Source organism: Phodopus roborovskii, unplaced genomic scaffold (assembly GCF_943737965.1).
Source record: "Phodopus roborovskii unplaced genomic scaffold, PHOROB, whole genome shotgun sequence".
NCBI lineage: Eukaryota > Metazoa > Chordata > Mammalia > Rodentia > Cricetidae > Phodopus > Phodopus roborovskii.
In genome coordinates this window covers 15750638-15894816 of record NW_026126408.1, presented here as the reverse complement: position 1 = coordinate 15894816, position 144179 = coordinate 15750638, and the positions used below count along the sequence as shown (strand labels likewise).

The window sequence follows — 144179 nt, the reverse complement described above, 5'->3', positions numbered from 1 at the left end:
TGAGCAGATTAGATGCACTTACTCTAAGTAGGTCTTAAACACCTGTTCCTCCAGCCTGGAAAGGCCCCAGCACGTGTATTGTAACTGCCCCTCTTAACTCACCTTCCACCCCCTCTTGCTATGAGCTCACCTGGGAACACATGCCCTATTTGGCTCTTTGTAGTTTTTTTTCACATTTTTCCATCCTCCTCTCCCTTTGCATATATTAGGAGCTCGGTGGTCGCAGACAATGCTGGCCTGCAAAGGCCAGGCAGAAGTAAGGGAAGACCATAGGTTAGACCTCTTTATTGCGCATAAAGACCTCAAGACTAACCTCTAAGAAAAGACACGATGAACAGTGTATTGGCCCTATCTTTTTCTTTCAGGTTCCACACCCCAATATGTGAGCAGCATCAGCTAGATGCAAGAGCATGCAACATGATGGCAGGTGGGGTGCTTTTGTTCTGTGCACAACCTTGTAGGAAGAGAGAGTTCCAGATGGAGGGATGAGTGGTGGCAACAGAACAGGACACTGATAGACCTGTCACCAATTCTTACAGGAAAAAAATCAACTTAGCTCTCTCACAGAGCATAAATCCCTGTAGAAGGTATTCGGTAGAATGACTCCATGGAGGCAACTCCAGAGTAGATTTAGCCAAGTCCTTCATCCTTTCTCTGGTGTAAGACCTTTCTTAGAGAAACAACAACAGCAGCAACAACAACAACAACACAGACACACACACACACACACACACCTACTCAGCCCAGAGAGGGAACCTATGACAGACCAAAGTAATGATTACACTAGAGTCAAACTTGGTGACCTTTGCATTTTATTGGGGTTACATACAGGAGTGTGGATGAGGAGTTACCACATGAGCAGGGATGACTCAAAAGCATCTGCACTGCTGAAAAGCTCACCCTAGTACAGGTGACAGCTCAGGAAGCTGCACCCCTGGAAGTGTTTGCATGGCTTACTGGCAGCTGAAGGGTCCCCCTCCACCTCCTCCCTGCCCACTTGATCACTGCTTCTATAACCTTGGGGGTGTGAAGCTTGTAAGTTTCATCTTTCTCAGAAATGTGAAGTTTGTTTACTTCCTGGGTCTCATGAGCCTTCCTGCCTCTTTTCTGAAGGGAAATTGTTTCATGTCCATGGTCAGTTGTAGAGCTCCCAACAGTGTCTAATGCCAAAATGACAAAATCATTTCCTTTCTGTTCTTAGGAGTATATCAAAAGTGTAATCATAGACAGACTTTCATGTAGATATGTAGTGTGTCAATATATAAGCAAACCCATACATTTCTCTTATGTTTGCACTCGAGTGCTGGTATGTGTGTGCATATGCTTGTGTGTGCATATGCATGTGTGTGCATATGTTTGTGCATGTGTGAGTGCATGTGTATGCACTTGTGCATGTGCTTGTATATATGTCTATGCATTTCCTTTCTGGTTTAATAAAAGCCATGGAATTTTCTCCAAATCTGGTAGTTTGCTGAAGTTTCCTTGTTTTTATGCATACATACAAGTAATGTATGTAAATATACAATGGTGTATTTAGGTTGGTGTCACTATAAACACCAATAACAAATTCAGCAACAATATGCATGTGTGTTTCTTGCTCTATCTTTAGAAGCTGCTATCTAACTTCCCTGAGATGGTTTCACAGAAATAGGATTGCTAGATTACAGTTTCTATGGACTTTGGATATTAATAGGCACTGCTTGTTTACTACCAGAATACTGTTGCTCCATCCTTATTCCAAGCAGCAATGTGAGGCCCATTTCTTCCTCACAGTTTCTGCTCACAGCAGATATGATAGTTCTTTTTGATGTTTGCCAGTCTGGTGAGTGCAAAAAGATCCTTCATTGTTATTTTAATTTGGATTTTTTGACTGTCAGTGAAGTGAGCATATTTTGAGCCATTTGCATATGCCCTTCTATGAATCGTATTTTGGTGTAATTTGCTCTATTGATTGTGATTTGTTCTGTTTGTCAATTTCTAATTTCTCTGCACAGTAGAGAAATTAACACTTTATGAGTATATTGTTATCTCTTATATCTTTTCCAAGATTCATAACCTATTTTTTTTGTTTCAGGTATAAGTTACCTTATGCTGTATACACTGTAGAAGTTACCTTTTTGAGTGCACAAGTCAGTCATTGATTTTAGTAGTCACAAGGCTTTGCAGCCTTCACCACTATCTAATTCTGGAATATATTAATCACCTGAACAAACATCTGTCTTCCCTGGAAACCACAAATATGCTTTCTGTCTCTGTGGATTTACTTAGTCTTGCTATCTCATAGAAACAAATCCTATAATATACCGCCCCTTCTGCTTCATTCATTTAGCATGTTTTCAAAGTTCACTGTGTTGGAACATGAACTGAAACCTCTGTCCTTATTTCTGGACTAATGATATTCCATTGATTTTGAGTCTTCATGTCTTCCTTGATGGATGTTTGGCTGTGTCCACCTTTGGCCTGGGTGGAAGAGGGCTGTATGAGCATTTGGATGAGTCTCTGCAAGCAGGCTTTTAATTCCCTTGGTCACACACCAAGAGATTGCATGACGATTTAGAGAAGCTGTTTTCCAGGATAGCTACACTGTTGCACATTCCTGCAACAGGGTCTAAAGTTCCAGTTTCCACTTGATTGTTATTATAGTTTCCTTTTTTATGAAAATGAGAGCTGCCTTCCTTATTGGATGTGAAATTGTGTCTCATTGTGGTTATTTGCATTTTATTTACTTGCCTAATGGTACTAAGTATAATTATTGGTGATTTGTGTATCTTCAATAGAGAAATAGCTATTAAAGTTTTCTCCAGTTTGACATTTTATTTTAGTGATTGGACTGAAGTAAGTATGTGCTCTACCACCAAGCCACAGCCCTAGCCATAACCCATTATCAAATTGGATTGCCTTTGTTAGTGAACTATAAAATAATTTATATATTATAGATGATATTAAGTACTGTATATTACTGCAAATATTTTCTCTCATTCTCTATGTTAACTATACTGGCTTGAAAATGCCCTTTGAGGGACCAAGGTTTATAATTTTGGTAAAGTCTAATATATCTATCTTTCTTTGGTTGGCTATACTTTTGATGTCATAGATTTTTTTTTAAAGCCAGGATCTGAATACCTGTATTTTATCATCTTCATTTTAACTTTAAATATAGGCCTCTGTGGTTTAATTCTCATGTTTATGGAGTGGAATGTGGCTATCACTTCCTTCATCTGCATGAGTATCTAGCTCTTCCAGTTCCATCCTGGTGCCCTTTTCAGAAAACACATGACCAAGTGTTTGTTTCTAGACTTGCCATTTTGTGTTTGGACAGGGTCTTCATCTTGCTGCTGATCCCCCAGGAAAGATGTAGGTGAGTTCCTGGTAGATGCTGTTCCTCAAGAAAGATCCTTCCAGTATCAATTTGCTCTTCACTTTTAATCACAAGACAGTGTTGCATCTTCAGAAAAGGGCTTTTCCCTCTTAATCTGTTAATATGAAATATTACCATGCTGATTTTTTTGTGGTAAAGTAACCCTGTACTTTTAGGACAAACACAACTTGGACAGGCCATATCATCATTTTTCTGAGGTGCCTGACCCAGTTTGCTAGTATTTTGCTGGGAGTTCTTATAACTATAGTCATCAGGGATATTGGGCTGCAGTTTTTCTGTGATACCTTATCTCATTTTAAACTTGGCACTGGTGGATTCAAATCCCTTCCTTATCACTAAAGGTCATGTTTGAGGCAATCAAGTGGCCCTCGTTAGTCAGTCTCTCCACTATGGTTTAATTAGGATCAAGGATGAGTTTCAGTTTGTCCCAGGTTCACTCTCAGAGGATGAAAAGTGGAAGCTGGTTGATAGTATGAGCCACATATAGTCAGAGCTCAGATGGACTGACAGGGAGAATCTCCATACAGAGGCCATTCTCAGCATGTGGAGGATTTATCCCATTTCTTATACTGTATGCAGTTTGTCCCAGTTACCAATTGTTTCTTTCATAACAGCCATTTAAGCTATTCTTAAGAAAGCTTGGCTCCTAAGTTCATGAGCATTGTATTTATGCTGAAAGCTCTTGTTCCCTGAACTCTTTGAGTTGGAAATCCCTAAATGACATGTGATGTTGGTTCTGTGAGACCTTGAGTGGACCATATGACTATCATTTAGATAAAGATGGTATATCTCCGATAACAGGCTTCAGGATCATTTGGTAAGTGTTCTGCCCTCTGTTTGGAGGAAGCCATTGTGAAGGAAAGGTGCTAATCCTTGCTTAAACGTTTTATAGAATTCACTATCAAAGTGATTTAAACTTGGGATTTTCTGTGAGCAAGGCTTTTTGGTTACTAATTTGGTTACTAATTTAATCTTCTAACTTTCTATTCATATTTTGTTTCTTCCCATATTGATTTTTTTCATTTCTGTGGCCAAACACCTCAAAAGAAGCAAAATAGTTAAGTCAACGTTGAATTTTGGCTCACAGTTCAAGAGGTAAGTTCCACTCTGGCAGAGAAGATGTAACAGTAGGAAGAGATTTCTTGCTCATGTCGGTGTATCATGGAGCAGAGGAAGGGAAGTGTGGGCTTTCTACAATGTTCTTTTTATATGCAGTCCGGCATTCTGAGTCATGAGATGGTGCAACCCACATTCAAAAAGGGTCTCTTCTCTTTGGTTCTCTCCCAGACACACTCAAAACTCTGTTCTAGGGGTTTCTTTATCCAATCAAGTTGATAGTCAAAATTAACTTTTACACCCCTGCATCAGTCCATTCTCAGTATGCAGCATTCTAGAAATATGTCTTTTATTTAGTTATTTTGTTTGTTGATCCACAATTTTTCTTGATATATATTGATATTATAAACCCTCTTTAGCTCCATATTTTTAAAAACTACATTTTATTGTGTATGTTTGTGTGTGTGTGTGTGTTTGCGTGTGTCCGTGTGTTTGCATGCTTACATGTGTATGTCTATCTGTGTGTGTCTATATCACATCTTTCTCATAGAGATCAAAGAACAACTTATGGGAGGTTCTCTCCTTCAACGATGTGGGTTCCAGGGATCAAACTCAGGTCACCAAGCTTAGCAGCAGCAAGTGCCTTTTCCCAAGAAGCCAGTTCACCAGTCCAGATAGCCATGTTTAACTTGTAATCTTGATTACTTAAGAGTAATTTTTCCACTGGTCAGTTTAACTGAAGGTTAAGAAATTTTGATTCCTTAAAAAAAAACACACACACACACTTTTAATTTTATTATTCTCCATTGTTTTCCTATTGTCTATACCCAATAAGCCCATTCCATTGTTTATTTACCTTCTTTGGTCCTAATTTTTATTTTGTTTACATTTTTTTCTTCTCAAACTAATGGTTTACACTATTGTCTTACCATCTTCTTACAATATATATTTATTTTCTCTATTATGTTTGCTATATTCTGTAAGTCTGAAAAATTTACATTTTCCCTTTCCTTTTGTGATTTCTTCTTTGACCTAAATGGCTATTTAAGAATATGAATGATTTTTAAATTTCCACAATTTGTGAATTTTCCACATTTTTATGATGATTTTAAATTCCCTTCCATTGTGGATAGAGAACATAATTTGCATGGTGTCAACCTATTAAGTGAAGGTTAATTGAGGCTTGTCTTATAGTCTTACCTATTGTCGACCCTGAGGAATGCTCCAGATATATTTAAGAAGAAAGCATATTCTGGGTTTATTGGATAAAAATATTCTGTGGGTATCTTTTAGGTATTTCTAGCTGGTTTTATTTCCTTGTTTTGCTATCCATGGCTGAAAGCAGGGCATTAAAGGCACAAAGTTCTATTATTAGTGGTCAGTTTCCCCTTTATTTCACTTGTATTTTGCTTCATATACTTGGGGATTTGGTTGTAAGTACATGTGTATTTACCTCTATTTCCTTCTAAGTTCCAGTAATAATTTTTGTCCTTAAGTCCACTTTTTTTCTGATACTTATAACCCACTCAAACTCTGCATAACACAGCTTCTCTATACTTTAATTTTCAACCTATTTGTCATCTGCATTTAAAATGTATTTCTTAGAGGCAGCATATGAGAAGATGATTTCTAAAAAAAAAATTATTCTGTCAATCTCCTTTTGTTCAGAGTTTAATAATTTACTTTTAATGTTTAATGTGTTTGCATTAATATAACTAATGAGGTGTGATTTATAGCTACCACAATGCTCTCTGCTCTGTGTGTATTGTGTATCTTTTCTGTTACTCTACCCTTCTCTTCTGTCACTGTCCCATTTTGTGCTACATAACTATTTTCTAGTATACTGTCTTAATTCCACTGGTGCTTCTTTGTTTCTGTTTTTAGTGATTTTGAAAGAGTTGTCCTGCTGGCTGCTAGACTGCTGGTTTTCAGTATGAGTGAGGGATGTTTATTTTTGTGTGCACTGCAGAGCTTGGAGAGTAAAAATGCTATAATGTCATTGTTCTTATATAACTTTACCCACTTTTTTGCATAAGTGCACTCTAGATTTTAGTAAAGATTTGGTTAAGTTTGAGAGTTCTATAAAACTTTATTCTGAGGCTGAAGAGATGGCTCAGTGGTTAAAAGCACTGGCTGCTGCTCTTCCAGAGGACCCAGGTTCAATTCCCAGCACCCACCCCAGCACCCACATGGTAGCTCACAGCTGTCTGTAACCCCAGTTCCAGGGAACTGCAGTTAGTCACACAGATAGTAATTCGGGCAAAACATGAATGCATATAAAATAAAAATAAATAAGTCATTAACAATTTATTCTGATCACTTTTACAAGAGTTACCATTGTGCTTGTGGAGAAGGAACTTTTCGGAGGCTTTTAATGTGCCATTTTCTCGACATTTTTTTCTTGTATCTTTTTCTTTAAGGGAAAACATTGAATTTGTATTTTTGTATTATAGCTTATTTTAATTCATATATATGTGTGTATATATACATATATTGTCAAATATACATGTATTTTGTTTTTATGCTAGATATTTTTCATTAGTAAATTTTTCCAAACCTTAGACCATAGTCCCCTTGATTTATATAGATATATTATTCACATTAATATATGTAGGTGATCATATATCAATATTAAATCTTTAATATAATATGCCTAAAACACATGTATGCATATGTACATATTAATGTTCCATTTATTGATCCAGTTGGTGCACATTGATATAATGGTTTTTATGGCATAGTGACTATTTGGATAGATTTTCTTGTACTGAGGAGCACTAGCATAAAATCTGCTTAAGCAGGTAGGTGAGATGGCTCAGTGCATAAAGGCACTTGCCGAACAAGCCTGAAGACTTAGGTTCAAACCTTGGAGCCCACATATATGTAGAAGACAACCAGTTCCACTAAGTTGTCCTCTAGCTTTTATGAGCATACACAGGTGCAAGAATACATACATCTAATTAAAACTGATTACTTCTAACAAGCTATCCTTTAGATCATTGTCACGTTTTATTTGCCTAGTTACTTTCTCATTGCTTTAGTAAAAACACCATAGTAAAAGCAATGTAAGAGAGAAAGGGTTTATTTTGTTCTATCATGTCCATCAAGTCCATCATGATATCAAATCTATCAAGTCCATCATGGTAGGGAGGCCTTGCAACAGGCAAGGAAAGCCTGGTGGCAGGACCAGGAGGCTGGCTTGGTCACAAGGCATCCACACTTGGGAAGAAGAGGGTGACCAGGAGGTGGGGCTTGAGTGTTAGTATTTAGGCATCTGTACTGGCCTGCCCTTGAGGTTCTCACAGGATACGCCCTCAGCTGCAGCCACTAAGGGCACCACCTGTGCACATTCTCTGTGTTCCCTTTTAAAATGGCCCTGCCCACCTCCCATTTTTCTCTCTTTCTCCCTCTACCCCACTCTCCCAGCTCCCCTCTCTCCCCCTCTTCTTTTCCCTCCCCACCCCTTCTGCTCTCTCCTTCTCTTCCCCGTCCTCTTCCCTCTCCCTCTCCCTCTCTCCTTCTCCCCCTATTCCCCTCCCCCTCTCCCACCCTCCACCTTCCCCTCCCTCCTTTTCCATCTTCACCTCTCTCTTTCTCTATCTCTCTTACTCTCCCACCAGTCTTGTCCCCAGGGAACAGTCTCTGCTCCCTCCTCCCCCTTCTGTCCCTCCTCTCTCCACTTCCAGTAAACCTCCTACGTGAGTCCTGTTGTATGGTGTGACTTCTCTTTGTGGCATTTTAAAAATTACAGCACTGGCTATAAAGCCACAGAGACCCTGCCTAGTGACCCACTTCCTCTAGTGAAGCTGCTAAAAGTCCTACAAACTTCCCAGGCAGAGACAGCTGCTAGGGATCCAGTGTTCAAAGACATGAGTCTGTGGAGGTGTTTCCATTTATAATAGCATTTGCATTCATAAGTGATGTTGGCATGTATAATTCTCTTTTGTGGTTCTTATTGAGCTTTGTTATTAAAATTACTCAGTTTCTATTTCCTCTTATTGTCTAGGATGATTAGATTGCATTGGATTGCTACTGTTGAGTTATCAAAACTCAGCTTGGAAGACTAGTAATTTTCCCAACAGTAGCCCACTAAATGAGTATCAACTTCTCTAATAATTGATCAAGTTGGGCTATTCGTTTCTTCATTTCTTCTTAAATGGATTTTAGTGGATGTTTCCTTAAGCCAAATTCATTCATTTCCTCTCAGGTTTCATATTCTATTATCTAACTGAAACATATAGATAAGATATGGCTCCTTTTCCATTTTTAATCTTGTATATGTTGTACTCTATTACCTTAATTATGCTTGAAAGGGGTGTGTATATTTTATTATTATTTCTCAAAGAATAAAATTTTAGATTTGTTCATGCTCTCTACTTTTTAAATTTCCATTTCACTGATTTCAGAGGAAATTAAAAAGATAATTTACTACCTAAATGCGAATGAAAAATATAATAACTCATCCAAATACAATAGCACTAGGAAGGCCACCTTTAATTATTAAAGAAAGATAATGCAAAATAAACAAACTCAGTGTTCATCTAGAAAAATAACAGTGATATAAACCAATTGGGTGAAGGAAACTAAAACCAGGATGGTTGAAATCAAAGATATATTTAAACCCTCATGACGTCCTTGTTGTGTCTCTTCTGTCTCCTATTTCTGTCTCCTATGAGGTCAAGGCCAAGTTCTAGGCCTAAGCATGACATCTGAAGCCATTCAGGTTCTCTCTCTGTCTATTTGCCCTACTAGATGACACTCCCTAAGTGCTTCATGACACAGATCCCAATTTGCTCATCATTCCCTAAATACATTCTTTCTGTGGCCTTCATTTTATTACATCCTGTTTTATTCTATGTGAAATGATTCCTACCCGCTTCTTCCCAGCAAGCATCTTCTAATCTTTTTTTATTTATTCATTTATTAATATTTTTTATTTTACATATAGATCCCAGTTCCCCTTCCCTCCTTCTCTCTCCTTCCCTCTTTCCCTCTCTCTCACTCTCTCATGCCCCCCAACCACCCTCCTCTCCCATCCCCCCATTCCAAATGTAGGGTGATGCCCTCCAGGATGGGTCATCTAAATCTGTTAAGTCATTTGAAGTAGGGACTAGGACTTCTCTCCTGTCTCTAGGTTAAGGGAACATCCCTCGATAGGGGATGTGCCTGCAAAACCTTTTGCGCGCTAGGAATATATCCTGGTTCCACTGTCCAAGGTCCCTTAGATTGTTCAGGCCTTCTAGCTGATCCATGTTCAGGGGGTCTGAGTCAGTCCCATGCTGGATTCCCAGCTATCAGTCTGGGGGTCCATTAGCTCCTCCTTGTTCAGATCAGCTGTCTCTATGTGTTTCTGTAGCTTGGTCTTGTCCTCCCTCTCTGTATCTGGATTCCAGTTTGGCTCAGTGTTTTGTTGTGGGTGTTTGCTTCTGTTTCCATCAGCTACTAGATGAGGGCTCCATGATGGTAGATAAGTTAGCTGTCGATCTCATTATCAGGTAAAGGCATTTATGGTAGCCTTTCCACTGTTGCTCATCTTGTTAGTTGGGTCAGTCTTGTAGGTCTCTGGACATTTCTCTAGGTTCAGTTTTCTCTTCAAACCTATAATGGCTTCCTCTTTTATGGTCTCTCTCTCTCTCTTCTCTTGTCTATTCCTCCCCTGACTCAATTTTCTTAGTCCCACGTGCTTTCCTCTCCTCCCCTTCTCTTTCTCCTAGTTCTCTCTTCACTCACTGACCCCCCCCCACTCCCCATGTGCTCTGGAGATCTTGTCCCTTTCCCCTTCTGTGAGGGACCTTATATGAATCTCTTAGATTCCTCCTTGTACCCTAGTTTCTCTGATGGTGTGAATTATAGGTTGGTGATCCTTTGCTCTATATCTAAAATCCATATGTAAATGAGTACATACCTTTTAATGAATGGGTTACTTCATTCAGGATGATTTCTTCAAGTTCCATCCACTTACCTGCAAATTTTAAGTTTCCATTTTTTTTCCCCCACAGAGTAGTATTCCATTGTATAGATGTTCCACATCTTCTTCATCCATTCTTCAGTTGAGGGGCATCTAGGTTGCTTCCAGGTTCTTGCTATTATAAATAATGCTGCTATGAACATAGTTGAGCACATGTCTTTGTTGCATGGATGTGGATCTTTTGGGTATATGCCTAAAAGTGAGATTGCCAGGTCCTGTGGTAGACTGATAAGCATTTTCTTGAGTGTCTTTCAGCCTTTTTGATTTCCTCTATTGAGAATTCTCTCTTCAGTTCTGTACCCCACTTTTTAATAGGGTTATTTGGTGTTTTGTTGACTGGTTTCTTGAGTTCTTTGTATATTTTGGAGATCAGCCCTTTGTCGGATATAGGGTTGGTGAAAATCTTTTCCCAGTCTGTGGGCTGCTGTTTGGTCTTGTCGACTGTGTCCTTTGCTTTCCAGAAGCTTCTAAGTTTGAGGAGGTCCCATTTATTAATTATCAATCTCAGTGTCTATGCTACTGGAGTTATGTTCAGGAAGTGGTCTCCTGTACCAATTTGTTCCATGGTACCTCCCACTTTCTCTTCTAAGAGGTTCAGTGTGGCTGGATTTTTGTTGAGGTCTTTGATCCATTTGGACTTCAGTTTTGTGCATGGCGATAGACATGGGTCTATCTGCAGTCTTCCACACACCATCATCCAGTTGTGCCAGCACCATTTGTTGAAGATGTTTTCCTCCTCCCATTGTATACTTTCAGCTGTTTTGTCAAAAAATTAGGTGTTTGTAGGTGTGTGGGTTAATATCAGGATTTTCTATTCAATTCCATTGGTCTACTTGTCTATACCAGGCCTTTTTCAGGACTATAGCTCTGTAGTACAGCTTAAAGTTGGGGATGGTGATGCCTCCTGATGTTCCTTTATTGTTCAGGGTTGTTTTTGCTATCCAGGGTCTTTTGTGTTTCCATATAATCCTTTCAAGGTCAGTGAAGAATTGTGGTGGGATTTTAATGGGGATTATATTGAATCTGTAGATTGCTTTTGACAAGATTGCCATTTTTACTATGTTTATCCTACCTATCCAAGAGCATGGGATATCTTTTCATTTTCTGGTATCTTCTTTAATTTCTTTCTTTAATGACACAAAGCTCTTATTATATAGGTCTTTCACTTGTTTAGTAAACATTACCTCAAGATAATTTATGTTGTTTGTGGCTATGGTAAAGGGTGATGTTTCTCTGAATTTTTTTCTCAGCCCCTTTGCCATCTGAATAAAGTAGGGCTACTGATTTTTTTGAGTTTATCTTGTATCCTGCTAGTTTGCTGAAGGTGTTTATCATCTGTAGGAATTTCCTGGTAGAGTTCTTGGGTTGCTTATGTAAACTATCATATCATCTGCAAATGAGAGAGTTTTACTTCTTCCTTTCCAATTTGTATCTCCTTGATCTCCTTTTGTTGTCTTATTGCTTTAGCTAGAACTTCAAGTACAATATTGAAGAGATATGGAGAGAGAGGGCAGCCTTGTCTTGTTCCTGATTTTAGAGGAATTGCTTTAAGCTTCTCTCCATTCAGTTTGATGTTGGCTCTTGGTTTACTGTATATTGCTTTTATTATGTTTAAGTATGTTCCTGTTTATCCCCAATCTCTCCAAGACCTTTATCATGAAAGGGTGTTAAATTTTGTTGAAGGGTTTTTCAGCATCTAGGGAGATGTTCATGTGGTTTTTCTTTTTCAGTTTGTTTATATGGTGGATCACATTGATAGATTTTCATATGTTAAACCATCCCTGCAACCCAGGGATGAACCCTACTTGGTCATGGTGGATGATTTCTCTGATGTGTTCTTGGATTGGATTTGCCAGTATTTTCTTGAGTATTTTTGCATCAATGTTCATGAGGGATATTGGTCTGTCATTTTCTTTCTTAGTTATGTCTTTGTGTGGCTTGGGTACCAACGTGATTGTAACCTCATAAAAAGAGTTTGGTAATGAACCTTCTGTTTCTATTGTATGGAACAATTTGAGGATTATTGGTATTAGCTCTTCCTTGAATTTCTGGTAGAATTCTGCACTGAAGCCACCTGACCCTGAGCTTTTTTTGTTAGGAGGCTTTCGATGACTGCTTCTATTTCATTAGGGGTTATAGATCTATTTAAATTGTTTGTCTCTTGATTTAATTTTGGGAAGTGATAGTTATCCAGGAATGTCTATTTCCTTTGAATTTTCAAATTCTGGAGTACAGGTTTTCAAAGTATGACCTGAAAATTGTCTTTATTTCCTCTATGTCCATTATTATGTCCCCCTTTTCCTTTCTGATTTTGTTATTTGTTTGTTCTCTCTCTGCTTTTTCGTTAGTTTGGATAAAGGTTTGTCTATCTTGTTGATTTTCTTGAAAAACCAACTGTTTGTTGCATTGATTTTTTTGTTTTGTTTTCCTGGTTTCTACTTTATTGATTTCAGTCCTCAAATTGATTATTTCCTGGCGTCTACTCCTCTGGGATGAGTTTGCTTCTCTTTGTTCTAAGGCTTTCATTTGTGCTGTTAATTCTCTAATGTGACTACCCTCCGTTTTCTTTATATGGGCACTTAGTGCAATGAACTTCCTTCATAGCACTGCTTTCAAAGTGTTCCATACCTTCGGGTATGTTGTGTCCTCATTCTTGTTGAATTTTAGGAAGTCCTTAATTTCTTTCTTTATTTCTTCTTTGACCCAGGTATGGTACAATTGCGCATTTTGGTTTCAATGAGTTTATAGGGTTTCTGAGATTTGTGTTATTGTTGAATTCCAGCTTTAAGGCATGGTGGTCTGATAAGATACAGGGTCTATTCCAATTTTTTTGTCTCTGTTGAGGTTTGTTATGTTGCCTAGTATGTGGTTGATTTTAGAGAAGGTTCCATGTGGAGCTGAGAAGAATGTATATTCTTTTGTGTTTGGATGGAATGTTCTATAGATGTCTGTTAAACCCAATTGAGACATAACTTCTGTTAGTTCTTTTGTTTCTTTGTTAAGTTTCTGATTGGTGGTCCTGTCTAGTGCTGAAAGTAGGGTGTTGAAGTCTCCCACTATGAGTGTGTGAGGTTTTATGTGAGGTTTGAGTTTTAGTAGCATTTCTTTTATGAATGTGGGTGCCTTTGTATTGGGGGCATAGATGTTCAGAACTGAGACTTTGTGCAGATGGATTTCTCCTGTGATGAATACGAAATAACCTTCTTCATCTCTTTTGATTGATTTTGAAGTCTAACTTGTTAGATATTAGGATAGCCACACCTGCTTGCTTGTTGGGTCCATTTGATTGGAAGATCTTTTCCCAACCCTTTACCCTGAGGTAATATCTGTCTTTGAAACATAGATGTGTTTCTTGTATGCAGCAGAAAGATGGATTTTGTCTTCATATCCATTCTGTTAGTCTGTGTCTTTTTATAGGTGAGTTAAGACCATTAATGTTGAGGGAAAGTAAGGACCATTGATTGCTAATGCTTGTTTGTTTTAGATTTGTTGGTGGTGGTGGTATTGTGAATATATTTGTCTTGCTTTACCCTTGGGTTCTGGTGAAGTGGGATTATCTATTGCCTATGTCTTTGTTAGCATAGTTAACTTCCTTGGGTAGAACTTTCTGTAGGACTGGATTTGTAGACACATATTGTGAAAATCTGGCTTTGTCATTAAATAGCTCCTTTTCTCTGTCTATAGTGATTGAGAGTTTTGCTGGATATAGTAGCTTGGGTTGGCATCTGTGGACTCTTAGTACTTGTAGAACATCTAACCAGGACCTTCTGGCTTTGAGAGTTTCCATGGAGAAGTCAGGTGTAATTTTGATAGGCCTGCCTTTATTTGTTACCTGGCCTTTTGCCTTCGCTGCTCTTAATATTCTTTCTTTGTATGTTGTTTTGATTATTATGTGTCGAAGGGTCTTTTTCTTTGGTCCAGTCTATTTGGTGTTCAGTATTCTTGTACTTTTATGGTTGTGTCCTTCTTCACATTGGGAAAGTTTTCTTCAATGATTTTGTTAAATATGTTTTCTGATCCTTTGAGCTGGGCTTCTTTGCCTTCCTCTATGTCTATTATTCTTAGGCTTGGCCTTTTCACAGTGTCCCACATTTCTTGGATGTTCTGTGTTAAGGATTTATTTGCCCAGTTTTTCTATTTCCAGCATTCCTTCAGTTTGTGTTTTCTTTATTGTCTCTGTTTTAGTTTTCAATTCTTAAACTGTTTCCTTCATCCGCTTAATTATTTTTTCTTGGCTTTCCGTACTTTCTGTAAAGATTTGTTCATTTCTTCCATTTTTTTTCTTCCATTTCTTTAAGGTATTTTCTCATATCATCTTTGAGGGCATTTATCATTTTTATGAACATATTTTTTAAGATATTGTCTTCTGCTTCATCTGCTTTGGGGTGTTCCAGTCTAGTTGCTATAGTGTCCCTAGATTCTGGTGGTGTCATGCTTGTCTTTTTATTGTTAGGTGTTTTCTTGTATTGCTGTCTTCCCATTGCTTCTTCCAATAGATGCTGGTGGGGTCTCTCTCTCTCTCTCTCTCTGGTACTCCCCAGGTTGGCTTATGTGGGTCAGAAAGTTCGATTTCTGTAGCTCTGAGTTGTCCAACCTCTGTAGGAGGTCTCTCCTTAGGTGATGGGAGTCAAAGATCCTCAGAAATAGACTCACAAAGGTCCTTTGGGAATAGGCAGATCTCTGACAGGGGCCCAGAACTCCAGCAGTGGACAAGCGGTGTGAGTCATAGATCAGGCAGGCATGGATTTGGGGTGGTCCCAGGTGGATAGACAGGTCTAGTGTGCTCAGAGCAGCTCCAGGAAGTTCCCCAAAGGTGGCAGGATTGTTGACTCCTCCCTCTGTTCCAGTGCTCAACCAGAGAGGTGGAACAGTGGGCAGGGTATGCCACAGGGTGGGGGGGGGGAGGGCAGGCTCTCCTTAGAGGGGTATATTAGAGCACCAGGAGCACTCTCGGGGAAATGGCACAGGGGGGAACGAGGGAGTTCCCAGGGAAGGGTGTTGGGGGGATTCAACCTGAACTGGTCCCAGACTGACCTCTAGCAGAGACCCAGCGATGGGGGTCAAAGATCTGGCAGGCAGGGACTCAGGATGGTCCCGCGGTGGATAGGCGGATCTCTGAGAGGGGCTCAGAACTCCAGCAAAGGTCCTGTGGTGGGGGTATGAGATCAGGGTGGTCTTTTGTGGATAAGCAGGTCTAGAGTGCTCAGAGCAGCTCCAGGAAGTTCCTCTAAAGTGGCAGGATTGTTGGATCTGCCCTCTCTAGCAGAGGCCCAGCGGATCCTCTTCTAATCTTTTTAAATCCCAGATGAATGGTCCTTTGTCAGAAGTTTCTGTCACTTCTCTAGCAGATAGAACACAACTTTCTTCCTCTCTGCCACACATGAATCATTATATACCCCTCTATTGCCTGCATCTCAGTGATGACTACATAGAAAGACATCTCCATTCCCAATCTCTACAAGGATGCTCTAGTTAAGTGTCTAGAATATACAAGGAAGTAAGAAAGAACATTTATTAAAATGATAAATAATAAATGGTTATAATGACATCATTGCACCTTTCTCTTCCCCCTCTAACTCTAACTGTTGTCTCCCTCTACTCCCTCTCAAGTTCGTGAGCTCTTCCTCTTCAATTATCATTGTATGATATGTATGAGACAATGATAATATGTGTGAGTATACACACACACGCACACACACACACGTATATATAAATTCAATCTGCTGGATCTACTTAGTATCATTAGTATGTGTACATGTGTGTAGGACTGATCACTTGAGATCAGATAACCCTGAAGAAAACTGAATCCCCCTCTCTTAGCAGCCATTATTGGCTGTAATTCTTCATCTAGAGATGGGCCTTGTGAGACTCCCCCATCTGTGGTGGCATGTCAGCTGGTATAGCCACTGTGCTTCTCTTGTTAATCAACCATATTGTTGAGATTTCCTGAGTATGGCTTCCCTGTTATACATAAAAGACACTGTTTCCCAGCAGATGTCCTGGTCCTCTGGCTCTTAGAATCTTTCCACTCTCTCTTTCATGATGTTCCCTGTGCCCTAGGCACAGAGACTACATTACAGATATATGAGTAGGGTAGAACATCCCACAGTCAGTTGACCTTCAAATTTTGACCAGCTGTGGATTTGTATAATGGTCTCCCCAAACAATATAAGCTATTGATGTTGTCCTTGGTTGTCTCCCCAAACTGGGAGTTAAGGCCCTATTGGTGAAGATCACACACAAACACACACACACACACACACACACACACACACACACACACACACACACCAGACACAGAATTTGGAGAGATAGAGGTGGATTGACCTAGAAGCCTCTTCCCTGAGGACAGCTCTCATAGTATTGGAAGGTGTTACACAAGCTGCCAAGAGAGAGAAGCAACCAGTAGTTCTGCCCAGCTGGTAAGCCTGTGAGCCACAATGATAACCAGCCACAGCAAGATAGTAATAGTGTAATAGTAGAACTTAAATCTTAGGGACCATCTAATTAGACTTAATGCCCCACTCAATAGGAGGGAATTTCTGCCAAGTGCTATAAACCTCACCAACTGCTCATAGCAAGTGAGGTCATGGACCCTAGAGAAAAACCTGCTATTGCCGCTTCCCTAAACCATTGTAATTTTGACGTCATTCTCAAAACATGTCCTTATACTCACAGGTAAGTGTTGCTCCCAGCCTTCCTTGAGGAAGCTTCTTTTAGGGCTTGCATCTTTTCAAGTTGATTTCCAATTTCTCTCTAGACTGTACCTTGTGCTTCAACCTGTCTGCATTTCCTAATCCCAGGTCAATAGTATCAGGGGCTCTGTCTGCTGTAGCCCTAATGCTCCTTCACCTCTAGCATACAGTGAGTGAGGACACTTTTTGTATTAGCTCTGGGATGCCCTGATCCCTAAGGTGTGATTGTCAAATCACCATTGTTTAAGGTCAAATTCACATATGAAATCTCCATGACCAACTCCAAACACCAACTCCAAAAACAGGTGACTTTATTTTCCTGTGTACCTAAAGCACTTGCTTCAAATTGTCAATTTAGCATTTCCCTTGAGGTTATTTGAATATGTATCTTTTTGATAGATTTGAATTCTTAAGGGTAGTCCCTGTGTCTTGTTTATGTAAAGTTTTGAACACTGAACTTCATAGAGTCAGTAAATTCCCAATATACATTTGAGCTGAAAGAAGGTGGAGTTTTTGTTCTACCTTTTGGTGATGTGAAGACATCCCTCCATGGAATAGTGATATGGAGATGGTCCTCCAGTGTAGACAAGGGACTGGTGATATAGAGATAGTCCTCCAGTGTAGACAAGGGATTGATAATAGGGAGACAGTCCTCCAATTCAGACAGGGACCCTCCTCTGCTGATCTCCTTTCCCCTTGTGTCCATTTACCTTCTGTTTCTCTTCACTGAACTGTAGGTGCAAGGTTAGAATACAAATGGGAAATAGCAGCACAACAGTTGAAATGGTGTATCAGAGGCCACATGGTAAGAATTAGCCAAGGCTGGGACTTCAGCAGCTGTCGTCATCACAGTGCCTTTCCACTTTACTCTCCCTCTCAGAAGCTATTCACTTTGGCACCATTTTCAACCAATTGTCTCTCCGAAGGAATCCAAAGTCAGGGAGTGGAAGAAATCCATGAGTGATGCTATTGAGAGAGGGAGAATGGGGTAGAGGGAGTGAGGGGAGGGAAAGAAAGAGAAAGAAGGGAGGAGAGAAAAGGATTTTTCTACTTCTGATTCTATCACCATTTGCAATGGCCGATTCTACCTCTATCTGTAGCTGCATTAAACTCCTGACACCGAGCAAAGAAATCTATAACCTTGAAAGAAGCTGTGAAAACTCAACTGCTTCCTGGCTCTTCCCACTTCATTCAATTTAATTTTTAGAACAAGCCCAGTGCCCGTGCAAGCTGAGCTTGGCATCAACCTCATTGTATCCATGGTGAGCCTTTAGATACCACTATCTCCAGACTCCTAAGTCCCTAGACAGAATGGAAATGATAAGCTGTGTTCCCTCTGCCTTCTGGATAGACTACAACCTAAAGACAGCCTCTGGCCCCCTGTGACCTAGACAAGAAGCAAATAATAGCTTCAAGGGATGTCAAATTTCCACTATTCTCTTATATCAGATGGGGGGCACATTACCCTCAATAGACATGGTTTTATTATAATTGCTTGGAATTTGAATAGCATGCAAAAACAATTCCCATAAATTGGACTTCTTTAGCTTTATTAAGCTATTTATTGAATGGTGGGTAATAAACATCCAGGATTAAAAACTCTGCATCAGTTTCACAGAGTTGCTAAACTCCCATAAAATAATTATGAATCAGTTACCATGCTGATGAACCATAATTGTCAAAAGTTCAATGCAGACTCAGGACCTTATTTCAATATTTGTTCTTGTCTGCAGCTTTGGTTCTCATTGTTGCTGGCTGCAGGCTCTGCCTGTCTTCCATTTCTCCTCATTTTCTCCTCAGTCCCTGTGATGTCTTCTTCTCTTTTGCCTGTCATTCATGATATATAAGGTTGATATACTGTGAAAGGAAGGGCAGGAAGCTAGGGATCTGGGTCATCTCTGCCATCCCAGGGATGCTGAACAAGTCACTTCTCTTAGTTATTATCTCCCTAGCCATTGTCTCATTCTCTTCCCTGATGTGGCGCTAAGATACATTAAAAAGAGCAACTCAGTGAAGGAAGGGGTCATTTTGACTCACATTTCAAAAGTTTAGTCCATAACAATGGTGAAATTAAGTAGACAAGGACTGAAGCTACTATTGCATTGTTACAAGGGATCAGGAAACAGAGAGTGATTGAACACATGCTGTTTTAGTTCCCCTTCTCCATGCGGTCAGTGATCCCAACTAGGGAATGATAATACTACCCACAGTGGGTGGATCATCCCAACTCAAGATTAAGTTATCAGGATACTCCTCCCTTGGCTCGTTCAGATGTCAATCCTCTATGTGAGTCTAGAACCTGTAAAGCTGGCTACACTGACCATCATAGCCATTAAAGTGGAAGCCTAGAACACTGTGGGCACCTTTGACTTTCTTCCCCTCTGTGGCTCCTGCATCCCTAACTTCACTGTCCCATTGGCCCTGCAGCTCAGCTGTCCCCAGGGGGCCCTCTTCAACATCCCATCCAGTCATCAAACCTCTCAGTGATTGGTATGCCACCTTGCAACATTGTTACTGACTGTATCAACTCATATAGCCCCCCCCCAGTGTTATATAGACTTTAACTCCTGTTAAGTGAAGATTGTTTTAATTGTGATAAAATATTCACAACCTTAAACTTGCTGTGTTAACCATGATTAAGTGCACAGCTTAGTGGCATTTTGAGAACACTCTCACTGTGCAAACATCATCATCATTCATCTTCAGAATTCATTTCATTTAGCAAAACTGTCCAGGAAATATTAACTCTCTATTCCTTTCTCCCTACTCTTTGTCAACCTCTATTCCATTTTCTGCCTTTGACTTTGACTATGGTAAATGAAATTATACAGGATTTTCCTTTGAATGACTTGCTTTAGTTCAGCTAATAGAATGCCTTCAGGGTTCCCCCCAGATAGCAGAACTTTCTTCCTTCTTCGGGTAGACATTTGTATCACATGTCTCACAGGCTGTTGTGAATAATGCCACTACAAACACATGGACAGTTGTCTGTTGGAGTCACTGCTTCCAGGGCCTCTGGGTCTACACACAGAAGTAGAGTCACTACATTGTATAATAATAATCAGTATTTAATTCTGTGGAATCACCTCCTATTTTCCCTACAGTGAAAAAGATAAAAATTTTCAATTTGGTTAGAATTTTCAGCATAGATTAATTTTGTTTCATTTAAATTTTTAAGGATACCTAGAATTTTCAATTTTATGGATAATTTGAAAAACATAGAAAAATCTGTATAATGAATACATTTCTCAGAGCAACACCATCCAGAGTTAAACAGATTTGACTTTCTGAAAGAATCCCTAACCTTTTTCTATATAAAATGGCATTCATTGGTTTCCCTTGGCTTTATTTGTACTTTTCAACAGATTATTTATTCTGTGCTATCTATACAATCTTTTTTCTTTTTCTCTGTATTATACTATAAACAGTTCCCATTGTTGTTAACTATTGTATAGGTATGTAGGGGAGTATGTGGGCACATGTGTGTGTGTATGCGTGTGTGTGTGTGTCTATAAAATGTTTCAATATTTAAACATATAATTGTTTATAAGGCACAGCTAACATAAATGAATAAAAATTGCCATTGAAAGTCATTCCTGGGGCTGGAGAGCAATTGCTGCTCTTCAAGAAGTCTGAGATTTGGTTCCCAGCACCCACTTCATTTGCTCAAAACTGGATTCTAAGGCTCAGACTCTCTTTTCTGGCCTTTCTGAGCACACACTCATGGCAGGCTCACAAACATAAACATTAAGATAATAAACATGAATCCTTCAAAAACTCTTCTCATACAAAATTATCTTTCACTTATAGAAAAGTTGGGCAACAGTGACAAAATTATAAAACTAATCATCTCTCTCTTTGAATGTTTTCAAGTATTGTGAAACTCAAAATATCTAGTTGCTCAATACCTATATCTCTGGTCCCAGTGACTTGAAAACAAAATAGTGACTGTCACCTTGAAGCAGTATAGGACGAAAATTTACAAACAAAGAGAAAATAGTCTAGCATCCTGGCATCTGACTGAAGCTGCAGGCTCTGTTTTGTGAGCCCTGAGTGACAGTTGCCTTTCTTTTCTCCTTTCATATGATTGTCATAAAGATGACACATGCATCATTTGATGGTGATAAAGCTTTCCATGCATTTGCCATAACTTAGTCTTAATAACATCAAATGTAATGGTTTTATACTATCCCCCTGAGGGCACATACCATAATTTACCTACCTCCTGGCACTGATTTGGGAGAACTGAAGTCTTCTCCTCCCTGGGGAACTATGGCTTGTGTTAGGGTATCATTGCTTCCCTCCTCCTGGAAGCTCACTCATCTGGTGAGTTGAGTTGTTTCAACACTTTTTAATCCCTGTTAGCATGTGAATACATATTCGGTGAGAGAAAGGATGGATAATAAACAGAAGCCAATTTCAGGATAAAGCCCATAAATAGACTGAGACCCATTCCTGGAATGCACCTCTTTAAACCAATTCACTCCAATCCCAGGTCCTCATGGGCCATTCTCTCCACTTAATGGGCTTTACATGTGGATGCTCCAACCCCTGAACACCCAGCATCCTTGCAAAAGAAGTTAATAGACCATTTCAAAAGGAATATCCCTGCATGCTAACTGAAGTTAGATCATATTATCTGCATATTATTCTCCTTAAACCCCCAACTAGATAAAAAAAAAAAAACATACATTTTTAAAAGAAATTTCAGAAATGGAACATCGTCCACTGGGAAATCAGAACATTATATCTTCATTGTTACATAATGGATCTGTTTGCAAACTGTATCCAAATTCAGTCTGCCAAAATCTTACTGAATCTTTGCAAATAAAATTAAATTGTCTCCCTAAAATAAATCACAGGTAAATTGGTAAATTTGGGTCATTTTTTCAGACTAATTTCTTCACAAAACTTTGGAGATATCAAACTTTCTAGAATCCTAATTTTCTCATAAAATTTTGACATTAAGTGATAATACCCTCTGTCCAATAGTCCAGAGCCATTTATATCTCAGGAATCAAAAGGGGAAAAGCTTTTCAACCATGCCAGTCCTGAGAGGGAAAGATCAATCTGTTTGTAGGCCCTGCTGCAATCGACCTGGTGATCCAAGCTGGGCACGTTTACCTCAGTGCTGAGACACTCAAGAAACCATCTCTATTAAATCCGTGAGCAGTTTTCAGTTGTATGATGCATTTGCATTGAGATTTGGGATATTTAAATCCTAAGGTGAGTCTTCTGATACAGTTTAGAGCAGTGGTCCTCAACCTGTGGGTCTCAACCCCTTTGAGGGTCAAATGACCCTTCACAAGGTCATCTAAGATCATTGGGAAACACAGATATTTACATTTCAATTCATAACAGTATCAAAATTCTAGTTATGAAGTTGCAACGGAAATAAATTTTCTGGTTGGGGTCACCACAACATAAGGAACTGTATTACAGGGCTGCAGTGTTAGGAAGGTTGAGAGACACTACTTTAGAGTCACAGTCAGTGAATTCGCTTTTTGTTTAAGGATTATTTTTATTTTCTGTGTATGAGCATTTTACCACATGCATGTCTGTGCACTAACACATGTAGTACCCACCTCAGGTACCCTGGAACTCGAGTTATACTCACTGAAGGAACAGCAAGTATAATTAATCACTGAGTGATCTCCCCAGCTTTGGGATAGTGAATTCCTAAGAGCGGAGTTTTGTTTCCTTATGGTGGTTTATACTGCTTTATAACTTGTAAAAGCAAAATATTGCATTTAGTGACTGACAAAGGAGAGGGGACAGGGTAGGGACCAGGAACTCCTGACTTGTTTTAATGGCACGTCTCAGGCAGGCACTTGCCCCAGGCAGGAAAGCTCTGCTTGGGATCTTGGCTGTCCAAGGCCAGTGTGTGATGAACCCCAAGATCCTGACGTCAAACATAGCAGTCCAGATTTCTTTCAGAGTCCTCTGAGGTACTCAGGATACTGTGTTTAGGAGAGGGATGTTTAGGGAAAACCCCATTTGGAAGCCCCACTACAGAAAAACAGATCTATGTAAAAATCCAGAGGAGGGTCCAGAGAAGTGGTTCAGTGGGCACTTGCTGCATTTGATCTTTGGGACTCACATAGTGGGAGGAGGGGACAGCTCCTACAAGTTGTCCTCTGGCCTCTACACACAAGCAATGGAACACACTCACTCCCCGCATGCATACACTCCATACACATGCATCCTAAATAAGTAAACAAAAACCCAGAGCAGCTCTTTATCAGTATTACTATTGTTGTGTATGTATAGTACACGTGCATATTATCATGGTTACACATATCAGGAGTCCGACCTTTGTAGGCACCCATCTTTGGAGAGTCCTACAGCATTTGTCCTTTTTGTGGCTGGCTAAACCACTTAGCATAATGTCTTCAAGAATCATTGACGTGGCAACATACATCAGGATTTCCCACCTTTTAACAGTGTAAACAATCCCATTTTAGGCTTCAATGGATACCAGGATTATTTTCATATTTGAGCGTTGTAAATACTGTTGTTGTCATCAGTGGCGACTCAAATGTGTATTGAGCTCCTGCTCTAAATTCTTTTGTGTGTCCCCCTGAAGTGGAATTGTAAGGTTATATGGTGTTTCTGGCTTGTTGTACTGAGCCATTCCCCACATCCTTCATGCCTCCCAGCAGAGCACAAGGTTCTCATTTCTCCAAGTCATTGACTACACTCTCTTTTCTGTTTACCGTTGTTGTCATAGATGTGGTATTTCATCGTAGTTTGGGTTCCCATTTCTGATGCCTTTTGATGGTCTTGACCTTTTCATGTGTTGATTGGCCACTTCTATATCTTCTATCAGGGGAATGTTTGAGTCATTTGCCCATTTTTAAGCTGGAGCAACTCATTTTATAAATTTAATTTATTATTTTACATGTCGATCCCAGTTCCCTCTCCCTCCCTTTCTTCCTCCCTGCTTCACTCCCTCCCTCCCTTTTACCCTCTCTGCCCTCTCACATGCACTCTAACCACCCTCCCCTCCCACCCCTCCCCAATTCCCCCAATTCCATATGTAGGGCAATGCCATCCAGTTGGGGTCATGTAGATCTGACAGGTCATTTGAAGTAGGGACTAGGGCTTCTCTCCTGTCTCTAGGTTAAGGCAGTTATCCCTCCATGGGGGATGTGTTCACAAGGTCCTTTTGTGCACCAGGGATACATCTTGGTTCCACTATCTGAGGTCCCTTAGACTGCTCAGTCCTTCTGGCTGAGACCCATATTCAGGGGGGCCTGAGTCAGTCCCATGCTGGCTTCCTAGCTATTAGTCTGGGAGCCCGTTATCTCCTCCTTGTTCAGGTAAGCTGGCTCTATGTGTTTCTGCAGCCTGGTCTTGTCCTCTCCATCTGCATCTGGGTTCTAGTTCAAGGCAGTGTTTATGTATGGGTGTTTGCTCCTGTTTCCAACAGGTATTGGATGAGGGCTCCATGGATAAGTTAGTTATTGATCTCACTATCCGGGAAGGGCATTTATGGTAGCCTTTCCACGGAAGCTCAAATTGTTAGTTGGCTGCAGTCTTGTACGTCTCTAGACCTTTCTTTGGTTTTAATTTTATCTTCAAACCAATATTGGCTCCCTCTTTTATGTTCTCTCTCCTCTCTCTCTCTCTCTCCCTCTCTCTCTCCCTCTCTCTCTCTCTCTCTCTCTCTCTCTCTCTCTCTCTCTCTCTTTCCTGTCTTCTATTCCTAACCAAGCTCAATCTTCCTGGTCGCACATGTTTTCCTTTCCTCCCCCTCATTTTCTCCTACTTCTCTCTCCATTCGCTGCCCCCCCACTTCCTCTGAGCTCTGGGGGACTTGTCCCTTCCCATTTCTGTGAGGGACTTTATATGAATCTCTTAGAATACACCTTGTATCCTAGTTCCCCTGGTGGTGTGAATTTGCTCTAGGTCTAAAATACATATATGTGATGGGAGAGGTCATTCTGTATGTTTCTCATACTGGTTAATAATAAAGCACTGTTGGCCAATAGGAAAGGAAGATAGGAGGGACTAGGAGACAAGGAGGAAATAGGAAGTAGTAAGGAGGAGTCAAGATGGAGAGTCTGGAGAGAGCAGTATGTGGCAGCCGGCTCCCAGTAAGAAGAACACGTGGACATACATAGATTAACACAAATGGGTTAATAACTAAGGCAGAGCTAGCCGATAAGAAAATAGTACCTGGCCAATAACATAATATCAAATACAGAGTCTCTGTGTGTTATTTGGGGCTGGCGCTGCAGCAGGACAAGACCAGGCGGCGGCAGGAGGAAAAACCCATACTCCTTACATATATGAGTGAGTACATACCATGTACCTCTTTTTGTGTCTGGGTTACCTCATTCAGGATGGTTCTTCAAGTGTCATCCACTTGCCTGCGAATTTCAAGATACCATTATTTTTTCTGCAGAATAGTATTCCATTGTGTAGATGTACCACATCTTCATTAACCATTCTTCAATTGAGGGGCATCTAGGTTGCTTCCAGGTTCTTGCTATTACAAATAGTGCTGCAATGATCATAGTAGCTCATTTTTAAAAACATACTTTAAATTTGTGTTTCCGATTACGATTTGAAGAAACAACTCCAGTGATTGAGAAAATATGAAAAAAATATTTTAAAATGATTAATCTATGCCATCTGACATTTTACATACTGAGCTTAGGAGTGGGCTGTGAGAGTTCTGCCCTGCCTTTTCCACAAGTACCTCTTCATGGGGATAAACCCCCAAGTTCTCCATTGCTTTTCAATACTCAAAGGTAGGTTTCCCCACATTCATGATATGGCATTTTGCTAGCTAAGTCACTGTGCTTGCCAATGTATCAGTGGATCAGAATTCGATATTTTCCTGGGGGAAAAGGCAATTTCTATTGTAGGGTTCCCTCACTATTTTATGGGTTGCGGTTTGTGCAGATGTGCGATGCACACTGAAGGCGAGGATGCAAAACAAGGCCTGAAGACTCATGTGTAAGATTTGTCCTGGCCAGGACGTAACTTTCCGTAAGGTGCCTCTATCTTTCCTTTCCTGCTAATGAGAAGAAGATACAGGCTAAAGAGAGAGGATTTATAGGAAGGTCAGTTGAAATGGAGACATGGAATGTTTGCTCCCGTTTGACATCCCACCCTCCTCCCGTGTGCCCCCCTGCTCTTTCACGCTCTGTACCTGTCACTGAGCCCAGCAGGTCTGCTTTGACTCCTTGCTGATGATACTTGTGGGCCATAGTGATCCTTGATATTTGGCCTCAGAATAACATCTTTGAAATTCAAGAAGCAATAGAACAAAATGTTCAATCCTGTTTTGGTGTCATGCCCTGGGCTGAGTCCTCTGTGTCTAGAGGCAGCCATTTGGTCTTGTCTCCTGGTCCGTGATAGTCTGTCTTTGTCTAATTGTACCAAATCACAATCTTGCCTTCTTGGTTTAGCTTTTTATATTGTTTTATGACTTTGGAAAATAAAACACTGCATTTAGTTACTATCAAGTGAGAGAGAGGACAGGGTAAAGGGAGGAGACCCCAATGTGTTTTAATGACACTTGCCAATGGCAGGGAAGTGCAGATCTTGACTAACAAAGCTGATGTGTGGTGAACCCTGAGATCTTGAAGACATCTCAGTTTCTGAATTACCTAGTTTATCTGTGTCTTTCCCAGACCCAGTTATTAATGATCATGTAACATGTAGCTGGAATGGATTACTGGAATGGAGAGGTTTTCTCCCCAGTAGGACCAATGGTAGAAATCCCTCCTTTGAGAAACCTATGTCAAGGGGCTGGGGAAACCTGTGTTAATCTCCCAGCTACCATAAGCTCCACACTGAGGAGCTTAAGCAATAAAAAGTTACTGTCCCTAACTTTTGGAGGCAGCCTAGGTCTAGGTCCAGTTTTGGCAGCCCTGTCCCCTCTGAAGTCTCTAGAACAGGTGTGCCAGGCTCCATTCCTGGCTTCCTAATAGGAATTTGCAATAGCACTGCCTCATTCTTTACAGGGCATTTTCTCAATCATGTCAACTTGTCCCATCTCCTGACATGCCAATCATATTGGACTGTCCTGTGGTCTCATTTTAACTTGGTTACCTCTGCAAAGACTCCTTCTCCCAATGGCATCACCTGCTAAGTCACTACGATTAAGATTACAGTCAATAATCTTGGTTGTTTAGGTGGGGACTGTGAGTTCAACCCGTAACTTGTCTCAATAACCTGTAGCTTAGAATTTTGGTCTAGATTCAGACAGGCAGATCCAGGCTTTTCATGGGTCTCCCTGGATTTCAGATGTCTATAAAATAAAGTGCAGGACAGGTGAAACCCAGAATGTCCCCCACTTCTCAAGTTACCCAAGCTTAAAATTGTTCTTTTTATTCATCAGACTGCCCCAGATTTCTACTAAGGAGTCTGCCAATAATGGGTTAAACACAGGAAAGACACTTAAGAGCTGGGGCAATAGAGCAGTCAGAAAAGTGTTTATTGTCAAGGAGTAAAGACCAGAGTTTGATACCTAGGACCCACTATAACAAAGAAGCTGGGTGTGTGGTGTGTGACTATAATGATAGCACTAGGGAGGAAGAGATGGGCAGATTCTTGGGGAATCACTCGTCAACCAGCCTAGCTGACTTAAGGAATCCCAAAGCCAACAAGAACCCTCTCCCCTCCCAAAAGGTGAAAAATTCTTAAAGAGCAACAACTGAATTACCCTCTGGTTTCTATGAACATGCACGCACACACACACCACATGAATGTGCACAAGAAAGACGCATGAAATCAGAAACATGGTACTTGTCCCCAAGAGTGGGATGGCTACCACAGATTATGTTATAAAGACAGATAGCACCCACTGAACCTCCTTCTGTGACAGCCTGCCTCTGAGTGCCACCCTGTGCTAAATACAGCTTCAACTCCCCCATGACATCTTGTGCCAGACTTCTCAGCCTTTTCCATCTCAGCCCTGGTTACTGAGCAGTTGCCTCCTCTCTTTATCACACCAGGAGAGTCACTCATGCAGAACTGCAAATGTTGTTCTTGGTGATAAAATTATCCTGTGCGGCTGGGAAATCCACCCCACGCAGCAGGCAGCCCTCTACTGACAATGCAGCCCCCAGAAAATACCCAGCATCCTGGCTCAGAACGGTGATTAGCACAAGTGTGTATTTTGCTTCTGTCTCTACACACAGACACTTTAACTCTGGTGAGTGGTAAGGATGCCCAGCTTTGCCTTCCTCACTGTGTGGCAATGTTATCTAGGGAGAAGCTTGTGGGAGGGCTGATATGAGGCTCTCCTGCTGAGAACATATTTCCTGCTTTCCTTTTTTTTTTTTTTTTTTTTTTTTTTTTTGTGCCCAACTCCCTGCTTATTGTGGGGAAGTGTATAATTGTAGAGACTGGTAAGGAAGGCAGGGAGAAAAAAAATCAGCCACCATCTACTATAAAGAGGCAATTATGGTGACATCTCGACACTTGTGCTTCTAGAATTTTTCTGAGCCATTATGTAGCAGAGTTGAAATCATATTGAATATATTACTTTGAGCCCCACTTTTACTTTGCACTTGATGCGCTCACAGCATTCTCCAAGGCTAGTTACTAATCAGCCCCTTAACAGATAATATTTGGGAGACTTCTGACCTGTGAGTGAAGCATGACCCTCCCTCTCGGATTTAGTTCTTCACATTCATTTAGGTTTCCTCAGACCCAGAAGGATGGTGGTAGGTTGTTGGCATTATAACACTGCTCTTATATTGCCAGGTCTTCCTGTTCTTTAAAGGAAAATAGGCCAAGGCACTTCTTTATGTTGCAGTAAGAAATTTGGAAATCCAAGATTCAAGTCCAGGACCAAATGTGAACAACATTCCCAGTAGAGGTATTATTATGAACGCTCTCAGGTTATCAACTACCAGGACATTGTGAGAATTAAAGAGAAATGGCTCAGTAGTGTTCAAGGGTCCTGTAGTCATATGGAAAAATAGAGAACAGTCCCGCTCAGGGTGGAGACCAAGGGTATACACCGTATGTACTAGATATTGTCATACCTCAGTGACTTTGCATTGAACTTATTTATGGCCCTATATTATGTTAAAGATAAGTCGACTGAGACTAAGGCTTTATGTGACTTGACTAAAATCCTAACTTTAGGAAGTGGCTATGCTAGCCTAGCATTTTCATCCAAGCCCAAGATGTCTTACAACATTCCCAGGTTGCCTCTCAAGGGCACCCACTTCCCTACGACAGTTAGTTAAAGTCATTTAAAAAAAAAAAGTAAAACCTTGAGGCATGGCTAGTGTCATGGATAATGGGGTGGGTAACAGGTAAATTGTGGTTAAAGATTGAAGTACCTAGATTACCACCTGCTCAGCATGTTTGTGTGAGTCTCCAGTGATGCTTTCTCTGGCCATTGCCTCAGTTTCCATTAGCTGAAGAGAACTATCTCATCACAGGTCAAGGCCCCTCCCAAGGCCAGTCCTTGTAGGGGACTCAACAAACCTATTTTGGGCCTCCAAATAGGCATGTTCCTAGGAGTGGCATGAATTGCCCATGCCAAAGGATTTGTTTTAAGCACCTCCATGATGACTTCTCCCACCTGTCCATGGCATCCTATATCCCTGCCTTCACTCTCTCACAGGCACTGATTCTGCCCAACAGTGAGTGCCTCCCCATACACCTGTGCATGAACTCTCTCAGCATTTGCCTCACTGGCATTAACTAAGACCATTGGATATCTAGTCACTTAGACTAATGGAAGGTTGTAGACATGCATAGCTTTGCTTAGGGACTCCTCCAAACAGCATCTTCCCTTAGGGGCTCAGTGCTAGAGAAAGAGCGAAGTTCAGTGGGATAGATTAAATGATGCCTGTGGGCAGCCAGCTCATGTGGTTTCAATGTGGAATTCTCAGAGGAGTGTCTACCATTCAGAGCCAGAAAGAAAGAAAGACAAAAAAGGGAAGAACCTGTTGTTCTTAACTTTCTCTATGTAGCTCTTGTTGACAGGAGTGCCCTCATTCCACTGCCATGACCCTGATGACTGTTCCAGAGCACAACTCAGGCACAAACATCTTTAAAACTTCCCTCAGTGATCTAAGGCCTCTCAAGGACTGAGACATTTGTCTCTAGAGACTAAGACATTGATCCAGAAAGCCAGCAGTCCACTGAAATCTACTCCACAAGTTTGCTGTGCCCCCTGGGTGATCAGCTCTGAACTTACTACCCAAGAGCAGTTGCTGGGCAGTGCTCATGGGGTAACCCTGTCTCTCAGTTTACTGAAGGTCAAATGCTCCTCTAGCACAGTGGCTCTCAGCCTCCCTAATGCTGCAAACCTTTTAATACAGTCCCTTATCTTGTGGTGACCCCCAACCATAAAATTATTCTCGTTGCAACTTCATAACTATAATTTTGCTACTGTTATGAATTGTAATGTAAATATCTGTGTTTTCTGATGGTCTTAAGCCACACCTGTGGAAAAATCATTTGATATCCCCAAGGAAGTTGCGGCCCACAGGTTGAGAACCACTGCTCTAGAGATACCTGGGTCCTCCCAAAGGGCCTACATTTGTAAGTGGTAATCTAAGTAGCTATCTAATCAGAAGCAAGATGAGTACAGGGACTCTTAAAGTAGGATCTTCTGAGAGTCTAATTAAACATGTGGATTCTCCAACCCCAACCCATTCATAATCAGAATTTGTAGGGTGAGGTTGAGGATCCACATTGCTTATCAGACTCTCCAAGTGAATCTTCCCCACAAGAGTTTGAGACTCAGTGACTCAGAGCTCACTGCCAGACGCTGTTTACCAACATGCTTCCAGTGTCTAGAAGGAAAGAAAGAAAGAAAGAAAGAAAGAAAGAAAGAAAGAAAGAAAGGAGGAAGGAAGGGAGGAAGGAAGGAAGGAAGAAAAAAAGGAAGGAGGAAGGAAGGAAAGAAAGAAAACCCTCCTGCTTCTGTGTTGACTAGAGCACACTGCATTTTTCAAAGCATACTCAAGGACTCATTCCTGAACAGATGTATCAACTTGTCGATGAATATCTAAGGCTGAGAATATTCTTCAGCACATTCCTTTTAGCTCATCCCCCCCCCCCCCGCTAGCTGGTGTGGTAAACATATCTCGTGAATTGTTCCAAATATTTTTTTTGTCATTGTGCATTGGAATTGACAGTTTTGTATAATAAAAGGTTAACATAATGAGCTGAAAAGGAAATGAATAAAGCTTGATTGCTTTGTTCAGAGGCAGTATTTGCAACTGAGCACACTGTACTTATCTTCATGCTTGGCCCATTGTCTAATGATTGTCTTCTTGGGATGTAAGATGGCTCTCACAAGGACAAAAATAGATATTATGAGACTTGTGTACACTTACCCAATAGTGTTTCCTTATCAAGGTGATACAAATATTCCCCTGACCACAGTGTAAAAACAACAGCATATGTGAGCATGCTGAAGGCTCTCTCATGGGGCATGTCTGTATCTTCTTCATACCCAGCTGCATATGTCTCCTCTAACTTCTTTAATTACTTGGTGATGACGTGAGCGTTCATATAAATGAAATGATTTTCATTATCTTTCACAGCAGGAAGCAGACCCAGAAAAAGCTCCAAGTGGACCCTGAACTAGTTCGGTTCCGGTGTTCCCCTCTTCTTTCTTTAAAATCTATTTGTCTTCTGGGGATTCAGTTATCTATTGGTAGTCCTTCTGTCATCCCCAACCCAGGTAGAGATTGAGACAGTTCCATCCCAACATCCCTTTCTTTCTGTCCCCCAAAATGAGCACAGGCATCCTTTTTGCTAGTTTTCTTCTTTAACACCCTAGGGAACGCAGAGACAGGCCCAAGAGTCCATGAGAAGTTATATCAGGGCCACTATGGCTGTCCAAGATAACTGTCTTAAACAGTTCTGTGATGGTCAGTGTTAACTATCATTTCAACACTAGCTAGGATCACCTGGGAAGGGAATCTCAATGAGGGATTGTCTAGATTAGGTTGTTTGGGGACATTCTGTGGAGGTTATCATGATTATATTCATACCTACCCACTATGAGTGGCACCATTACCTAAGCTAAGGATCCTGAACTGTATAGAAGAGAAAATGTGAGCTGAGCACAGGTGCATTAGTTGCTCTTGGTCCCTGATTATGGATGATGCAATGTGACCAGCTCGCTTAAGGTCCTGCTACCTTCTCTAATATGATGTATTGAGCCCAGGAGCTATAAGCTAACTTAACTCCCTCAAGCTATTTTTCTCAGAATGTTTTATCAGAGCAACAGGACAAGAAACTAAGACAAGTACTGAAGAGCTCTCCTGTGGGGACTGGGAGTCTCTCTTCAGAGGTCAAACTAAAAACAATGCACCTGTTACATCATAGCCTAATACATTCCATAAATTTCAAGTGGTAGGAATGAGTTCTCTGTGTGATAGTGTGGAGGTAGGGGCTAATAAGTAGGTTAGTGTTATTATCATGGAATCAGGGTATCTGTTGTAAGAGTATATTTGATATAAAAGTGACTTTATCTCTCTCACTATTGCTGGGCTGTCTTACCCCCTTGCTTCCTACCATGGGATGATACAGTATGGCAACTCAAGGTATTCTGTTGCCTTGATATTGCCCTTCATATGAGGGTACCAGAACCATGAGACAAATTTCTATTGTTTATAAATCTCTATAAATATTGCTGTATCATAAAGAAAAAAGACAAAACATCTACCAACTACCCCAGTCAGGGCTTCTGCTACTAGGACAAGATATGAAACTGACCTTTTTAGTCCATTCTTTAATGGATTGGGGTGGCAACTATAAGAACACAATGTGATGGGTGCTAAAACATGACAAGCTCACAGTCACCCTGCCCTGGTGAAGATACATTCCCCTCCAGGTATACTCCATACTCCTTCAGTATAAGCAGGACTTAGTTCCTCTGGGGCCCCTATACTGTGGCCACTATACCAAAATGAGAGAGGTGGCTACTTTCCTTCAGTTGATTCATTTCCATAGCTTCCCCATCAGCAACTGGGCTGATTTCTCTTTGTCTAGATTCTCCTGTCTCCCTGTGTATAGCAATACATGATAACATGAGAGACAGATATATTGCCAGCCTCTCAGTCTTTTCAGGAAATTCTTAGCACATACTGCTTTATTTATTTTCAAAGCAGGTGAAAATATGACCAATTTCTACTCAGATCTTTCCTACTCTGGTTGTTGTCAGGGCCTACTTATCTGTCTCAAGAGTGATCTTGGCTTCCATACAAGTAGCCACCTTCCATCCTCCTGGTACTAATTTTTTTTTACTGAAGAACAGCCATTGTACCTAGGAGAAGCTGGACTCTACTTTTACCCTCTTTTGGCTTTAGTAGTTCCATCATCACTGAGGGTAAGCATTAAACTTGTCCCAGCTCCCAGAGATATGTGTCAAGGCCAGGAGAGACTGGCTTGGGAACTTGGGTACTTGTAACTTCTTACTAAGCATATCAGATTTACTATTTATGGTAAATCTCATCTATGGGATGTTCTCAGTCTAAGAGCATGGTGCCACCTATACATAGAGAATATGGGGATCCATGGGCTCCATCATTCTGGAGGTCATTCACCCCCTCTCTCTGCTCTTGAATGGTGCTCTCTAGGGTTCCATGTCACTTCCAGACTCTACTGTGAGAAATGCAACTTACACTTCATTTGCCTAGGTGAAATAATTGCTACAGTCCCAGATAAATGAATGTTCTACCTTACCAACACTTAAATAAGTCCCTTGATTTAGGAACTGTACTTCATGCCACACAGATTTATCATGTACCTACTGTGGGCCATGGATCTGCTAGGAGGTTGAGTTATTGAAGATTTATTATCTATGCCTTGTAAGTAGCTCAAAGACTAGTTGGGAAATGATCAAGTGCCTAATAGCCCATGCAAGAGAGAAAATGATTGCATGGTATAGGGAGGTGAGAGGAGGTTGGATAAAATTCCATAGAGGTCAGGATCCTGTAGTCTTTGCAGTAAGAGTAGACCTAGTTCAACTCTCTCTCTCTCTCTCTCTCTCTCTCTCTCTCTCTCTCTCTCTGTGTGTGTGTGTGTGTGTGTGTGTGTGTGTGTGTGTGTGTGTAAAATGAGGGCAATAGTGTCCTCTCATAGAGTGAGGAGAATTAAATGAACTATTTAACCAAGACTCCTACATAGAATACCATGAAGAAGTAATAACAGTAGTAGTGATTGCTAAGATTTACTCAATATTTGCTCCTGATAGATGGTAAGAAGACACATAATGGTTTAACAATGCTTTTAAAGTGTCAGGATAGCCTGGGCAGGGGAGGTGTGGTCACAAATTTTCTACAGGGGAGCAACATAGCAAAAGCCATGTGAACATGGAAATATCAGATTTTTCCAGGGATCGTCAAGGATCCCATGGCTGGGGACTGTTCTTGGAGCATGCAGGAGATGGCATGGCTGGGGACTGTCCTTGGAGCATGGAGGAGATGGCATGGCTGGGGACTGTCCTTGCAGCATGGAGGAGATGACATGGCTGGGGACAGTCCTTAGAGCATGGAGGAGATGGCCTGGCTGGGGACAGTCCTTGGAGCATGGAGGAGATGGCATGGCTGGGGACGGTCCTTGGAGCATGGAGGAGATGGCATGGCTGGGGACGGTCCTTGGAGCATGGAGGAGATGGCATGGCTGGGGACTAGCTATAGAGCATGGAGTATGGAAGAGATGAGACTGATGAAGTGGTATTGGCTGTATGAGCACTGGAAGCTTCCTTCCTATGTTGTAGTTCACTCTTCCACTGTCCAGGGTCACATCTTCCCTCTCTAGGGGAAGTACAAGTACAATTTAAAATGTCAAAATACTCCAGGTGGGGGTAGGGAGCAATACCTCAATGGGTAAAGCAGGTGGCCTTCAAGCATGAGGACAGGAGTTACAATTCCCCAGATAAATGTAAATATCAGTTGAGTGTTTACAGGGATGCCTGGAGTAAGCTGATGGATACAGTAGCCGTTTTGACAAACTCTGGGTTAAACTTAGAGATGTTGCCTCATGAATAATGTGGAGAGTTATTGATGAGGAGCCCCAATATCAACTTCAGGACTCTACACATGTGCATACACCATACATACAGAGCTACATCAGAAACAATCCAAGGATAAAAGAATAGCCTTTGTGTAGTGCTAGAAGGGTTTGGTCTTTTGGACAAATATTTTAGCAATAGAAACCAGAATATTGGACCAGTGGAATAGCTCAGTGGGTAACAACAATTGCTACCTTGAACTGTCATGGTGGAAAGAGAGAGAAAAAAACTCCTAAATGGTTTCTCTGGCCTCTACACCTGCATTATACTACACACACACACACACACACACACACACACACACACACACAGAGAGAGAGAGAGAGAGAGAGAGAGAGAGAGAGAGAGAGAGAGAGAAATGTAATTTTAAAAAGAAATCAAAATCATTCATAATGTTCATAACTCTTAACCCAGTGCTTTCACTTTTAGGAATTTAAGCATAAGAAATCCATCAACACCATTTAGGGAGATTTATGCAAGCAGATTTGTAGTGGATAAAATTCAAAAATGATTTAAATGTTCAGAAATGCAAGATGAGTTAGTGTCACCAAACATGAGTCAGGAAGCTTGAAGCATGGAAAAAAACCAATGCCCAACGATGAGTCTAGGGGAGAGAAGAGATAGGCTTTATGGAGGATGCTAACAGGGAGGCAGATATTTTAATATCTCAAGTGCCATCTTGCCTATCGTTGGAGAGGTAGAGGTATTTACATGAGGACCCACTGAAGGGTAGTGTGCAGAAATCAGTATTTCCCAGGAATGGAGTCAGTGTGGCACTAACCAGAAATGAGGGCAGGACATTTCATTCTTTTCAATTAATGTTTTAAAATAAAATGTAATCAAGGTATTAATATAATATAATCATATAACATAATCATAATATATAATATAATTATTTTTCCTTTTTTATTTAAATTTGAAACAAGGTTGTTTTACATGTCAATCCCAATTCTCTCACCCTCCTATCCTCCCCTATCACCCCCACCAAACCCCAGCCCATTCCCTTTCTACTCCCCAGGGAGGATGAGGACTTCCATAAAAAGTCTTCAAAGTATCATTTGGTGGAGGGCCTAGGCCCTCCCCCATGTGTCTAGGCTGAGAAAGTTTCCCTCTATATGGGATGGGCTCCCAAAGTCTATTTGTATACTAGGGATAAATACTGATCTATTACTAGAGGCCCCATATACTGCCCAGTCCTCTAACAACTACATTCAGGGGGTCTGGGTCAGTCCTGTGCTGGTATCCCAGCTATCAGTCTGGGGTATATGACCTCCCCCTTTTTCAGGTCAGCTGATTCTGTGGGTTTCTCCAGCTCATCACTCCTCCCTCTCTATAACTGAATTCCAGGAGTTTGGCTAGTGTCTAGCTGTGGGTGTCTGCTTCTGCTTCCATCAGTTGCTAGATGAAGGCTCTGGGATGGTATACAAGGTATCGTCAATTTCATTATCATGGAAGGGTATTAAAGGTAGCCTCTCCACTATTGCTTAGATTGCAAGTTGGGTTCATCCCTGTAGATCTCTGGGCATTTCCCTAGTGCTCCTTCTTTTATGGTATTGCTTTTCTTGATCTCCTCTATTCTTTCCCTGTCTCAATCTTCCTGTTCCCTCATGCCCAACTCACCCCTCCACTTCTCAACTTCTCTTTCTCCTAACTCCCTCTCCCCTCTATCCATGCTCTCAATTTGCTTTCCCCTTTTCCAGAGGACTATGTACATCTCTTTTAGGATCCTCCTTGTTTCCTAACTTTTATGGCAGTGTGAATTGTAGGCTGGTAATCCTTTGCTTTATATCTAAAATCCATATGTGAGTGAGTGCATACAGTGTTTATCTTTTTTGGACTGGGTTACCTCATAGGATGGTTTCTTCTAGTTCCAACCATTTCCCTGTGAATTTCAGGATTCCATTGTGTTTTGCCACTGAGTAGTACTCCATTGTATACATGGAGTACATTTTCTCAATCCATTCTTCAGTTGAGGGGCATTTAGGTTGCTCCCAGGTTCTGGCTATTACAAACAAAGCTGCTATGAATATAGCTGAACAGATGTCCTTGTATGAATGTGCATCTTTTGGGTATATGCCTAAAGAGTGGAATTACTGGGTCTTGAGGTAGACTAATTTCCATTTTCCTGAGGAACCACCATACTGATTTCCAAAAGACTGTATGAGTTTGCACTCCCACCAGCAGTGGAGTGTGCCCTTTTCTCCACATCCTCTCCAGCATAAACTGTCTTTGGTGTTTTTACTTTAGCCATTCTGACAGGAGTGAGATAATATCTTAGAGTTGTTCTGATTTGCATTCCCCTGATGGTTAAGGATGTTGAGCACTTTCTTAAGTGTCTATCAACCATTTTAGATTCCTCCACTGAGGATTCTCTAATCCTGTACCCCACTTTTTAATTGGATTATTTGGTATTTTGGTAACTAGCTTCTTGAGTTCTTTGTATATTTTGGAAATTAGCCCTCTGTCAGATTGGGACTGGTAAATATCTTTTCTCATTCAGTGGACTGCTGTTTTGTCTTATTGACTGTATCCTTTGCCTTACAGAAGCTTCCCAGTTTCAGGAGGTCCCATTTATTAATTGTAGATCTCAGTGTCTATGCTACTGGTGTAATGTTCAGGAAGTGGTTTCCTGTACCAATTTGTTCAAGGGTACCTCCCACTTTTTCTTGTAAGAGGTTCAGTGTGGCTGGGTTTATGTTGAGGTCTTTGATCCATTTGGACTTAAGTTTTATTCATGGCAATAGGTATGGGTGTAGATAGTCTTCTACACACCAGTATCCAATCGTGTCAGCACCATTTGTTGAAGATGCTTTCTTTCTTTCATTGTATAAATTCAACTTCCTTGTCAAAAATCAGGTGTTTGTAGGTGTGTGGGTTAATATCAGGGTTTTCAATTTGATTCCATTGGAATACCTGTCTATTTTTGTGACAATCCCAAGTGTTTTCAGGACTATAGCTCTATAATAGTGAAGTCAGGGATGATGATGCCTCCAGAGGTTCCCTTATTGACCCTGAAAACATCCCAGGACTCAACAGAAACATAGAGGAAGTCTTTACAGAGAGAAAGCTAGCTAAATTGACCTGTTTCAAGTGTGGCTACAGACTGGAATACTGAAAATTTTTGAATTCTATATTGATTGGTATAGAAAGATAGACACAAAGGAAGTAAGAGCTGTCACATCATTTGAAAATCACCTCTGGATCCTTCTGGCCCTGATGCTTTTACCCTCCATTTATTTGTGCACACTCTTATTTCTGCTCCATTGGACATGCAAATGGGACTCTTGGTTGCTGATGGGGTCCTACCCTGCAAGGCACAGCAAGAAACCAGAGTGCAGCAGACTTGGGCCTGGCTTGGGTCTGTAGTAAGTCCAGCAGGCTGAGCTCTGTCTCTTTGTAAGAATTTGCACTAACAAAAATCAGCTCACTGTTTTTTTACTTCATTGTTTCCACCCAACTTGAAATTTGTTATATGATCCTATTAGCTGTGTGGCAAGTGCACTGTAGACCTGTTTACCCTGTCAAATTCTACCCTTTGTCATGTTTTCACATAGATATTTTTAATCCCCTAAATCAACACCATTGTTTTCTTATAAAGGAAAACAGAATGGGGTTTATCAGAACCAACCAGACCAAGAGCATTTTACCTTGGGTTGCCTTGAAGGATCAGTTTGCCCAGCAGACTTCTGGATACCCATCATTCTCTCTTCCCTCCTCTCTTCTTCTTCTTCTTCTTCTTCTTCTTCTTCTTCTTCTTCTTCTTCTTCTTCTTCTTCTTCTTCTTCTTCTTCTTCGTCTTTATTATATAGTTCTGGCTGTCCTGGGACTAGCTATGTAGACAAGCTGGTCTTGAACTCACAGAGATCCACCCACCTCTGCCCTTCCATATACTGGTATTAAAGATGTACATCACCATGCCCAGTCCCCATAGTACTGCTTCTTAACCTGAATACTGGTATCCTGGGTTTCATGTGGAGAAAAGTCAACAAGTGGGCACAGAAGTTTTGCTTTCTTACCTCCCTGCTCCATCTGCACACATTTCACTGTGGCCATCTCCCCACCAGCTCTTTCCCATCCTCACTCAAGAGAGAGAGAGATGTCCCATGCCCCCTCTTCAAGGAGTCTTCCCTGTTTGGGATCCTCATTGGAGATGCTAACGTATATCACAATACTCATATCAAGTCATACCATGTGGCTTCCCTATGGTTGTCAGATATTTGTGTGTCTCTCTCATTTAAATAGTCAAAAGTAGCAGGGTCCACAGCTATGTGTCCTAAGTCTGACAAAGAGCCTGGAAAAGAGGGTAGCATAGGAGCCAGTAGTTTGTGATGGGCTGATGAAGAGACAGAGAGGGAGAGTCCAGCATAGGGCTGGAGAAGAAGATAATGAGAAACCAGGAGAAGGAGCTAGGAAAGGCTTTGCCTCTTATACTTATGTGTATGTATGTTGAGACCTGGTGGAGACTGGGTTTTATATTTACATGGGTAAGCAAAGAAGCTTCCGGGAAAGCAGTCTTTTCTTGGGAAGGTAGGCTGACCCAAAGACTATACCCTGGACTAAGCATAGAGTGTAGCTCCTAATCCCACTCTCTGTGGCTTTTTTTTCCTGACTCCAAATACAACAAAGAAAGAAACAAACAAACAAACAAAGAAGAAAGACTTCCCTCTTTGCTTCTACAGGACATGGAATAAGAAATGTGACAAGTGTGGGACTGGGAGCAGCCATGGCAGAGACAGCCAAGCCACTGTCTAGAGAAGGTGGGTGTTGTCACAGGCAGTGGAAAACACAGCGTCTCCATCCAGGATCGGCACTAGGGAAATAACCCCAGAAGTCCTGGCTTAGGCCACCACAGGATCTGTGTGGCTGTTACACAAACTGTGACAGTAGTGGGAGGTGCTTCGGGAAGCCTCCATGACACAGTTGCCACTGCGCCACTGTGCCAGGACAGGAAATGGGTGGCTATAGTGCCTCCCATTTGGAGACCAATGGGCTGCATTTCACAGCAGGTATGAAGTAAGGAATCTGCCACATTCTTCTGTAGCAGGAAGTCCAGTTAAGATTTTATGGTGAAGTGTCACCTATTTTATAGTTTCAGGATAGAATTCACTAGAAACACAGATCACTGGGAGCTAGCTGCTAGGGAGCATACAAAACAAGCAAAGGAGAATACTAACAAATCAGCAAACAGCCCCTTCATGGCTGCTGTTCTCTGTTCTTACAGCCCAACTGCCAGCAAAAGGGACTTACCTTCTGCATCAAACACTCTATCAGGAGACATTTTCCTGTGAACTCAGTCCTCCAATGACTATTATAAAAACAAGGACTCTTGCTTTTAGGAGATGAGATGAGAGAAGATAAATCCATCATCAGTAAGTCAGAAAAAAAGCCCAGCTATTTTCCTGGAGCCACGATCTTAATATAGGATCATGGGCTTTCTGAGATATTTTCTCACAATTCTGTTTTCTGATATGATGGCTTTCAAATGTTTTTGCCTACATATCAGTAAAAGCATTTGGGGGCACGTCCACAAACACACACACCTATATGCATATTTATTCATAGTTATTATAGAAAGTGTGTTGCTTGTTGTGTTTATAGTCAAAGTCCTAATAATCTGTCCCAGTAAACAAACAAGACTCATCTCACAGATTGGTAAACAAAAATTTAAAGGAAGGGTCTTCCCCAGATCTGAAAGAACTTGTAAGGATGGAATAAAGCCCACTCACTCTAAGTCAAACCAGTGACCAGTGACCTCCCCTACCAGCTTACCCACTCCCTACCCTGTCTCCACGGGTGTGATCTAAGCAGCATTCCCCGAGTGGTCAGATTCTTCCTTCCCTGTCCCACATCTCCTTTCTCCCTAACCCTCTCAGTTTGGAACAGACTGTTCATGTTAGCTCCCAGTGGTTTCCACATTTGTCCTGCTTTGCTTTTCCATCAACTCCTGTAACCCAGTACCAGGGTTTTGCAACCAGGAAGCATGGGCTTCATGGGCCCCATCTATTTCCCCATGCTCCATTAGGCAGAGATGATGTGGAGTCCATCTGCGGGTCTCACCATGCCCAGGGGTTGATGTATTCTGAAATTTATTTGTAAAAAGAAAATGTGTTCTTCAGCAGAAGGAACATGAGATGTGACTTGGTGTGAGTGACCACGCCTGGCAGGAAAGACATGGTACTTGAGCTTCCGGGATAAGATGAGGCATGAAGGAGAACTACTTCCCTAGCCTTGTAAAATCACCAAGTCCCCAAAACAAAGTAAAGATGAAGCCATGGAAATACCTGAAAACAAAGAAAATCTAAGTAAGGCAAGTGAGAAATCTGCAGGTACTGTGTCAGAAGTCAGGTGTGGTTGGATAGGGATAGAACTGGGACCAGGGGTTGAGGGGTAGGGGGCTGAGGGGGGCTGGGAGATCTCACAGTTGAAAGCATATTTTTAGCTCTGTGTGTGTCCGGGCACCAAGGCTGGGATTACTATTTAACTAAGGTGGGGCTGCAGTACCTGCTCAACCCATATAAGGAAGCACCAGAGAGGAAGAAGTAAGCAGAACCTGCCTGGCATTGCCAGTTTTCTTGTATTTCCTCCAAAGTGACAGCACTCACCTGCATTGTCTCCTCTGCCACTCTCCAGTCCTCAAGACGGCTGCCACCCAGTCTGTGCAACTGATTCATCCCAGTGGGCTTTGTGCAGGAATACAGCCCACAGTGCTGCTCTGTCGGATGCCCCTGCACAAGACACAGGTGAGATGCAAACTGCCACCTCTCTGGGGCTCTGGACCTAGATAATCCTCCTGCCATCAGTGAGTCTATGTGTTCCTCCAGAAACCTGCCTCACCTTGTGATGCTGTTTCTGAGTCCTGTCCCAGGGCTAGGATGCAGCATGCAGGGCTCTGAAGACTGTGCCTTTCCTATGTACCTGGTCCAAGGAGATAGATGCTTTCAGAGGCAAGGATCAGAGAGAGAGGAAACTGTGGTCAGAATAGATTGTATTTAAAAATATCTATTTACGATTTTTAAAAAGTACTAGGGGCAAACACAAGTTGAGTCTTGTAGAGAGACTTATCACAATTTTGCCCCAGTTCACAATGAGCGAGGGTCTGAGTCATTTAGTCACTTTTGCTTTCTATTCATTCAGGGCCGTGACCTTGAGGTCATTGCTGGTCATAGGAACACTCTGATGACAGGAATCATGACTTCTTTTTTTTTTTTTTAATCTCTTTCTTGTGTGTGTGTGTGTGTGTGTGTGTGTGTGTGTGTGTGTCTATGCAGGTATGTATGCATATATGTACTTAAGTGTGTGAAGTTCAAAGGTTAACCTTGGTGTTATTTCTCAAACATTGTCCATCTTATTTATTTTCTTATTTATTATGTGCATAAGTGTGTGTGTGTGCACATACAGAGGCCAGAGACCTACCTTGGGTGCATCTCCAGGAGTCACCTACTTTGTTTTGTGAATCAGGGTCACTGGGACCCAAGGTTTGATACTCCTGCTAGCCCAATTGGCCAGTGAGCCCCAGGGACCTGCCTGTCTCTAATCTCTGCTGGGATAAGTGTGTGCTACCATGCCCGACTTCCTACATAGGTGCTGAGAATCTAAGTTGGGCCCTCATGCTTGTGTGGCAAGCATTTCATCAACTGAGCAATATGCATAGCCCAGTAATCGTGACTTCTATGTCCACTGATTCATAGGTCTGGCAGAGTAGGCATTAATAATTTATATATATATATATGTGTGTGTGTGTGTGTGTGTGTGTGTATTGAATATGTATATTCACTAAAGGGAAGCATGGAGCATAGACACTGTTTTCTAATAATCTGGTATAACAGCTACAAAAATGAAGTTGAAAAAAATCTGAGCTCAACACAAAAGGAAGGTCACTGCCACTGCTGAGGTTCAGGTGACTTCTGTAACCTTCTGCTATGTCATAGTCATGAGTGTCTCTGTGCTTGCTGAAGCTATCCAGTCTTTGAGATGTGATGCTGTTGTAAGGGTGACACTTCCAGTTGGGTAGGTCAACCCCCATGCTTCCCAGATTAGAACAAAGCTGTATTTCTCTTTGTGCTTAGAATGTGGTCACAAATGACAGGTGGACCTCTGTTTACCCCCCCAAGAGGTATTAACTGGATCTTCAGTCAAAATACTTTCTTGAATTTCTCTACTGTGTACTCAGCTTGACCCCACTGCTTTCTATGTGGAGGACCAGTAAGTATACAAGGGCTTGTCTATTACTATGTGAAGTGGTGAGATACAATAGCATGCTACTTGTGTAATGGGACAAGTACTGTGAGTTCATGATCCCTAATTTGTAGATGGAGAAGGTGGCTGTTAAGCTCTTACTAAATGCAAATGACAGAGCCAGAGTTCTGTCAGGCCTTGGTTTGCTCCCTGGTTCATTGATTGTGTTTAGTGACCCTCTTAGGCAAACAAGTTAGAAGAGAAGGTGCTAGGAGGTGATGCACAGAGGAATGGCCTCCTCCTTGGCACTGAGGGCAAACAAACTTTGTATCCTTACTACCTTATCTGTTACTACCCAATTTCCTCTTTACTAAGATGTGGTAGCCAGAGTACGTTCCTCTAAAGATTGAAAAGTTAAATGAGATGGTAAGTAAATACAAAGGACTTTGCAGTATATGGGATATGGTTATTGCTCAAGAGAGTTGAGTCCTAATAAGTGATGATACTTTATCCTGGGCTCCTTGTTAACTGGCTACTGGCAAAAATTAAGTGTTCTGGTACTAACATTAGGAGCTAGCATTCAGGAAAGCACGAGTGAGGGAAGTGGGAAGTAACCAGAGAATGGTGGGAAACAATAGAGAGTCACCCATCTGGCCTCTCTTCACACAGAGACATGACTTAGCTCGGGACTGGTTGTACAGATGAACTTACTCTCCTGCTCTCCTGGCTGTGTTATCAGGTTCACTGAACCACGCTGGGAAAGCTACATCATCTAGCCTTTTAGTGTGGGCACCTCATCAGGGTCTGGGAGCAGTTGGCAACTGTGTTTCTTTGTCTGGGATAGAAAAGGAAAGTGAGAGGCTATGGAACTTAGTTTCTCTTTTGTTGCTGTGAGAAACACTTACAGTAGGAAGGATTTCAGATGACAACAGTTCAAGGTTACAGTCCGTCACTGTGGAAGAAGTCAAAACAGCAAGTACTCCAGGCAATGATTCACATTATGTTTACACCAAAGAATGAAAGCAATGAATATATGTGTATTAGTATTTAGCTTAGTTTCTCAACTCCTAAACAGCTCTGCCTGGGGAATAGTTTCACCCACAGTGGGTGGATCTTCTTACTTCAGTTAAGGTAGTCAAGATAATCCCCCATAGGCATACCCAGAGGCCCATCTCCCAGGTGGCTATACCCTCTGCCAACATTACAGTGAGCACTAACTGTTCACACTAGGCATGGAGTCATATGCAATAAAATGTGCCTCCTCATTGAGATAGTGGCGTTGAGGCCAGCCTGAGCTACATGAGATGTGTCCAAACAAAACAAAAGTCAGACAAATAAACAAAAGAGTAAATATGGAAGAAAGAGGGAGGGAGAGAAAGAAAGAGCGGAGAGAGGGAGGGAAGAAGAGAGGGGCCAAAAGATAGGTGAGACTACAAGAGCCTGTCACAAAATGTAGGTTTAAAAAGACCAAATAATTATTTTAGTATTTTATTAATTACTAATTTTCTTGGCATAATGTAATATACTAGCATTTTTTAGGGATTGCCTCCTGAGAGAACCATGAGGGTTTCAGATGGGCTGGGCCACCTCATGTCTTGTGTGTTTGTAAGAAGCCAGCTGGTGTGCATACCAAAGTTCTGAAACTCACATGGCAGAGCATGCAGCAAGCCCCTGACAGGCAGAAGAAAGACTGGAGCCATAAGAAGCCCAGAGTGGAGTATGGCTTCCCTGCTATGCTCAGAACTCTGCCATCTGCCCCTTTGAGACAGACTCTTGTGTAGCTCAGAGTCTTGTTATGGACTTTAAGATGATTTCGGATCCTCCTACAGGTCTTGAGTACTGGATTACAGAAAGTACCACCATGCTAAGTTTACCTAGGACATTGTGTGTGGGAGGCAACACTCTACCAACCAAGCAAATGAGCAGCTCCATCTCCACCTCTTCAACTAAACATGTTGTGAGCGGGCCTTGATCTCCTTCTGCTTTGATCCCTGAATTCTCAAGGGACTTTACTATGTTCTATTTTTTTTTCTATTACATAGATTTTTTGCAAAAAAAAATATGCAATATAATGAGAAACCAAGCAATATGTAGAAAGTTCATCAACCTGCACAGCTGAATATCCCAGTAAACATCTGGGGGCTGGTTCCTCATCTTATTGATGAAGACAGTTGCATGTGAGATGTGTGAGGGGCCTTCTAGCCTTCTGTAACTGCGATATGTTCAAAAGCAGCTGTGAACCAATTTGTCCAGCTCCTACATTGCCTCAGAGACAGTCTAATTGTCTTCTTTTGTTTAAATCTATATTTATTGCTTATATCCAGCAATAGAGTCAACTTTTTAAAGAGCTGGTGTAGGGTACAAAGTAAGTTTGTCACATTAGCTGCCTATCTGGTGGAGTCATACACAAGAAGAGTACTGCATAATATCACAGATGTCCTGGTGTTCTGTTGGGTTGTTGGGTACATGGATAATACCAGAGATGGCCCTGTTCTAGTACCAGTGTCTTCCTTGGATCTGTGCATGAATCTATTCAGTGGGGTTGTTTTTCCCAAATGGGCACAAGGCTCAAAATAACTCCCTGTCAACCTCAGGTATTTTGAAAGGTGATTCAAGCACCTTTTTTGACAACATCCCCATCTCTTCTCAAGGAGAGGCTTCAAGCCTGCTCGTATTCATGAGGGCTGGCCTGTCCACCTTCTTACCTCCAAGCTCCTAAACCATACTTTTCTTTCCATTACTGTCTTTCTTTCTTAGACATGATCCTCTCAGAAGTTATCTGGCCCCAGTTGGAAATCTAATGTCTGGGGAATGTGAATGGATGAAGAAAGACATAGGATGCCTTACAAGCTTAGTTACTCTTCCAAGCTTGCCTGTCTCTGCCTCCCTCACTAGTCAATACATTCACAATCATATGTACATACACAGACTCGTGTTCTAAGTCCATTCTCTTTCATACTGTTCTTTGATGCATTCAATATAGAAGTTTTATTTTCTGAAGACTTTAGTCTTCCCACTGGTCCACACCCTGACCACCCCAGAATGTGACCTTATCTACTTGGAAACTTGGCTTTAGAACTTGTGTTCATCATCAAATGTCCCAGATTGCTTCTCAGGTCAAAGTGCTACTTGGCTGTTGGCACCGCTTATTCCTCCTTTTCATCCCCACCATTCCCGTACTATTTTGGGGAGGGGCTTAGCTTCCAGTCCAGGGCTCTGCCGTACACTTTTGAGGCTAATGCTGACCAGGTTAGCCAGGCCAAAAGTTAGTATGTCAAGCCAACTGGGAACCCAGAAACAGAGATAGAGGGGTGGGACTATCTTCAAGAGTATCATCTAGAGGTGGGTCACAGCACGTGCATGTTTTCTGGCTGTATGTGAATGGATGAAGAAAGGCATATAGGATGCCCCACAGGCTTGAATTCACATACTTGAATGCTCACTGAGGAGAGATGGGGAATCCTGACATTGCACAGCTTCAGCACCATGAGCTACTGGAATTATAAAAGAATGCCTTCCCCGAGCAGATCCTGTCCCTCCCTCTAGCTTGTCATTGCATGCCTTAGGTCTCTTCTCCATAGTCCCTTTCCCTCTGAGTGGCTGTCTCCGGCCCTTTCTGTCTAAGTCTCTGTACCATTCTCTTTCTTTGTTTTCTCCCTGCCTTTGTCTGCCTCTCACGTCTATTTGCTCTTTGTTTCATGTCAATGAAAGACTAAGAAGAAAGGCCAAAAGGTGATCTTTTAAAAATAAATGGATTATCTAAATGTGACCTTAACTTCTGTGATTTCTTTTTCTATAGAAAAGGAAATGATAGAAAAACTATGAACCTGGTGCTGTCTGATTCAGCTTTTGAGGCATGATCAGGAGTAGCAGGGCTCTGTCCTTCTGAGGGGTCTTGGTTCTAACACAGAAGCTCACTTTTTTGTGACCCAGTATTTGAGCTTGGCACATGCCCAGCACCAACTCCCTAAGTCTTCCTGATATAAAAGAAAATTGGAATTAACTAAGTTTGAATGTAAAGAACAAACTTTCTTCAGAGGGAAAAAAGTCTATGCTAAGAAATCTAGGAACATAGAAAATACTGTGCAGTGTCTCTGAGCTGCACCCTGTTGCATAATCCAGAAAGAATGTCCTATCTTGTTGATAGAATACAGCTAACAGTTTACCCAAGAGCTTTCTAGGTATGTTTCTTAATAGAGTGATATTTATCAGAGACCTTTGGAGAGAGAAGAGACACCAAGACAAATGTCCTTTCTTTGTGGGTGTTGGGACACAAAGTTAAGCACAATAAAAAGAATCACAAACTTACTGCCTGGTAATACTTAGGGTACATAAAAGCCCATACGTATTCTTAGCACCAGAAATACAGGGCATACATTTAAAGGGTTGGGGGAGAAACTTAGAAGAGAAAGTCCAACTAGCTTCCAAAGGGGAAAAACTGAGGCTTGGGATGGCAATGCTATATATTAGATCAGAATAGTGACATAGATCCTCTCTGTTCTTTCTGTCACCTAGGATTTCCTGCGATATTCCCACTGGTTAAGATTTATGTGCTTCCTGAGGCTGTGAGGGTGGGAAGGAGGGAGGTTGGGAGGCTATGTTCATGAGCCAGGCTAGTGGGAAAGAGTGGTGTGGCTGCCATGTCTGCTGATCCACAGAAGGTATCTTCCACACTCTGTGCTCTCATGCCAAGCTGTCAATCTTCCTGGCAGCCAGTACCAAGGCTAAACCCAGTCACTGGCAGGCAATGGATGGTTCTATTCTGAGCACTCACTTCTCTGGCACCTGCTACAGAGCTGAGACGCTTCACTGCTTCTAAATCTGAGCGTGGAGAGAGGGTTCTTAAACGTCTCCCACTCCTGTATGCATGGATTAGAGATTATCTCGGAGGAAGGCCAGCACTTGCTTACTTCCATCCCTTTCAACCCTGATTAAGCAAGGGGGAATGGACAGGTGCCATATGTTACTACAGGCTGGGTTTCCAGTCCTGAAGCCAGGGATAATGCAGAGGTCCCAAGTGTTGCCCAACTTCTCCTGCTTAACTTCCTTTGCAAATGGAACACAGTACAATCTTTGTGATGATAAATCTTGCTGGTCAGCTTGACTGGATCTGTAATAAACTATGAGATAAGATCTTGAGCAGACCTGTGAGGGATCATCTTGATCACATTAATTGATATGGGGAGGTCCATTTTTATTGTGGGGGTACCATCCCCCAGCAGGGGAATCCTACACTGTATAAAGTGAAGAAAGCGAACAGTACATGCATGTACCCCTCTTGCTCCTGCTACCTTGACTTCTCCACTGTGATAAACTATACCTTGAACTATGAGATAAAACAGCCCCCTTCTTTCTTAGGTTGCTTTTGTCAAAGTATACAGCAGCAAAAAAAGAAACTACAAGAGTCTTCCTCTGAGAGCTGCCTTTCTGGGAGCCATAACCCCCAGCCATGGATTTAGACCATAAGGGCTTGGAACTCCCTAAGCATTCTGAAGCATGAACATAACTCAGGGTCAGCAGTCACATAGGAGTTCTGTTCCGTCTTCAAGACCTGCCTGCCACCATGCTCATTCTTGCACTGGCGTGTCTCCCTCAAGCCCTCTTTGAGAACAGTTCTGTGTGTCCCGCTAGTGGCAGATAAGCCTATGCACAAGGGCCTCTTTCCTCCTTCCCATCCGCTCTCCCTCGCCTCACTCTCCACTTGCCTTTATCTCCACTTCCTCTTTCCCTCCTTTCCCCCCTCCTTATTCTCCTCCATCTTTCTCTGTCCCCAGTTCTCCCTTTTCCTTGCTCTGTCGGACTGCCCCCCCTTCTCCCTTCAATCCCTCTTTTCTCTCTCCCTAAAGCTTTGAGGTGTGTCAAGGTGGCATATAGCTAAAAGTGGTTTGCACGGGGTGTTTCTCTGCCAGAGAGCAGTTAAGTGCCTTATTTTCTCCACTCCGGTAACTAAATTATTCTCCATGTGTTAAACAGTGTAATTAAACACATACACATGAGAGTGAGCAGGCCCCTTCCCCCACCCTTCCTTGTTCCTTGTCAGCAGAGAGTGTGTCAGCCCCAGCCTTCAAGCTCTGTTAGTTTTAATTTGAGTTGTGGAATTAGTAATGGGTTTTGCTGTAACGCTGTTGTGGGAAATAGATCGCTCCTCATGCAGGGTTTGGGCACCATTTCAAATGAGTATTTGTTAAAGGGAAAGCCGTCCCTTGTCGTGTTCTGCTACATTACATCAGATTTATTTCCATTGTTCTGAAAAACACCAGCCAGGAGAGGGCTGTGTGCATCACTCCTGGGCAAGCAGCAATTGAACACTACTTCCTGTTTCTTAGCTGACTCGAAAAAGAAAAAGAAAAAAAAAAAAAAAAAAAAAAAAAAAAGCTCACCCTTTGTGGCAAGACTATTCAAAGTACTTCCTGTAGGCAGGAACACCAGGACACTTCAGGCACCTGTCAGTGCAAGGCCTCTGGGAGCTGCTCTCCTGGGCCTGTCATTGGAAGAAAGTGACTATGTGAGTCAGTGGTGGGAAAATTGCATGCTGGAGAAAAGTAATTGAGTGGAGAGAGCCCAGCAAGCCAAAGTTGAAAGAGATCTGCAGGCTGCAAAGATTCTTCTGTATCTTTTTGCAATCCTCTTCCTCTACTTGATGAGTCCAACTGAAATTCTGTCATGTTCTTCCTTGTTCCGTGGCATTTTGTGTCATTAGCAGCTCTTTTCCTGGGTGCTGCCCAATAAGGCAGCCACTAGTTGCACGTAGATGGCTAGAGTTAAATGCAATTTAAATGTAAATGAAATAAAATGGAATCAAATTAAAAGTCGGTCACTTGCCTTATACTAAGAGCTCAAGGGCCACGTGTGCCTAGTGATTCCTGTGTTGTATGTGACAGTATGTTAATCAGAGTTCTCTAGGGCAACAGAGCCAAGAGAAAGAATATATATTAAAATCACACTTACTAGACTGGCTTGCATGATATGGCCAGATTATTCCAACAATGGCTGTCTCACACCAGGGAGTCCAAGAACCCAGTAGCTGTTCAGGGTCCAGAGACAGTCAAACTTCTGCCACCCCAGAACAGCCATGTTCTGAAAATCTTAGGAACTGGGATGCAGGGTCTGGGGACAATGACATTTTTTTTTTGCCTTCCCTCCCAGGAAGCTTATTTAAATACTGATCTTGGTCACTAGGCCCTTTGTCTGCTTGACTAGACTTCCTCCAGCCTGTGTATCTTATTCAATAAAGTCACCCACTGCTCCAGGTGGATATGAATAACATGTCAAAAAGCCTGCCTGAAAGTAGCCAAATTCCACTCCTGTTTGGACACGAGAAAGAGAGAGAGAGAGAAGCAATGGATCACTTGCAATGTAGCCTCTACTACTGAAGCCACACATTCAACCCTCCAATAGGCCAAGAGCAGCTTAATATGCAAGACTAGAGCCATTCCATCTACAGTAACACATTGCCTTTGAAGTTCGGACCCCAAACATAATCCTGTTCTATTTTAAGCAGGGAATTAGATGATACAGAGTATTTTCTTTCTTGTCCATTATTTGAGAATTTCATACAATGCACCTTAATCACACTTGCTTCCCAGTCCTCTCAGGTCCATCCCCACCCTTTTGATCCCTACCCCCAAGAAAAAAACATATAGTCCTTATAGTTCATATAGTTATTGAAGCATGGTCTAATGCCCAGAGTATTTTCAAAATGAACTTGTGCTAACTTTGACCCTATTCTCTTTGAATGTGCACAGTTAGCCTTCATATGCAAAGACATCTTCATGGCAGTCTGGGTCACTCTTCATCCCCATAGCTCTATAGTTGGGTAGAGCTTGGATTCTGTCAACTCATAGGCTGTGGCTCTCCTTTATTTCCATTATTAAACATGATGGAAAAGTTGCAAAGGTTCTTCATTTAAATATCAACACTTGTCTTTGTGACTGAGATAGAAATGCTGAGCAGGGCAGGGCAAGGATCATAATTCAATGACCACAACAGTACAGTGATTCCAAGGTAATCCTGACTCACTTATCTGCATCTCTGGGTCAAAATGTGAAGGGTGAATTCTGTTTACTGTTATATATTCTCCCTCGCTGTGCTACATCGCGTAGTGTTCCTATCTGGCAGAATGCATAGGCTGCCCAAGCTAGCCCTCTGTTACCACCGTACATGTGCAGGGTGAAATGAGATTTTTATTAAAAAATTGTTTTTAAAGACAGGAACACCACACACACACACACACACACACACACACACACAGAGAGAGAGAGAGAGAGAGAGAGAGACTCTCTTCCTCTAGCATTATTTGCTACTCAAAATGTTCTTCATAAGTCTATTTCAGTTTTTTTTAAATCAGATTTGTTAAAGTTGCCATAGAGCTATAAACTTAAATCAGAAAAATTGTAGTGTTAATTAAAAATCAACTTTAAACAAACAAAAATTGGAGAAAAACTCGTAGAATTTTTTATATTAAATACCACAACTGTTAGCATTTGGCTCAGTTTATAAAATCTAACTGATACTTTAATATGTTTATGTAAATTAAAAGATAGTCATGTTCTTCAAAATGACGCTGTGAAAGAAGATGAAACCACAAGCTGGATGAAGACACTTGCTGCATGTATACCCAATCAAAGACGAATATCCCAAAAAGATAAAGAAGTCCTACAAATCAATGAGAGAAGGACAAGCGAGTAGATAAATGTACATAAGATATGAATATTCATTTCTCAAGGGAGGGAGCATGAATGGAGAAGAAACATATTGAAAAATGCTCAATCTTACCACTAATCAGGGAAACAAATTAACACCACAAGGAGTTGCTATTTGCTCATACTAGATGGATACTAATGAGAAACTTGCCAATACCCAGAATCACTCATGATATACAACAGTGGAAACTCTTCCTTCCTTGGAATATCAGGTACCAGCTTCGACTGCCACATATTCTACACTCAAAACTGTAACTTCAGGAGATCCAATCTGGAGACATTAGGGTAAGGTATACTCAGGCATATTTATGGCACAACTTTTCATTAAAGCAGAGAGAACTTCTCATACCAATGGATAGCTGGGTTAGTTGTAGAATAATGTGTGGGATGGGAAGGAAAATGAATGATGAATATTATATAAAAGCTACACACACACACACACACCTATAGTACAGCACCTACTTTTAAGCAACTTTAGATACAACTAATGCATAACTGTACATATTTAAAGTATAAACATTGATGGACTTGGAAAGTATCCACACATGTGCTGTCATTACCACACTCAAGATGAGTATCAGTTTCACCCTCAAAAGTTGTGATGCATGCATTCTTCTTCCTCAGTTTATGAGTGGCCACGGAACATTTTCTGTCACAATTTTATTAGTTAAATGTACTTGTACAGTGCAGTGTATGCTCCTTTCAGCTCATTTCCTTCATCCAGCATGATGGTTTTTGAGATTTGTCAATGTTTTTGCCTATGTTAACAAGTATCAGTGCTATTCCATTAAGGAGGCCTGCCATCTATCAATTCTTTCAAATATTTGTATACTCAGTACCATTAGGTACTGCCTGACCAATCTTCCTCATATCACTGACATCCATTCCCATATATCCCAAGGTCCTAATTAATAAACCTCAATTCCCTTTGATCTGAAAACTTCTTAGAATATGTAATCAGTACCAGGAAAGTTGTGGAGTCAAACTGGAGTGAATTAGTCACTGCTGTGGGTTCAGCTGAGTCCTCTCCATCCCTACCAAGCCCAGTATGAAGGAAGCCTAGCCCCTCATATGTCTGCATCAAGAGATGAAATCGTAAGGAACTAGCTTATATTAAGAGTAAGGCTTATACAAAAGACCGTGGCCGTGCTTAAAAAGGAAGCGAGAACGCAAAACTGGGCCTGGCTTCTAGCTTCCAGATGGAATCAATAAAATCTGTTGCCAGTGGGTCCAGTCAGTGGCACTTTGTTACACAGCAAAACTGACTAAGACAGTTTTCCCCTCTGCAGAGGAGTGTAGAGAAGGCTGGATTAAGCCTGTTTCACAGATGCAAAGTTCAGCAGAACAAGAGGTTTCATAGCCCCACCACCTCTGCTCTTGAAGTCTGACTGCTTAGCTTACACAATTTCTCAGTTTCTACCCATTCTGCCATTGTCATACCTACCTATGCTGTTTTTCTTGGAATACCCCAAAGGAGACCCAGCAGCCAGATAGACTTTAACCTGACCCTCAGGTAAGGCTTTCCTCTCTTTTGTTTTCTTCTGCACATCAGTGCAATCAAGGCTTCACTTGTTTTTGTTTCTCTTACACTGTGAGGCAAGTAGGGGAGAGAAGAAAGGAAGCCCCTCCATAGTGACAAGTGGGAAGACTGATGGGTCCCTTCTGGGATACATAATAGTGACATAGTGTCAAGTTCTGCAGATGAATAATTCAGAAAGGAGAAGAATGTCTGTGTGTGCACAAATATGCCTCTGTTAACTGAATGAATCTCCCTGTCTGTCCTTTCTGTTGCCCATCAAGATTCCTCCCCGCCAGAGGTGGACATGAAGTCCCACCCCTGACTAAGGCACCATAGCTTCTGGGAAAGAGATAGGCAGTTATCATTAAGAGTAGGACCTCTGGTTGGTCAACCATGCTTCAGGGGATGGCCCTATGCCCAAGTGGATGTGAGCAACACACATCAGACTCAGTGGGTTTAAAAAGAAAATAAAATGAGGACAGGAAATTGAGTGAGTAGGGAGATAGAGGTGGGTCTGGGAGAAGATGAATGGTGAATACGTATGCAACTCTCAAAGAATTAATAAAAATGTTGTTTTAAATAAACAGGATTGAAAACAAAAAGATTCTTCCCCAGAGTATCCTACCTCCTCCAGCAGTAGACATCATCTGCCACTGCCCTCGGAGCATTTCCCTTCCCCCTGGGCCTACATAGCCCAGTGAATGAGCAAACAGTGGAGAACAAATAGCAGGAGAGGCATGATCACACGCTTAGTCTCATCCTTCAGGTAATCCTAGCCTACTCAGGAATACAAAGTTCTTGTAGATGAAGTCAGCCACTACATAGCCCACTTATCCTGAAATGATAATGGTCACTGTGCTAATAATTACCCATTGAGTACTTTCTATTTACCAGCTATGGTATTCTGCATTCTAAAGGCATAGTTTCTTCTGAGCCCCAGAATGACCCTATTATGTATGCAAAATTATCTCCATCTTACAAATCAGGACAGTGACTCTTGAATGAACATGCCTAAAGTCTGGCCAATCCACTACCCAAGAGTGGGTGATAGGAGTGCTCTAGAATGGGTCAGGGACTCATTCCCCACTTGTAAGACCCTTGAATGATTCTGAAAAATAAATGAAACAAAAATCCTTTAAACTTTAATTTTTACATGCAATTATGGGCTCTTTACTAGCAATCTGGTAATTGTGTTATTAAGAGTAACTATAGTGTGGTTTTCATAAGCTAAAATTAGGTCATTGCTAGTTTTTCACATACTCCAATTCAATATTTGATGGAACAGCAGGAGGCTGGGTAATGTTGTGTTGGTTCCCTGGTCCCTGAGCATGCACAGAGTTGGCAAACCCTCAATTTCCTAACTCTTCATTACCAAGTGTCATTTCCATTGTCTTGAATTGACAAGTAATTTCTATCACTGTTTTCCTGCTCTTGAATGATAGCTTGCTGTTATTTCAGTTCTGTCACTACTATTTAATTTGTTATGGACTCTCTGGATAACCCCATTGCAGGTGGTGAGGTGTACATAATGTTTGTTTATTCCCCGAGAATTAAACTGAAAAAAAAATTACATATACCATGTTAGGTGAAGACAAATTAGTTGGCCTGTAGTTAACCATTATTTTACCTTAGGTTAAACTACATGTATCTGACTATATTTCACTATTTTTGATCCAGAACAATGCCAGTTTTATAGCTCTCAGTCTAATAATGCCAAAGTAAATTATTCATACCTTATTTGGGAGAAATTATAAGTATAATTTCCCTCTGAATGCGCTCATACACTGACACTTAACTGGTGATATTCTGCCTGTGAATTCACGCTCTCAGTAATTTGCCACATACCACTAGCAAGTAACTGCAAGATAATTGCAAAGTTATTTTAAGTTTGCATATGTTTTTCTGGAATTCACAAGTCTTGGCTGTCAGTTCATGTTATTCCCTTGTAAGTCACTTCCCTGCATTCTCTTATTCTTTCTCACCCAGTAGTGGGTGGTAAATAATGGTCACTGGGACTTTATGTGCAACCTAAGTATACCTGTGCCAAAGAAGATTCAACAGCAGGACTTTAAGACCTGCAGGGGGTTTTCATGTCCCACTAATAAGGTGAATTTTGGACTGTGATTCAGGCTAGCTCCACAGATGGAGGATGGGATCTATATGTAATGTATTCTGTCCATTACACATGTATGGCTTCCTGGACAAGACTCCTAAAGCTTTATTGACAAGGTATTAAGGAAGTTAGACACTAGCATTTAATGAGCTCCTACTATATATCATTTTCTTGGTTGGGTCAAATCTTATTTAATATCATCACAAACCCTTGGTACAGTCAATTCATATAGGTAAAGAGATTGGGTCATAGGCATGGGCACTATTTCAGTATTGTAAACCCAAAAGGTAGATGGTAAAAATGCAAAGTTTAAAACCCATGTGATCATTCACTACACTACCTCCCCTCTCCTCTTTGTTCAATTAATCATCTAATCTTATAGGCTCCAAGAGATTCATATAAAGTCCCTCACAGAAGGTGGAAGGGACAAGTCCCCCAGAGCACATGGGAAGTGGGGGGGGGGCAGTGAATGGAGAAAGAGAAGGGGAGGAGAGGAAAGCACGTGTAACTAGGGAGATTGAGCCAGGGTAGGAATAGAAGATAGGAGAGAGAGAGAGAGAGAGAGAGAGAGAGAGAGAGAGAGAGAGAGAACATAAAAGAGGGAGCCATTATTGGTTTGAAGAGAAAACTGAACCTAAAGAAAAGTCTAGAGACCTACAAGACTGCCGCCAACTAACAATTTGAGCAACTGTGGAAAGGCTACCATAAATGCCCTTCCTGGATAGTGAGATCAATAACTAACTTATCCACCATCATGGAGCCCTCATCTAGTACCTGTTGGAAACAGAAGCAAACACACATACCTAAACACTGAGTCGAACTAGAATCCAGATGCAGAGGGAGAGGACAAGACCAGGTTGCAGAAACATGTAGAGACAGCTGACCTGAACAAGGTGGAGCTAATGGGCCCCCAGACTGATAGCTGGGAATGCAGCATGGGACTGACTCAGACCCCCTGAATATGGGTCTCAGCTAGAAGGCCTGAGCAGTCTAAGGGACCTCAGATAGTGGAACCAGGATGTATTCCTGGTGCACAAAAGGACACATCCTTGGGGGATGTGGACACATCCCCCAAGGAGGGATACTCCCTTAACCTAGAGACAGGAGAGAAGCCCCAGTCCCTACTTCAAATGAATTGACAGATTTACATGACCCCACCTGGATGGCATTGCCCTACATGTGGAATTGGGGTGGGGGGGACGGGAGGGGAGGGTGGTCAGGGCGCATGTGATGGGGGAGAGAGGGTAAGGAGGAGGGAGGGAGGGAGGGAGGAAAGGATGGAGGGAGAGGGAACTAGGATCGACATGTAAAATAAAAAATAATAATAATAAAATGGTTCTACTTATAAAACAGCCACTATCTCTCCTGAGGGCAGATGTGGCGGCCTCCAGCCTCCACCAGTCTACATGCATTCTCACCTTCATCAGGACAACTACTTATTCCAGAAGCACTATCCTATCTACAGTTATGATCAGGGCACATCCTACACACACACACACACACACACACACACACACACACACACACACACAAACACACACATTGCAGTGGTTGTCAAAACCACAAACAAACAAAACAAAACCAATGAAAAGAAAACAGCTTAATTTGACTTTCCAATCTGCCTTTCTAGCCATTTTTCCCAATACTTAACTATTGGGGAACTCCCCAATCCCAACCCCACTAAATCCTCCAAGCCACTTCTGATAGGAATATTCCCATACCCTATGACTTCACAAGTTAGTTCCAGGGTTTCTGTGTTGCACTTGCTATTCAGGGCAGCTGCAGATACTCAAAAACATTACCTGCCATTTTTCCATATCATAAATTCTTCTTCCTTCAAGACTGATTCAAATGTCACCACTAGAGAAATGTCCTCCCAGGTTGTCAGAGTTATGGTGCTTTCCCTTTAGGGCCACAGACTTCATACACATTTTTAATTGAGTGGTGTCTGTTGAATGATAGCTGGTTGTTGAAATGTCTAATCCATCTTTCTCACTTGATAATGAGCCTCTAGAGGATAAAGATCATGGTATATTTATCTTTGGATTGCCAGCATTCAGAAGAGTGCCTGGCACAAGGTTAATGCTCAACAAATGTTCATTAAAGGGACAAATGCCCTCATAGTCTCTGGTTCACACAAGAACACACAGAGGTGCTAATTCAATACACCAAGTTGAATGTAACCAGGAAGTAGGGATGTTGAATTTTGGTTGAGGCTTGTCTACCCTGGGGTTCTATGACAGAGAGAACAGAGATCTGAAAGTGGATGCCTCAAAATGTTCTGGTACTAATCATTATTCTTTTTCTCACCAGAAAGAACAGATTCCAGACATCTCTGTAGAGACAGTCATGGCACACAACCTAGAACCTCCAACAGAGACCTCTGTGGTCAAGTTCAAGAATCAAGACTTTAGGACATTACAGGATCGGTGCCTGAGCAGGGGTCAACTGTTTATAGATGACACATTCCCTGCTGAGGCATCTTCCATAGGTCAGAAGCTGCTCAAGGGAAAACACCTTTCAAAACTGGAGTGGAAGCGACCACAGGTGAGTAAGCCCTGTCTGGAAGCTGTGGGCCTTGGTATCTCCTACTGAAAAGAGGGTGGTTCAGCCACAAACAAAACTGGAAAGAAAATAAATTCAACTGGTTTGTCTGCTGCAGTCTTTTGTCCAGTCCAAGGAATGTGAAGGCTCTGTGCTCAGATCCAGAGCCTGAACACTGCTTCTAACTCAGTTCTAATAATGACCTCATCAGCAGATTAAAACATCTCAGTCCTATGACTAGAAAAATGGCATGTCATGGATTGGGAGGCTGTGCTAGTTGGTCCCTGGGGTCTCTCCACCTCTTTAATTGAGCCCATCTATCAGTCTGTCACCCTTTATTCTCTTCGGGTGTCGGTGTCTTTATGCTCCTTTCTTCTTGCCTACTAGAATTTACTCAAAAGGAATATATCGTGTCAGTCATTTATACTATAGGATGAATTTAAATAATTGCTTTGCATCTCTTTTATAATCACATTCTCAGTCTAGTGAAAGGACTTCAGATATCTCCTGTGACATCAGAGTGGTAGTGCAGGATAGCATTCAAATCACCCTGACTCCTCCACCTCAGCAGACAGCCACTAACTGTACCTTGCAATGGGTGAACCCCGCTGGTTTCGAGAACTATCTCAATTTTGGAGCATGAAGCTCTGTGGGAAACATTTCAGTAGGTTGAAGTTTCTCATGACCTCATTGGGACCCTCATAGAGCTAGACAGGAAATGCTTTGGGATGCCTGATGCTTCCTCCTCGTATGTTCAACTCTGCCAGTGCAGTCTGAAACAAGAAACAGTACAAAGTCTGTCAGTGGATTATGAGTACAGCTCTCAAGCACTGCTTACACACCAAGCCCTGTACTGGGCATGCTGGATGACACCAGACTAGCCTCTGGTGATGATAGAAAGAGGTTGGGAAACCTGAGAGGTGCTACAGTGTCTCTCTTGTCCAAGGCTATGTAACTTAGTTCTGCACATGAGAAAGAGAACTCAAGACACTGAACTCTGAAGAGAAAACTTCTTGCCCAAGCCTGACCAGTTATATCTCTGGGGAAGGAAAGGGTCAGTGGAAATCAGGTGGGGTTTCAATGCTAGTTCAAGAAAGCTGGATGCATTAGTAAGTCTTGTGTGGTTGATTCCATCAGTCCTTGTCAGCAGGTCCTCCTTAGTTATGCTTCTTCTTTTGTCTTTACTGCCTAAGGAGGTAGACAACTCTAAAGAAATTCTGAAGGGTCATTTTTCCTCCTCTGTTGTTTTGAAAGGTTGAGGTTCATTTAGAAAGTATTTTTGTTTCCCTCACAAAGTGCTGAGCAGTCTATGAGAGACATGGTAATGTTGAAAACTTAATAGCATTCCTATTTAGAAAGGTGGACAGTGCTTAATTATAAATTCCCATCAACATCTCAACTTGTGTTGTCTGTGGGGAGCAAGGAGAAACTGAGGCAAGTAGAAATTATTCATACAGAATCAGACAAGAAATCCAAGAGCAAGGCATTTAAAAGCCATATTCATTTTCCTATCATGCCTCACACCCAAGGACTTACCCATATTCTACTAATGGTCATTGATTATTTCATCATATATTCTCAAATATCATATTTCTTAATGTGTCCCTTTCCAAGTTTAGCAATGCTTGTATTTATATACTACTTTCAAAAGTTTTCCATGTAGCTTAGCACTAGGGAGGCAGAAGCAGGTGCTCTCTGTGAGTTCAAAGCCAGCCTGGTCTACAGAGTAAATTCCAGGAAAGGCTCCAAAGCTACAAAGAAATACTGTAAGAAACAGAGAGAAAGAGAAAGAGAGAGAGAGAGGGGCTCAGACAGATGTTATGCTTAACTTGGAGATGACAGATGACAGGGTCAGGGAGAGAAGGGCCCAGGAGTTAAATCAAGACTTCCCAAGGCTACATGCTATACTTTTACCAATATGAACTTGCATGCCTAATAAGGGTTTGTTAGGATTTGGAAGAATAAATAATGAGTGGGAGACTGTCTACAAATGACTTGTTCAGTTTTCAAGCTCATATGTACAAGAAAGAAACATCTTGTTGACCAATTTCCCACATAGGCCAGCAAAGAGAAAACTGTGCACATACCTCTCCACTGCAGTGGCATCTCTGACTACTGTAGCTTTACTACGCAGAGTATTGGAAAAAAAAAAAGCCACAACCAACCTGGCCCAGGCCTCATAATATATATATAAGGTCAAGATGCATATAGTGTCATGGCTTTAAGCTCTTTGAATGAGCTGTAAACTACCATGAGGAACTATCATGAATCCCATTCTGCAGATAGAAACAGAAACAGTGTAGAATTATCAGTTTGAAGTCACACAGCTAGACAATCCAAGACATAAATGCCTGACCTCACAATATATTGTCCCCTATAAGGTTTCATGGTGAACTCATGTTATATTCTTCCTGGCTGTTAGATGTCACAGATAATCCATGCACCATTAGACTTTCCAACCTCATACTGTTAACCAGGAACCAACTTTCCATAAAATCAACCCCTCTGTTCTTAGACACTCTCTTTGTTCCATTTCATAGATGAAAAGTAATAGGGATGAAAACTGGACCTGTACTATACTCCATATGATTATTTTAAGGAGGAACTGAATGCAATGCTTAGTATCCAGCACATTATAAGTACTTACTACACACTAGCTATTGCTTCTTTGATCCCTCAATGTTCTTGGGCTTTCACAGTCAGAGAATTTCAGTTTCAACCCTCAGACAAAATCAGCAAATGTTTCCAAGGAAAAGTGTAGGTCAGAGAAAACTGTGAGGGGCTAAGTGGCTGTTGGGAAGGGATGTACAAAGTACATTTCTTCCAATGTTCTATATCCTATCTCTGCTTTCACAGTCAAGCCTCCCCCACATACAGCTTGCTTGGTACTTCTCCATGGGTCTGGTTGGATCACCTGCTCCAAGGCTCCACAGCCCATCTCCATATTCTAGCCAGTTCTAGACAGTGGAGAAACTCCATACTCTAGGCAACTACTAAGCCAACAAGGATATTAGTCTTCCTGGAGTATCTGTCCCAGGTCAGTAGATTCAACAATAACCTACAAGTCAGGGACCTAAGACCAAGGCTCAGTTTTCTGGGTCTATCACAGAAAATTGTTTCATGTCGTGTAACTCTTTTTCTAAGGGTATTGCCCATCATGGCTAGGAAGGCATGGCAACAGGAACAGAAGGTGGCTAATTGTGCTGTGTCCACAGACAGGAAGCAGAGGTGATGTTGATGTTTAGAAACCTTTCCTCTTTGTATTTAGTTCAGAACCCTAGCCCATGCAATGGCTCCATTCATGTTGCAAATGGGTCTTCCTACTTGAATTTACATAATCTAGAAAATCCCTCATAGATATGCCCACAGGTTTGTTTCCCAGGTGGTTCTAAATACCACCAGGTTGAGAGTTGGGACTAACCACACACTTGCATTTCTTCTTTCCTCTTCTTCCCTCTAACAACTAATCCAGTGGGTTTTTCTGCTGGAATGTTGTTGAATGTTTCTCACAGCCTGGCACATCCTGTTTCTCTTGAAGGAATGCTCAACCCTGCTTCTCACTTGGGCTTGGGCTATGCAGTAGCCTGTGACCTTGTAGGGAGGGAACTTGAGGATTCATCATTCTTAAATGTTTCCTATAACCTCTGCTCTCAGTAAGAGATAATGCCAAGAATTAAACATGTGGTGTGTGTGTAATGCATGCTCTAAATTAAACTTTGTACTTAGATGGCTCCCTTTTAGGAAAATTTTTATTCTGGGATAATAGTAATACATCCCACTTACTGAGTATGTACATAGTTGAGGTATTATACTAAGTGCTTACATGCAATTTGTCATTAAATTGCCCTCACCGTCCTGTAAAGTGGATGATAATATTATGCTAACTAAATAGATCAGCAGTTTCCTGTAGCCTTTTCAGCAACAATGGAGGTGTTCACTCTGCTCCATTCACTGCCATGGGTAAGAGTCAAATGTGTCTACTGAGAACTTGAAATGTGATCATTGTACCTAGGAGATGGAAATTTTAATGTTGTTTGTCTAAATCAGTGGTTCTTGACCTTCTAATACTACAACCTTTTAATACAGTTCCTCATGTTGTGGTGACCCCCACCATTAAATTACTTCATTGCTACTGTATCATCTGTAATTTTGCTACTATTATGAATCATAATGTAAATATCTGATGTGCAAGATATCTGATGTGAGACCCCCAAAGGGCTTTCAACCCAAAGGTTAATAACTGCTGGTCTAAATCAACATGTATAACTATAGCTATCACAGTGGACAGCGCAAAGCTGAAGATGGTAGATCATCACCTTGTCACCAATGTGCATGACTGAGGAATTGAAATGTCATTTTTGACCCTGTTCAGGAAAAAAATAATCCACTTCTCTGCCAAAGAATGAGACCATGTGTCTGAAGCATGTTCTACAGCAGATTCTTGGAGTTCAGTTCCCAGCTTCCTTGTGGACCCAGTCTACTCTGGAGCAATGAATTTGCCTGACCAGGAAATATTTTCACGTAGTCTGAATAGTTTTGATGGGATCATTCATTCACTAGAAGTGACTCCCCAAAATGTATTGTTCATAAAAAGAAGAGGGGGGAAAAGGAGGTGGGGATCTGAATGTTGGGTAAATAGTAAAGATGTTCCATCATGTAACAGTTAACAGAAGGTACTGGAAGTAACTGTGCCAACAGACAATTGCCATGAAGCCAAAAAATCTTTGATGACAACACATCAGAATTCTCTCAGAAAAACAGGAAAAGAATTATATTGCCACCTGTCCAAGCAAAAGCCTAGTCACCATCTGGAAGGGCTGAGTGACAAGATGATGAGTCTAATTGTTACCTACTGAAAATGAAATGTTCCCACGGGGCTGGGTCTTAGTCTCAAGCTTATGGCAGCATTTTGGATGGTTCTAGAAACATTTGGAAGTGAGGAAGTAGGTAGAAGGAAGTAGATCAATGAAGGGCATGCCTCTGAAACTTATACCTATTCTCCAATCCTTTGGATGTTCTCTATTTCCTGCTTACTATGCTGTGAACAGCCCCTCTCCAACACACCATCTCACTACTCAATATTACAGCAAAGGACATCAATGAACCAACCCCACAAATGGTGTTTTGAAATAAACCCTTCTTCTTCTAAACTTTTCCCAGATATTTAAGTCACAAAGAAAAGTAATATACATGTTTTCTTAACCAAGAACAGCACTTTGTGTGGGAAATTCACAAGTGGACTCAATGAAAATACTGTGAGACAAATGTTCTCATACTAGGGTAATATCTCCAAGATGATCGAGAAACAGTGGTTTCTGTGGTGCCACTTCAGATGATTTTTGCCAAGATTTACATTACATGGGATTCTGATATTCCTCATACAAAAACAAGTAACCCAAACTTGACCTGGAGAAAAGGACCTACAGCCTAGACTTAAATTATTATGATAACTTAATTAAATAATTGCTTAGTTTGATGATTATTGATGGCTTATGTATTATTCAGATTTTCCAAACACCTGACAAAATCTATGTGTGTATATATGCATATCTAATGTATAATTATATATTATCAGTGGATTTATCAACATCCATATTGATAACATGTGTGCATATACTAACCTTATTAATATACCTATCTATAACCTATTGATATATTCATTCGGAGAAATTTGCTTCAAGGCATTGGTTCATGTAGTTCTGGAGACTAAGTAATATCATGATATACATTCTGCATCCTAAAGATATAAAGTGGCCTGGGAGCCAGGGAGACCATAATGTGGTTCCTAGTCTGGGACCAGGAGACCATTTTGTCAGTTCAAGCTGAGAGCAGGCAAATTTTTTCCCCTTTGTTACAGGCAGGTACCTGATGAGTTGGATAGGATCAGATGTCCCCACCCACACTAGGGAAGGTAGACTGCTTTACTGAGTCTACAAATCCAAATATCAATTCACCCACCCCTTCTTTAACGGACACACCCTGATAAAATATTTACCAAATAAATGACTCCCTGTGATCCAGCTAAGTTGACATATCAAATTAACTACTACAGCTTCCTTTGGCATTCCTGATGTGTCTAAGCCCTCAGTGGCTCTGTCTATCTCACAGAGTCAAATAAATACTTCAAGCTGGGAAAGACTAACTACTGGGGTGTTGAGAAGGGAAGAGAGAACCATGGAGGCAAACTGACATGGAGCATATCACTGAACTTCTCTGAGCCTGGTTCCTTGCCCTGGATGTGTCTCAGAGTCACCTGGAATTACTGTCAGTCTTGAATGCTACCTCTGGCTGACCTACTGATTCACAGGGGTGGAAGGCGGGTCTCCACGGTCTTCAGGTCTACAAGGCAGCCAGCTGATTCTGAGTCACTATCTGGTGGTATTTCAACACAGATCTCTTCTAGGATCTTATCAGAATAACTTCCTCACTGCCTGGTTTGCCAAGTTCCCAGGCCCAGAGCTTGCTCCTTCTCAGTCATGGTTACATGTGTTCCATATGGGCCTTTCCTTGAGGAAGCCAGATGGACAACCTGAAAGGCTCTGATTGTTCTCATCCTCTTCCCACCTTCCCGCTCGGATTGAGGGTGAGGTTGTAGAGCCCAGCATGAGGCACGGGGCTGACACTTGAGGGACAAGAATTTGAGATACTGTGTTCACCATTGATGCAGTCAGTTTCACTGTTAGCTTGCAAACTTGATGTTTTGATTTCAGATCTATTCTGTCCATAATGAGTAACTTTTTGTTCTTTTACTTATAACTTCCATTATTTTGGTAAAAGTTTGTGTGTTCATCAAACACCTTCATAGCATTTAGCAAAGGAGAATAAAATTTCCTCCTTTTGGTCCATGTAAGTGCTTCTTTGTATTATTATAGATCCTAAATGAAAATATTCATGCATTTTTCATTCCTTCCAGATTGTCTAAGTCAGTCTGGTTTGTTATGTCAGCATGTGTGTGCATGCATGTCTGTGTGCACATGTGTATACATTAGTGTTTGTGTGTTTACTCTCAGATTGTACATAAGATTTCACTGGCTTCTTAAATGGAAGTACAGTTCTTTCTTTCTTTCTTTTTTTGTTTTGTTCAGCACTGAAAGTGTAAATGATATAGGACCTCTTTACCCCCTGAAAGTTTGAGAGAATTCAACAGGAAAATTACTAAGATGATAGTCTTTGAAATCTTAAAAATAATGACCAAGATTATTAATTTGGGATGTTACTAATTTATTTTGTCATTATTAGTATTTTTTAATTGATCAGCATAAAATTTTCTGCTGTGTTTTTATATTTATAAAACCCAATTTTATTCCTAATTGTATTTGTGTTTCTCTACCATATTTATCAAAGCAGTTCTATCTGAAGCCACTATCCAGGACAGAACAATATCCTTACCTTATTATTCTTGCTGTGTTTCTGGCTTATTTTATAACTTTCAGGTTGTTTTCATTATCACTTCCTCCCATTTTTGTCCCTTTCTTTCTATTATCTATGAATTGACTGCTTAATTTATGTTTGATTCTGTCTTGTTTAATAATGGATGCATTCAAGGCAATGGGTTTGTCTATGAGCATAGCCATTTTAATTTTGCAGCTGTCACACAGGAGAAAGGAATCAATAATTATTGAACACACACTCTGTCAGAGGCTGTATTAAAGCATTCCACATCCTTCCTCATTTGCAAATGGAAGGACTCAGCCTGCTTTGGGAGTCCGTTTGGAGACTGCAGGGAATAGCCTAGGAGTACAGCATCTACCACTTAGTGAGAGTTTTATAAATGGCAGCCATCACCTGCTTCTCTCAGTTTGATTCTCTCAGCTGTTCCTATACCTTTGTCACCATGTTACCCATGTTACACCTGAAGACAATGAGCTACAGTAAAGAAGGAAGTGTTCAAGGTCTCTAGGTCACCTGGGGAGAAATGTCAGGGCAAGATTCCATATGCAGTCTGTCTGCAGGGACCTTCCAGCTACAGTTCCCTCCTGTGCAAGTCACCAGAGCAAAGACTACAGGGCAGCTGCTGAAGAGCTGAACAATGGATAAAACTAACTATAAGATTGGCCATGCTCCTGGTCCAAACCTCCATGGTCTTCACCTTCCCTGTTATATGTGTATGCATGTGTGCATGTAGGTGTATAGGTCACTGGTATAGATGAGCACATGGAAGCTTAAGGGAAATCTCAGCTGTCATCTTTCCTAAAGTACCATCCACCTTGATTTTTGAAATGAGGCCTCTCACTTTTACCTGAAATTTGCCAAGTAGGCTAGGCTAGTTGGTAGGTAAGCCACAAGAATCTGCCTGTATCTGCCTCCCTAGTGCTGGAATTATAAATTACTATATCACTCCTGATATGTATGTATATATGTATATATATTACCTTTTTTTTTTAGTTTTTGAAAGTATAATTACATCATTCACTCTTCTCCTTCTAACCCCTCCAGGATCCTCCTCCCCTTGCTCTCTTTCCATTTCATGACCTCTTTTTCTTTAATTATTGTTACACACATACACACGCACACACACTCCTAAAGTATAAAAGCAACATAGTCAGTCCAGATAATTATTATAGGTGTATGATTTCAGGGCTGACCATTCAGTATTGAATAACCAATTTGGGGGCTGTTCCCTGGGGATGGCTATTTCTCCCACTCTTGGCATCCCTTGACTACCTGTAGTTTTCTAGTGTCAAAACCTCATGGGCTTTCCCCTTCCATGCTATCATGTCTATTGGTACCACCATTGTTCATCTCGTGTTTAGGCAGCCATGTTGAGGAGAGTTCACATGAGTAGCTTCCCTGGCATTCAAGGAGACAGAATCTCACAGTAAACTTCCTGTTCCTTTTGCTCTTATGATCTTTCTGCCCCCTCTTCCTCAATCATACCTGAGCCTTAGGTGCCACAATTGTGTTGTAGATGTATCAGTTGGGACTGGAAACCACAGGATCTCCTGTTTTCTACATTTTAACTATTTGTGGCTTTCTCTAATGATCTCCACCTGTTGCAAAGAGATGTTTCTTCAATGAGGGGTAAGAACTATACTTACCTATGAGTATAAGGATAAATACTTAGAAAGTAGTTAGGGATTATGCTAGTTTAGTAAGGTAGTCATTGTAGGTTCTCTTTCTAGTAGATAGCATGGTTTCCCTCTCGTTGAGCAGGTCTGTAATGCAGGGTCTGGGGCTCAAACTCGGGTCATCATGCTTGCTTGAAAGGCAAGTACTTTACCACTGAGCTATCTCTCTGGGCTTCTACCTTCGTTTCCAGTTCCTGTGAGTGGAGCATCAGAACTGAATGTCTTCATTCAGATAACAGGCCTCCTCTGAGACCTCTAGTTTCTTTTCCCAGTAGAAAAAGGGACAATCCATGGTCAAAAAGCATACCCACATTGTTTTAAAACCAACTCCACAGCCAGTGCATAGGACTATGGCCCCTCAGAACAGTTTTTCCTACTTGTGTGAACTAGGTAGATTTCCAATTACACCCTGTGTTAGGAATAAGCATGAGGAACCTTGGTGGATTCCAAGGATGATGATGAGGCAGGGGGCGGGGCACAACAAACATGCTAAGCAGACAGAGCTTAAGTGAGAAGTTTTATTAGAAAGGGAAGGGAGGGGAGAGAAAAGAGAAAAAAGATAAACAGACACAGAGACAGAAAAGGGACGGAAGGGAAGAGGAGATAGGAAAAATCCTGTCTGCCCCAGGGAATAGCACAAAACAGAGGGAAAGAGGGGGCGAAAAAAGAAAGCGTAAGTGGGTGGAGTCTTTCTTTTAAAGGGGTCCTTTGTACCTGGGCTGATCAGGGTACTGCCTGAGTGCATTCTGCCAGGTGATAGGCAGGCCAGAATAATGCCTGAATCCTTATACCCTGGCCATGGTTGTAACAGAAGGCTTCATCAGAGAGCCAAACTGTGCCTCTCCTGGCATCTTATGGGGCCAATTCATTGCCAAGAAAGCGAATGAAGGCTGGTAGGAAGATGCCCTTGCTAGAGAAAATGCAGATTGTAGGTCTCTGTCCGTTTGTGACTGCTGAGGCCCTGCTCTCTGTGGACTTATGTTAGTGTGAAAGGAAACAATAGTGGAACAGTTACCAAATTATGCAAACATATACAGTAAAAGAGTCACACAGAGAGGTTACAGGGGCCTCCCTGAAGGAAGCAAGTTTAGAGGGCCGGGGGACTCTGGAAGAGGAGCACTGCTTTACTCCGGTGTGCCCAAAAGATTAGAAATTTTTATAATATTCATATCTGCTCAGAGTCCTCCAAATTCTCCCAGATGCCACACTGTGACACCGTGTCATTCCTCTTCTGTGGCAGGTAAGTGTGGGGGTGTGACTGGGGACTAGATGCCAGGGACTGATAGAGGTTTCCCAGACTCAGTCTGTGAGGAGGCGAGGGAGAGCCAAAGATCTGAGTAATTCTAACCTCATGTCCCAGGTAGCATGTGAGTTGTGATTGACCAAGCTGATTTCTGAGGTATGCAGTTGTACTTGCTGGTAGTGTGTGTTAGCTTGACACACGCTGGAGTCATCAGAGATGAGGGAGCCCAGGCTGAGGAAATGCCTCTATTCCATCCAGCTGTAAGGCGTTTTCTCAGTTAGAAATGAATGCTAAGGGCCCAGTCCGTGGTGGGTGGGGCCATCCCAGAGCTGGTGGCTCTGGGTTCTATAAGAAGGTAGATTGAGCAAGCCATGGAAAGCAAACCAGTAAGTAGCACCCTCCATGACCTCTGCATAAGCTCCTGCCTCCAGGTTCCTGAAGTGCTTGAGTTCTTGTCCTGATTTCCTTCAGTGATGAGCAGCAATGTAAGCCAAGTAAACCCTTTCCTCCCCTACTTGCTTTTTGATCATGGAGTTCCACTGAAGCAATAGAAACCCCAACTAAGACAGCCATTTTCTAGGAAAAGCTTTACTCAGAGAAAGTGTAGTCCTGATATTTTTCAAAGTCTCTTCTGACGAATGGATCCTATTCACTTTTATTTGTTTATAACCATCTAATAAAACACAGGCTTGTTGGGAGCAGACAGGATGACTGCTATTTGATATAAAGATCTTCAGACCTTATTTATGAAGTTTCCTTGTGTAGTTTCTTTGTGCGTTTATTGCCTGTCTTGTCAGCTACATACACACCCCTTTGACACCTGCTTTCCCAAGATCCATAAAACCCAAAGAACAAAGGAAAGTTTCCTAATTCTTATTTTAAGCACCTATTTAAGAATTAACCTCTATCCCTCAAAGACAAAGTGAATGATGCTGTGGGTACCACACTGAGGCAAAAAGGATGAAAGAGGCTTATAGCCTTTCATTGTCTTTTGTAAGGATTTATCAGAGGACCCTCCTCACTTCATCCTGGAAGGTGCAAGCAGATTTGACATCCAGCAAGGGAGAGCAGGTAAGAACTCCACAGCCCCAATCCCAGCCTTTTGACTTGGACTTCTAATGGGAAATCATAATCTTTGGGGGGAGGATCAAAACTGAGTTTCTCTGTGCAACAACAGCCCTAGCTGTCCTTAAACTAGCACTGCAGACCAGGCTCGCCTCAAACTCACAGAGATCAGCCTGCTCCTATCTCCCAGGTGCTGGGACTAAAGGTGTGTACCACCCGCACCCAGATGGGAAATTATAGTCTTAAGCCAAGTTCATAGACACTTAGCCAGCTATCAGCCTGTAATCTTCCCATTAGTTTCCCCTAACTGGAGAAAAGAAGGACACCTCTGAGGGTCTCTGCCATTTCTGCTCTGAGCACAGTGCCCACCATTCAGAGAATTGATGGTGTTGACAATGAAAGGGGAGACTGAGACAGGAGGGAAGCATATTTAGAAGAGCTCACATCAATACTTGTGGAGAAGGTCAAGGCTACTCATCCATCAAGAGGAAGCAGAGAAAATGCCTGCATGGGCTGGAGAGTTCCCTATATAGAAAGGGGTAGGGAAAACATTAGCAAAGAAAAACACAGGTGCATTTTCTGCATTGTATAAAGTACCATTGCCAATTCTGTTCTGTGATAAATAAATAAATAAAAATAAAACATGAAAAAAATTCTGGATCTCAGCCCTGGAAAACTCTAGGAAAAAAAAAAAACAGGGAGCAAGTTGGACACCTTAATTGCCAAAGCCTAGTTGGTGCTTCCCTGGCTTTCCTCACCAGACCTTGCTCCACCCATGACCCCCAATACCTATATCACCAGCACTAACACTTCCTCTCTATCTCACTTGGAACTGGCTTAGTAAATCCTCACCACAGCATTCCTCCCTCAGAGAGCAAAACTTCAGCATAGCTTGGCTACCCTTAACTCCAAACCCCAAAATTTTAACTGTTCCAAACTCTGAAATGCTGTGAGTACAACACAGAATCACAGGAAGGAAGCTCCATACCTGTGCTCACACAAAAGGTCATGGTCAAAACACAGGTGTGAAAAATAAGCCTTAAATTTACCTCCATTTTGGGTGTATGAGAGAGATATATGTGAAGCATTAAAGGAATTCATATTTAAATGTGGGTCACATTCCCACAATAGTTTATAATGTATGTGAAAATAGTTCAAAATTTAAAATCATTGGAAAATGTTCTGATCTCAAAGATTTCTGATTGATATTCACTCTATTATAGGAAGATTTGCTAACTCTGGTATCCACAACCTGTAAATTCAAGGGGTGTGATTTCTGGTTACAATCAGTTTCCATTATGGCTTTATTCCTTCCCAGGAGACTGCTGGTTCCTGGCAGCACTGGGCTCCCTGACCCAGAACCCAAAGTGTCTGCAGAAGATCCTGATGGGCCAAAGCTATTCACACCAGTATGCTGGCATTTTCCGGTTCCGGGTATGTGCACCACAAGTTCACTCCTTCTATGATGGGGAACTCTTGTGAGTCAGGCCTGGGAGCCTGAACTGGGAGTGACATCCATATGTTAATGACCTTTCCTCTTCCAAAGCATGGTTCTGCCTTTCATGTATGGCCCAGCCACACATAGAGAAGGTGAGGTGAGATGTTTGCATGGAAATAGAAATGGTAGGATCAGGATGCAAAGGAGTCCTTTGGGCATATTCTGAGGGGTATGTGACAAGTAGTGAAAGAACCTAGAACCTAATGGCAGTAACCACCGAGTCCTTGTCTCTTATTCCTGTACCACACCATGATACTAGTGACAGAAGTACTGTAGGAAATTGAGCATCTGGGAAGATATGTTCTGTTTCATTATCCATTCTTCTTTTCTCAAATACTGTGGTAATCCTTGCACATTTCTCCTCCTTGGGAATTTTAAAATAATTTTGTCTAATTAAACAGAAAAGCCATTGTGATGTAGAATGGAACAGTGTGCAATTTATGTATTAATTTGGAAAAATTACATTTTTATTGTTTTAATTATTCCTTTCCAGAAACATGGTATATCTTTCTATTTATTCAGAAGTGGTTTTATGCTTTCCCATAAAATGTTAACAGTTATGTTTTCGTATTGGTGCTATACACTTCTTGATAAATTTATTCTCCAGTATTTTACAACTCTATAGCCAATGTGAAGTTCTTCTGGCTCCCCCCACCACCACCACACCACTTTCCAAGTAGATGTTGCTGAAAAAGAGAAAAATGGCCAGCTATTGCACAGTAAAGTGTCTGGACACCTTGCCAAACTCCCTCTCTAGTCCCCCTTTTTTTAATCTGTGTTTGAATCTGGAATATTTTAATTACCTCATGATGTGATCTTCAAGCAGATGGAGTTGTTTCTTCTCCCTTAAGGCCCCTAGTTGTTATTTTTCTTCTTTTGTCATTGTCATACCCATTGAATCAGAGTGACAAGAGTCAGATTCTTACCTCCTCTTGATTTCAGGAAGGGGTCTCCCTGGTGCTGCCAGCTTCAGTTGGTTAAGGGTTTCATTAGAATCTCTGTGCCTGGGTCATGTTGGAAGTTACTGTCTGCATTATGTTATTTTTTTTAATCATGCTTGAGTTATACTAGTTCTGTAAAGTGAACTATTACATAGTTTGTTATTTGAAATAATTTGCGTAGTGTTTGCTAATCAAACATTCAGCAAAGTAGAAAAAAAGCAAAGAATAATAGACAATAGTTACATTAACTCACTCCACCTCTTTTGAAAATATGACTTCCTGAACTCTACTGGTGTATTCAGCCACTATTAATTGGTTTGCATCACTAGTTTCTCTTGGAGTTATTTTTTTATTTTTATTTTTGAGATAATATAACCACAGTATTTCTCCCTTTCCTTTCCTCCATCCAAACTCTTCCATATATGCCTCTTTGCTCTCTGCCAAACTCATGGCCTCTTTTTTCATTAATTGTTAATATATGCCTGTATGTATATGTACATGCATACATATATACCTAAACATAATCTTCTCCATCCATTTAATGTTACTCACCTGTATGAGAACTGGCTTTCAGGGTACCAGAAGGAGGGAGACAACCAACAATCCTACCTAGCTATGATGCCAATGAACCACAACAAGGACCAGCATAGCACAATAACCCTGCGGGTACTGTAGTGGCTCACAGACCTTGGTAGTAACCAACAACTCTCTAATTGGGCTTATACCTTCTCAATAAGAGGGAAAACATTCCTGGTCCTGGGGACCTACCTAACTAATCAGTGCTAATGAAGTCATTTATCTTGGAGGAGAATCAAAAACCATTACTTTACTAAATCACCACAGTCCCTGACAATAATCTAAAGATTTGTCCTTATACCCACAGATAACTGGAGTTACCTACTAATATTTATGCTTTACCAGGAAGAGTGTTTCTCAATATAATGTCTTAAAGTTGATCCTGAGATTCTCTGATAGTTCATGTATTACCTTGTTATTTGTGAGCCAGAAAGATGGGCCTGATGACCCATGTTCAAGACCCAGGATGTACATGGTAGAAGGATAAAACCAATTCCAGCAGGTAGTCCTCTGACCTCCACATGTGCCTGATAGTAGACACACAGACACACCCTCTGCCATCTGCATTATCCTGTCATGTCCCTTTACCTCAAAACTCCCATTGTCTTATCGTCTTATTTCCATTGTTGTGGAAAAGTCCAGTGTCAGTCAACTTTATATGTAAATGTGCTGTCAAACTTCAAGTCTCTAAGTGGCTGTCTCTCCTTGGAATTCAGAAATTTCTTTAGAGTACATTCAGATGTATACCATTTAAAAATTACTCTTGGGAAATGGAGAGATGGCTCAGCAGTTGACAGAACATACTGCTCTTGCTGAGTTCAGTTCCTAGCATCTACATTGAATGGCTTTAACTGCCCTCAACTCTAGCTCTGAAGGAACTGATATCATCTTCTGGCCTCTATGGACACATGCACACATGTACATGCACACGTGCATGCGTGTGCACACATGCACACACACATACGTAACTTTTAAAATAATTATTCTTGGACTATGGAGATGGCTCTGTCATGGCACTATGCACACACACAGGCATACATACACACATGCCCATCTATACAAATATATACACATAAATACACACATACTCTTTCCTGAAGGTGAATGAGACATTCAGACTAAAGACTAACCTCTTCTGTTGCTAGTTTATATTCTATCATTGCTGGTCCTCTTTTTTTCTTAATCCTGTTCCCCTCTTTACAAATTCCAATACTTCTAACAGGGTCATTAGTGATGTTGGTACTGGTAGTGATCCAAAGGCCACACTAAGGGGCACCAGAGAACATATGGAACTGAACTGAGCACAGGCTCGCCATAGGACTGCTAGCATTGCTGGGCCATGCCTTATATGGTTAGGATAATCAAAGATCCAGTGGAATACACTCTGCCCTTACCCTAAGGTAAACTAGCCAGTCCCATGTGGCAAAATGATACACCTGGTTCCTACAAATTGTCCTTTGATCTACACACAGGCAGAGAGAGAGAGAGAGAGAGAGAGAGAGAGAGAGAGAGAGAGAGAGAAGAGAGAGATAAGAGAGAGAGAGACCAACAAATGTAGTAAAAGCTCCCCAGTATCAACTCCAGTTCTGACTTCCATAGGTCTCTCCATAACACTCTGAACTTGCACTGTTTCTACAAAGGACACAGTACCCAGGCACCTCAGATGCTTTGCCTAGAAGAATTCTTATTTCTATGTCAGGCCCATGACATTGGCAAAATGGCACCTGCATGGTTTTTGAAGTTTAAACACTGTCCATATGTCTGTCCTCTTCACCCAGGAAATAGGACATGGTCACATTCCTGACCATCAGTCAATTTGCTTTATTTTTTTTTCTTTGTATTATGTTATTTATGCCTATGTTTAATGCTTATTTAAATATGCATAATTATAATGAAAGCTCATCATGTTTTACATAATTAATTGTATACATATGCCGTGTGTGTGTGTGTGTGTGTGTGTGTGTGTATGTGTGTGTGTGTGTGTGTGTGTATTCTTGATCTCTAGCAACAGCAATCTTACCTGGTCTTCTCCTTGCATAGAGAAAGCATGTTTGATCAGTCTACATGAGAATGGTTTCTAAGACAAAACTGACCATAATAGTTCCCTTGTCCTAGTGCACTCTTATTTGTCATGACACCATCCTGGTTGCTGAACAAAGCAGCCATTCAATTCCCCAAATCATAATGGCTCAAAACTACTCTGTCCCTCTCACTTTCTCATCTAGTCTCAGTGTTAGCCTCCTAAATAGTTCTTTCCTCTTACCAACATTTGACAGACTGGAAATGGAGTCAAGGGTCTTGCCTAATAACTGTTATTAGATAATAAGAGATAAAACCAAAATTCAGGCATAGTCCTACCAACTGGACGACAGTATTCTCTCTATGTTTACCCAAGTAAGTCCAAAGTTTGAATGGCCTTCTTGTCTACCCTCTGGAGACTGTGATTAGCTTTCCTTGATGGCTCTCAATAGCATTCCTGTTTCCTGAACTTCACTGCCTACACTGCTTACTGGTTGCTTCAAGAGAAACATTCATTCAGTTGTGTCCAAGCCCTGGCTCACTAATGACCATGAAAACATCTTTACCTTGTTTCCACTGACATCTCAGTCTCTAATAGTGTGTCCTCAGGGGGGTGTGACAAACCTGAGACATCGAGCTGTGGAAAAGATGGTGTGGATGAGAGCTTACATCCACCCCACTTTAGCAAACCCACCTGGAGAGGACTTACCTTCACTCAGTTCAGCCCTAAACCAGAGGTCCTACTGCTCCATACAGCCCAATGGAAACCAACAAAGAAACTTAAAAGGCTACCTTTGGAATGACTGTTCCTCATTTGCTGATGTCCCTGGGTGAACCATTTAGAGTTGGATACTTTGAAAGCAGTCTGCTTTGGAGAGGGAACATCTGGCTCATTTGTGCTCTTAGCAGGAAGAGCGCCAGCCAGTTTCATTTCTCTATTATAATAGCAAGGCCAGTGTGACATGAGGACAGAATAGCCAGAGTTAGGCTGTCACTGTTCAGTCCTCCTGAGCCAGCCACATCATTCTGCCTCGAGGCCTTTGCCCATTCTGTCTTCATCATTTGAGGTGCATTTTCAATATGCCTGTCATGCTTCCTTCCTGGAGCCCTCAGCTCCAGGTCAGTTGTCCTGCCCTGCCACAGCCCTGCACCTGCCACTCTTCTTGTAATTTAACATATGTTTCCCCTGCTGCCCTGTGAGTGCAAGAAAGATCTGGACTCTCCTGTGTCTGATCAAAGCTTGCAAAGGATTTGTCAAAATAAGGCTACAGTTAATTGCAAAGTCGAAGTAGACCCTGTACATCCATCTTCCCTGCTTAGATTTCCCTTAGCTAATTGACTTGTAGTCTTGATTGACACCTCATTTTCCCCTCTTGCCATTGGAAATGATGTGCATATGCCCTTTGGGCTATGATACTGCTCTGGATTGAGTTTGTTATTGGGTCGTGGGAGTTAAGTTACAAAAATGTTTTTGCTTATGCCAGAAAGTTATAGAAACTCCCTGATGCTCCAGCTATACTAAGACACATCTTTGTCTTTCTCCCAGTTCTGGCAATGTGGCCAGTGGGTGGAAGTAGTGGTTGATGACCGATTGCCTGTCATAGGCAAGAACTTCCTCTTTGTGCATCCTCGAAGAGGCAACCAGGAATTTTGGCCCTGCCTGATGGAGAAAGCCTATGCCAAGTAAGTGTGGGCCAGTCTCTCTGCCCAGTTTCAGTGCTGGCTCTGGCCTGCCCAATGCCTTGCCCTCACAGATGCTTCCTGCCAGCTGGCTCTGCATCTCACAGTATCTGTTTTGAATTCAAGCAATGTCCTGGGCCACACCTTTGATCCCAGCATTGGGAAGCTGAGGCAGGTGGATCTTTGTAACCAGCTTGGTCTACATTGTGGGGATCATGCCAGCCAAGGCTACATTAGTGAGACCTTGTCTCAAAACAAACAAACAAACACTGCCCATTTGTTTCCACTTGGGTGGAACACTTAAACTGTGGTCCAGGAACTGAGGGTCCCATGTGGATGCTATGAGATCTCATTTGTGGCAGGGAGTGGTAGATGAGCAGGACTTTCTCCTTCTCTTGTGGGTCACACAGAAAGCTTAGGGGCCACCTTGTGGTCCTAACAAGCTCAGAATTTGCATGCACCCCAGCTCACTTGTTTTTCTTAGCCTTTTAGGGTTACTTATTCAACAGATGCCCACTGAACATTTTACCATATGCCAGGCACTGTGTTTGGCACTGCCTCAGACACTTGAGCAGCCTGGCTGAAGTGAATATGTATAATGATATGCATACACACATCTATATAGAGTAAAGCACTGTTCTAAAGACTCTTACAATGCCTGAGAGAGGGTCAGTGTTCCTACAACCAAAAAAGAAAAAATTCAAATTTTAAAAAGTAAGATAGCATTCTTCTATGTTCTCAGACTGCAAAAGTCAAAGCTAGGTAAGGCCAAGAGAATGCCAGTATGTGGGGAATCTAGGAAACAGGCTGATGGACATACCCTGAGATCACCTTCTAAGGACCACTTGACTACTCTTAGATTACTCACAGGCATGTGTCACACCCCTATGAGGGCATTCCTAGAGGGGCTCTAAGGGGACAGGCCTGGGCTGTCCTTGATGGCACTGTGGATTTGGTATGAAGTATGCATGCCAGGATGCATAGCTACCATGGGGTGGGTGTACTCCATGGACAGCCACACAGCAGTCAGAAGCCACATATGCAATCTAAGCCCAGGCTAATCTTTGGAGGGCGGGCTCTAAACAAATGGGGCAAGAAACACTGCACAGAAAAATATGAAGAGTTTATAGACGTTAATATTACAGCCACTGCTGTATGCATTTTTCAAGAACACAGAAGAAAGAAACATTGCAAATTAAGCATCCTTCAATGACTGGAGGGAGGAAGAAACCCAGCAGCCTACCTGACACCAGGTCTCATCTCTGCTGAGGCCACTAACTTCACCTCCCTCAGGATGCTCTGCCTCCTGACTCCTTGTAGCAGAGCTTGACCCCATGGTCTTGCTCCTCTCCCTCCCTCCCTCCCTCCCTCCCTCCCTCCCTCCCTCCCTCCCTCCCTCCCTCCCTCCCTCCCTCCTCCCCCCCCCCTCTCTCTGGCTTTAGTCTGCTCCTTCTACCATATTTTCTGCTTTTTACAAGGCTCCAGTTGCAGAGACTGGCAGTTGAACTAGCCAGGCTTATTCTGGGTCCCCATTGGTCTTCTCAACCGTGGCCAGGGCTCAGTAGCCATCGAGCCCTGTGAGCAAGCACCATGGATGAGAGTGTTTTCCCCAGGAGAACGCCGCATGGGCAGAGACATAGAGAAAATACACTTCTGGGTGGGGAGGGTCATAGCTCACAGGAGGAAGACCATGATATAGTCCACATCCTTGGGAGAGAAAAGGAACAGGAGAAAGGGACACAGGGTTGGAAGACTCCCCATTCACACATGAAGCTGAGCCTCTGAGCTACCTTGAGACAACAGATATAGGCTATGGAATTTCTTGCACACCTACCCAGGACCTCAAGTAGTAGGGCTGCAGCCTGGCTGGATTCACAGTCTAGATGAAGGCTTTCCTCTAGATCTCTTTGTGTTTATTCTTTCTTTTTTTAAAGGCAATTTATGGGGGAAAAAAAAACGGAAGTTATTTCTCCTTTCTTTTGTTGGGAAGAGCTGTGAGTTCGCATTGGAGAAAAAAAGTCTAGATAACCGCCAAGGCTGTTGAACCAGAGCAGGCATTCTGGGAGGTTAATTCACTCCTAAGCTACTTACACAAACATTTCCATTATCTTTCCAGGCTAGATCCCACCGTTATCACTTCTGGGCCTCTTTTTTTTTCCCCTTATGTAAAAAAAGGGTGCCGGGGAGAATTAGAAAGCTTGGGGACAGAAATGATGACTTTGACCCCACTTTATTAACAGCTGACCTAAAGCAATCATTCAGCTTGAAAAGAAATGGGAGAATGGGCCCAAATCCCATATTTCTCCCACCTAAAGAAATCTAGCTGGGGATAAAATGTTTCAAACTATTAAAGCTATTTAAAAGCTTTTCTCCCACCCACCCAAAGAGAAGAGTTGCGGAATGCAAGAGTGAATGCCAGCAACTCAGAGCCTCCCTCCTGTGAGGGATGAGAAAACTAGGGCTCCAAGGGGACACATCCCATGCCCAAGGTCAGAATGGTCAAGACCAAGCTGGGACCAAGAGCTGAGCCCCCAGCTTCTTTCTATGGTGTTCTTGATATTTTTAGTTGCCCAGAAAGAGATCCATCTTGTTTGTTGCCTGACAAAGGGACCCACACACAAATATGGAAAGCATAGCTGTCTGTGGCAGAGGCTACTGCCCCTTGGAGAGCACAGAAACAGCCCAGTGGACATGTGGACCACCAGTTCTGGGGAGTCTGGGGAGTCTGGAAGTAAATTATTCAGATAGGTCAAGTGTCAGGCAGAGCAATCTGTGTTTAGAGATTGAAGAGATGGGGACAAGATCTGGCAGGCTGCACATCGGCCATTTCAGTGTCTCTGTGTGTCAGAAACTGCAGCATCTCAGCCTCCTGTTGGGCTCAAGTTTAGACATCTGGAGTCGTCTATTTTGTCAGAGCATGGAGATAGTCATTTCCTCAAGACAGGGCTCAAGCAGAGAGATCCAGACAGGCTTGCTCTGAATTCTCTCTCTCTCTCTCTCTCTCTCTCTCTCTTTCTCTCTTTCCATCCCTCCCTCATTTTTTCTGTCAGCAATTGGGGCTAAGAATAATTGCCATGTTCCTGGAGCATCAGCGGGATCCACAATCCTTCATCTTAATGTAAAGAAAACCAACTCTTTGTCAAAACACCTAACTGCTACTGGAACAGGCTCTGTAGGCACAGAGGACAGACACAGAGAGAAAGTTCTGGAAGACATGAGAAGTGCTGACTGTTGCAGAGTAAACAGGGAGCCCTTCCATTGTGTGTGGTTATCTCTGTTTTGACAGCAGAATAATGTGGGTACCAGACGTCAGGTGAAGCCCAGGGCCATCCAGATGGGATATATTAGAGAAGAGGAGTGGTTGCTTTACCAGAACAACCACCTTCACGGGTCCTGCTTAGAGTTGGGAGGGACCCTTGGCTCAGGTACAAAAGACTGGTTCAGTGAAGTACTAATGGACTTTGGAGTGATCCTTGTTAAGTTAGTTGTCCTCAGTAAAGACCTATGACACCAAGAGTCAACCCTGATCATAACCCTGATCAAAGGGAACCTGTGTCACTGACTGAGCAAATACTGTGGAGATAAAGAATTTAAAGCTGATCTGATCTTGAGGTTATAGTGAGGTGGGAGGGGGGAGATAAGATCAGCACTCATTTTAAACAATGTGGGTAAATGTCACAAGTGACCCTGTCAATTTGCCCTTTTGGTCTGTGGATCCTTAGGTTTCTGTAATAAGGGGTTTTCCTTAGCAAACTTGGCATGTGTGCCTGAGACACAGTTGCTGTTTAACACACATTTGCTAATGTGATTTGGCTGGAATTGTATGTGGTTCTAAGAGGAGCATGACCAAGGTAGAAATAGGAGTATCTGTGGGCCCCAGCATGACCTAGTCCACCCTGTTGTGTCTAATAAAATTCCAAAAAACAAAATGGCAAAAGGTCATCTTCAAGGTCAAATACCTTGATAAAGGTGAGAGTGGACCCAGGCTGAGACTCCCAAAGAGTCGTGGTAGGGGCTCTGACCCTCACCAGTGAAAGGATCTGCATCTGCTTGCCGGTAGGGGACAGATGCACAGGGATCTATCAGGGACAGAGGGGAGGGCAGCTCCTATACCCAGGAGACTATCCTCAGATCTCCAGCTCCACCCTTCATACCCTACTATGGCTATAGTTTAGGAACCCACAGTTCACCCCACTGAGAGTCTGACCCAATGACTCCAGCTTTATTGATACCACTGTTACTGTTCCAATGTCCTTTCTCCCTGAGACCACAGGCTTCCTCTAGCCCTATTGTCTACTCTCTAGGTCCACCGTGCTTAACTGCAGCAGTTCTCAACCTGTGGGTTGAAACCCCTTGGGGGGGTTGTCAAATGGCCCTTCTACAGGAGGCACATACCAGAGACCCTGCATATCAGATATTTACATTACAATTCATAACAGTAGCAAGGTTATAGTTGTAAAGCAGCAATGATTTCTGGTTGGGAGTCACCACAACACAGGGAACTATATTAAAGTGCCATAGCATTGGGAAGGTTGAGAACTGCTGTTCTACTGGCTCTGGGAACCTCTCCGACTTGATTTTCCCTCCCTGAGATATCTCCAGCACTCTCTTTACCCACATGAACCTTAACTCAGAGTTGAGGACCCTAGGCTGGGACCAGTCTGGCTTCTATCTCCCGTAGTTACTTACTTGTAGAAGTAGATACCCCACCAGGTCAGAAAGCTTGATTTGTGATCATTGACAACCCTTTCTAAAGAGATTATGTCTTGATGCCAAGCTCTGGTGTGGAAGACAGAATGACCTAGAGCAGGGAGAAGGAGACACACAGATGCTGGCCATGGCCAGAGGCTTTCCCTGTTCTGCCCACATTCACTTACCTCAGTGAGGCAAATACATATGTCTTCTCTTCCAACATGCAAAGGGACCCTGAGAAAGCTCAGTGTCCTTCCAGGCATTGAAAGCTTACAAGGGGAGCCAAGGGCAGAACCTTGATAATGTGTGATGGGTTTTTGAAACAGGCCTCTAGAGGCTAAGTCAAATCCTGCCATCATATAGCCAGGAAGTGATGAGCAGGGTTCAAACACAGATCTGAAGCAAAATCAGAAGGCAAAGCTGAGACGAGGCCAGAGATATTTTGAGGTGTGAGCACAGAAATGGAAGGTCAAAGGCTGAGGGGGTGCGAGAGGCGTCTAGAGAGCAGGTACGAGGGTATGTAATGTATGGCCAGACTCATCTCTACCTAGGCCACCTTCACTAAAGCCTTTCAGCCTCTTCATTTCTGGGGTAGCATTATACTCAAGGGTCTGGGTCAGTTTTCCAAGAGTGAAAACAAAGGCTTTTCATTGCTGGGCTGAACTTGGGGATGTTGATTGTGAGCTCTTTGGGGGTGGGGAGGAGGCCACCCTAGGTACATCTTTGAGCATGTACCTAGGGTGGCCCTACATATGTTAGGGCTTACTGTGTCTTCAGACCAAGGAAATGACAACAAAAATTCTCATCAAAATAGCATTCAGTGTTTTCTAGGGGCTGGCTCACCCTGGCTTTCCCTCCTAGGGACATGCATAGGGTTGATGGGAAATCTCCTGCTTCAGGGCTAACCTGACCTCCTCCTCCCAGGCTGCTTGGCTCCTATTCCCAGATACACTATGGCTACCTTCCTGATGCCCTGGTGGACCTCACGGGAGGAGTGGTCACCATCATTAACCTGCACTCCTCCCCCTCTGAGATACTGATGGCAGTGAAGACCGCAGTCAAGGCAGGCTCAATGGTGGCCTGCGCCACCCCAAAAGGGGTGAGTAGCTGGGGGCTTCCTTGGTAAAGACATTTTTCTTCACCTGGGAGTGTGCACCCAGTGTCCTTAGCTTGGGAGGAGACAGGGATTCCAAAATCATATCCTTGAGAAGGAAATGAGCTCAGAGAGATTAAGTGAAGTCTCAGGGTCACACAGCTAGAGGGTGCTGTGCACAATGAGAATGCAGTGGACCCCCAAATCCTCATATACTGCTTCCTTATGACCAAGAGCAGCATGCGGACCAGGGTGACAGGAAGGTTTCTGAGGTGTCAGAAAAGGCAACTATAGCTATGGGTAGATTCCTTGTGTTTTCTTTATATTTATAAAAAGTCATAGTTCTCAGCAGTCATAAGCTGGCAGGTCTCATGGTTTGCATGCTCTCCAAATAATTTGAGTCTATTCTAAGATCCCGGGTCCCTGTCTATAGGGCACTTCCTGTAGTCTTAAACATTGGCCAAGCCACACTGTCCCTTCCGGGAAGCAGGGGTGTTGTCTGGGATGGGAGACCCTGCTGACACATGTTATGCTGTGTCTTGCTCATGACAAATGGTAAGTGGAGGAGGCAGCCTATGTCCTCAGAGTCCTGTGATTTCAGTGAGTGGGGTAGGTAGCTCCTGGGCATGAAACACTCCTGGAAAGGCTTTTACACACACACACACACACACACACACACACACACACACACACACACACACACACACTTCCTGCTGGGGGCAGGGATAGTTCATTAACTTAGCTACTACCTGAATATATATTTCTGTGTTTCCAAAGAACTCTGTCTGCCCTTCTCTTCTGCAGCTGACAGACGAGTCTGAGGTGATGGAGAATGGACTGGTGAGCCAGCATGCCTACACAGTGACTGGAGCTGAGCAGGTAAGGCTGAACTACTACCCTGCCATCTGTCTCCTAGGGCCCTTTAAACAAGAGCCGGAGTTAGATAACAGCAGCAAAACTCAATAGCTGACAGGCGCATTTCTGTCTCCCACCCTCCCATAACTTCCACCTCTAGCAGTCTCAATTCATATCTAAAGTTATGGGGCTTAGGGCCCTTCTCCCCCATAACCCTTCTCCCCACCCACCCACCCTGTCTTTGTTCTCTGTGGAGCAATAACAGAAGTGGGCATCTAGTTAGATAGGGGATTTACTCTGAAGGGAGCTAGAATGAATCAATCACCTAGTTGACTCTGAAGAACACTTCACTCTGAAATTTATTTCATTTGTCACACACACACACTAAACTGATAGAGCGAAGGCCCTCTAAACTACACATACTTAAAGAATATAATAGCATTTACTTTTCTCTCAGATAAGCAGATGATCCTGGGTCAGTGGGTGTCTTAATCATTGTTCCATTGCTGTGAAGAGATACCCTGACCAAAGTAACTCTTATAATGAGTTAACTGGGGCTGGCTTATAGATTTAGACCATAATCACTATGGTGGGAAGCAGGCAGGCATGGTGCTAGAGCAGTAACTGAGAGTTTCACATCATGATCCACAGGAGAGAGTCTCTCTCTGTCTTACTCTCTCTCTCTCTCTCTCCCCCCACACACACACACAGAGTATATGTGTGTGTGTGTCAGAGAGAGTGTATGTATGTGTGTGTGTGTGTAAGAGAGAGAGAGAGAGAGAGAGAGAGAGAGAGAGTGTGTGTGTGTGTGTGTGTGTGTGTGTGTGTATGAGAGAGAGAGAGAACACCTGGGCCTGGTGTAGGCTTTTGTAATTTCAAAGCCCATCCTCAGATGCACACTTCCTACAACAAGGCCACTCCTCCTAATCCTTCCCAAACAGTTCCAATAACTGTGGACCAATCATTCAAATATATTAGCCTGTGGAGGCCATTCTCCTTCAAACCACCACAGTGGGTAACTCTGACATCCAGAGCATGGGATTCTACCTGTGAATTCAAGACACGTGGTACCCTTGTCTTCTAGCTTGGGGAAAGAAAGAGACCAGGAGCCACCCTTTGCTCCCCATAGTGGACAAGAATGTGAAGAAATCTACCCACTCCTGCAGCCCATTAGCCTGCATTTAATCCCCCAGACCTACTGTGACCCAACAGATGCTGGGAAGTTCACTTTGTGGCTCCTTCTATCTGCTCAGGTACAACTTGACTCCACAAAGGGGAGGGCAGTCTATGGAACTGACTCCAGATAAGTGAAAATGTGTGTGGTTGCTGCATAAAGTATGATCCATCTAGAAAACACTATGGAAATCCAGCTGGTCTGAAATGAAGATGATAAGAGCTGATGGGGAAGGATCTCTCTGACAGACACAGAGATGTGACTTTGTGACATAGCTGCCTGGCACCTAGCCTGTATGTTTGCATCTGCAATCATCAAACAGCTGCATAGTAGAAGCATTTCCTGACCTCCCAAGGGTTTTCCACAGCACTCTTTGTCACTGCCCGTCCCTACTCTTGAATCCAAACATGGCTTCTCTACCTTAAGAGACAGAGTTCCAAACCTCAGGACAGATCTCTTACAGGTACCTGTAAACTAAGGAATGTGGAGTGCCAAATGCCCTCTGTAGCCTTCTCAACTTGTCTTGACGCTTTTGTGCAAATCTGTCTCTCCCATCCACCAACTTAAAGCCAGTTATCCCATTGTTTCAAGCCCTAGTTCATAGCATGGGGAATCTTATTCTGTCCCCTGCCTGCCTCCAAAATGATAAATTAGCATCAATATATTTGAAGACAGTAGGTATCTAATAAATGTTTCTCGAATGGATAGATGCAATTGCATGCATGCATGAATGCATTTGGCCTTGGCCTGAGAAAATGACACTACTATTCCCCTATCACAGAATATGAGAGCAGCTTAGAAGGAATTTCTATGAGCAAGGTCATGGTAGCTGCAAACTCCAGTCCTCAGAGCTGTGCATCAGACCCTCTGTTCTATTCTCCCAACCTCTTCCATGAATAGTCAATACTGTCATCACACTGGCCATGTGTAGACACTCCATTTCCTATGGCTCCATTATTCCAGATGTGGACAAGTCTCTGGACTGCCAATAGAGTTTATCTCATGTGGCAACTGTTATCACTTAACTATGCTGTCTGGGTCTCTAGGTAGACAAGACTTTGATATTGCTTACAGAATTGGATAAAGAGAGCTGTAATCAGTTGGTTATATCTGTGGTGAGCATGGGATGAGAGAGTGGTCTGACCTGGGATGACAGGTGATCAAAAGGATGTGGCCTTTATGATCCTGCCCTGCAGTTCTGAGCAGGTGTCACATTGCAGAATATACCTCCAGGAGCTGTTCTGTGAAAATGAATACATTTGGAGAATACTTCTCACCATTCCTGCCTCTTGGAGATGCAATGTACATTGACAGTTTAAAGGCTCTGAGAGTACCTTCTTTAGAGCTATTTGGTTTTAATCAACCATTAACAATGAAACCACTTTTCCTGGAGTAGAGCTATTAATAGTCAATGGAAGCTGCTATTTAGAACAGATTACCTGGGCTACCCTTTGCCCAGTGACACCTTTGCTAAGAAGGTTGACCAAGGTCAAGAGGATTGTTGAAGCACTGAAGCCATGAGCCACCCCATTCTTTTCCCTATCCATGGCCTTAGCTTTGATTGTGACCTCTACACCCCTGGCCACAGCCTACATAGCTACCAACTGGGCAGGGTCATAAAGGACACAAGGGCTCAGGGATTTGACCCACTTTGTGGGTGACTTCCTCCCCCTCCAGAACGAGAAGGCTATAATTCTGAGCTACAAGTGCTAAGATTAAAGCAGCCTGTAAATGTAGTATGCTTTTTAATCTGCTCATCCTCCCTCCAGGCAGGACACAGGCAGGAAGATAAATGAAACTGGCATTTTTTATTATGCACCTTGCTCTGCTGGCAACTCCCCTGGGCCAAGGGGTGAGTGTTTATCTGCATGCCTCATTTAGCCCTGCTCTCAGCCCTTCTGAATCACTGGCTACTTCTCCTCCCTATGCCCAACTGAGTCCCCTATTCCACTGGGCACCGAAGGGGGTGCTCATTAAGCTCTGTGGCACACAGGGTGACCCTGCCTTGTGGGTACCAGCAGATGCTGGCAGCTGAGGGGAGACTTAGAGCAGGTGAGAGAAGATGAGAGCCCGGGCTTGTGCCAGGAGCCTCTGCCCTTTGGAGGATCAGCAAACTTCCAGTACACGCTGCTCAGAAACAGGGCAGACCTGGAAAGAAAAATAATGACCTTTCTCCAAGCCAAGGTCCAGTCCTTGTACCACACTGCTCTTCAGAGCATACCTATGAGAGATCACATGGGCCTCAGCATGGAGACTGGATTACATCAGAGGGCAATGTCACAGCCACATCAAGGAGTCTTTTATCCGTATCTAATTCCAAAATTTAAAGCTAGGCCTAGGGGACTGACAGCAACTAGGACAGGAATTCTCGCTCTGCCTGCCACTTGCCTACTCAATGGTCTTGGGAAAGTTTATTTATTCTAATTCTGTTTCTTTTGCTCTGCAAGACAAGGATTGTAGAACTACCCACCCCAGAGAACTGAGAGTAACTTAGCTGGAACCTCAGCACAATCTTTCATTGTCCAGTGAGAGGCTGTTGAGTTCCTCAGCCTCCTCTGCTGTAGAGTCAATGGGCAACCCCCCCCCCCTTCCCTAAGCTTTCCATCTTCATAGACAACATTAGCATAGATCAATAGCCCAGCTACAACTCAATCATGCTTCAGCATTCTCTCTCCAGGCTGAGGGCTCCTTGCTCCTAGAAGTGTGGGCTGGATGGCTTGTTGTTATCTGATGTAACATCCCTCAGCCCTCACCCACTAACCAATGCAAGAGCACAAGTGAAACCCTGCATGTTGGAGGTGGGGTGAAGATAAAGGGTATAGCAGGAGTTTCTTTTCCAGCCAGGTCCTACAGCTGATTAGCCCCAAATAAGCACACAGAGACATATTAATTATAAACTGTTTGGCCAAAGGCTCAGGCTTCTTTTTGGCTAGCTCTCTCTTAATTATTAACCCATCCCTATTAATCTAAATATTTCCGCATGGTCTTATTTTACTGGAGAAGGGTCCAGACCTGTTACTCCTTCCTCGGCCACATGGTGTCTCCTTGCATCTTCTCTCCACTTCTCCCCAGAATTCTCCTCATCTGGCAAGCCTACCCACACCTTCTACCTGGCTACTGGCCAATCAGTGCTCTACTCATCAACCAATAAGAGAAACATACATACAGAAGGGCATTCACCCATCAGAAGGGAGGTTCAGTCAGGCTATTAGAAGCCACCTTCTCATAGACTGTTCAGGAGAAAGATGGGGAATGAGGAAGACTAGCCTAGGCTATCCCAGCTCCAAGGATATCCCTATCTTGGTCACACCAGCCTTCTCACTCACAAGAAAACTATACTGCAGCCCCTGGCATGCTGCTGGCATGGGATTAGGAGACAGGGGGCCACAAAGCTATCTCCCTACAGCTGAATGCAGCAGCCCATGCTTGGTGTCTGCAGTTAAACCTGAGTTCAGCAGCTCCAGGAGACAACATCCAACATGATGGAGCTATCCATGTACCTGCTGGGGGCCGAGCAAAACAAGGGTCATTTTCATCCCCCTCCTCTCTCCCTCTCTCATTCTAGCTCCATGCAAGCCGCAAGAGAGACATTGATTTTTTTTTTCTTCTTCTTTTCATTTTTCTCCTGGCTGTAGCCAAATGAGGTCAAAAGTTAAAGTAGTCCTGGGAGGTAAAAAAGAGAGCTGAGTTCATACTTCAGCTCTCTGCTGACTTTTGCCAGAAAACCCTGACTGTTGCTTTTTCTGTTCCTCCTTACAGATTCGGTACCAGAAGGGCTGGGAAGAAATCATCCGCCTTTGGAACCCCTGGGGCAACACAGAATGGAAAGGGCGCTGGAGAGATGGGTATGAATGCTGGAAACATGGGCAGGTGGGGGGTTCTTTGCTGAGCACCTGGGAAGTCTCTAGCTAGCCCACTGTAGTCTTCACTTTGGGCCTGGCCAGTTCATCACTGGTTATGGATGTGAATGTACTTATACTCACAGGAATCATTTTCCAGGCATTCATTAGATACATATATGTGCATGTTACAAAACATACACTGGGTTAGGTAGATGCTATGATACATATACAAATGGGAAGACCCAAAGCCTGTCTCCCAAAAGGCTCTGAGATCTCATATACCCAAGATTAGCAAAGAGGGTAAAGAGGTGGGATGTAGCCAAGCTTCCCCCCTGGGAAAAGACAGGTGGGGAATAAAGGCATCCATCCTGGAAGGGATTCTTTGGAGTCAGATGCTGATTATGCCACAGGATCAGAGTGAAGTAGGCTCATGCCAGGTAGAGCTGAGGAAATGAGACAGTGATCTGGTGATCTCTTTATTGAGAAGATTCAGATGCTTACCCCTGACACTTGACCCAGACTCAGTGTACCTACATGGCTGTAGTGCACTTTGCTCATGATGGAAGTTGCTGAGTAGCTATGTCTCCAACACCCTGTTGAACATCTGGGTACCCAGCATCTTCATCCAGGTGCTAGGACGGTCATTCTCAGCTGCCATAGTCTGATTTTCAGTACCCTACTGCCTGTTGTGAACAACTAGTTTCCACATGTGAGAGAGAACATTCAATATTTGTCTTTTGTCCCTTCCATTGTTTTCTCTTCCTCCCACCTCAGTCCCTGGTGCCTTGGTGACTGAAAGGGAGAAGATGAGAAGACAGAGAGGCAGCAATACTTTATTTGCTCCTCTTGGTGGCCAGTGGGGATGGGTCTGTCACATTTCACTCAGGATCTGTGCAGACCTGTAAAAGCCATCACCACAGTGGCTGCAGCTTCATTGCCAGTCGGGGGTGGGGGCATGATCAGAAAGGAAATGCAATGTGTCAGACAAACAGAACAGGACCCAACAAGTAGTGAAAATCAGTAGTGTTCACAGTGAGCTCTGGAAGGCACATGCAAACAGCCAGTGTAACTAGACCAGCCGCTAGCATCCCAGTTGGACTCTCTGGGCCAAGCTGAGCCAAGACCCCTTGATTCATTGTGGGCTCTGCACCTGGTGTGTCCCTGGCCTCATGGATGGGCAATTAGCAAATAGTGTGAGATGGAAGTATGATGGAGGAAGGGAGAGAAGGAGAAAAAAGGAAGGAGAGAGGGAGGGAGGGAAAGGGAAGGATGAAGAGAAACATCAGGGCAGGTCTGTAGAATAATAGTGGCTGGTGCCTCTGATTCTCCTTGGAGAACAGGAGAAGGGAAATGGATTTGGGTAAGCATGTGCCATGCACCAACCCAGCCTCAAATGCCTCCCTTACTGTCATCTTTCTTCTTTTCTCTTGCCTCTATTCTTAATTTTTCCTTCTTTCTTCCATCCTGGGGATTAAACATAGGGCTCGTGCATGCCAGGCAAGCTCTTAACCACTTCACTACACTCTCAGCCTTCTTGATGATCTGTTTGAAGCAGAGTCTTGCTTTATTGCTTGGTCGAGGCTTGATTCATTCACCCTGTCACCTAAGCTGGCCTTGAACTTTCCACCCTTTAGTCTAAGCATGTGGAATGGCTAAAAGTATGCATCTGTGCCACCTAACGGAGATTATCTTTTACTTTTTCCAAAGTAAATCTGAATAAGCTCTGGCTGTCCCCAGTTCTCCATGCCCAGCACCCAAACTTCTGAATGTGGCCCAGAGGACATTTTGATTGGCTGATAGAAATAAAAAAATCAGACCATTGACAATATGTTCCGGGGATGACGGCAGACAATAAACTCAAAATGGTTAATCTCTCCCTTGTGTCTTCCACCACTAGCAAAAGCCACAAGAGACATCGGAGCTCAGAGAAGAAAAAGATCCTATGGGTGGGCATATTCAGGCAGTGTGACAGATGGCGATGAACAGGAGGTGTCCTTGTGACAAGGATATAGGATGTGTTTCAGAAGAGACACTAGGTAGGGTCCTTCTCCCTAGCTAGGAACCTGCTGGGCTACAGCAAAGGAGGCAAGGATCGGGAGAACAGGCCAGAATCTTTTATTCAAACCCTACAGGAATGAACATGGATGGAACCCCTAACCTGGAGTGTGGGTGCAGAACAGTACCCACCCCGGAGGATCAGGTCCCTCGGCTGATTGTCAGCCGCCTCTTGCCAGAACCAGGCTGGAAGGAAGTGGTGGGGACCGCATAATCCCTGTTTCTATGCAGGTGGTCAATTTCTTTCCTACTCCTTAGGAATGGAGATGGATGGTGAGAGCCGGATGGTCTAATCTCAGCCATAATTGAAATTTCAGTCGCACACACTTAAAGGCAAACTTGCATGAATCAATAGCATATTGATTTACACTACATTTATTTTCCCTTACACACTGCAGAAAATGTAATTATCGCTTAATTATAAAATTGCCATTTTACAATAACACATCTGACTGCTTCAGCCAGTAGTTGGAAGCCTGGGTGGTGGTCTCTCCCTTGCTGTCCTGACAGAGAGGTGACCCCTGTTCCCAATACAGTCTCCATCATGGGAAAGATCTCATTAAACTGTTAAGCCTCTGGCGCTCATAGCCTGTGGAGCTTGCTTCTACTTTGAGGCACAAGCTGAAGGAGGAACAGCTGTTGCCTTTTGCCTAGAAGGGTCTCTTTCCCACCCCACCCCAGAACTTGCTTCTGGAATACGTCATCTCTGTTGTTCAGTTAACTAAGCAAAAAAGAGACAGAATATGTGTTGCGTTGTGTGTTAGATGCCTGTGATGGTATTGGGGAAAGCAAGGCCACTGCTCTGTGGGCACCTGGAGTCTAAAAAGAGAAAGAAATAAACAGCAATGGAACAATGTCTACACAGAGGACTAGGTGTATGGGAGCCCAAGGGAAGGGCCAGGTCTCAGTATGAAGCAAGAGAGCTTCAGCCAGGCTTTTCACACAGAGAACCCGTTAGGTGAAGAGACACCCGAGAGGTCGCAGGTCAGTATTGATAGGAGTGTTCCCTACACAGGAGCATCGTGGTGAAAGCCCAGAAGTGGGTGTGGGGAGGGGAATGAATGAAGATAATTCATGATTGCTGGAACAGAGTGTTCAAAGCTGGGGGTGGGGCAGGAACAGCCCGGTTAAACATGGGGCTGTTGACTGGCAGAGACCATGGTTTTCTTAAAGAGTTTGAACTTTGCCTGGCAGCGACTGGATGCCACCAGCATGTTTTAAGCATGGAAATGAAATGATCAAGCTCCCACTTTGGGGGGCCGGGTTCAGTGGCAGTATGGAGAATGGGTAGGAAAGTGGGCAGGACTACGTTCAGGGAGAACAACCACATGTCCATGAGGGAGGAAAGAGTAACAGAAGGGAGAGCGGGACCAGGGCATCTGTGAGGCATCTGTGAGGCATCTGTGAGGCATCTGTGAGATGGGCCTAGGAGGAAGACTCAATAAATCAATCTTTGGTGACTGTCAAGAAGTAGACATAGCAAAGGGCTCTGTGTTCAAGCCTGGTGATGGAAGTAGAATAAGATGGTTGAAGATGGGAGGTAGTTTTTATTAGTGTACATTAATTTTACAAACTATGGCATCTCATACATGTATAAGATATATTTCGATCACTTTATTATTCTCTCATGTTCTCTTTCCCCTTTCCCATTGTTAATTTATGGAGTTGGCCTAGGCAACCACCAGTAGACATGTTGGAAACAAAGTGTGGTATGTATACAACAGAGTGTTATTCAGTCATAAAGAAGATGAAAAACATGGTATTAGCAAGAAAATGGACAGAACTAGAGACTATCACATTGAGTGGGAAAGGCCAGATATTGAAGGATAGAAGTTGGGTATTCTGTCTCATGTATGACATCTAGAGTTTTACAAAAGTGGGCAGGTGATTTGAGGTCACCGTGGCCCTCTTGCAGTGATGTGGGAGAGGTCTCACTGTGTGGTCTTTCTCTCCATACTCAGGTCCCAGGAGTGGGAGGAAACCAGTGACCCACGGAAAAGCCAACTGTATGAAAACAAGGACAATGGCGAGTTTTGGTATCTATCTTTCTTTAAGGATGTTTGAAGTGTTCATTTCCCAAGCCCTCCATTCCAACTATTTCACTTAAACTTTTTGAGGATGGAAATTGGTGTTACAGAGACCCGCTTAGAGGTAGCCTATTTTCTGTACCAAAGCACAACAGCTTTGATGACAAATGGTTATGCCCCCTCTCCTTGGTGGGAAGGTTATCTTGGAGATGAGATTGGAATTTCCTGTACATTTCTATGGTTTCTCAGAGGTTTGAATTTAGAGGCATGATTGTCATCTCTGATTTCCATCATGTATGGGGACTCAGCACTCCAGTTTGCTTTGGCAGGACTCTCCCAGAAGAATAAGTGGGGGTGCATCTTCCAGCCTGGCCCTGGATGGGATATCAATGTCCTCAGCTTATGGCTATTCAAGACTCCACACCTTGAAAACACATGGCATGCCTTACATGCACATCTTAGAAAAGATAGCCATTTCTTGGAGGGTTCTCTGGTTTATTTAGTGACGTATTTTGGTAAGATGTAACATGTGTATCTGAAAACAAAGAGGAATGGCAGGACAGATCTCTAGAATGAGCCTGGCTGGGACCTCAGATGCTCTTTGGGGAACAGAGAAAGGAAATGAACTTGATAAAGTATAGCTAAGACAGCATACACAGACCAACACAGGTTCAAGCCATACAAAATCCCAGCACCAAGAAGGGAAAGTAGACACCAAGCCCCACCCTTAACCAAGAAGCCTTTTGCAATTAATACCTGCCAGGAAAGGTATTATGCCTGTCACTGGGCATATCAACCTTACTCCAGGACAGGCTCAATGCCAAGAAGTAGTAAACCAACAGACTCTAGTTTTTGGCATGCTTGTTTTTGATTTTGTTTGTTTTTTAGTTTGTCTTTTTTGATTTTCATTTTTTGTCTTGTTCTTTTTTGAGAAAGAGAAAGGACTTGATGTTGGGTGGAGAGGGCAGTGGGGGGGAGTTGGATGAGAGGTAAGAACATGGTCAAAATAATCTGAACAAATTTAAATAATTAAAAAATGAAGAAATTTAGTATGTGTGAAATAATGAAAGAAACCCAGGGCCTGAATTACTAAGAGTCAGAGAAGCAAGTGTCTATCAGAACGGCAAATATTTCCCAATATCTATACTTTAATCCTGGCATGGCCAGGGTCTCACTGTGGCATCACATGTTTTCTTAAAGATATTGGCAAGATTTCTGACAGTGCAAAGGACCAAGTGAAGAGAGCCTGGCCTTTGTCCCACTGAGCCTAAAAGGACTCAGTTGGATTATTGGGTTGAGTAAGTGATTTTGCCAGGTGACACAATATCCATACTTGTCTCTCCCAGTACCCTGTCAAGCATGTGAGAGGAGAGTCTCAAAGGCAGGAGCACGTGACACTGAATGTGCCAGAGACAGACTTTGGTCTTTGGTTAGGCCTACAGCAAGTCAACACATGGGCTGACTAGAGAGGCACAGTGACATGGTAGGAAGCTGAACCCAGGGATACAGCCAGAAGTGACTTTGGCTGAGTGTCTGTTTTCCACAGGATGTCATGTCAAGATTTCCAGGAGAACTTCTCATGCCTGTTTATCTGCAACCAGATCCCAATCACCCTGGATCATGGAGTCACACCCAATGAAAGATGGCGCCAAATGATGTTCAAGAACCAAGTGATCTCAGGTGGTCATTCTGCTAGACCAGCACCGGTCAGCCCTAGCTCTGCCCTGACTTCTCTCTGACTCTTTCATCTGGTTAGAACACTAGCCCCACAAAGAAAGCAAAAGAGTTAGCTTCAAGGGACAACTAGAGCTTTTGAGAGCACAGTGGCTGCTAGTAGGAGTGGGCAGGCTAATCACCTCTCCTGATTCCACATTTTACAGGTCCTGCTACTTAGAACCAGGGTGGAGAGCTGACTCTCTGCTTTCCTGTAAACACCCAAGACAGGAGGAAAGGCTGTAGAAAGAGCATGGGAAAGGAATTCAGAGCCTGGTTAAACCACCATCATTTCCACACACTAGTTTTGTACCTCAGAATATCAGTTTTCTCTGTCACCAGCCTCCATGGCAGTAAATGGTATTAATAGTAATCTCTGCTTTCCCTTTGAGCCCACAAAGCATCAGCCAGGCACAGGGTGGATAGCCTTGTCCTACTCATGAGTTAGTGATGGCAGGCACTTCTCTCATGACCCTTCACTGTCTGTTAAGTTACCTGTTTGTGACACTGATGACTGAATTTGCTTCCTGTCTGAGTGAGACAGTGCATCCTCCACAAAAGAGGCTATAAACGTGTCTGTGTGAGAGACTTGCCTGTCCAGAAAGGTCTCCTTGAAAGCCCCAGACCTTAAGGTGTGCTTCATTTTTTTTTTTTTTTATCTCTAGGTTCTTTTGATGACTCTACTCAGAGAGTCTTGTCACCAAGGAGGCCACGAGCAGACTATATGCAACTGCCCAGCCACTCTTACTTATCCATCTCCCTAAGTAGTGCCCACCTGACCTGCCACAAATGCCCTTTCCTCTGGATATAATGTGCATTAGTGAACTAACCAGAGTTACACAGCAAGGCCATTTATAGTAATACCTCACAAAAAAGCAAAGGAAGGAAGTCAGCAATTGAGTACCTGCTATATACCGCTAAGTGCATTTTAATCAGCATCTTGTTCAGTACTCATAGGAAGGCTGTGACCAAGGCCATCTTCTGAGTCTCTCTACTCATTTTCCAGAGCTCACTAGTGACCCATGCCTCCTGAAGAGGCTCATCTGTATCCTGACTGGCCTGCCCTGTTTCATGCACTTGAGTCTAATAGTTTCCATGGAGCCCTCCTAATGCTTTGGCTTGGATAAGCATGCTTGGGTATAAGAGCACTGTAGACTACCATCTTACCCCCTGATTCCTGCTATCTTCACTGGTGCTTGATGATTGATGCCATTCAAGGCTCTAATGGTTGTTGCTAGTACAAATAAGCTTATGCATACTTGGAGATTTTACTTATAAATAGCCCTTAGAGCGTGGGCTCTTATAATCCCAGTACTTGGGGGAGGTGAAGACAGGTAGGTTCCTGGGGCTCACTGGCCAGCCAGCCTAGCCTGCTGGAAATTCCTAGGCCACTGAGAGACCCTTTCTCAAAAAAAAAATTAAATAAATAAGTAAATGCATACATATATAAATAATCAGTGGGCAGAATTTGAGAAATAGAATTTTAGGTTGGCCTGTGACAAATGTACACACATGCGCACGCGTGCGTGCACACACACACACACACACACACACACACACACACGAGACTGAATGTATTGCTTAGGTATAAGGAGTATGGTTTTTCCACCCGCCGCCCAGTCTGGTCCCGTTGCCGCGCCAGCCCCAAATGACACACAGAGACTCTGTATTAGATATAATTCTGTTGCCCAGGTACTAGTTTCTTATCGACTAGCTCTGTCTTAAGTATTAACCCATTTCTGCTGATCTATGTATTTCTCTTACTGGGGAGCCGGCCAGCATTCTGCTTTCTCCAGACTCTCCATCTTGACTTCTTTCCTACTTCCTCTTTCCTCGTCTCCTAGTCCCGCCTATCTAGCTTTCCTATTTATTGGCCAACAGTGCTTTACTCATTAACCAGTATGAGAAACATATACAGAATGACATCTCCCATCACTTAGGAGACATTTTTGTTCAAGTAGAGATAATACTTCCCTCTCTATTTTTAAGAGTAAGAGACCAAGGCTCAGAATATAAAGAACTTGTTTCACAACTACTGACTGTGGCTATGTGGACCCAGACCCTAGCTTTCCAAACAGAGTTTAGAACTCAATCCCAAAAAGCACTGTACTGGGCCTCTAGGGGTGTTTCTGAGCCCTAATAATGTCTTATTCTCTTCTAGGAGGACATGGGAGGGACACTCAGTATCTCTTTGGTGTTCAAGAGTCCACTGATGGCAACAATGTTGTTGTGGCTTTCACAATCATGTCACAAAGCTTGAAGACAGAAGAGGAGATATTTCCGTTACAGTTCCAGGTGTTCAAGGTATGCAATCTGTTTGCAAGATTTAGTAATAAAAGCCCAAAGGCTCTGTAGCATTCATGTGTTAAAAATTTAAGAAAGCTTTAAATTAAAGGAGAATCAGACCTATTTTAAAATTCTTATTCTGATATGTGTGTGTGTGTGTGTGTGTGTGTGTGTGTGTGTGTGTGTGTGTGTGTGTATAGATATGTGCACATGTGAGTGACAATGCTCATGGAGTCCAGAAGAGGGTATGATCCCTCTGGAACTAGAGTTACAGTTGTGGGCTGCACTATACAGTTGCTGGAAACAGAACTCTGCAAGAACAGCCTTTGTTCTCAGCCCTAAGCCATCCTTCCAGCCTCTTGATCATGTTTTAAATGCCATACATCCCTTATCTGTGCCACTTGTGTGGCACAGATTTTCCAGGTATGCTTCAGACTCTGATGTTTGTGTCTCAAGAGGTGCTCAAGAAGACCAGCTTCTATTATTATGCAGATTCTTGAGCCAGTCCCAAGGCCCTGAAACAGACTCTTAGGTGCAGCATCTAATGATTTGCATTTTAACAAGTTCCTCAGAGGCTGCCTGCTTATGTCATTTTTGAAAATCATTCATTAAAATTAAACACACACACACACACACAGAGAGAGAGAGAGAGAGAGAGAGAGAGAGAGAGAGAGAGAGAGAGAGAGAGAGAGAGAGAGAGAGACTTAAATCCAATAGGTGAAATCTTTTTCCTCTTATGTCTAGACCAAAGCCCAGATACAATTCAGAAGTTGACATTCAAGCTATTTGCTCATCCTCTCCATTGCACTCCCAACCAGCTCCCTCAATCTCATCAATGCTAACACACACACACACACACACACACACACACAAGAGAGAGAGAAAGAGAGAGAGAGAGAGAGAGAGAGAGAGAGAGAGATAACTAAGGAACTCATTTTTAAAAATGTTACAAAGAAAAGGAAAATCTAATGGCTCTGCTGTCATGTCTCCTAAGAAATTCAAAGCATCCCAAAGATAGAGTGAGTGACCCTCAAGTCATCTGTCCCAAAGCCTCCTTGTGCCAGTAAGACTGTGAATCCCTGTGGTATTAGTAGTATTCATCCCACCCCATTAGAGGCGGAGAAACTAGTATACAAGGATATGAAATGCCATGGCAGAGTCAATGATGAAGCTGAGAGTGGGCACCAGATGCCCTTCAAGCCTGAGCCAGACACACCTGCCACCTTTGATGGGTACCACAGAGCTCAGAAGCCTATTGACACATTAGGCCAGAGATGGGACTTGCCTCCCAAACAACTCCAACTAACTGAGACAAAGCAAATTTCAAAAACGTGGCCCTCAGCCCTTTTATGGTCAGACATGTTTCCTGCCTACTCTGCTCATGGGGAACTGTCCTGCTCACAGCTGTGGCTCTTGCTGGTGAGAAGGCCTTATGGACGTGGCCCTGCAGGGTCTCAAAACCAAGAATAGATATGAAATCCAGAGCTCAGAGAAGAATAATCATCTTTCCAACAGCTGCGGGTGATGGGTAAAGTTTGATCTCAGCACCTATAGCCCAGACCTGGGGTGCTCAGCTTACATGATTGCTTTTCTCATGGCACACAGAGCAAGAGAAACAAGCTTTGGAAGGAAAGCCTGTTGAGCTCTATTCTCTCAACATAGTTCAGAACTCGTGCTCATTGCTCCCCTTTTACGTAATTCTTCAAGAGTCGGAGCTCCTACAGAAGAGATTGTTGGATTCAAGTGGGATGAAGCATGCAGGTTTCCACTGCAGTTGCTAAAAGAAAGCCAAACCCCCATCTCCAGGACTTGGATGCAAAAGGAGATCTTTTGTAACCTGGATGTTTCCAGCTGGGTATCCCTTTCACCTCCATTCCAGCTACATCACCATACACACAGACCTGCTCATGCCAGTACTCAACTGTTGAATAATTAAACAAAAAAGGTAGGAAGAAGCAGGTATTACAACAAATCTCTTGGCCTAGAAGTAGCCATATAGGCCAGTCTGTAGGATCATGTCTACCTAAGGAGCCATCTTATTCAGCTCCCACCTACCTTCTGAGCTTCGTTTTCTAGATGCTTCCATCCATGACCAATATACAAACATGCTTATGGTTCAGGAGCTGTCATGAGGTTGCAATCAACCCCATCTTTAAAATCTCCCCAAGCTCCCCTCTCTCCTTTGTACATGATTTTGTGTCAGCTGACACAAAAAGTGCACTCTGACCAGAGGCTGCCTCAGGCTGCCCAAGACCTCAGTAGTCCCTCCAGGATCCTGATTGAGTTACATGCCAATAGCCCATCTAGATCTCATTATAAGATGCTTGGGAGACTACAGAGATGGCTCAGTGGTTAAGAGTGTTTGCTGCACCTAGGATGACTTCCAGGACCTACATGGTAGCTCCCAACTGTCTATACCTCCAGTTCCAGGGTTTTCAATGCCTTCTTCCTTCTTGGGCACTGGGCATGCACTTGGTGCAGACCCATATATGCTGGCAAACACTCAGATACATATGGTTTTTAATCTTTAAAAAAAGATACTTTGGTTATTTTTCACATTCCAGCCAGAAATAACGAGTGTGCCAGTATCTGGGCTTATAAGAGTCCCTAGGGCAGTTGAAATAGGATTCCAAGCTTAGTGTGAGCCTGTGACACCCCCACCACTGCCTGCCCCAGCAGCAGTGGGCACACTACTGTTTTACATCAACTGGATACCAATGATGTGTGAAAAGGCAGGAAAAAGTCAGGACAGATAAAAGGGACAAGAGTACAAGCTATTCATCCTCATCCCCCAAAGGTCCTCCCACAAGCCAGGGCTTGACACTTCCCTCCCAGTGTCTATGGCTGCAGTGGGTCTGATCACACCCACAAAGTGGTTAGCCTGCATGGGTAGAGCCCCAGCTCACAGTAGAAAGTAATCAAAGCCAAGCTGACTGGGAAGGACTGTGCTTGATGGGAAGTGGGACACCATCGCAAAGGGAGCAACACAGCTTGCCCTTTTCCCTACCCTGCTTCTCACCTTCCAGGCCTCCATTTCTTCACATGTGGAACAAGACCCAAGCATCTGTTCAAAGGACTGCACTGAATAGCCAGTGTATCACACAGAAGGGCTTGGGAAATTGTAGAGGGGCGTAAAGACAGAACTCTGTCCTTGATGCTCCATCCCACCAGATGGAAAGAGTAAAGCATACGTGTTAAGTGTCCCCCATCCACATGTGCATGTACATTCCCTACAGAGGCGGGAGTGCCCACAGAACAAACACCTATCATGAGTACAGTTGGGGAGAGCAAAGTTGCCTTCTCATTGGTGCTCTCCATATTGAGGGATTTGTACTTGACTTTTGGGAAATCTACACTTGACTGAGATCACATCTTATCTCTGTCCCTCCCAGTGTCCTCCAGCTTCCTTTTCTATTACCATCATAACTATGAGCAATAACCATATCTTGCTCTAACATAAAGAGCATGCTGCCTCCTCTCAGCTATCTTCAATGTCCTACCTTTTGTTGCTCCCTCCAACAGTGTAGGCCTCCCTTTCTGTAACTCAGCACAAACAAAGGCACTATTCTCACTCCTAACATGTGCCCTGTATACCAGACAGGATGGCCACGCAAGAAGTAGCATGCTCCCTGAGGTAGCATGCAAGAAGTAGCATGCTCCCTAAGGTAGCACGCAAGAAGGAGCATGTTCCCTGAGGTAGCACGCAAGAAGGAGCATGCTCCCTGAGGTAGGATGAGAGACCCAGCTGTCTTTCTGTTGTGTCTCCCTGAAGCCTGTTTTTCTCTCTCCTACAGGTAGACTCCCAGGTATGGCCCACTGCTGTCCTCATTGACTTCCCACACTTCTGATGCTGTCTCCTGGGAAACTGTTTTGCCTCTTCCAACACTGGGGACTCCAAGTCCACAAGTCTGCTCTTGTTGCATTTTGAGTGAGCTATCAGCTTAGCCTCTCCAAACAGGTCAACAAACTAGGGTAGGATTTGTCATCTTGGTGTGTGGGCCCCATTAGGATTCTCTCTTTAACATCCAAGAGGGGCTGTAACAGTGAAAGTACCCTGAAACAATTTGGTCTCCATAGAGGCGCTTGGTCCAATGGGTTCCTGTGCATTTAAGATAAGGGCAGTCGTAAGGGGCTTAGAATCCGCCTCTGGTCCATGGTACCCCAGCCATAGAAAAACACCCAGAAGAGTTCTGAGGGAAGCTCTCAAGTGAATGGAATGAATCAGAGCTCCACTTCCCTGAGCTGGAACACAGTGGGGACTTGAGTGAGAAAAGGGTACAAGCACCAATGCTAGGGTACGAGGCCCAGCTCTATACCTTGCTGGCCATGAATTTGCATGAAGCAGGCTCCTCTGCACACTACACCAAAGTCTCCTGTCACTCCCTAGTCATACTTCTCACTGCCACCGAGCAAGTCTGCTCTGAACAGGGCTGCAAAAATATGATGGGGGGGCAGCAGGTGAGCAAGGCCATCCTAACCTAGCTTGTAGAAGGAGGACTGCTCACACACCTCTGCACACACATTTATACATGGTAACAGAGGGCAGAGCTGCCCTTTTGGAAAAGAACTGGCCCTATTATTAATTACTTCTGTCAAAGGTCCTAAGAAAACCAGCTCCCCAAATCTGAGAGCAGAAAAACTGCTTTTGGGATTCAACCTTCCCTTTGCTGTCCACCTGGGACAGTGACCCACCTCCTGCTTAATCTTATCCCTATCCCCTGATAGAAGCTTCCACATTCCCCCATTCTTCCCCCAAGGCAGAGCCCATCAATAACCATTTCATGCTGTATAACCATTCTAAATGGAAGCACCATGCTCACATGTTGTAGCAAAATTTGTTTAGTAAGGGGTTTTTATTATATAATATGTATGTGACATCTGGTAATAGGAATCGCGCTATATTTATTGTTTTATCTGTAAGAAAATTTGAAATAAAAGGAAAATGATTGAGACCCATTATCTTCCAATGAGAAGGAATCCCAAGGCTCTGCAGGAGAGATGAAAGAGAGGGAGAGAAGAAAATTCAACCTTCCAGTTCTGTGGCAGCCCATAGAATGTGATTAAAGATTAAGAGGAGACCTAGCTGCGGGGACTCCAGAAGGAATTCAACACTGGAACATTGCCACTAATTTCCATGCCTTCTTTGCCCATAAATAAGAAAGAAAACCAGAACCACAGGATGCTATGAGATTAGTGAGATAAAATTACCTGTCAAGTTTTGGTGCATCCACTGTAGTATCTGGAATCTGCCAAGTCCAACCTTTTGACATTGTGACATGATTTTATCATCTACAAATATGTTGGACCACATCCCTGGCTTTCCTTGGACACATGTGACCCACAGACCTCCAGGTGGGACACACCTGGTAGATAAGATACTTTGGGGGGGGAGTTGTTTCATTTTGGATCTGAGTCACCACTGTCTCCTTTTCTAGGACTTGTAATGCTGGTCAGGTGACCAGAGAAAGGTTTAGAAGGCAACAGCCTGTCCTGGTGCCAGGTTTCATGTATAGAAAGGTCTTACAATATTCTTGTTTCTTCTAGTTCCAGAAGTTCCAGGAAAGACTGCCACCTGCATTTTTCTCCCCATTTAGAAGTGCTGCCCAGGGCATAGACTATGTATCCAAGTGCAACTTCACCAAGTCCTTCCACCTGAGCCCCGGGACCTATGTAGTGGTTCCCTCAGCACACAGAAAAGGAGTGGAGTTCCTACTCCGAATATTCCTCAAAATGCCAGACAAGGACAGGTATAGAAACCCTGGGGTCCTGAGTGTGTTTATTCCACTCCAGTGTGTCTTTGTGAATAGGGCTCTGTGTGTCATATGAAGAGCATGGTGTGCCAGGGACACAATATGAGTCTTGTTCTTGAGACACACATTACAATGGGGAATGAGAAAGTCTATGAGCCTATACCTCGACCCCAACAACAATGTAAACCTGCATGAAGGGACGGAGTGGAAGGACTTCTTCTGGCCGTAGGGGCCAGGAAGTGCTTCTTGGAGGAATGGCACTTGAGCTGGTCCTTGAAGGTAAACAATGTTAGTAGCTTCAAGAGAAGACCATGTGCATAGAAAGAAAGACCCTGAGAAGAGGGAAATAGTAGTGCCCAGAGTTTTTTAAATAAGCACTGTCAGTCATGAGCATGGGATGATTGTGCCATGTATTATAGTCACTTGTCTGAAACATAGCCAGAATGTAGGATAGACCAGAAGGATAGAGTGACCTAATGGACAGAAATTCTATAGGATCTTGAATGTTAAATCATGGATCAAGATTGGTTTCAACAAGTCCTGGCCCTTTGAGCCTGAGGCAAGAGTTACTATAGTCAGAGGGGTCTTTACAGCAAATGAGTACGGATAGCCATCACTGCCAATTAAGATGGAGAATGAGTCAAAGGTCTCCTGCTTTCTGGTAGTATAAGTCACCATCCATGTGCATCTCAGGATGAACAAGTCAGTGGCTAGAAAACTAGACCATGCCCATTTCAAATGAACATGAGATCATTGTGTGTTGACTGCCATGGCTGCCTTCTACTCACACTTGCTGGAGATGTTAGGTGCCTTTGAGTGCCCTCCACAGGTAGACTCCTGGGAATACAGCAAGGGTCATTTTTGTCACACTGTTCCCCTGGTTTTCTAGGAACCCAAGCAGCAGTTTCAACCTCAGAGCCCTTAAGGTAGGTGTGCAGGTCTTGTTTGCTGTCTTTGTTAGCTACGTCACACACACACACACACACACACACACACACACACACACACACACAGAGAGAGAGAGAGAGAGAGAGAGAGAGAGAGAGAGAGAGAGAGAGAGAGAAACCACACACACGAGCTTCTTTCTGCTTCCCGGATTTGCTAATGACTAGGCAAAACAGAAATGCTATGATAGGCTTCTAGTAGGGCAGAAGAGAAGACCAGCCCCCCCCCCCCCCGCCAAGACCAGATTAGGTTCAAGTATCTTCCTTCTAACAAACTTTAGTTTTCAAATCCCCTTCAAGTTTGATTTCCCCTACCAGACCCCTATAACCACCAAGTGAATTTTCTATCTTAGATTCAGGAGAGGCTAATTATACCCTGTATCAGGCCAACTCCTACTGAAACAAGGCTGTACCAGATGAGTGACCATCTCCTCAGCAGCTTAACATAACTATTTTCCCTCTGAACCAGGGAAGTCTTTCAGAAAATGGATCCCAAAACAGCATTTTCTACAGATATGTGGATCAGGTACATTACCTAACACCCATCGACCTTACTTATCATAAGGTGGGGAGGGGGTGAAGGGGCACTCCAGGGACAGAAACATCTCCAGTTGCTTGTCAGAATGCACAGAATGAAAAGGACTTGATTGTATCAGCCACTTTCTCTCCCTGGACCATCCCCAGATGCTCTGGCTGCCAAGCTCTAGAGATAAGTTATGTCCCAATGTGGGTAGAATCCCATTGGAACATAGAGCTTAGGAAGGGAGAGGATAATTATGGGCTGTGTGAAAGGGATATATTGTGGCTTGAGCCTTTAGACAAGCAGTTGGCAGCACCCCTTGAAATCTTTCTCTGGCTCGACCATCACTCTCCCTACCCCCACCAAAGCTGGCATTGTTCCTCCCCAGAGCTGGCCAGCTTCAGAAATCCCCAACAGCTCTCTCCCTGCCAAGCCACCTATGTGCACATGGGGCTTTCCTAATGGTTTAATAAACTGTTATAAAGAACTCCTTGACTCCTCAGGATAAAAGAGCTGCCAGTGGTTCCGTGGGATGGGCCTTTTACCATTAATAACTGTGTCGGTGTAGGAAGCAGAAAGTGATATAGATAGTTTTGTGCACAGTGGGTCAAGCAGAGGCTGAGGAAGGAGGGATGTCATCCTATGCTGTACTCAGAGGGCTAATGGCATAGTGGTATCTCAGACACAGGTTGGGCCATAGGGAAATGGGGTGGGGTACGGATGAGAATGTGGCTACAATGAGGGGTGGATGCTACAAAGAACATCACATCATCACTTGCCCAGGATTCAGGCCAGGTCTCACTGAAACAAGGCTAACCCAGAAGACCACTATCCCCTGTCCATGAGTTCCCAAAGGCAGAGATGGCTTCATATGCATCCCTTGTCCCCAAGCACAGATCACTGTCCTTGGCCCAGAGGAGGTGCTCAGTCATTTTTGTCAGTTTGCTCCCCCGAAGCAGACACCCAGACTTCGATTAGCTGAGGTGGCCAGCAGGACCTGATTAGGATGCCTGAGACCAAGCTTCTCCAGGGCAGGTGGGACATGTTCACACGGGTCTGTGCACCTGGACTTTTAACATTAAAATGTCATTTGTCATATGACATGATGGTACAAACTCCCTTATCAGGACATTTCCAAGAGACAGACAAATGTTGGGCTCCCCCTAGAGTGACTGTTGCTGGTATTGGATGGTGGTTGGAATTAGAATGAGACACCAATACAGTATTGTGCCTAGGCCACCTCTTAGGGAGGTACCCTTGATCAAGGCACCCTGGCAGCATTCTGAACAACATGCAGACTGTGCTCAAAGGTTGTGACTGCCCAAGAGATTTTTAAGCAAAGCATTTCTCATGTATTTACTGTCTATTTCCACTTGATATCTCACATTGGGGTAACTAGCTCTATTAGTATAGTAATTTATCAGCACTCATTGACATTAGTTGCCTTTGTTAGCCATGGCTGTGGGTATGGTATAACCAGGCCTGACTGTCAGAAAGGAATCGTGCATTTTGTTCTCAATTAGACAGAGCAAATCTAGCCACTATCCTTTATGAATTCCATTGGCAAGCATTTTCCAAACTCCCAGGACATGCCCCAAGTACCTACTTCACTAAACTTTGGTAGTACCACAGCCCCAATCTTTGTTTGTTTGTTTTGTTTTTGATTTTTGAGACTGGGTTTCTCTATATTGCTTTGGAGCCTGTCCTGGAACTCTCTCTAAGAATAGGTTGGCCTGGAACTCACAGAGATCCACCTGCCTCTGCCTTCCAAGTGCTGGGATTAAAGAGGTGCACCATCAACTCCCAGCTCACAGCTCCAACCTTTGAGGCTGATACATGCATAGTTGATACATGCAATTCTTGGGGGACTCATCTGAGTAACCACTATTGTCATCCCTGCCATCAGTTTCTCGATTGCTTGTGGTGGGGGATAGAGAATAGAGTCATGGTCCAAATGTGCCCTAGGCAGGTAATATGGTGAAGGAAGCAGATATGGTCCTTGCTCTGTTCAGCTTGGTGGCTGATGGGCAATTCCATGAAGGCAAGTCCATCCTTAGCATAGCAACTCCTGTACAAGGTTCTTTGGAAGAAAAACTCAGCTGATGTTGGGCACATAAAGCCAACTTTGCTGATATTCCCAAACTATGTGAAGTTAGAAGAATGGCCTGAGGGCAAGTGAGACATTGGCATCTTACAGGCTTGTGCTTCTCACTGTGGGCAGGGCCTTACAATGACAAGATATGGGGCTGCTTCTGCTTTCAGGGCAGGGGGTACTGCCCACCCTAAGAGGAGAAAGGGACTGTGGGCTGTGAGGGCAGTTATCCTGCTAAGCCATGGAATGCCACTCTACAAGTCTAACCACTGAGCAACCTTTCTCCAGTGCCAGCTGCCCCACGTACAGCAGCCATGCTTCCCTGTAAAACTGTTATCAAAGTCACTGCCACAAGGCCGTCCACTGCCTGCCTGCATGGAATGGTCAGTGCCATGACTTCTCCCGAGATCAGGCCTAGAAAACAACCTGTTTACCCACTGCTGTAGCAGCTTTCTGCTTTTAATCTAAGGAAAGTCTCAGTACCTGGGAGACTAAGTAATGTGCTCCATGATAGCAGTTTCTAGAAGCCTAGATTTTGAGTGTGTTTAGTTAGCATCTATTATCACACACAGACACACACAAAGTCAACACATCTTCTCATGGTCCCTCTGGAAGTGGAGAACACACCTAAAGGGCTGCACTGGTCATCCTGCTATGGTCCTTCTGATGGGGATCTGCCAGTGCCAGCCACAGTGGGTAGGGGAGGAAGCATGCTTTCTGTCCAATAATAAGTGGAGGGAAGCAGTATGACAGAGCCCACACCAGGAGCCCAGTGTCAGGACCAAGCATCATGTTGGATGTCAAAGAGTGGTTTATCAACATGGCCAGAACCCAGAACAAAGAACAGGTAGACATGCTATGGAAAGGAAGGATGTAGAACTCAGGGAGCTGCTACAGAGTTGGGTGGATCTGTCCCTTGGCTCCTGATTCCCATCTCACACCCACTTTTCTCCTGTTTTGGACCAGGGGCAGGACATTGATGCCACCCAACTTCAGAGACTTCTCAACCAGGAGTTCCTGATAGGTATGTCAACTCAGAGGTCAGATGGCTCTGGCCCCATCCCCCATGTGCCCACCTTCAGTGGCACTTCAGTCCTTCTCTTTCCTCAGGGTCTCCAGGGGACACTTTCTCCTTGGACCAGTGCCAAAGCATCGTGGCTCTGATGGATGTATCCTTTGCCATCACCCCCTCCTGCTGCCCTAGGAGCCCTCCTACCCTGAGGGCTTCCCTAGGTTTCTGATTACAGATCAGCACATGGATCCTGTGCCATTTTCTCCCAGCTTACTCTAGACTCTAGCTCATCATAGTGGCAATAGCAATAGTCACTACTCATCAAACTTCTGGGATTCCTAAGGAAGTGTGTTTGTAATGCTTGCAACAACCCTTATGATGCAACAGCTGTTATCCCATTGAAAAGACACAGAGGTCAAGTATGTTTTCCCAGCTTACACAGCCACACATGGATTTGAAAATAGGAGTTTTAGCTTCCAAGGTCTATGTTCTAACCTCAGCCTGTACTACATCCACCAATTGGAACTATTTCCCTTCCATCTTTCCTTCAATACTGGAGAAATCTTCACTGCTTGGATTCCTTACTCAGAAGGCCACCGATTTAAAAAGATAACCACAAAGACTCACAAGCCTCCTTGGCCTGAAGTGCACAGCAGGGGTGCTCTCTTGTGGCTCACATGGCATTTTTGCATGTGTAAAACAGTGGCCTTGAGGCAATTGGGTGGCTCACTCCATGGCCACAAGGAACAGGACCAGGAATCAAACTTTGCTTAATTCTTATCTTAACACCCTCTCCAAGGGTGTTTCTCCTCTATCTGACCTCTGTTTCTCTTCAGGCCCACAAGACACTGGCCATGTAGGATGGATTCCCAAGCCTGGTAATTCTTTCCCCAGGCTGTGGCTGTCTCCAGAGAGAGACAGATCACCCCCTCTCACATTGTTAACAAGGCTCAATTGTGAATTCGAAGCCAGCTATTGTAGAACAAGAAGGCTTCTTGATGGAATCATAAATCAGTCCTGTCTTAGCTGGCTGTGGTCTGGAGTCACTCAGAGACACAGAGGAATCCAAATGGTCCTTGCAGCCCCATGGCCAAGGCACCCAACTGGGGGAAGAATAAAAAAAAAAAGGGGGTAGGAAAGATCTGTGCATTGCATTGTACTTGGGAACTGTAAATAGGGCCTCCCCTGGGGTTGAGTGTTAGCTCTCATAGTTCAATTATTTTTCCTGTATTAGTTGCCTGCTCTAAGAGGTAGCTAGGGAAGCATTAATACACAGGAAACATCCCAGCTACAACATGGCCCAGGGATGGCACCTGTACCTATCCACACTACTTCTGCATTGCAAGGCCCCTGCAAGCTCTTCCTGACCCTTCCCTGACTGGTGAACACAGCCCAACTGGTAAAGGCCATATTGTGGTTGTGGTGGGTGGAGGTGTCCCTTTCTTCTACTGGATATAACCAAAATTGATGCCTATTTCTCAGGGCCCCTTCCGTGTAAAAATGCATTTTATTTTGTGAAACAAATCTAAACCCGGTCACCTTCATATAGAGTGGGAGCCAGGTGGCATGGGGCCAACATGGCACTGGGTTACAAGCTGAAGGACAAAGCTTCTCTGGCTTTGTTGCCAGGACAAACAGCACCCCTTCCCCATTGCCCTCTGGACTCCTTGGCACTTAACTCCTCCTCCAGGTGAAGGTGAATGGGCGGCTGAATCAGGACGAGTTTGCAAGACTATGGAGCCGCCTTATCCACTGCCAGGTGTGGTCACACTTTCTATGACATGATTAATGCTTTTATTGAACCCAGCTGAGCAAATGTTTATTGAGTGTCCTACACTGAGGTATTAAAGGATGAGAAGTGTCAACCAGCCCCCAAAGCCACCTCACATTTTGTTTAGGGAGACACACCAAGAGCTGAAGTGTTGTCAGAGAGGCTGAATGAGGAATGTTCTAGGAGGCTGGTTACCATGGACACTGTCTTGAACTGCCGTGATATAGATTGAAACACTTGTTAGTCTGAACCCATCTCTCTCTATCCCAATGCCTCTGTGGGAGGACCTACCAAATAGATATGGTTGGCCTATGGCCTCCCATTGTCCTCAGGACAAAGTCTAATGCATCAAAGCAACACACAGAACTCCTGATTTGAGCCTCTAATTTTAAGTCCAGAAGATGTTATTTTTACTCATCTTACTTCCTCTGAAATGCAACTCTAAGATGCCTTGCTGTCCCCAATAAATCCTATGCATTTTTTCCTCTGGCCTGCCCTTCCTCTCTCCCATCTCCATACCCCAAGTCTGGCCATTGCTCACCCATACTAAGAATACAGTGAGCCTTAGACATGCCTTCCCTGCCAAGTCATTCTTGCCAGTCCCTGTGACCTGATTACTGTCTGTTCTGACTCCTCCCCTTCTAGCTAATGCCTGTATGGAAGGCCTCATCATCTACCTTAATATTTTGTACTTAAAAAGAACTTTTCCTTATTTTAAAAGTGACGCCTATTGACAATAGAAAACACAGATGATAAAAAGCAAACTTAAAAAAAGAAAACCTGATCTTGCCAAAGGAAAAGTATTAATACCTAGTTAACATGTTCCAAAGTGTATCCTATAACAGGCATATTTATGCCTAAATATTATACACCAAATAAAAGTATAATCTGGCCAGGTATGATGAGCACATCTGTAATCCAGTACTCAGAAAGCTGTGGCAGGAAGATTATGAGTTCAAAGGCAGCTTTGGCAACATAGAGAAGCACTATGTCAAATAAATAAATGAGTACATAAATAAATAAGGCTATCAGTCAATCATATAACATATAAATGCATACAAACTGCTTTCAAAATATATAGGGCACCAATATAATCATGTCACTTATCTCTGAACATTTTGAAAGACTTGATCAAGTAGCCCTATGTGACTATGCCAAAATGCATCACCTGATCCCTGACTGGGGGCCATTGGATGTCTCATCAGACAGTAGAACCATTGACAGGCTTATAGTTGTTTAATTTTTATTCTTTTCTCTTTTGCTCTTTTGGGGCCTGCCACCCAGACTCCAAGTGAATACAAACTTATTATTACTTATAAATGCCTGGCCTTAGCTTGGCTTGTTTCTAGCCAGCTTTTCTTTTCTTTTATAATTTATTTTTTAATTTTAATTTTACATATCAATCCCAGTTCCCTCTCCCTCTCTCCCTCCCCCTCTTTCCCTCTCTCCCTCCCCCTTCTTTCTCTCTCTCCCTCCCCCTTCTTTCCCTCTCTCCCACCCTTTCATGCCTCCCGATCACCCTCCCCTCCCACCTCACCCTCACTCCTATTCCATATGTAGGGTGATGGCATCCAGAATGGGTCATCATTTAGAGTAGGGACTAGGCCTTCTCTTCTGTCTCTAGGTTGATTATCCCTCCATGGGGGATGTGCCCGCAAAGTCCTTTTGTGCACCAGGAATACATCCTGGTTCCACTGTCCAAGGTCTCTTAGACTGCCCAGGCCTTCTAGCTGGGACCCATGTTCAGGGGGTCTGAGTCAGTCTCATGCTGGATTCCCAGCTATCAGTCTGGGGGTCCATTAGCTCCTCCTTGTTCAGTTCAGCTGTCTCTGTGTGTTTCTGTAGCCTGGTCTTGTCCTCCCTCTCTGCATCTGGATTCTAGTTCGGCTCAGTGTTTAGTTGTGGGTGTCTGCTTCTGTTTCCATCAGCTACTAGATGAGGGCTTCATGATGGTAGATAAGTTAGTCGTCGGTCTCATTATCAGGGAAGGGCATTTATGGTAGCCAGCTTTTCTTAACTTAAATTATCCCATCTATCTTTTGCCTCTGGGCTTTACATTTCTCTATTCCTGTATACCTTTTCTTTCCTTCTTATTCCATGACTGGCTATGTGGCTGGGTGGCTGGGTGGCTGGCTCCCAACATCCTCTTCTCCTTTTTCTCACCCCTCCCTCCTCTCTCTTCCTATTTATTCTCTCTGCCTGTCAGCCCCACCTATTTCTTCTGACTCGCTATTGGCTGTTCAGCTCCTCATTAGACAGGCAAAGTAACACAGTTTCACATAGTTAAACCATGGCAACATAAAAGAATGCAGCATTTGCATCATTAAACAAATGTTCCACAGCATAAACAAATCTTCAACTAATATTCCACAACAATAGGCTCCTCTTACCTTTTACATTGCTAGGTCCTCCATTGCAAGGTCTTCCTCATGTTCATCTTTCCCCAGAGACCCCCATGGTGTGTGTAACACAGCAGGATTTAGAATTGTTCAATAAATAGCCTAGCTAATCAGCTACTAAGTGAATGAGATAATGTAATGGAAACCACTTGAAGTCTCTCTTCAAAGCTACCAGTAACCAAATAAGGCCAACGGGAGGTTCTCAAGCTGTCACTGTCACACACATACACACACACACACACACACACACACACACACACACACACACACACACAGTTGGATTTGACTTGTATACCTGGGATTTGCTATTTGGACATGGGAAAATTCCCATGAGGCAGTAGTGTACTGACCACAGCCAGGCACTCTGGACTCATTTGTGGGCAGCTGCCCACTTAATCAAAGACCAGGTCTACACCTGCCCAAGGGTCAGTTTCCTCATGGGGGAAGTGCACCATGGACCAGGATTACAATGAACACTAGGCAGAGAGGAAAGACTCCAGTAAATACAAGAGTGGTACAACAGTGGTTGCTGCTGTCTACTTTCTGCAGCCATGCTGGGGCTGGGTCACAGCTCTAGCCTGCTGTTGATGTTTTCTATACAGCACTCACTAGCATACAAGTGAAGGGCTTCATATATGAACATGCATACTTAGATATTAGTGAGTGACAGGCACTTTATGGATTTGTACCTTATAGATGCTTGCTCCCTGGCTTCTTATAAAAAACCTAGGAGGTAGTCACTGTAACTAGTCCTGTACTGTAGATAAGGAAACTGAGGCCTAGAGAGATGAATGACCTTAATCAAGATTTATTAATAAAGTTACACAGCTAGTCAATAGTTGTATTGGAACTTCAGCCCAGCAGATCATCTGTTATGGTTATGCTCTTAACCACTACTAGGCACAAACCCTTTAGGGCTGAGGTCCTCAACCTGTGGGTCATGACCCCTTTGGCAAATTTGCACCTCCAAAATTAGTTTCCTTACAATCCTAACAGTAGCAAAATTACAGTCGTGAAGTAGCAACAAAAATAATTTTATGGTTGGCGGTCTCCACAATATGAAAAACTGTCAAAGGCTTGCACATTAGAAAGGGTGAGAACCACTGGTCTAGAGAGAAACCTTGTGCTTTCCCAAAGACAGCCAAATGACTCATGGAGTGAGGGGAGAACAGGAAGTGGTTGCAAGAGAGAGTTTCAGGCCCAGCCATGACCACACTGAAGGGCTTAAGGGGTGTGGTCATTCCCATTTGTGCCATTCCCTCCTCTCCCTCTCTGCAAGCTGGCTCCTTGCACACTTTAGGAAGGCCTCCTCTGGGGGTAGAGAACAGATTCACAGAGACTCCCTCTACACCTTCTGGGTCTTCACAGGCTTCTTGCCTCTTTCTCCCCATCAGCATGTTTTCCAGACCATCCAGAGGAGCCCTGGAGTTCTCCTGAGCTCAGACCTATGGAAGGTCATAGAGAGTACAGGTAACATGGGGCTCATGAGCCTGGATGACTGGGGGCATGGGGCATGCATGAAGACCATATTCCCATTATGCCATAATCATGGCTGGCCTACTGAGTCTGAACGGCTGGGAGAATAGAGAGCTCTAGCTCTCTGTTCTCTCCTACCTACATTGACTTTGATGGGTTTCTAGTCTCAGATATGAGCTCCCACCTCTCCACTGCAGCCTGGGCAGTCCTGTACCAGACAGTCTCCTCAGCCACATTTTCTCCTCAACACAGCTCTGAGTCATGTGGGGGGGGGGACTCCCCACATGACTGATAACCTACACAGACTGGAGCTCATCTTTCAGGAGCTTCCATCTCACCGTCTGGACTGAATACCTACAGCAGGCTGGGGATCTAACTTTTCTCTCTCCACATAAGGTTCAAGGCTAAATTAAACCAAATGGCATGTGTTGGCTTCGAGTCGGCACAAGCTTTCCACCCTAGGGTAACACTAACAATACTTTAGGGTACATTAGTGCTTCATAGTTCTCCAAGAACTGTTCACATCACCTCGTTCCATTGTCTCCACTCAGCTGCGACCCAGGAAGGGTAGAAATCATTGCTTCTACTGTACCTGTGAGGAAGACAGATCACATAAAGGTTATGTAAGGAAATGGCCACCTTCCTTAATAAGCTGTAGAATCATGTTCCCCCAGGTTAACTGTGGAAAGAGCAGCTCCATAATTCTTTTTCCCATGCTCCTGGCATAGACAGTGGTACAAATACAAGACACTGTTCTGTGTTTGAGCAGAGCTCCTCCCCTGAATGATGGTGGCCAGCTGCTGCACCGCAGCATTATAGGTCTGCAGCATAGCAAAAGACTGGGATACTCCAAGCTGAGCTGCCTTGCTAGGCTTGCTAGAACTAGGACGGCTGAGCTTTCCCTCCATTTTTGGCAAGTTCCAGGGCATAATTTCTGTGACTGACATGGGGCCACACTTGAAGGACCATTGAAGAGCCAGTTAAAGATGAAACCATCAGAGAAGCCTGGTGACCTCAGAATAAAATAAGGGGGTGAAATGGAAACCACTTCCAATTCAACTCAGAAGCTCTCAGAGCTAGGCAGGCAGCTATCAAGCCCCATCTGAAGGCATTTGGTTCCTATTTTATTAGCTTTACTGTAGAAGTCAAATGTGACTCTGATTACATGGGGCCCATGGGCCCTGCATAGATTTCAAATGCCTGCCCACTCAACAGAGCAGCAACTATTGGACACTCTGCACTTGTCACCTATGTGGTTGGTGTCTCCCTGGAGCTTATAGCCAGAGATGTAAATAACAAGGTCAAAGAAAGAGGGCAAGAGGCCTATCTTCTGCCCAGCTACAGTGACCCTCTGAGTTGTGGTCTCCCTTCTGCGCCCTAGTCTTTCCTTGGCTGAGCACTGTAGAACTGAGTCTCCCTCTTGCAGGGAGGCCACATGAGCAGCACCCATATACAGGACTTACAGAGAGTTCTGACGTCTAGCTGGAAGACAGTTAAATATGACCACGAGCAAAGAGAAACCTGGCAGAGGCAGGGCTGGACTTCAGCCCTTAGATGTCCTGGCAGCTCCATGCTACATGTGGATTATCTAATTATTGGAAAAGAAAATGTGTCTTCACACTGGTCAGTGTCTTGAGTCCCTTGAGTGGGTCTCTGGCCAAGCTGCAGGCTTGTGACAGTAGGACACAACAGCCAGAAATCGGAAGAAAAAGGCAAGACTCCAAGTGAGGTGGGATTGGCTGACATACTGCACTGAGTAGGGGGTGTGATACAAGGCTGCTGGGCCCTCTTAACAAGTTCATCTAGCCTCATGAGGCAGAGGACCACCCCATCTCCAGTCTCCTCTCAGCTCACCAACTTCCCTTCCCATCTCAGACTTCCTTTCAGGAATCTTCATCAGCAATGAGCTGCTGAGTCTCATGACATTCCGGTACAGTGATAACTCTGGCCGAGTCAGCTTCTCCAGTCTTGTCTGCTTCCTCATACGACTGGAAACCATGGCAAGTAAGTGACCCTGGAGGCATTCTGTAGACCTCACAGAAACCAATGAACTCAATAGATGGGCAGGAAAGCACTGATGCCCAGCACCTGGGTGAAGACTCAGGAGTGGCAGGCTGGGGGAGTCCCTGGATCTAAGAGGGCCCAGCCAGGGAGACTGCGAGTGGTATTGTGGCAAGGAATGGGGCAGAAAATGAGGTCTACAAATCCCCTATACTGCTGCTGTGAGGTCAACATAGGAAAGGACAGGTTGGCCAAGGGGATAACTGGAAACCTCCCCAACCAAAGCCAACATGGAAAACATTGTGCATTCTCGAAAGGAAAAGGAAACAAAAAGCCCAGGTATGCAAATTTCTGTGGTAACTGATGCCATGCAAATGACAAAAAGAGTTACTACCCTCGTAACACCACGCTATTGAGCCTCTAACCTTCCTCCATGTACTGGGCTACTTCCTGTCTTGCAAATTGTCTTACTTTCCTTCACTGTTGCTATGATAGAATACTCTGGCCAAAGCAACTGAAGGGAAAAGAGGCTTTTTGTTCTGTTTTTTGTTTGTTTGTTTGTTTTTGTTCTTTCTGGCGCCTAGTTGTAGATTATAATTGGGGAAGACAGGTTAGCCAGAATTTGAAGCCACTGGTTATATTACATCTGCAGCCAGGAAGAAAGCAATGAATGCATCTCCCGTTCCTACTTACACAGTCTAGGACCCAGGATCCCAGCCAGGGCATGATGCCACCCATGGTGGTTCCTACCTCAATACAATCAAGATTGTATTGTGTGCCCAGGCAAGCCCAGACACCTATGTCTCCTAGTGATTCTAGATTCTGTCAAGTTTGTCCATTAATGCTGAGCATCATGAACGTATATTCTGTCTTAATAAATTCTCTCTACCTTTGCTCATCGCCACATGTCTATTTCGTTGTTTTTAATTCTCAGACATGAGAATTCTCTGGGAATTCCAGAGAGTACCAGCCTCTGATAACCAATGTTGTTATCTGTGTTCCCATCCTCCCTTCCACACCCTTTCCTGTTCCTATGTCCCAACTCTTTTTCAGCTTCCTCACCCTTTTCAGGCTCTGTCTCAGATCGTGATTCACTTAAGTCACCCTGTCCCCTCTCCAGATTATATTAAGAGGTAAATCTGCTCTTTAGTTATGCAGTGAAGGATTCAGTCTCTAGTGAAAGAATTACACAAAAGTGAATGCCTGAGAGCAGGAGGTCTTTCTTCAAGCTATAGAATGCCAAAGATGGAGGACAGAGAGTTCCATACTTCTTAGCAGAACAGCTTTTGTTCTAAGTGAACCCTTGTGTGAAGTCCCAGATCAACAGCTCAAAACAGCTGTTGCAAATGTGGGGATAGTAGAGTGGGGTTCAGAAACACCACTGAATCCTGATACTTCCTTAGCCATGCGGAACTTCTGAAAAGCCCAAGGCTCCAAGTGAAGACTGATAGAATAGAATGTTAAGGTGAACATGAAGCCTGTTGTGGATCAGGGAGATCCCTAACTGTGCCCATTAAACAAAAATAAACAAACAAGCAAACAAAACCCAGCCCACTGGGCATGGTGACACACACCTTTAATCCCAGCACTTGGGAGGCAGAGACAGGTATAACACTGTGAGTTCAAGGTCAGCCTGGTCTACATAGAGTTCCAGGACATCCAGGGCTACACAGAGAAACCCTGTTTAAAAACACAAAACAGAAAATCAGCCCATTCACCCCCACAAGACAAAGTGAGATCTGGAAGGAGAGAGGTGGGATAATCACAGCCGTCCTGAGCATAGAGCTGGACCAAACAGGAGAATGGAGCAGAGGCATGCTCTGCGGGCAGTGAGGACATGGCCTGCCATCCAGTCAAAACCTTTCTTCCTCTACCCTAGAGGCATTCCGCAACCTCTCCAAGGATGGCAAAGGAGTCTACCTGACAGAAATGGAGGTGAGGCACCTTCCCCTCCCAGAACCAGGCACAGTCCCAGGCTACATTCTCCTGATTCGGTTCCAAAGGACATTTTCCTCCCCAGGGTATTAAATACTCTGTCAGCGGCCAGCTAAGCTGGGGGCGGGGGGTGGCTGCCTCCAATTACTGCTTTTATATATTGCAGGCTGCCAGGCTGCTTTAGGATCTTGGCAGAGAGATTTTATTTTTTTCCAATAGCTTAATAAAGCAGAGGATTATGTGGGAGTCATAAATCCAAGACAGAAGTAAAGAACAATCTACCAAGCTCACTATACATTAAGCCTGAATTTTAGAGCTATCTAACCAGCCAGCTGGTCAACCCGCATACACCTCTCTCTGCTGGGCTATTTAGACAATAATATATACCCTTCAATTGCTCAGGTGGTAGAGTGGAGGACTGTAAAGTTACCTAGAAAGTTTGGGGAACGATGTGCTGTGACAGAGCACTGAGGGTGGAATTAGCGGGGAAGGCTGGACTGAGATCTTCCAAGGGAGAGGGTATATATTTGCTCTGTTCCACATTAAATGGGCCACTTTAAAAACTGGTTGCACAGGGCTGGGGCTCAGGCAGTAAGTACTTTCCACACAAGCATGAGGGCCTGAGTTTAGAACACTAGTGCCCATGTAAGAAGCCAGGCATGGGGGTACATGCCTACAACACCAGAGCCCTGGAGAGATGGAGACAGGGGGATCCAAAAAGTTCACTGGACAGCTAGCCTTGCCCCATTGGTAAACTCTAGATTCAATGAGAGACCCCATTTCAAAAAGTAAGGAAGATACCTAACATTAAAATCTGCCCCCAAACCCATGTATTTTACATGTGCAGGAAATCTGCATATGTGGAGATTTACACAGCAGAGAGAAGGGAGGGAGAGAAAGAGAATATCATTCTAATGATGATGCTTATTTCTCAGTGGATGAACCTGGTCATGTATGGCTGAGATGAAGAGTGCAGTCAAGCCCTCTGGACCAGGTAAGACATGGCACCATTGGAGTCCTTTCTTCTTCTTATGAACAGTAGCCCTCTTTTCTAAGAATGACACATAAGACTCCTTGGAGACAGCCTCTCAGAGACACCAGAAAGTGTATTTTATGAGCCAAGGCCCTGCTGCTTATGGCTCCCGAGTTTCAAGGCCAAATGCTCAGATTTCATCCAGACACATTCACGAAGAGAGCAGCCAGAAAGTCATGAATGAGAAATTTACAACATTTAATTAATGTTCCAAAGAGAAAGGGTGATGACTCATTCCAGGCAGGGACTCGAAGTGGTGAAAATAGAATACTGTGGAACAACACAAACAGTTGCCCTTGCAGGAAAGGAGAGCTGGCCACCCCAGCTCTACCACTGCCTAGCTGGCTTTGGACAGTAGTGGGTTTGTATACTAGTTGTCATTTATACTTCTAGTCCATGTTCAACAAGAAGCATGCTGCCATTTCCTCTTTGACTTCTGTGGAACAAACTAGACCTACAGAAGGTCTGTTATCACATTGCCCAGTCCTTCCATAGCAGAAATTCTGGCTGAGTAAGTGTTCTAGAATTCTGATAAACTTGAAACTTCATGCTCCCACTTTCTAGAACTCTTCAAGTCTATGTATTCCTTATTTAGAGACAAGTATCTAGGTCTCTGAAAAATTCTATCATGCTTCTGTAGAAACTCTATTCCCTAGACCACAGTAGAAAAAAAAAAAAAAAAAAAAAGACTGGACATTCCAGACCTTGAGGTCTTCAAAGAAACTTCTGCTGCCTGACCCCAAGCCTCTCTTATTTAGTTACCACTGTTGGTTCTCCATGAAACAATACTGTAGTCAATGACCTCTCTTCTAGCAACTTGTGGCTGTGGCAAAATGCTTGACAATAGCAATTAACAGAAGAAAGGGCTCATTTCTGTCTTAAAGGACATAGTATGTCATGGTAGGTAACGTATGGCAGTGGGAACTTGGGGTGGTTGGTGCTTTGCATCCACAGGCAGAAAACAGAGAAAGATGAACTCACATACTCAACTGGTTGTCATTTTTTCCTTTTGTGTTCAGTGTGGGACCTAGTTTGTGGGATGGTACCTCCCCTAACACATTCAGAACAGGTCCTACTCCCTCAGTCAGTCCTCTCTGGAAATACCCTCACAGACACACCCAAAAAGCACCCTACCAATCCATAGATGCTTCTTACTCCAATTCAGTTGATAATCAAAATTCACCACCAGACCCTCTGAAATGTTGTTACTTCTGGAAATAGTCTTTGTATAATCTATGAATCATGTGTATGCCTTGAAACTGTGAGAAAGCAACTCTGCATAAAGATATAATATTTGAGCATCAATACTTCCTGATGAACATTTGATGGTTACTAGTGATTACAAATTGACAAGAACCAATTTTACTCAACTGCATTGAATTCCCCTTTCACTCCTTTTTAAAAAAATAGATCATTTCTAGTTTTATTGTGCCTACCGTAGTCTGCATGGGTTTAATGTAAAGGGTGACTCTTTAATGTCTTGAAGCTAAATTGGTACACAGTCCACATCCTTGAACTTTTAAGGTCGCTGAATTTTCTCTATCTTCTTCTGGGGATCCCCAGTTCTCTTGTCACACTTTTCCCAGTTTCCTGTTCTGAAGCGTGTACAGGGAGGGAGTATAAATGAGAGGCATATGTATTTGTCTCTTGCCTTAGTGCCTGTCATTATGCTGAGGGTGGTCCCTCTTCCTTGTTTATAGCTACTCTCTGACACAGTACTGCACATATCCTCTCACACATGGCTCATGAGCTCACTGAGGAATTGGAGTCAGGAAAATGAAGAAGCTCTGCCTGAAAATGTACAAAACCACCCGCTTTAGTGCCACCCCTTCCCCATGTGCTATTACACAGTGTCTCCCTCTGAGGTTGTTCCATAATTCATCGTAATTCATTACCATCACCTTTGAATGACTTTTCTCCTGTATCTTCTGAATATTTTCTTTCTCTTTCTAACTCTCTCTCTCTCTTTCTTTCTCTCTCCCTCCTTCTCCCCATTTTCTGGAATTTTCTAAGCATCATTTAAATGTGTCTTTTGAATTTCCCCCACCTCATAATCCCTTCCAGCTACTACATCCCCTCTCCTCCCATTACAGCCAACTTCATAAAAGAATTAATTGTCTCCACATCCTCACTTCCTACTCTCTCTTAAAAGTATTTCTATTTGGATTTCTCAGAAATCATCTGTCTCCCTGAATTTTGCATTGGCGTTTGCTCTTACGTTTCTCTATCTATTCATATCCCTCAAATCAATTTCCTGAAGCCATAGTTATGCTCTTAAAAAGTCAAATCCATTTACCACATTCCCCAAGTGAAAACTCTTCAACATATCCCCTTCTTGCTATACAAGGTAATTCTAGAGTCTTTAACATCAATCCCTGAATTGATGTACCATCTGCCCCTGCCCATCCATCTGACCACAACACACTTTGTTCCTTTGTCTACACCCACCATATGTGGACAATTCCATTTCCTTCTATTCTCTGTTATTCCAAGCCTCAGATCTCAAGCCTTACTGTGTGCTCTGCCCTGGCTATCAGTAGCCCAACACCAGCCATTTCTTGCTATAGCCCAACTGGCAACTGCCATAAAATTTCTGACATTTCCCTGGTTATAACACTCAACATGTAGTTTTCTTGTCATTTTCTTCCTTTATGCTTAGGGAGGTTTGTTGAAATGCAATGCACAGCATAAAGCTTTACCCACTTACATTTTGGGATTTAAGCTAGACACAGTGGTACACATATAGCAACTTAAAGCACAGGAGGCAGAGGGAGAAGACCACAAATTCCAATCCAGCCTAGGCTGCATAGTGAGTTCCAGGCCTGCCAGACTACATGATGAGACACTGTCACAAACAAACAGTCAAAATGTGTTATATTTGTGGCTTTAGTATAATTGCAGGACTGCATGACCATTCCAATAATATAATTTTATAGCACTTTTCATCTCCATATAAAGAAACATAATATTCCCCCAGCAGTCACCAGTTGCATCCAACCTTGAGTTTTAGGAAAGCACTAGTCTACATTATGACTCTGTAGATCTGCCTATTCTGTGTGTTTCATGCAAGTGGAATCATAAAATGAAGCATGCCTGAAGTCTTCGTTTCACTTTAATTCTGAGCATTGATAATCCACCATATTTGATTCATCATTAAACAACTGGTAGACGTTGAAGTTATTTGTACTTTGTGGAGACTATCATTAATTACCATGTGTGGATGTTTGTAGGTGAGCTTCGAGGTGCTTATGTTTTCACTTCACTTGGCTATATAGCTAGGGATGAGCCTGAAGGATCACATGGTAACTTGTGTGACACTCTGAGGAGTGTCCCAGCAGCAGTGAATGGGATTTTAAGCAGCACTTGGTGTTGTCTGGTCTCTATGAGTTTGAATTGGTACCTCACTGTGGGTTTGATTGGCACTTCCTTGATGTCAAATGATGCTTAGCCTCTTTCCCATTGATTATGGTTTAATTGTATGTTTTCTTTAGAGAATTCTATTCAAATCCTTTTTGCATTTTGAAATTGAGTTGTATAATCAAATCTTTTGCCACTGAGTTGTGAGACTTATTTTCATATTTTAGTTACTTATCATATATGTTTTTGTCAATTTTCTCCTCTTCTTTAAGGTTGTCTTTTCCATTTTAATTTTTATTCCATTTTTAATTAAAAACTTGTCATGTAATATATTTATCATATTTCCCCCATCTCCCAATTCTTCCCAGATCCTCCCCACTTTGTATTTCTATGGGGGGGTTTTGTTGGGTTTTTTTGTTTGTTTGTTTGTTTGTTTGTTTTTTGTATTTTCAATTTTGGATGGTATCATTTGAAATTCATAAGCTTCTAGGTTTGATTAGGTCTACCATTTCTATTTTTCTTTAGTTATTTATCCTTTGGTTTGTAGATCTCAAGGGTCATGATCTAGCCTGATTCTCTTGTAACTTTTTTTTTTTTTTTTTTGCAATTTAGCATTTGTCATTTAGGCTTTTGAACTATTTTGTGGTAATATACTTTTTGCCTGCATATAGCAGGAGTCTAGTTTTATTCTTTCACATGTGGACGTCTGCTTTTCTCTGTACCCATGGATAAAGACTAGTACCTCTACCATCTTACTGTCTTTGAACATCAACTCATCATACTGTAAGGATTTAGTCTATATTCCCAGTCCAATTCTGGGGGTACACGGGAGATAGGGATCACATTAAGTATTAAATTAATTGGGAAATGTCATATTCACAACATCAAGATTTTGAATCCATGGACATAGCACACACCTCCTTTTTTGCATCTTTACCTTCCTGTTTTCAGTATGGAAGATCTGTGCACCTGTGTTTCCTGACTCCTGAATTTTGTAATCCTTTTGATGCTATTGTAAGTGAAATTGTTTTCTTACCCTCCTTCTGACCTATCCATTGCTAGGTTTTAGCAATACATTGAGTTTTGTAAACTGATCTTACATCTTACAACCTTTCTAAACTAATCCTTTAGCTCTGATTTTAAAGGGATCTCTTCAGAGTTTGAAGATATAAAATCATATCTGAAATTTTTATTTTTCTACTATCTAAATTGTATCTACTTATCACTTTGGGTTTTTGTTTTGGTTTGGATTTTTGTTACTGGGTGTTTTTTTTCTCTTTGATTTATTATCCCTGATAGGACTTTTACTATAATTTTGAACAGAAATTAAAAAACAAACAAACAAACCCCAGACATCTTTATGTTCCTGATCTTGGCAAAAGTACCCAGTCTTTCACTATTCCATATAATGTTAAATTTAAAGGTTTTTTTTTTAAAATGGGCATTACAATGTAGTATTCTTAATGTTACAACAAATACCGTATGATATTGTACCCATTTTACAATTGATAAGGTTACTTAATAGCAAGGGGGAATTTAAAAGCCTTGTCTGTCATTTTCCTTCTTTACTATGGTGCCTTTCCAGCTATGTGTCCAGCGGTTGGATTGTATGTGTTCATGTCTAGGTGACAGTCTATTTAGTATTCAGAAAACATTGCATCGAAATTTCATTCAGAAATGAGTATGTCCAGGACTATGCATATTTGTGTGGATGATGGATTTTTCCCTCCATTATTTGAGAATTTCATACATGCAGATAAATGTGTTTTGATCAGATCTATCCCCCATTGCCTCCCCTATAATTCTTCCCATGCCTCTCTGAGCCACTTTCCCCTTTGAAGTTAGTGTGCTCATTTATTTGTTTGCTTGCTTAACCTACTAAGTCTACTTAGTGCTATCTATATGTACCTGGGTTTAGGACCACCTACTGGAACCTGAGTAGCCTCTCAAGGGACACATCTCTGAAGAAGACAGACTCTCCCTCTCTCAGCCGCCTGAGCCAATAGCTCCTCAGCTAGGGGCAGGCTTTTGTGACCACCTCTCACTACATGCTGGGATTTTGTCTACCTTGACCTTGCGTGGGTCTTACTGTCACAACTCCTGTGAGCTCATATGAACAACTGCCCTGTCATGTCTGGAAGACAGTGTTTCACAGCAGTGCTCTGCCACCTCCGTCTTTTACATTCTTTCTGCCCTGTCTTCCACAATGATCCCTGAGCCTTGGGAGAAGGGGGTATGATGTGGATGTCGCATTTAACTCTGAGGTTTTAATATATACCACCCATCAGTTTAGAAACCTCCAATCTGTTTGTAGTTGGCTAATACACTTTTAATTATTTGCTTGATGATCATAACCCTCTGATAGATGCTAAGCCTGCATATATCTTAATTGTTGCTACCTGAGCACAAAGTAAAGTGTGGGAAGAGAGAATCATTCAGTAATAATTTCCCAGGTTTCAAAAGAAATTGTGCTTTTTTGTTTTTAAATTTTATTTTAATTAAAATGCAATTACATCACTTCCCTACTTCCCTTTAATCCCTCCCATGTCCCCATCTTCATTCCTTCTCAAATTGATGGCCTCTTCTTTTATTATAATTACATACATCTATGCATATGTAAATGCACAAATACATAACGACAACCTGCTGAGACTCTTGAGTGTTGCTTGTGAGTGTATGATTTCAGGGATAAACAATTAGGGCACTCATCACTGGGAGCGAATGGCTCTCCCTTTCTCAGCAGTCATTAGTTGCCTGTAGTTCTTTGTGTAGGCTTGGGACCCTATAAAACTGCCCCCTTCTGGGCTAGTATTCTATTGGTATTGTCATTATCCAGAGCTTGTTAATTCAGTCATATCGTTGCTGGAATAAGCAAAGGATTTGTCATTTTCACTACATGAGCTTCTTCCCCAGAGAAGGAAATAATAGAACACTGTTGCCAGGCCATTCTGTTTCTGGGTCACATTCTATAAACTATACAAAAAGCCTTTCGTATAGCCTAGACTTGTGGAGTAGGTTGGCTTGTACTACCATTGTTAGAATTGTATTTTCCTCTATCTCTGCCTTATCCTTAGCACCCCTCTCACTTGTGACTTAGCTTAGGGTGTGAGCAAGCACAGCCAGGCTGAATAAGTCTTCTGCTCTCCCTTTGACTCTGTTTGTTTTGAAAAAGGCATGTACCTCCACTGCCACATTCCAGGTAATATGCTTGTTAAATGCCAGTGGTGCATTAAGACAGGTGAGGCCATGTTGATTCAAACAGATTTCAGAGTCTGTAGGTTTAATGCATTGTGAACTGCATCTTTCTGAGAGCTCATCTGGCTAGTGCCATCTACATCCATGTTGACGCATTGACAATATGGCAGTAGAACTTTCTAACAAAGTTGGTATTTGTAACAGTTTCTACTGCCCAGTAATCTTTAGTTCTGAGAAAGTGAAAAAGAGTCAGCAATGACCCTGATCTTGCTGACTGCTGTCAACTATTCCTCAGAGTGGGTCTGCTTCTACCTCAATAAATCCATCTCTCCTAACCTTCAGACCAAGAAATCCCTCTGAGATGGATGGCTAGACTTTGGGTTGAAGACTGGCAACACAACAGATAAGATTATCAGAAATTTGAATCAAACTTCCATATAGGTCTTATTAAGAGTTAGGAGTCTGGATTTTCCACTGTTAACTTGAAAACTCCAGATCCCACTAAAAAATATAGACAGCATGGTTTCCAGTCACCCCAGAAAATCAGTGTCCAGCTTTCTGGGCTGGCTTTGGAAGAGAAATGAGCACAGCTGAGAAATGAACATGCACCCTCTGAGAGGGTAGGGTGGGATCCAGACTGGTGAACTCCACCAATAGAAAAGTACACTTAGCAGAATTAAATACAGCTCAGAGAGCAAGTGGCCCTGCAGAAACAGAAAGGTGAACTGAGGGAAGAATAAACCAGAATAGTTCCTTGGATGACTTCATCATTCAGAGGGCTTTGAAATTCTTCTGGAGACTTTAGGAAGAATTATTAAGATAATGACAGACTATACAGACAAAAAAAAATGAGGCAATTAGTAACTCTTGGAAGAACAAAAAGTTACAGAAGAAAGGAAATGTGATCCAAGAGTATTTCTTCACTTGGCGGTGAACAGTACATATATAATTGTAATAAAGTAGAAATTAAATATTGATTTAACAAAAAGTGGAATATAAATATATTAGAAGAATGAAGAGAGGGTAGAGATATAAAAGTGGGTGAGGAACACCCAGCTCCATCTTCCATCACAGAAATCGATGGGCATTTAAAATTGCCAGGCAAGGGAACCACCGTCTGAGCTGAGTATTTAGAAATGTAGACTGAGGCTTCCAAAGCAAGTCTGAGGAGAACTGAGGACAGGAAGGGATACAGCCATCTGCCCTTGTTCCTTCATGGCTTGTAGTGATGATTGAGTTTTCAAATTATATGTGTTAAATTGAATTCTTACTAGAAAATAAATCTAAGAAGCCAGGAAAGGCCTGAAAGTCAAATGTCTAGGTCTTGAAACAGGAGACCAATTGGGAAGGAAAACTGGAGCTCCTAACCGCTGTGGGCAGGGACAAATTACAGTTGCAGGGGAATATCTATGCAGGTTGTCACTCAATCTGAGCCACAGACACTCGTCTGCAGAAATTCACAGCCAGAAGACTGGAGCACACAGGACAGAATGCAGAGGGCAGAGCTGGCTTTCTGGTCTGCCCCAGGCAGGACAAATGAGGGGGTGACCGCCATAGTGCTGCAGGCACACACAGCCAGGTGAGCTGTGGCTTAGATTCCAACCGTAGGCAGGGGGAAGCAGATGGGATGTGGCTTCTGAGAATTTTGATGAGAGAAGAGCATCCCCGTTTGTTGGGAGGGAGCTAGTAGTAGGAAATGCCCAGGCTTTCTTTGCTGGCCCACATGTGGGGATGGGGTTGGGCCTCCATGGTTGCTTGAAGAAAGGTACAGGTTTTTTTATTTCCCTGGAACCTTTTGCCTATGAGTGTCTCTGTTTCTCTAGGACAAGCTCCTGGTCACTCAAGGAACTGGCTTCCTCCTCCATGGAGCTGTGCCAACTCTGTCACAGGTCTGCAGCCAAGCCTGGCATTTGAAATGGAGTCAACCCATCCCTGTGCCAGTTATACAGCCAAGCCTGGCATTTGAATACCTTTCAAGAGCCTGGGCTGACTTCCTAGCTGGGTTCCTTGGGTAAACCCAAGGCCACTAGATCATCAGAACACTTGCTGACATCTGGGAAATCAAAGCAAGGTGTGTCCATGGTGATAAAGGAGGAAGAAACCTACACTACCATCTCGCTGGATCCATTTCTTGGAAAAGCCATACAGACTTAGTTTATCCTCTGCCCAGGTGGCATTGGTGACCCAGGAATGGTCTGTTCGTGTTGTTTGCCAATAATCATATTCTTTTCTATTTGCATCCTAGTTGTTTCACAGCTAAATGGCAAAATAAAATCTATTTCCACAAAGGACTCTTGGTGCAAACGAAGAATCTTAGGTCTGGCTTTAAAAGCACAACTAGGGAAAGGGCAGTCTAGCCAGCAAAGGAGGCACCTTCCTCCTCCCTATTCATCATGTGGTCCTTGGGTATCTCCAAAGGGTCATTTTGAATCATAGTCATTTCAGAAAATAACCAGACCAGACCCTCCTCTGGTATATATGCCATCTAAGAGCTCAACTCTGGAAGCATCTCCCAGTGAGGAACCGTGTTGTTTTCCTCATCTATGTGACAGAATACCTAATACAATAACTTCCAGGACGAAAGGTTTATTTATTTTGATGCATTGTATAGTGTACTTTTAGTCTACTGTGATAGATAACGGATAGCAATGTTCATAGTGATTGGAGCATGCAGTACAGGTTCCTCACATCATAGTGGACCAGAACCAGGAGCCAGGCTATATGGACTTCAAAACCTACTTCTAGAGACCTATACCTTTCAGCTAGGTCCCTACCCTCCTGAGGGTCCCCGCAACCTCCAAAAATAGCACCATCTGGTGGAGAACAAATATTCATTCAATACATGAACTTTAAGGAGACATTTTGGATTTAAGCCACAATAAGAACAGCAAATGTCTGCGTGGAAAGGACAGAAAGATGAAAACCTTCCCAAATGTGACTTTATGAGAGGACCCCATTAGAAAATGGATGGCATGGGCAGAACTGCTCCGAGGCGCGCACACGCATACACACACACTCATGACAAGAACAAGGTCACCATTTGGAAGTGACCACATCTAGTATACAAACAAACATACCAACTAATACACACTTGGCAGGGAGTTCTTGATCATTTCATGTCCCCTGCATGGAATTTAGAATGACATCACTAATGAGCTGCATTGCCCTGCTCTATAAGATCTTTTGCATGCAAAAATATTGGGTCCCTGGGTCAACATAAGCTCTGCTATAAGGGAAAAATCCAGAAGACTGAACCAGCCATCCCTGAGGAAGGTCAAAGGTGACCTGCTTCTGAATATCTATGTAGAAAATCCAGCACACCTACTTTCTTAGCTGCCTTGGCCACATGCTACCCTGTGCTCCTTCTGAGCCTGCTCAGGTTTGAGGGACCAGGAAAAGAACAGTTAATTTTACAGCCACAGCGTCAACAGTGAACAGTCCTGGGCTTGACCAAGCCTCTTTTGCATTGACTAGACTGATGTCCACAACAATTCAGACCAGGTTCCTCCCTCTTGAGGCTCTGCTTGGGAGCCAGGCTTTAATTTTATCATTAAAGTAGCAAGACATAGGTGGAAAGGTTATTTGGCCAATTGATTGAAATGGTGACTCAGGTCATACTGAGCTCCAGACAGTGGCCATGACATGACACATAGACCCTTTCTGTCTGGAGTTTGGAGATCCTTTACCCAGCCTGTCAGCACAGGACAGAGCAACCAGAATGTTCCATGCTTGTACTCCTTGGTGTTCTCTGCATACCTCAGCAAAGGTCAAGAAAGGCCCCAGCGCAAAGGCAGTGTCATGCCCTAAGGACTTCAGATGCTCACAGCACTGCCAGATTGTCACGGTGCCCTGGTGACAAGGCCTCTGTGATTGCCTTCTGTGAATACTACCTTTATCTTGCGTGGACCTGGGGGAGCTGAGAAGCAAGCTTGGCTTCACTTCTGTTTTAAGGAGAAGCAAAGCAAAGGAGTTACACACACACACACACACACACACACACACACACACACACACACACACACACACCAAACAAAAACACTGAGTATATGGTTTCAGCTGCTTTCTGGGACCCAGCTTCCCTGGGTAATGCAGCTTTTTCTTCTGCCTTCCAAGCACCACACTAGCCAATCGTACCTGCAAATGTGTCTGGAATTCTCTCTGCAAAGCCACTCTCAGGCTTCCAGCCCCTTCCAGCTAGAAAAAGAAGATACAGAGGGGTGTAAAATGTGCCTGGTGCCAAGAGAGGGTCAGCAAGGAAGTGTGGGAGAAGGAGAACTGACTTGCAAGGAAGCTGGGAGGCACCCTGTGGTTAAAGCCTACCCCTAGGCCCTGTGAAATGCATCTGCTGGAAAGAAACAACCTGCTCATCACTTGCCAGGCTTAAGTAACTCTCAAACCTTCAAGGTCGTGGCTCCCACACTGTACTGTGAACAAAACCCATCTGGAATAACTTGTCTTCAAATCAAAACAAAAATCTTCCAAGATGCTGATCGAGAAAATTCAAACCCAGGCCTGGGAATCTGAATTTTTAAGGCTCCCCTGGGAGTGGATGTGGTCCTGGCATGATATGGTCAGGAACCATTACTCTGTGGTGCCACAGCATGAGTGTCTCTCACGGCTTTGGTAGCCAGAGGACAATATGTCTGGTGAACTCAAGCATAAGGTTCGCTCTGGTTAGAGCACATCCCCTCCCCCCACACACACACCAGCCTGCTCAAGACACAGGTACTACCTAAGAGAGCTGCAAGGCTCCTACCACCTCCCCTCACTTTCCCCTTTCCTTCTGGCTTGCTGAAAGCTAATGTCCTGGCTGATTTTCTTGCCCCCAAAAGCTAATTAAGCAATAATCCTAACAGAATCCATCATTCTGACAAGGTTGTTGATGAATGGTCCCCCAGCCAAGCCCAGGGTGCTTAATATCCCAGCAGAATGGTCAATAAGGAGTGCGGCAATGGCACACAGCTGTGGCACAGCACAAAAGATGAATGCAGAATGGGCAATGGGACCCAGGTTTGCAGCCCACTATTAGGCAAAGGAGGAAAAGCAAGACTGGCTTGGGGTTCACAGACTAGAGTCACTCTAACCACGGGCAGCAGTGTGCAACCTTCCACACTGTGACATCTACACGTGTTTGGACATATCGGTTGCTCTCCTGAGACTTGTATAGCCCACCTCCATGGAACTCTATACCCTTCCATCTGAGACCACAAAATCCTCTCAGAGTAACCCTGAGTAACTGTGGACCACAGAAGGGCCCCACGCAAGATAGATGAACACAGAGATGCCTCTTTGGTTTTGCAGCAGGGTCAGTGCTGTAGCTGCTGGTGAGACAGACAAGACAATACAATGACTGCCTTTGAGGGGTAGATTCCAAGTCCAGACTGATAGGCTTATTCATTTTCTGCACCCAGAACATTATTACAGACACTCTGATCCCTAAAAAGATCCCAAAGTAACTTTCTTCAGTGCCTAATGTGATGAAATATTGCCCCCTGGTGGTCACAGTTGCAGCTTCTACCCTGTACTGGGTATCATCTGAGCTGGATTTCCCTGTAATGGCATCTTTCAGGGCTGTCCCAGAGAGGGATTGTAACACTGCAGCTGTCCACTTCTAGGTGATGCCTGCATAGTGTGCAGAACTATCAGTAAACCAGACCCTCCTCTTCCTTCTCTTCCTCAGTCAACTGACTATAGATGCATGCTGCTTTAGAGCAGGAGGCATAGAAATGGGTAGAAAACATAGGCATCTGGGCAACTTCTTCATGTAATTTGCTTGTGCCCTCAGGGTGGGTGAGTGTGTGTGTGTGTGTGTGTAATAATCTTTTGATTATGGATTGTCTGCCCATCATCTTTGAATCCTTTGTCATTTTTTTGCAGAAAAAGTGGATGGTCTTGGCAAAGCACTCTTGATCAAAAGGGGGGAAATGACCTGCTCCTTAGCTATGATGCCCCATCACACATGCACTGACTGGGTCTATCACATGCCAGGGCATCTTATATCTATACAAGTGTCCAGTTCGGTTCAGCTACAAAGATCATAGCATACAACGGTTGCCCCATGAATGGTAAGAGTACAGTTGATGGAGCATAGTGTAAAACAGGGAACACGGTGGTGGAGTTGACAGAGCCTGGCACTGAACCTAAGGTTCAGGTCTGTTCTTTGTCTATTCAGATGTATATCCTTGGGGAAAATCTTTTGCCTTCTGGGCCTCTTAAAAAAATTAAGACTCTGACTCCAAGATCTCTAAGGCCTCTTCTTACAATAGTGTTCCTAATAGTCTAATCAGCAGCCAGTGTTGTGGGCAGCCCTTAAGCCATGAAAAAAGACCCCTGGCATCACAACAGCCAGAGACTCACACTGTCTGGGACAGTAAATTAAAGAACGCCCTCTCCCCATAGTGTGGGAGCAGATGCTCCTCTGCCTTGAACGTTTACAAGCATGGAAATGAAAAAACAAAACAAAAGACAAACACCCACCTACCTGGAGCTGGCCATCAGTCAGTGCCATTCCCTGGACAGATGCTGGTAGGACAGTGACACCTAGTGGCTATCTCTACTAAATACTCACCAGCCAAACTGCTCTGCCCTGCAGGCAAGGAGGCTCCCGGAAGGTGGCCAGTCCCAGCCACAGCTACACTAACAGCCTTAACTCACAGTGTGTGCTGTGGGCTGCTGTGAGCTAGGTCTCCAAGCTGTGCCTCTTTCTAGCTTTAATCAGTTTCCTCAGTTAGTTTGGCCTGGCCCCAGAATCCTTTGTTCCCCACGACTCTCTCATGCTTATAAAACAGTATTGTTTGCCAGTTAGGAGTAGCCCAAGACCCAGTATGGGAACCCTGGGTTTCACCTGTGTCACCATATCTGCCCATACCCACCTCCATAGGGCTAAGTAGCAGAACCACACAACCAAACTATTGACTGCAGATATTGCATGTCAAGCCTTCCCTTCATCCCGAAGCCAGATGCTGCGGAGAGAAAACAACAGACACACTTGGATGAGCCTGTCCCTAGACCACCACAGAGGTCTTGTGTAGTGGTAACCCATCAGAACCCTTCCGGACGGAAGCGGTCATTGTCTCCAGCTAAGGATACAAATTCTAGAGTCACCGTAGCTTCTGGCAGTGTGTGGCCACTTTCTGTCATGAGACAGGTGAGAGCCACTGTGCTGCCATTTCAAAATGCCTGCCATGTATTTATCAGAGTCCCTATTGGGAACAAAAATCACACCCACACCTTGAATAGGGGGATCTAATTCATATGCACATACAATTGCCAAAGGTAAAATGCTGTTGACTTCTTTAAAGATTTAAAGTTGAAGCCCAGAAGGCTCCTTGCTGGGTACTGGGGACACTCACTGGGGATGGGACCTGGGACTCCCTTGAGCTATGGTTATTACTGTAAGCCTTGCAATGGCTCCCTCTGGTGATGAATATAAGCATTGCACCAGTGGGGGAAGGCGGTGTATGCAGGGTGTCAAAAGTATGGCCTCTAAGGACAGATTTTGAGTTGAGAGGCAATGCTAGACCCTATGTTTTGTATGTCTCTCATGAATTTATCATGACTTTGTTTATAAATCTTTGAATTAGAAATTACAATCCATTCTAACATTGGGAAAACACTAAAAAAAATAATAAGAGAAGTAACTTGAAGTGAGCGTGCAACTAATTGCTGACTACTATTTAAACTGATGTATGTGTGACCCTGGACTGTGCATTTCCACACCCAGCCAGCAGTGCCTCCACCTATAAAGAATTTGAGGAGGTAATGTTTTTAAAGCTGGAACAAACAGCTTTTCCTCCCTTCCCAATTCTCCCCAGCCCTGACACAGATTGTAGCCATCCTGGGTTCAGTGACACTCAAACCAGAGTCTCTGGGGAGCTTTGTGACAAGTATCCTGGGCCTGCTCTAGAGAGTCTACTGATAGACCTGGGGTGCTGATGGAAGCCTGAGATCTTTTAAACCTCCCTCCCACCCCCAAGTTACTGTGGCACCCCAGAGAAAGATCATTGCTCCCCACTGGGCTAGAAATGGCAAGTGAAAGCCTGCCTGCTGGGTTATAGGAGGGGAAGGTACAGGCACCTCGAGGGAAGATGCTAGTGATAGCTGGTGTCTGCAGTGGAAATTCAAGGGCTGTAGATCTGCTTTATGAATGATGAAAAGCTGTAGTGCCCCTAATAGAAACAAAACTGATAGCTGTTTGTCAGGCTGGTAAACAAGAGAACTGGGCTTTGAGGTGCCCTAGCTTTTGCCTGGCAGCCTCATCCGGCATCCTCTCTAGAGGGGAGGTACTTCAGAGTTGGAGCATCTTGCTCAGGGATAAACACACCTGTCCAGTCTTCACAGATTTACACCACAATTGTCAACTAAGGGCACAGGGTTGTGGCCAAAGCTGTAAACTAAAAGGGCGAAGCCTGGATGACTGTGCAAAGCCACACTCTTCCCACTGGTCTGCACAAATGTCAAGAAAAGGAAAGTCTAGGCTGGCAGCCCGCAGGCCAGTCCACAGGGTGAGCACTTGCAGACCTGAATGGCTGGACAGCCTACCAGGAGGCAGAGCTTGACCAGAAGAACCCAGAGATGTCCTAGAGAAGCAAGAAAGGACACTTACCCTTTGCCCCAAGTCTTCCGGGTATTTAAAGATGAGGGTGAGTCAGCCTACGGATGTACCTTCCTATGAGGCAGGGATCCAATTCAACAGTAATAGACACCCACAAGTATTATGATATCGGATCAGGAGTCCCACGCCAGTGCAGGAAAGCTTCCAGCACCAACCTGTCCAATGATTCTGTTTGCCTGCCAGCCTATGCTCCATGTGAGAAAGCCCAGTGAGTGTGGGCTAACAAGAGACCTCTTACTATAAAAGATAGCCAAATCAGGTGAATTTGTGGTCCCACAAGACTGTGGCCCTGCCCTGCAGCCAGCCTATGCCTGTCACATGGTAGACCCTTGTCAGGAAGTCACAAATATGTGTATAAAACCCTGCAGATCTGGCCTGGAGCTATGCCACCTCCTGCTGTGTGACCTTCATCCTAACTTCTGGTCCCAGCTACCCTCCTCTGTAAATACAACCACTTTGTCACATGACTCTAGTACCCAGGGTGCCCTACAACAGAATCTATGGACTTTGGGGGATAATGAGGTGTCAATGTTGGTTCATCCGTTGCATCAAAAGGACCATTTTGGTGGGAGATGCTGATGTTTAGGGACACTGTGGGGGCATAGGAAAGAAGTCTATATTTTCTGCTTAATTTTGCTGTGAACCTAAAATATCTTAGGGAAAATGTACTTTTTAAAGTATATGTCTAGGGAGTTATTACCTCTTAAGGTTAATATGAGAATTATTTAAGACAATGTTGTCAAACAGCCTTGCCTGGCCTTTTTAACACTGGGTTCCATGCTAGCTGAATTGTGGATTATCACTCTCTTACAGCCCCCCACAGCGAGAGGGATGCCTGGTTCTATCACATCTTCCCCAGGAAGCCTCCGGAGTGAGGACAGACATAAGAATCAAGGAGTAGACCTGGTCAAAGAATATCAAGCCTTCCCCAACTCCCCAGCAGCTATCTGACACACAGGCCTCCCTTCACTCCCTCAACCCTGTTGTAGCTCCAGGTGCCACTCAGCAAAACAAACAGAGAACAGGCTTGTGTCTGTAGGTTTGAATTCCAGGGCTGACTTCATGTTTAAATATGTGGTTGTGTAATAATCTCTTTCCTCTCTGTGCCTCGGTTTACCTGGAATGGATTACTTCCTTCTGTCACTGAATACATTTCTAACTGCCAGGTATGTGCCAGGTGACATCTAAAGGTCCTTCCTCTTGTGATAGCACACATGTTTAAGTGATGTCTCAACATACTAGAAGAAATGGAGAAGACACAATGCACAAAGCCACTAAAACAAACATCTCTATTACCGCCTGCCCCAGAGCTGGTTTCTTCCCTCATTTGCCTTTTGACTCTGCACTGTTGTGGGGCTGTGAATGTGAGCGCTTGTTTGGACAATGCTTGGCTAATTTTGAGGACATCAGGGCTCTGATCCTGTCATCAGTTCTTGTCATGGCTGGTCACTCTCCAGTCTCTGCCATGAGGGCAGCATGAAGCCAAGACAGGCAGGGATGCTTCCTGGACCACACATTCGACTTCACTTGTGTCTCCCTTTGTGGCCACACCTGTCCTTCCTGCCAGATGGCTACCTTAGTCCAGAGCCTATAGTGCAGGGGTTCTCATCCTTCCTAAGGCTGTGACCCTTTAATACAGCTCCTCATAAAATATTTTTTGTTTGTACTTTATAACTGTAACTTTGTTACTATTATGAACTGTAGTGTTTTCTGATGGTCTTAAGTAACCTCTGTGAAAGAGTTGTTCAACCCCAAGGGATCATGACCTACTTGAGAACTACTGCTGTAGAGAAATTCAAAGCTTCTCTGGGGGAGGTACAATGTAGAGGGACAAGCATAAATTTTAGCTCTAATCCTAGATCTGTCTTTTACTGGCTGTGTGGTCCTGGGATGGTATTTAGCATCTCTGGCTTTGTGGTGCTATATCTCAGTAGTAGACAGGATAAATCTCCATCTGATAGGGTCATAAAGACTAAGTGACAATGGTGACACCTCCAACCACATACATAACAGCGTCACTTTATTGAGTGATGGGCTGAACCTAATCATTAAGTAGGGTAAATCATGTCAAGTATCGGGCCCATGCCTAAATAATTATGCTGCATCTAGTAGTGTGATCAATATCTTTAATTTTCTTCATCTTTAGTTGTTTTTATTTCCTTCCCCCACCACCTCCAGATGGCAGCATGGACCACAGAACCAGAGCTCTGTTTTATAGGCTGTTTTTCACAGGATGCAGATACTGGCTGGACCAGAGAGATATCAGTAACCACAAGGCTATTTGCTGGGTTCTAACTGTGATTGGAATGTAGGAAGCATTTCACACAAAGTTCGAGTGCTTTGGCTTTATGAGGAATGAAAGGGGTCTTTGATGGAAAGGACCCCTGAGGGAGAGCCAGGAACCAAGTAAGTCCAAGGCTGCTGGTCTTCTGTGAGTGCAGTATCCTCCTTCAGTTATGAGAAGACTGAGGCAGAGGCTCCTGAAAATGTCCCACCATGCAGGGCACTGATCAGTAAGAGGCTTGGCACAGGCATGGGAAAGCTGAACCTCCATGGCAAACCACTTCCATTCTCAAAGTGATCTTTGCCAAAAGCCAAAATGTATTGTGGAAAAGTCTCTCCCTCCATCGCTTTACTGGGCATCCCCTGTCCCTGAGCCCTTTCTTTTAGTCTCTGAATTTGAAACTCAGCCTCTAACTCCTTTGCTCTAAATGTCCCTGCAGAATCTCTCGGCCAGCTACATGTACAAACATGGGTCCCTGGTAGGGCTTTTGAGGCCAGCTGGTCATGCTGAAGCACTCTTGTGATCATAGCTTCTCCCATTCTTGCCTTACTTTCTCTTCCCATGAAAACGGCATAGGACAATGCCTCAGACCTGTGTTTGGTGTTTCTGGATCTAGGCATACTGTAAGCCAAGAAAGCACAGCTCTCCTCCCAATGTGCTCTCAGGGAGACGCTCATGTGTGAAGTTAGGACCTCAGTTTCTTCCTCTTTGAAATGAGAAGAGCTATAGTGTTACTTTGAAAGGAAAACTATGAAGAAGGAGGTTATTTATGAGGTCATAGAAAGCAATTGAAGTTAGCTATGTGTAGTGGTTTGAATAAGAATGGCCCCCCACAGGCTCATAGATTGGAATGGCACTATTTGAAAGGGTTAGGAGGAGTGGTCTTGGAGTAGGTGTGGCCTTATTGGAAGAAGTGTGCCGGGGGAGGGGGCACGGGGACACAAGACTTTGAGGTTTCAAGGGCTCAAGCCAGGCCCAGTGTCTCTCTCTTCCTGCTGCTTGTGGATCTGTAGAATGTAAAATTCTCAAGTCCTTCTTCATCATCACGTCTACCTGTGTGCTGCCTTGCTCCTTGCCATGATGACTATAATACCCCAATTAAATGCTTTCCTCAATAAGAGTTGCCATGACCATGGTGTCTCTTCGAAGCAGAACAGTGGCTAAGACATTGTGTCTAACTTAGAGCATCCATAGCTGCTCTTTTTATCCCTAGGGGACTGCCACCATCCTTTGCCCTCTCCGCCTCTAGAAGTGTAGAACCCTGAGGGACCCTTTTAGCTCCTCAAGCTGAAAGGCACACTGGCATGGGCAGTTGCTAGATGTTCTGTGCCCATCGATGATTTGGATGTGCAGAGGCAGGAGGTTGAACAGAACCATCAGGTATGACATGGTTTTTGAACAGAAGAGATATTCAAGGGCTTAGAGCTCAATGCCTTGAGAGATGTGAGGGTACAGGACTAGGAAGGGAGACACAGGAGACACCCTGCTTTCCCACAAGCCTCAGCTGAATTAAGGGGAGATTTGCAGACAAGGCGAAGCTGGCCAGGTGGCTCTACAAACTGGGCAGTTAGTGTTTATATTGCAACCCACAGATTAATGGGGCTCCAACTGCCCCTGAAGAATAAAATTCAATTGGTTCAAGCCCTGTGAGGCAGGGAGCTTGACTCTCCCCCTTAGCTTTATGCACATGCCCTGACTGCCTGTCCTGGCATTCTATCTCTGCTCTGGGACTGGATGCTGGTCCCTTATCTCCTCCACTGCCACCTTAGTCATAGACTGTAGTTTTCCTTCATGGAACAAATAAAATGAAAACAAAACTCCCACTCCTCAAAGCAAGGATCCTCTGCATTTTCTAGAGCCATCCTTGCCCTGGTCCACACCATGGAAATGTGCCCTAGTCAGCCAGGGGCAGTCCCCTTATAGGAAAACACTAACTCAGCTTCCACCATATCCTAGAGATGTACCCTGAACTGAGCTGTCCAGGAAGCTCAGCCTGGACCATGAGGAAGCCCATGCTTCAAATCCCCCAGAAAAGCATCTTAACTCAGTCCCTGAAATCTCACCTATTTGAACCAGAAATATTCACCCCTCTAGTCACTAAGGGACTGACCCCTACAGAAAGGAGGAGTACAATAGGGAACTTCATCCCTGATCAGCCTTCAAAGTGATTCAAAATGGCATTGCTTTAAACAGTAATTTTCTAGGTTTCCTTTAATGTAATAGAGGTGACTTAATCTCTTTCCTACCCTCCCTCCCCCCCCATAGCGCACATCCATATCTTAAATATGCAATCTCTCTTTTCCAGCCTTCTCTTGCCCCCTTAATTGTTATGAGTAGGTTTTTCCTGTTGGTCTAGTCTCACTGCCACACCAGCCCCAATTAACACACAGAAACGCTGTATTAGATATAATTCTGTTGGCCAGTTACTAGTTTCTTATCAGCTAGCTCTGTCTTAAATATTAACCCATTTCTATTAATCTAAGTATTTCCATGTGGTCTCATCTTAACGGAGAGAGACCCCAGCGTTCTTCTCTCTTAGTCCTCCATCTTGACTCTCTCTACAACTTCCTCTCTCGTCCTAGTCTCCTAGTCCCACCTATCTTCCTTTCCTATTGGCCAACAGTGCTTTATTCATTAATCAATAAGAGAAACATATTTACAGAATGACATCTCCCTGTGCTTCAATTTATATCTAAATTTTCAAAATTACTTGATAAAATCCACTTCTGCAAATAAATAAATGTAATAGAAACATTTCATACATATTAAAGTGTCACACAGTAACCCCAGTCTTCTTGTCTGAATCCAGAGAAGGAGGAGGGATGGAGAAAGTGTGATCCTATGGAGGGTCTTTTCCAAACTCTGCAAAGACATCCCAAGCACCTCCAACTTTGGAAGAACTAAAAGATGAATACAAGTGTTTGAATACAAGTGTTTCTTTAGCCTATGTCAGGGTTCTCAGTTCAACTCCTAGGAAGACAAATGCAGATGCAGTTCACACTGGGATGCTGTTTCGGCTCTATCAAATCAGTGGAGGAGGACATTCTACTCTGACAGACGTGAAAGAACAGGCAAATTCTCCTGTACTGTGGAAAACTGAAATGGGTACAGCCCAGGCTGAGGCTAGTTTGGCAATGTAATAATTGTCAAATTGCCAAATAACAAATGCACATGTGTATAGGTCCAGGAATAGCATGGGCAGACATGTATGCCACAGATCATCTCTGTACATAAGGTAAATGACTTCCAACCCCATTTGTAAACAGTGTCAAGGCTAGTAACCAATCTAAACAGCCATCAAGACGGGGTGGCTGCAGTATGTTTCCAAATAAAAAATATGCCAATTATATTGGGATCTTCTATAGCTTTTAAAAGTAAACCCCTTATTTTATATTTTATATTTGTTTTATTTTATGTTTTTTAGTATTTCCCATGTCTGCATTTGTGTGCGTGCACCATGTACCTGTTTGGTACCTATGAATGTCAGAAGAGGGAATCAGATCTCCTGGAACCAGAGTTACAGATGGTTGTGAGCTGCCATGGAGGTGCTGGCACTGAACAAGGGCTCTTTACTGCTGAGCCATCTCTCCAGCCCCCGGACCCCTTAGTTTGATAAGAAAAGAGGGGCTAGAAAGATGGCCCAGTGGTTAAGAGCACTGACTGCTCTGCTAGAGGACCCAGGCTTGATTCCCAGCTCTCTCTTCCATGAACCCTTTAAATGCTCACAAGAGCTAACAGTGGAGCATAAGACCCACAACGGCCTCTCTCCTGGTTCAGACCTGGGAGAGAGAGACAGTGCTGAAGCAATTCCAAGAAGACCCTTTTGTAACCCTTGGGAAAAAATAAGCCAGTAGGGGAAGAAAACACAACATTAATCTTTAAAGCATGGTTGAACACCTATTGCAGCTGGAGGAAGACAGAAGAACAATCCTCCATCTCTGGTTGAGAATAGGAAGCACATGCAGATAGAGAAAGCACAGTAAGGAGAAAAATATCTCCATGGAGAGCCAGAGCTCCATTCAAGGCTGAAGTCAGAACATGGCAGCCAGACTGTCTCTTTTTCCCCCTAAGTACTAACTCCTATCTCAAATCCATTGAGTAATGAGTAGCAGCAATCTATTCAGAAAAAGGGTTTTTTAAAAGCCCAAAACAAACAAACAAAAAGCCACTAAAAAATTTCTTGTTCTATAAACCAAAGGAGAGTCCTAAAGGTGAGATAGAACTGACCTTAAGCCCAATAAGGCAATGTGAGAAAAATTAAACCTATGGTGCACTGGGAGTAACCATAGAAACAATAAAGTCCAAATGTATCTTGACTCCTGATGAGACTGTTCAACCCTCCATAAAGAAGGTCCAGTAAAAGATAAGGAGGTCTGGCCACTCCCAGTATCTAAAATCCATAGTGTTCTACAAGATGCTCAGCTCTCAGTAGCAGCAATACAGTTATAAAGCAACTGGAGGAAGGGCAGAAATGAAGCAAGAAAAAGTGAGATATACATATATATATATATATATATATACATATATATACACATATATATATATTTGATAGATGATAAATGGATGTATAGATAGATAATGATAGAAAAATGATAGATGATAGATGGACATATAGATAGATAATGATATAAAAATAGATGATAGATAGATAGATGATAGGTAGATAGATGGATGGGAGGATGGATAAATAGATGATGATAGATAGGTGATAGATAAACAGATGATAAAAAAGACAGATAAACCCATCAATAGAACTAAACTTAAATATGATACAGATATTTAAACTAGCAGATAATAAATTCAAAATAACTATGGCTAATGTGTTAAAACTTTTATCAAAAAAGTGGGCAATATATATGTTCCAGATGTTCTAGAAAAAGAGCTATAATCTGTAAGTAGCAGGCGATAGGGAAGTGGGGATGGGGGGCAGGCAAGTAGAAAGACTAGAAATGGAAAACAATGAGAATGGCATCAAAAGTCTCATCCACAGCCTTGATAGAACAGAGACAACAGTGGACCCAGACAGAGAAATAGAAATTATGCAAACTGAAAAGCAAAGAAGAAAACAGAATAGCACTGAAGAGTAGTGGAGACAATGTCCAAAAGCCAAACATAGAACTAGAAGGTGAACAGAAAGAGCAAGCAGGACTAACATTTTATGACATGTTGACTGGGACCAATAAGTTGGCTCAGTGTGTAAAGAGCTTGCTGCCCAAGCCTGACACCCTGAGCTTGATACACCTGTAAAGTGACAGGAGAGAACAGACTTCACAAAGTTGTTGTCTGACCTACACACACACACACACACACACACACACACACACACACACACACCATTTTATGTATCACCATTTTATATATGTATTTCTATATGAATAATTTAAAAATTAATAATGGATACTAACCCTTACAGCTCTATCAATGTAATAACTGTAAAAAAAAAAAAAAAAAGATAGAAGAAAAAAATAGAGGAAAGGGAGCAAGGGAAGGAAGAGGGGGAAATTTGACCACATTATATTTAAAGAATTGAAACCAATATCCAAAATCAAAATTATGAAAATAGACAGAAAATGACAAAGAACACATAGAGAAAAAAAAGACAGGGCACACTGACTTGTCTGCAAAGTCTAAGTAAGACAGAAAACCATGGGATGACATCTACAAAGTTCTGAAAGAGGGTGTGGGAAGAGGAGGAGACTGCCCACCCTCCATGTGATGGGACTCTTCCATCACAAATGTCCAGCAAATGCTATTTCTGTTTAAAATTAAAACTAAAAAAAGCTGTTGCCAGCAGACTGACACTTAAGGAAATAATAAAACATTCTCCAGGACAAAATTTGTGATAACAAGCAGAAGCCGAGAATAACTAAAGAAATCAAGGAACACAGAAATGGCCAACATGGAGGCCAATCCTAAACTGCTGTGAAAGGTTGAAAGAGTCTCTGTCTCTGGTCTCACAGCCCAGGAGTCAAACATAAGACAGTAATGACCCAAAGGATGTGGAAGTCAGGACGATATTGTGGTAAGAGTCCCATAGTCTAAATGAAGCACAAGGGTAGCTTTTGGAGGTATTCTAAAACTTAAGGCAACAAATAAAAATAAATTTTAAATTAAATAAATAACCCAATAGTGGGGGATAAAGGAGAATAATAACAAACATTCAATCTGGGGGGGGGGGGAGGTGAACTAAAGAAACAGAACATAGAAAATTACTACCAGGAGCCAGGAGCATAGATTTTAACCCAGACATAACTACCATTACACTATGGCTTATGGGTTGACTTGCAAACCTTGAGAATTTATATACTGAGCCCCTAAAATCTAGTCTAGTGGTTCTCAACCTTCTGAATGCTGTGAACCTTTAATATAGCACCTCATGTCGTGGTGAGCCCCCCCCAATTATAAAATTATTTTCATTGCTACTTCATAACTATGACTTTGCTACTGTCACAAATCGTGGTATAAACATCTGTGTTTTCCAATGGTCTTAGATCCCTGTGATAGGGTCATTCGAACCCAAGGGTTTCAACCCACAGGTTGAGAACTGCTGATCTAGCCTATTAGAATGTTACTGTGTTTAGGGCTTTGGAGGTAAATAAATTCATATGAGATTGTAAAGTTAATCTCCAAACCACAGAGAGGGGGGGGTCTCAGAAGAAAACAATACTTGCTGTTTGCTGGCATCTTCATTCTGGACTTCTAGCCTCTAGGACTAAGAAAACTAAGTGATGTTGTTTAAGGTACCTCATTGGTAGTAGTGATGATAGCCCTAGAAAATGAATGCATATGCTAATTAAAAATGCCGTTGCAGGCTGAATGGGTGGCTCAGTGGTTAAGAGTGCTTGCTGCTCTTCTAGAAGACCCACATTTAGTCCCAATACCCATTTTGGACAGCTCACAACTATCTGCAGTTCCAGCTCCAAGAGATGAGATGCCTTCTTCTGGCTTCCATGAGTACCTGCACACAAGAGGCATACACATAAACACTCAGCAAAACATGAGAAGAAAAGAATTGCTTTAAAATGCAATTGCCAGATTGGAGAGAGAGAGAGAGAGAGAGAGAGAGAGAGAGAGAGAGAGAGAGAGAGAGAGAGAGAGATCTTGTTTGTGTATATCCAGGTGTGTATAAGTCAAAGGTTGATGCTGTGTGCCTTCCTCTACTACTCTCCATTTTTCTTTTTTTCTTAAAGGCTTTTTTAGAATTTCATGAACGAAATACTGTATTTACATCATTTCCTCTCTCTGCACCTTTCAGCTCCTATTATATCCCCTCATTCTCTCCTTCTCAAATTCATGGCCTCTTCTTTAATTATTGTTAGGTGTGTGTGTGTGTGTGTGTGTGTGTGTGTGTGTGTGTGTGTGTGTGTGTGTATTGTACTTCATCTATTAGGTGTCGCTCATATGCATATGTGTCTAGAGCTGACTGCTTGGGATTGGATAACTTCATCAGGGTTGGTCTTGTCTCAGGAAAGGACTGATTATTCTTAGCAGTCATTGATTGCCTACAGCTCTTCTTCTAGGGGTAAGATCTTATAAGATTTCCCCCACCTACTTTGGCATGTCAAATGGTGTTGTCACTGTGCAGGTCCTGTTTACACAACCATATTGTTGAGATTTTATGGGTACAGTTTCCCTGTCATATATAAAAGACACTATCTCACACCAGACATCCTGGTCCTCTGGCTCTTAAAATATTTCTGCCTGCCCCGCCTTCAGAAATGTTCATTTAGCCTTGGGAATAGGGTTTGTGTTGCAAATGATTCATTTGAAGTTGGTGACCCCACAGTAAGATTTTACCTGAATTTTAACCAGCTGTGGCTTTCTGTAAGGGAATCTATCTGTGGCAAAAAGAACTTCCTTTGTTGAGAGGTAAGAGCTATTTGTGGGTTTAAGGATAAATATTTAGGATACAATTAGAAAGAATCTTGGTTTAGGAAAGCACAGTAATAAATAATTCTTTCAGGTTCATGACCTTAACATCCATGAGTAGTTGGCTAGATATATAGTACCAGGCATAAATCCCCTGCTCTGAAATGGTTCCCCCAAGATATAAGTGCCATGAATACACCTTTCAGGATACCTTGCCATTCTAGCAATTATTGTGATTCATAGACATTACAGTTGGGTGGAACTATTGGTTGCTTTTCTCTCTTGGAAACTTGAGTCCCTCCTTCTAGAACTATGAGAGCTAGTCCTCAAGGAAGAGGCTGCTGAGTCATTTCCAGATGGATCCCTCCAAGTCTAATGTCTGAAGTGTGTGGTGTCTTCAGCAATGGAGTCTTACTCTCAAGTTTTGGGACATAACCAAGGGCAATAGCAACAGACTGTATTATAATTTGAGAAGTCTCTTTGACTCCCTTGACCAACAACTAGAAGGGAAGCTTCCCATGCCTAGCTTTGGGGATTTTGTTAGGTAGCTTCACCACACCCCTTTTGAGACATGGTTTCTTCACTAAATCTGGAACATATTAATTGGCTAGAATGACTAGTCAAGAAATTCCTGGAATCTACCTGTCTTTGTCCCACTCCACCTGAACACCAGATTACAAATGTACACAGCCAAATGTGGTTCTTTACATGGATGCTGGGTATCTAAACAGCAACAAGCACTTTACCCACTGAACCTCAGATTGGATAAATTTAAGAAAAAAAAAATTAATTCTGTCTCTTAATTGAAAGGCATAGATCAAACTAACTAAACTGATAAAACATACATACATACATACATACATACATACATACATACCGACAGATAGATTGTGTAAAACCATTTGAAAGTAAGTTGGAACACTCACATTAATGTTAAGCAAAATACGCTTTAGAAGAAAGTATATTGCTAGCAACAGAGGACAGGAGTAGCGGGGATGGCAGAGTCATTCTCCAAATAGGATAACAATCCTACCCATGCATCTACTAAAGCCAGAGCTTCAAGGTGTCTGAAGGAGAGCCTGCTATAGCTAAAGGGGGACTAGGAGCTTCACATTATGCTTAATGGCCACCATGGTTTTCTGGAAGAAACAAATACAACAAGTAGTCAAAAAAAGGCTCCATAGATGTAGAAGATCTAGAGACCATCTTAATCTGAGGGATGCTTATAGAACGTTCCACCAACAGCAGCAGTGGAATACTCATTTTTTTAAGAGCACATGGAAACAATCACAAAAATAGACCATGTCATGGGCTTTAAAAAAAAAACTAACACATTTAAAGGAATTTAAATAACACCAAATACGTTCTTTGACCACAGCAGAATTAAACTAGGAACCAAAGCCAGAAAGTATCTGAAAAAAATCCCCAAATATTTGGGGAGTTTAAAATGACACTTCTAAATATCCAATGGGTCAAAGAGGAGGTAACAGGAAATTGTAAAATAATTTAAAATGGATGAAAAAAAAGTTCACAAAGTATTTAGCTTCACGTGAGACATTTAAGATAATCCTCTGAGGGGAATGGATAGCTTTAAATATGTTAGGAAGAAGACATATATAAAATAAATGACTAATTTTCCACCTTAGGAGGTTGAAATAGAAAAACACAATTCAAGAAAGGAAGAAAGGCAGAAGACTGAAAGGAAAGGGCAAAAAATCAACAAAAACAATAGAATAAAAACAGAATGAAACTGGGCATGGCAGCACACACCTGTAATCCCAGTACCCAGGAGGCTAAGTCAGAATTGTCAAAAGCTGGAGGCAAGTGCAGGCTTACAGTGAGACATGGTCCCAAGAACGTGAAGGGAGGAAGAGAGGAGGGAGGAAGGAGGGAAGGAGAGAGGAAGGAAGAAGGATGGAAGGAAGGAAGGAAG

At 43.1% G+C, this 144179-nt stretch overlaps 1 protein-coding gene across 1 annotated transcript; it reads left to right on the top strand.

The window, feature by feature from the left end:
• The first annotated feature begins 57939 nt into the window (after positions 1 to 57939).
• LOC127220124 (calpain-13-like) lies at positions 57940 to 125416 on the top strand. The gene is made up of 22 exons (XM_051181848.1): positions 57940 to 58170; positions 69477 to 69549; positions 70862 to 70977; positions 76124 to 76260; positions 81874 to 82048; positions 82847 to 82921; positions 87831 to 87916; positions 91930 to 92004; positions 93542 to 93678; positions 95870 to 96012; positions 99233 to 99238; positions 101539 to 101741; positions 102634 to 102670; positions 103158 to 103214; positions 106267 to 106324; positions 106411 to 106469; positions 108003 to 108071; positions 111877 to 111952; positions 113834 to 113962; positions 115839 to 115894; positions 116830 to 116888; positions 125303 to 125416. Exons 1-21 carry the CDS (start codon positions 57973 to 57975, stop codon positions 116854 to 116856), a joined length of 1992 nt encoding a protein of 663 aa, XP_051037805.1. The 5' UTR covers positions 57940 to 57972; the 3' UTR covers positions 116857 to 116888; positions 125303 to 125416.
• Positions 125417 to 144179: the final 18763 nt, after the last annotated feature.

Bases quoted from the DNA above. Each gene is read 5' to 3' on its own strand.
- LOC127220124 (XM_051181848.1), top strand. From the start codon at position 57,973: ATGGCACACAACCTAGAACCTCCAACAGAGACCTCTGTGGTCAAGTTC. The intron at 92,005-93,541 runs GTATCTATCTTT...TGTTTTCCACAG, and splicing joins AAGGACAATGGCGAGTTTTG to GATGTCATGTCAAGATTTCC. The intron at 113,963-115,838 runs GTAAGTGACCCT...CCTCTACCCTAG, and splicing joins ACGACTGGAAACCATGGCAA to AGGCATTCCGCAACCTCTCC.